Source organism: Balaenoptera physalus (genome assembly GCF_965194825.1).
Source record: "Balaenoptera physalus genome assembly, chromosome: 1".
Taxonomy (NCBI): domain Eukaryota; kingdom Metazoa; phylum Chordata; class Mammalia; order Artiodactyla; family Balaenopteridae; genus Balaenoptera; species Balaenoptera physalus.
Window position 1 is genome coordinate 36,061,723 of NC_138882.1, and position 140,834 is coordinate 36,202,556.

At 45.4% G+C, this 140,834-nt stretch overlaps 4 protein-coding genes and 1 pseudogene across 14 annotated transcripts; 4 read left to right on the forward strand and 1 right to left on the reverse strand.

The window, feature by feature from the left end:
• Window positions 1-6,130: 6,130 nt before the first annotated feature.
• Window positions 6,131-16,583, forward strand: CHI3L1 (chitinase 3 like 1; the record flags this gene model as incomplete). Its single annotated transcript, XM_082436655.1, is given in 14 exon segments — window positions 6,131-6,149; window positions 6,373-6,462; window positions 6,662-6,691; window positions 7,622-7,823; window positions 8,345-8,401; window positions 9,175-9,325; window positions 10,062-10,183; window positions 11,255-11,378; window positions 11,968-12,150; window positions 12,652-12,777; window positions 12,781-12,787; window positions 12,790-12,863; window positions 12,865-12,915; window positions 12,917-16,583. Coding segments are annotated over 14 exon segments (1,428 nt in total). The 3' UTR covers window positions 13,109-16,583.
• Window positions 16,584-16,668: 85 nt separating this feature from the next.
• Window positions 16,669-25,186, forward strand: MYBPH (myosin binding protein H). Of its 2 annotated transcripts, XM_082434672.1 has the most exons (11): window positions 16,669-16,956; window positions 17,064-17,198; window positions 17,950-18,117; window positions 20,531-20,619; window positions 20,999-21,194; window positions 21,377-21,516; window positions 22,137-22,296; window positions 23,544-23,680; window positions 23,830-24,016; window positions 24,346-24,396; window positions 24,949-25,186. In XM_082434672.1, exons 1-10 carry the CDS (start codon window positions 16,755-16,757, stop codon window positions 24,360-24,362), a joined length of 1,431 nt encoding a protein of 476 aa, XP_082290798.1. In that variant the 5' UTR covers window positions 16,669-16,754; the 3' UTR covers window positions 24,363-24,396; window positions 24,949-25,186. The 2 variants fall into 2 exon arrangements, with proteins under 2 accessions (XP_082290798.1, XP_082290799.1); XM_082434673.1 differs by lacking the exon at window positions 17,950-18,117.
• A 367-nt stretch (window positions 25,187-25,553) lies between these two features.
• Window positions 25,554-60,496, reverse strand: ADORA1 (adenosine A1 receptor). Of its 8 annotated transcripts, none has more exons than XM_082434827.1 (3): window positions 60,249-60,384; window positions 58,991-59,388; window positions 25,554-27,530 (listed from the first exon to the last, which is right to left on the reverse strand). In XM_082434827.1, the coding sequence occupies exons 2-3, from the start codon at window positions 59,329-59,331 to the stop codon at window positions 26,891-26,893; spliced, it is 981 nt and encodes a 326-aa protein (XP_082290953.1). In that variant the 5' UTR covers window positions 59,332-59,388; window positions 60,249-60,384; the 3' UTR covers window positions 25,554-26,890. The 8 variants fall into 8 exon arrangements, with proteins under 8 accessions (XP_082290953.1, XP_082290956.1, XP_082290957.1 ...); XM_082434830.1 differs by having other exon boundaries at window positions 58,991-59,304; window positions 60,249-60,363; XM_082434831.1 differs by lacking the exon at window positions 60,249-60,384 and adding an exon at window positions 59,731-59,895 and having other exon boundaries at window positions 58,991-59,174.
• A 28,696-nt stretch (window positions 60,497-89,192) lies between these two features.
• On the forward strand, window positions 89,193-99,037 carry LOC309647437 (annexin A2 pseudogene; annotated as a pseudogene). The gene has a single exon. The product of its transcript is annotated as an annexin A2 pseudogene (transcript).
• Window positions 99,038-131,380: 32,343 nt separating this feature from the next.
• MYOG (myogenin) lies at window positions 131,381-134,311 on the forward strand. Of its 2 annotated transcripts, none has more exons than XM_082434910.1 (3): window positions 131,381-131,949; window positions 132,637-132,802; window positions 133,416-134,311. In XM_082434910.1, the coding sequence occupies exons 1-3, from the start codon at window positions 131,404-131,406 to the stop codon at window positions 133,535-133,537; spliced, it is 834 nt and encodes a 277-aa protein (XP_082291036.1). In that variant the 5' UTR covers window positions 131,381-131,403; the 3' UTR covers window positions 133,538-134,311. The 2 variants fall into 2 exon arrangements, with proteins under 2 accessions (XP_082291036.1, XP_082291037.1); XM_082434911.1 differs by having other exon boundaries at window positions 131,392-131,949; window positions 132,721-132,802.
• Window positions 134,312-140,834: the final 6,523 nt, after the last annotated feature.

Genomic DNA, 140,834 nt, shown 5'->3' on the forward strand with positions numbered 1-140,834 from the left:
GGTGGTGTGTTTTGGGGTGTCTGTGAACTTAGTATGATTTTAGGCAGCCTCTCTGGTAATGGGTGAGGTTGTGCTCCTGTCTTACTAGTTTTTTGGCATGGGGTGTCCAGCACTGGAGCTTGCTGGCCGTTGGGTGGAGCTGGGTCTTAGCATTGAGATGGGGATCTCTGGGAGAGCTCTCACCAATTGATAGTACATGGGGCTGGGAGGTCGCTGGTGGTCCAATGTCCTGAACTCAGCTCTCCCACCTCAGAGGCTCAGGCCTGACACCAGGCCAGAGCACCAAGACTCTGTCAGCCACATGGCTCAGAAGAAAAGGGAGAAAAAAAGAAAAATTTTAAAAATTAAAAAAAAAATAAATTTTTAAAAGTTATTAACTTAAAAAAATAATAATTTTTTAAAAAAGAGAGAGCAACCAAAGCAATAAACAAATCCACAAGTGATAACAAACGCTAAAAACTAAACTAAGATAAACATAAAAATCAGAAACAAATCAGTTGCAGACAGCAAACTTCAAGTCTACAGTTGCTCCCAAAGTCCATCGCCTCAATTTTGAGAACATTTGTTGTCTATTCAGGTATTCCACAGATGCAGGGTACATCAAGTTGATTGTGGGGATTTAATCTGCTGCTCCTGAGGCTGCATGGAGAAATTTCGTTTTCTCTTCTTTGTTTGCTCATCTCCTGGGGTTCAGCTTTGGTTTTGGCCCCGCCTTTGGTGTAGGTCACCTGAGGGCGTCTGTTCCTCATCCAGACAGGAGGGGGTTAAGGCAGCAGCTGATTAGGGGGCTCTTACTCACTCAGGCCAGGGGAAAGGAGGGGTACGGTAGTCATAATTGGAATGTGGGGCGAGCCTGTGGTGGCATAGGCCAGTGTGACATGGCAACAGCCTGAGGCATGTAGTGTGTTCTCCCAGGGAAGTTGTCCCTGGATCACAGGACCCTGGCAGTGGTGTGCTGCACAGGCTCCTGGGGTGGTGTGGATAGTGACCTGTGCTTGCACACAAGATTCTTGGTGGCAGCGGTAACAGCCTTAACGTTTCATGCCCAGCTCTGGGGTCTGAGTTGACAGCCGCGGCTGGTGCCCGTCTCTGGAGGTCATTTAGGTGGTGCTCTTCCTTCTGTGGGCAGACGGGGAAGGAATCCCCTCTCCTCGCGCACCCCGAAACAATTGTCTCCTGCCTCTTCGGCAGTTCCAGACTTTTTCCCGGACTCCCTCCTGGCTAGCTGTGGTGCACTAGCCCCCTTCAGGCTGTGTTCACGCAGCCAACCCCAGTCCTCCCCCTGGGACATCAACTCCGAAGCCTGAGCCTCAGCTCTCAGCTTCCAGCCCCCACCTGCCCTGGCGGGCGAGCACACAAGCCTCTCAGGCTGGTGAGTGCTGGTCGGCACGGATCCTCTGTGCAGGAATCTCTCCACTTTGCCCTCTGCACCCCTGTTGCTGTGCTCTCCTCCGTGGCTCCAAAGCTTCCCCCCCGCCAACCTCCCGTCCCCACCAGTGAAGGGGCTTCCTAGTGTGTGGAAACTTTTCCTCTTTCACAGCTCCCTCCAAAGGTGCAAGTCCTGTCCCTATTCTTTTGCCTCTGCTTTTTCTTTGTTCTTTTGCCCTTACCCAGGTACATGGGGGTTTTCTTGCCTTTTGGGAAGTGTGAGGTCTTCTGCCAGTATTCAGTAGGTGTTCTGTAGGAGTTGTTCCATTTGTGGACGCATTTTTGATGTATTTGTGGGGAAAAAGGTGATCTCCACATCTTCCTCCTCCACCATCTTGAAGGTCCCCCCCAGTTCCTATACTTTTTATGGCCTAATTCCCTATTTTATAAGTTTGAGGCAATGGAACCGAATTGATGTACCTTATTTACCTCTAGAGTGATTTAATACTTATGGTTATGTAGATTGCTTATATAGGTTCAATAAGAATCTGTCCTTTTTCTTACCAGAATATAATTGAATATTCACTATGCCAAAAATTCCACTTAATTAGGTATGATAAGCCCTTTATTAAGGAACAAAGACTACATTTTACATGTGAGAATGACATCTATGAAGTCCTCCCAGGAAAACTTCTCTGGGATGGCTTTATGACTTATGAAATTCTAGCCTTACAGGTAGTAAAAATTTCATTTCCTGGCAGGCATATTAACAAATATGGGAATCTTAGAGAAAATAGTGCTAATACGGATGGTAAAATTTCTTCTGACACATAAAAGTTATTCCCAGCCCTTGGAGTTTTACAATCCTCCAGACAGAAGTTCACTGTCAAGCCTCAATATCATGTGGCTCTAATTCTGTTAGCCACTCAAAAAGGAAGTGTTTATATGTTACATCAACTCCTCTTGTTATGCCTGTGGAAATAAATTTTAGTCAAATAAAACAAAATATCAGTTTAATAACACTGAGTCAGAAAACTGTTAATCGGCTTAGGTTTTCTCAAAAGCAAAAAGTTGCCCACAGAAAAGAAAAACTGCAGAAGCAAAAACTGACACTTCGTTCTGCTTCATTCATGACTGAACCACTGGAGGGTGGGGGTGGGGACATTCCACATCTGGAGATAATCCAAAAACAACAGGTTATTGTGCCTGGCTCAGGACTCCAAAATAATAAACTCTGACTCTTTCTCATAAATATGGACTCTGGCAAAAACAATTTTCTCCTTGATTTTTACTATGCTAACAAGTGAAGATAAACTGTGAATATGATGGACATGTGAGAAAGCTGCTGATTTCTACCATGAATATTGTAGCCTTGGTCATCTTTTTTTCCCTTTAAATACTTGTTGTGATTTGTATTTGACAAACCAATCTTTCTTTCTGAACTTGGACTCCCTTTACCTTTTGCAGTAAATTGTTATTTGTCCAAATGTTTCTGTCTCTGAGTCTTTGACGGCATTTACTATGTGCTGACACTAACACCATGCTGGAGTTGAGGATTTGGAAATGAATTTGGAGGAAGATACCTGCCTGTAAATAAAGAACTTCCCCTCAAATATTTGGCGGGATGTTAACACCACCTTCATTTGCTCTGACACTCCATGCAAAAGGAACGGATCCTCAAAACAGTTATGCCTAAGAGGCCACCCCTGGGATCCAGAAAGTTGTCCTCTGAGGTGATTCTGTCTACAGCATCCTTATCCAGCCTCATCTGTGCCTCTCTTGCCCTACTTCGTGCTTCAACCACTCTTGAATCCTCCCAGGTCTTGGAACATGGCAGCCTCTTCCCACCCCAGGCTTCTTCTGTTTCTCCTGCCTCACATGTTTTTGCCAAGCTAGTACCTGTTCCTTCACAATTCAGCTAAACATCATTTCCCTAGGAAGACTTCCCTGACCACCTGTAGCCTTTTATAAACTCTCCTAACCCTCAGAATTGCCTTGTTGAACTTTTCACAGTTGTAATAAATTATTTATGTGATCCTTTGTTTAATGTCCACATTCTTTGCCAGACCATGTACTTCATGAGGACAGGCACTGATTCTCTGTTTTCACTCACCTTTCTGCCCTCACCACCTCCCACGGTGCAAGGCAACTGTGCGTGCTCAGTAAGCATTGGTTGAATGAGTAAACGAATGATAAGAGCAGCGTGGGGGCTTAGAACAATTGGACCAGGGAAAAATTGTCAGGATGTTTGTTTTGCGATTTCATGGTACCTCCTGAGTTGGTTATTCACAAGGTGACAAGAACTATTGAAAGAGATGAAATTTCTAGAATTTCAGGTTCCAAAGAAAATAGAAGAGTTTGGAGTTATGTACCATCTTGAGATCATTCATTTTTTCAGTCGTTCAATAAATACTTTACTAAACATCTACTATGTGTCAAGCACTAGGGATGGACACAAAGGTGAATAAAACAGACCCAGGCCTTGCCTTTACTGAGTTTATAGTCTAGTGAGGGAGGCAGACATTAACAACATCCACACTGACACACAAGATGTAAAATTATAATCAAGTCACGTGCTAGGAGGAGAGGTACAAAGTACACTGACAGCCCCAGTAGGGGTTTTCCCTCACCAGGGAGTCTGCCTTTTCCAAAGGTGCCTGCTGAGCTGCAATCTGAAGGATGAGTAGGTGTGTTTAATTAAGAATATGCAGAGTATGACCTGCTGAATAAGGATGCACAAACCATACACACAGGGTGGGCAGGTAGCTCCCTCACTGTCTGAGCTTCCACTTTGGGGAAATGTTTTGATTGAAGGCACAGTTTCAATACACTCACACAAAGAAAGTAAAGTGACAAGATTTATTACTTACAGATTCCAGAAACAGAGGAGGGTGGTGTGCATTGAGCCTAGGGGGGGAGCAGTCCTCTGTCCTGGGTCACAAGCCAGCAGGACACAGAGAGTAAACACCTTTTACTTATAAGGTGGTTGGGGAGCACCACTAACTTTTCGAGGGCTCAACTTTAAGTGCTTATTTTAAAAGGTGTCCTGGGAAATGCAAAGCAGGACCTTGTGGCTGGAATCCTAAACTCAGGTCCTTATCTAAATGTCCAGACTCTGGGTACGAGCAGAGTTATACTGTAAAATGCCTAGGCAGCAACTCAAAATAGTTGCCTCTTCACAGGAAGTGATACAAACATGAAGTTCATGCTGCTTGACATGCCATGTATAAGTACTTTGTCTCTGACCTAAGGTTCTTGTGTCTTCTGCCAGAATCCATGAGATTCTGTCTATCTCATTAGCTTGCAAGTAGTATAAAATCTCAGACCCTTCATAGTTATTGACAGGCTAGTAGATGACACATACAAAGGCACTATGGTGGGAGAGAGTAGAGCAAATATAAGAAAGAAGGCATGAATGGATGCGTTACAGGGAGTGAAGGGGGCATGGCATGAGATGAGGCTGGGAGGTGATGTGCCATGGGACCCTTGGCCAATCCTGTTGGGGCAGGCCCAGGGGATGTCTTGGCTGTTTGTTATGACAATGCCACCTTCATGCAGAACATGTGGAACTAATAAACTGGGTTTTGGGGAGCACAGGACAAGGCTTGGGCTAATCTGTACCTATGAAGTAATTTTTAACAAAGGAAGAGAGTGAACTTAGGTGTTTTCTTAACATCCTGCACCCTGTTATGAAAATTTTTTACATGCCTACTACTTTGTAATACTTCTATTAGAGATTAGAGGAAGTCCACTTCCCAGTGCCCTAAACAAACAAGGGAAAGTTATCATGGACTATCATTGCTGTCAATCATCTAGGGTACAAAAGAAGGCTAGTTGCCTTAAGAGGGTGAAGCCATGACCCTTTAGTATTCGTGAGTAAGACTCTGGACAAACTGCTTTCTGACCATTTATCTTAATAAAGAGATGTTTCAGTTTATAGGGAGAGGAAGGAAGAGAAGGGGGACAGAGGGAGAGACCTCACCAAGAGAGGACTGTGAAATCAGTGTGGCTAACATTGGATTATTACCTAATGTGATTGTAAAAATAAAGGTATCTGTTGAGAAGCCCTCTGACCCATTCTGGCAATTGGAGTTCTGAACTTTTCACTCCCTGCCTATTAATTAATTTATAGCCTTCAAAGAATGGAGTTGTCCAGGATCTTTGGCCAAAAAAGTATCCACAAACAGGGAACAAATCATGCAGAGCCTTGTTAAGAAGTTTTGTTCTTATCTGAAGAATGATAAGAAATCACTGAGGGATCTAGAAAGGGTTGGCATCATTACACTTTTAGGTTTCAAAAGAGAGGAGCTGAGAGTATGGAGATTATTGATCTTCTGAGATTATCTGCTCCTGGGGGAAATCAAGAGTTCCCTGAATTTTTACTCCTTGGTACTTCGCTGCAGCCCCAGGCTTGCCGGATTCATACTCATTTTAACGGGCATTTCAAAAAGGAAGCAAAACAGCACCAGGTCTCAGAGCATTCTCAGCAATAGCCCACTCCTCTCCAGCTTTTCTTTTAAATAATCAGCACAGGCCAGCTGTGGGAAACAGCTTGGAGAGGGGGAGAGTGGGTCAGGCAGGGTGCTGCTGGGCTCAGGGAGAGAATAAATAACAGCATTTTTGGGGGTACTGCTGGTTACAGAATTCAATTGTGCCCAGTTTCAACCTGGCTAAGGGCCTGGACAGAGGGCTGGAGAGGCAAAAGTAGAGGCTGCCAGAAAAGCCCAGAAACTTCTGGCTTTTGGAGAAGATCATCCGCCTGATGGCTTTTCTGCTGGCAGGTGCCTCAGGAAGATCTGGCCCAAGTTTTCAGAACTCTCCAGGGTTTCTCAATCCACCTCAGATGGCCCACAGTGCTCCTCCCCCACCACTTTCCAGCCTGTTAGTTCCTTCACTGACACACAGCTCAGTTCCTGTAAATGGGATGGTTTGGGGTGTGGGGGAGTGGAGTGGGACAGGTATAAGAGGAAGTTGGAGGCCCAGGGAAGCGTCCTGTCTAGGCAGCTGGGCACCAGGAGCCTGAGGGCAAAGGAAGAGGCCACTCCATGCCCCCCTCTGCTGCAGCCAGGATGGGTCTGAGGGTGGCTCAGACAGGTCTCTGGGTTGACCACAGAGCCGCTCCACAGAGGGGCTGGCCTCCTACCTGCTGTGGGAGGGGTAGCAGAGTCAGGGGAGAGAGAGAGGAGGAGGCTGGTGTGAGGAGGCCCTTGATTCCTTTATGGTGGGGGGTGCAGGGAGCAGGAGGAAGGGCAGGAGGTACTTGCAGGGGGTCTCACCCTGGATTTCCCTTCAGGTTTTGTGGTCCTGGTCCTGCTCCAGAGCTGTAAGTAACCCCTTTTAAGTCATGCGAGGTGGGGGTGTGGTGAGGGCTGTGTGAAAGGGACCTTGCCACTAAGGTAGTGCTTTTCCAGTTTCTTCTGTGATTCAGATGGTTCAGAAATATTAGCATTTGTTAAACCAAGGTGATGAGTATATAGGTGTTTATTATACTATTCTCTACTTTTCTGTATATTTAAAATTTTTGAAAATTAAAACTTTCAAAGGCTCAGGTTCAATGAAGGTTTCAACTAATCGTTTACTGGGAACCGCTAACAGGAGACCAGTAGCAGCATGGATGAGTGATGCCCACTGTTATTCCTCCACAGTCAAGAGGGCAGAAAAGGCTTACTTTGGGCAGGAAAAATTAGAATGAGCTGGGAGGAGGAACTTCCTGGTCCATTGGGATATTGTGCCCCAGCTTGGGGGGTGGACTGAAGGGGTCTGGGGACTGCCATTCTGGGTGGGTTACAAGTTAGGGGCACTCCCACAGGAAGGTAGAAGAGATGCGCCAGAGCCTCTCAGATCAAGGACTCCACTGAAGGTCCTGCAAGACTCTCGCCTGAAGGCCAGGGTCTTCTGATATGGCTGTCTGGGGCTGGGTCCCTCTTCTCCTTCAAAGCTGCTGCCTCCAGGAAGCCTTCTTTAGTTGTACCAAGTCCCATTTCATCTTTATTCATCAGCACCCCCTCACCCCACACAGTGTTCTGTTCTTAGTCTGCAGTATATTTATCTACTATATTTGATCTTTTCTAAGCATTTTCAGAATAGACCTTATTTTCATCAGAAAGAGAACGCCCCTGAGCCAGCTCTTTTCATTTAGAATTCTAACTTTGCTCACAATTTTGCCCATCAACCCCGCCCCCCAAAACCCCATTAGTGCTCAGCTCAGGGCTCAGCCAGAGGGTCCCTGGCTCAATCTTGGCCTTCTCCTCAGGTGCTGCATACAAGCTGATCTGCTACTACACCAGCTGGTCCCAGTACCGGGAGGGTGATGGGAGCTGCTTCCCAGATGCCATCGACCACTTCCTCTGTACCCACATCATCTACAGCTTTGCCAACATAAGCAACAATGAGATCGACACCTGGGAATGGAATGATGTGACGCTCTATGACACACTGAACACACTCAAGAACAGGTTGGGCCACTGGCTGGCCAGGGCAGGAGGAAGATGGAGGGTTAGCAGGGCTGGTCTCAGGGCAGAGTACTCCTGCTCAAGAGGATGGGTGAGGTCCCCAGTACTCACCTCTGGGTGGAGAATTGGAGGGCCTTAGCTTAAGTGGGAGGAAGTGATGAGGGCAGGTGTCAGGGTGTAGAAGAAGACTGTAGAAGAAGGCACAGCTGAGCTCCCCTGGGAAAGGGAACCCTCTCCATCCTCTGAGGGTGCCTCTCCACAGAGAAAGTGCTCATGACTCTATTTTGCCATATCCTGGCTTCCCCACTGGAGGGAACAAATATGGGCAACATACCTCAGAGTAACTGCCACAAATGCTTAGAAAGTCTTAGAATACTGAATCTCAGGGTTGGAAGGACCTCAGAGGCCTGATTCAGCCTCCCACCCAAAGCTAGAAGCCTGATACAGCCTCCTAAACATGGGGCCACCCCATTTCACAACAACTTCACTCAACCCCTGCCCTCCTGCCTCCCTGTGCCCCACAGGAATCCCAACCTGAAGACCCTTCTATCTGTTGGAGGATGGAACTTTGGTTCTCAAAGGTAGGATGACTCATCCCCCAGAGGTTGATGGAATAGGAGGAGGCATAGGTTTCTCCTCATCCACTGGATGGGGGTCACAGGGACCCCAGACTGGTCAGGCACAGGGGCCTGAATGGTTGTCAGGAGCCTGCCTCATGTACAACCACGAAATCAGAGCACAGAGAGGGAAAGGAACTTGCCAAGAGTCACACAGCAAGGTGGCAGTCAATATTCTGATTCTTTGCCAATGCTCTTTTACTACTTCTCAGACATGAAAACAAAGAAATTTGGGGCGGCGAGGGATACTGTCCTAAGGGCTAGAAGGAGAGAGATGGAATGAATGGGAAATTTGGGAATGGAGACCCTGTGAGGACATCCTGGAGCGGGTAGAATTGGAACAGGCTTTAAAAAGGGGGCAAAGATGGCCATAGCAGCTCTCATTTACTGAGCCGTTACTATGTGTCAGGCATCCTGTCCAACCATTATCACATGTAATCCTCATAATAGCACTGTGAGATGTTATATTTATGCCCATTTTACAGATGAGGAAACTGAGGCTCAGGTTATAACCTGCTCAAAGTGGCTTGGCTAGTAGGTGATAGAGCCAGGGATATCTGACTCCAAAGCACATGGTCTTTCTAAGATAATTGGAGGTGGGTCCTGTCCCAACCATGCCCTCCTAGAGCTGTGTGGGTTCAGACTCCCAGCTCCACATGCCCCAGAGACCCTTCCAGAGGGCTAAGGCACCCAGCGTATTAGTACTGAGCACTCTACTGGGGTGATTTCGGTTCTAGATTTTCCAAAATAGCCTCCAACACCTGGAGTCGCAGAACTTTCATCAAGTCGGTGCCACCATTTCTGCGGACCCATGGCTTTGATGGACTGGACCTAACCTGGCTCTACCCTGGGCGGAGAGACAAGCAGCATCCCACCACTCTGGTCAAGGTGCTGGTTGGGTCAGGGACAAGGGCAGGGAAGTGGGGAGCACCAGGGAGTGGGGAGGGCAGAAGCTGTCTTCAGAGATATTCTCCTGAGGCAGGCAAAAGGGGACTCAGGCCTCTTTGCTGCAGGGTCCTGAGATCTGGACCAGGGATAAGACAAACAATCCTGTGTCCTGAGATCTTACACAGCAAGGAAGACATCTTTTGACAACAGTGGGAGGTAGGGTGCGGTTCTAAGAGGCAGAGGTCGCTAAGCAGAGCACCCATTCCTCACTGCCTCTTTTCATTCTCAAACTGACACTGCCCACTCCCCAGCATGCACTGCATCAGGGGTACTCAGTTACCCCAGGGGAAGAGTGATCATTTAAACAAATTGTTCACGGTACAATATAAATCACTTTAATTTTGTGTTCTCATTTATAAGCTTGAACAAAGCACAGACCAACAGGCAAATATCTTCCAGCACCATCTGTGGACCAAGTGGGATCACTCTCTATTCTCATGGTCCCTCCAGGACAGAGAATAATTGTGTTGATGAGTATGAATGGGGTGTAGGGATGAGATTGGTCCAAACAGTTTTCTAGGAAAAGGATGGGTGAGTCTGAGGATGAGACCACTTTATCGTTCCCACTGAGCTCCAGTCAGGTTGGAGATTACAGCAGACAGCGAAGGCCAATGGCATGCTCAGAGATCTTTCTCCGCAAGGCTTGCTGTCACTCACCTGCCTCTCTCCCAACCAGGAAATGAAGGCTGAGTTTGCCATAGAAGCCCAGGCAGGAGCAGAGCAACTCCTGCTAAGTGCAGCAGTGTCTGCTGGGAAGATTGCCATTGACAGAGGCTATGACATCGCCCAGATATCCCGGTGAATCTCCTGATGCGCTCTGCCCTAGCACTCCATGTACAATCAGAAGACTGGGCTTCTAGTCGCAGTTTCTCCAAAGATGTGTGACCTTGAGCAAGTCACTTCCCCTCTGTGTGCCTCAGCCTCCCCATCTGTCAAACGGGGCATAACAATCCCTATCCTTCCTTTTCATTTGGGGTATTGTGCTGCTCAGTTGAGAAAGTCGTTATGAATGTACGTATTTGTGGAAAAGGAAGTAGCGAAAGTTATACAAACCAGCCAGTCACTAGTCTCTGGAGGGGCAAGGCAGCAGTAATGATACCTTTCATTTCTAGGCTGCTGGGGAGTCCTCAATGTGCTGTCACATGCAGGTGACCCCCTCCCTTTCCTGTTCACCCTGCCCCTCCTCCTCGCCCTGCCTCCTCATGCGTGAGAATGAGCAGTCCCCAGACAAGCAGGCTGATCTCTCGGTGGAACAAAGGCATGGGTCTTAGGAAACCCAAGAGTAAGAGACAAAGGCTCTTCGCTCTGACTTTAGAATCTTCTTTAGGGTCTTAGGGAGTGTAGACTTGGTGCTTTAATTGATCACTTAGAGGGTGGGAATGAGGTGGCTCTCAACCATTTGCCCCAAACACCTGAAGCTCATGTTCATGCAATCCACCTGCAGACCCCCCAACTTTGTGTGTGGAAACCTTACTCCCCACCAGGAGGAATCATAGGTTCAGGCCATCATTTGGTCCTGCTCTCTCCCGACAAGGCTAGCTGTTGATGCCACTTGTAATCTGCTTTCTCAAAGATGAATGTGGCTGGAGTGGAGGGAGTGACATGTGTTGGAGGCCAGCTCCCAATTGTGTGCTGGGGGCAGATTGGAAGAACCCCATTCTTGCCTTGAATGCTCCTGTGGGACCCTGAGCCCACTTCCCAGTGTGGCACAAGGGAGGTGGTCCAGCACCCTAGACGGTGGGTCACTGGGTTCTACTGGGTTTTGGGTTAATGGCTTTTCTCTTGGCTGCCTGTTTCTACAGCTCACATCCTGCTAGGGTGGTGCGCTTATTCAATTTTTCGCCTTGTCCTGCATCCACTCTTCCACAGACACCTGGACTTCATCAGCCTTTTGACCTATGACTTTCGTGGAGCGTGGCGCCAGACCATAGCACATCACAGCCCCCTATTCCGAGGCCAGGAAGATACAAGTTCTGACAGATTCAGCAATGCTGTGAGTGTCCCAAAGGAGGGAGGGCTGAGAGGGGACCACAGACATGCCACTTGCCAGAGCTCAGACACCAACCTCTCCACTCCTCAGTAATCCTGCAAGGGAGGTGTTATAGGGCCCACTTCACAGATGAGGAAACTGAGGCCCAAAGTTTATGCATTCTCCACAGCTCTGGGAACTGGGAAGGTGATAATTCCATAAAGAATCAGGACATCTCCTGATGGGCCTATAGGGTGGACCTAGTGAAGGCAGAGGGCAGATTGAAGACAGCACAAAGAGGGCTGGGGGCTGAGAGGGCAAGAGTCTAGTCTAGACCTGCCATTGTTTGCTGTGTAACCTGGGCCAATCACCAGATTTCTGCAACTATCGAACAGTAATAATCCTTTCCTATACCTAAGAGGATTTTTTTCAAGACTGAAATTACACGATGCTTTTTAGACTGACATTACAGGTTCCCAGAAGGAAGGGAAGTCCAGATGCATCTAGACCTGGAACTCCACCTTTCAAGGCAGCAGGGGGAACTGCACAACCTTTCCCCTCCTAGACCACCAGCATCTAACTGCTCAAACTGTCCTGCCCTACCCACCCACAGGACTACTCTGTGAGCTATGTGTTGAGGCTGGGGGCCCAGGCCAATAAGCTGGTGATGGGTATCCCCACTTTTGGGAGGAGCTTCACCCTGGCCTCTTCCAAGACAGATGTGGGAACCCCGACCTCAGGGCCAGGAATACCAGGCCGGTTCACCAAGGAGAAAGGGACCCTCGCCTACTATGAGGTATGAGCTGGGGAGAAGGTACGGTTTCCCACGGCACCCGCAGCCCCAGGGAAGGTGAGCCTCCCACCCCACCCCCACTTTACTCCTTTGGAAATTAAAAAAAATGTTCCAGCAGACCTATCACGCTGGAGAAGAGGGAGGAGGAGGGCAGGCACATCCTGTCTGCACCCCCTCTGGCCACCAAGTTGGAGCCTTCCTTCTAGCCCAGAAAAAAGCAATGGCCAAGAGGTAGGTTCTTTTGTTTCGGCCCATCCTCTGATGCTCTGTGCTGCCTTGGGCCAGTCCTCAGTGTCAAAGCACCATTCCCCAAATTCCTGTTTAAGGTGCAGGAAGCTAATCAGAGCCCCCATAATGCCCTCAGGTTACAGCAGCTACAGGATCCTGGGAATCTTTGCATCTGTTTTAAGTAAAGTTGTGTGAAGCCTGCAGTGGCGACCCCCTGGTGACCTGCAAAGTCTCAGCACAGCTCCCCACACCACCCCTGCCCTGTTCTCTGCTCAGATCTGTGACTTCCTCCACGGAGTCACGGTCCATAGACTCCTTGGTCAGCAGGTCCCCTATGCCACTAAGGGCAACCAGTGGGTGGGGTATGACGATCAGGAGAGCGTCAAAAACAAAGTACGTACCTAAGGCCACACCCCAAGTTGAAGAGGGGGAGGGAAGCCCCCTGCATTGAGGGTGGGGCTTGGCTACAGAGGTGTTTTGGGTCTCAGGTGTCTGCTTTTCTCTCCCATGGGGAGGCGTCCAGATAGCATGCTCCCCATAAGCACCCTGGCCCAGGGAACCCAGCCCTGCCTGCTCTGGGTCTCCCTGCCAGGTGCAGTACCTGAGGAACAGGCAGCTGGCCAGCGCCATGGTGTGGGCCCTGGACTTGGATGACTTTCAGGGCACCTTCTGCAGACAGAATCTGCACTTCTCTCTCACCAGTACCATCAAGGATGCGCTTGCTGAGGTGTAGCCTTCGGTTCTTGGGCACACAGTGAGGCAGAGATCACTTGGCTCTGACTAGCTAGGAGACTGATCACCTGCCCTGCTGGGTCCCCTGTTGAGCTTCAGTCTCCCTTCCTTGGGCCCATGCAGAGGGCCACAGCTCTGCCGTCTGAGCTCAGCTCCGGTGGACAGGCAGGTAAGGCTGGGGCTGCGGGACCAACACAGTGTAAGACATGGGGTCAGCACATAACTGCTGATTAAGGAGAATGCTCAACAACTCCAAGCCCCACACAACGAGATTTCTTCAACTCCCTTACCCTCAGGCCTCCATGCCTAAGGACACCATTTTGGCAAGCTCTACCACCGCAGAGTGAAGTATCTTACAAGAAGCAGCAACCACACTAATTATATCCTCTGCAAAGCCCAACTTGAAACCTTTACTCAGGAACATAATCATGTCCCCATTCCACTTCCCATTCCTGATTCTGCAGCTGCTCAATAAAGCACTGGGGCTCACCAGTTATTAGTGCTTGCTCAGTCTATCTTTGCGGTTCCACTGGACCCACGGGGCTCACCTCCCCCATGTCTTCTGGATTCCTCTCTCTCAGGCTTGGTAGTCCTGAGCTGCAGAAAGTGAGACCACCCTGTCCTCTGCTGGGCCCCAAGAAGTCCCCAAAAGAGGCAAGCATCACCAGATCCATCAGTCATCGACTTAACCCAAGAGGGCTGATGGGCTTCCAGATCTTAAAAGTCATTGTCGTCCAGACTTCTCGATACAGTTCCTTGTTGAAAGAAGCCTTTTCTGTTTCCAGGGGCTAGCAGGCACTAGGAAGGAAACCCTTTAACACCAACCCTTCATCTCCTCTCTCCCTGGGGAGGGGTAGGAGACAACACAGGGTCAGGTTAGAGAGAGCCCTGACCCTGGACTCTCAGGGCTAGAAGGAGATACCTATGTTACCTCACATACCCTCCCTCCGTCCCAGGCCTAGAGTCTCTACAGGGCTTGAGAGCTAGCCTTCCAACCTCCCCCCACACTCTCAGTGACCAGTTGCTCATTACCGTAGAGGAACCCTTTCCATTGCTGGGCTGAAATCAGTCAGATGTCTTAGGGCTGTAATCCAGCCCTCTGTCTTTCCCCTCTCGGGACATAGCCCTCAACCCATGCAGAGATCAAGACTCCTCAGCTCAGCCTGGGACATGAGGTGGGGGCCAGATGAGACAGGATGGGTCAGACGGGATGAGCTCAGATCAGCCAGCCTTCCAGCCTTTATGAAGTAGAGATGTTCTCAGCAGTTTCTGTGAACTCCCAGAGCCCCGAACATGCCTTGTATCCAAAGAGAGTTCAGCTGCATGCTCCAAAACCAAAGAGAATTTATTTGTGGATTCCCTGATGTTTGGATTGTCTGTGACTTGGCCTAGTGGTTTGTGACACCGGTTTGAGCTGTGGGGAAGAAAACACCTATTGGCCTCCCTGAAATCTGAACCAGCTGGAGAGGGGCAGATGCAACTGATCCCAAGGTCACCGCCAAGCTAAAGGCAAAGAGAGTGAGAACTTGGCCAGAGCTTCAGCGGGTACCTGGCATTTCGCTGCTGGCCAGTGGGCCAAGCATTCCCTAATCCCTGCCCACTGCCTACCTTACCACACAGGGGTCTTTGAAAAGCCAGAGGCTGTGAGTCCTCCAGGGCAGTCAACCCCCACCCTACCTCCCCTGGCCACCCTTCCCCCATCCTGGGACAGTCTCTGGAGGGCTGACGCAGTGCCCTGCAGAGTTAGTCACATTTACTTATAGCTGCAGAGTCAGATGCCAGGGATAGGGATCGGGTCTCCAGTCCTGGAGGACTGCCCAGCAGGACACTGAGTCACCCGGTAGAGGTCACGGGCACCCAAGCAGGGCAGGATCTGGAGGCTCCCCAGGCCCTCCACTGCCTCTCCCCAACAAGGACAGCCACTGGTGAGAGGTGGCCACACTCCTGTGCCCCCAAGCCCCAGGGCAAGGGGAGAGCATGCATGCGATTGAGGCCCTAAATAAATTACATGTGTATTGATTTTTAAATTATGGGATATATCATACAAGCTAAAGAGTGCATAAAATGTATTTGTTTAATTTAAAGAATTACTATATAGTGAAAGCCTGTGTAACCACCACCCAGGACAGGAAATGAGACCTCATTGGTGCCCCTGAAACTCCACAGTCACATGCATCCCTGTGCCTCTGCCCAGAGTCAGGCACTATCCTGACCTTCCCTGCCCTTCTTTTGTGGTCTCACCCCCTAGAGACGCCCCTTGAAGAAGAGAGCTGGTGCTCCCCGTGCTTGAATTGAATATGAATGGGGTCTCATCGCTCTCTGTGCCTGGCTCCTTTTGCTCCCCGTTATGTCTGTTAGATCAACCATGTAGCTGAAGTTTGCTCATTTTATTCCATTTTGGTTTATAGGGGTGCATACATGTCACAGTTATTTATGCATTCCCCTGCTGAAGGAGAGCTGTGTTCTCCAGATTTGGTGTTACAAACAATGCTGCTGTGAATGTTTGCATGCATGTCTCCTGGGGCACAGGTGTGAGAGTTTCTGGGGGTGTAACTGCTGGGTCAGAGAATTTGCACATTTTCAATCTGACTAGATATTGTCTCACTTTTTCCAAAGAGATTCCTCCCATCTACACTCCCACCAGCAATGAGAGTTCTTGTTACTTCCCCTCCTCCCTGACACATGTTATTTTCAGGCTTATTAAATCATTCTCAATCTTACTGTTTTATTGGATGAATGACTCAATGACTAGAAATTTGGTTGTACCTGTCTCATTTCCCCGTGGCATGCAGATGTCCTGCTTCGAAGAGTTTACAAGTCTCAGAGTGCTGTCCTCCTCCAAGGTCTCTTCCAGACCTGTCTTATGACTTGATTTTACCCCCAAGGGCTAGGGGACTGTCATAGTGCTCTCTGTAACAGATGGGGAAACTGAGGTCCCGAGCAGGGATTGGAGAGGCTGGGTAACCAGGGGCCTTAGACTCCCTTCCTGGGGTCCCATTGCTAGAAGACCTTCCTCCAATCAGGCCCACCTTGGGCATCCCAATTCCCTCCCTCTCTAGGCCCTCAACCTCGTGCAGCACAAGTGAGAATTCCCAGGGAATGTGAGGACCAGGGGAGTGTGGGAGCCCAGGGACAAAGCTGGGAGTGCTCCCAAGAGAAGGCTGTTTCAGGCTGTCTGGACCCCAGCACCCAAGCTGAGAAGCCCTGGGCACAAGTGGTCCCCCAGAGGCCAAACACACAGAGCCTGATCTGGGTTCATTCTCCAGATGGAAGCTCTTGTTCCCATTGCCCTGACCCCTGGCACAGGCTCCTGGCAATGTCCCATCTCACCGATCTGTACCCTCCTCCCATCTGGGCACCAGAACCCTGCCTGCTGAGATCCAATCGGGGTGATGGATGAGGTCGTGCACTCCTCAAGGGACCCTTGCAGTCCTCCGCCAGAGCTATTCCTGGCTTCAGCGCCTCCCCACGTACCCCCCCAGTCCCCCTGCCTGACCTGACCCCACAGCTGGGAATCATTTGCATGGGGGTGGGGCAGCCCCCTGACTATATAAGCCTGGACCTAGGTGTCCCAGGCACCCTGGAAGCACAGACCCTCCAGTGCTGCTCCCTGCGCACTCCAGCCTGACCCTCCAGCAATCCTTGCAATGAGAGGAAAAGCCACCTGGGAAGCCCTTGCCTGTGGTCCGGAGGAGACTGCCTCTGAGTCTGCAAATGTGCCCACCACAGAGCCCTCTGGAGAAGTGGCAGCACCGAAGTCTACCGGGGAAGAGCCAGCTCCCAAGCCACAGGAGCCTGCCCCTCAGGCACCTGCCCCTGCAGCCTCTAAACCCGCACCTCCAACTGAAGGTGACAAGAGGCGGGGCAGGTGGAGGAGGGAGGCAGCCTTGGCGGAGAGTGGTGCGGGGAGAGCTTTTGGCTACGAACCTCTTTATCTCCCCCTGCTTCTCCCTCAGATGTCCCCAGTGCCCCGCTGCTGCTGGCTGTGGAGGACGTGAGTGACAGCTCGGTGACTGTGAGCTGGGAACCCCCGGAGAGGCTAGGGAAGCTGGGGCTCCAGGGCTATGTTCTGGAACTCCGCCGAGAGGGAGGTGAGCTATGGGCTAAGCTCTGCATACACCCAGGGGAGGTGGGCTTAGAGGGCAGCAGGGACAAGCCTCCAGACTCTACAGTTGGGTCAGTCCAAGGGGAGATACAGAAGGAGGGAGAGGAAGCAGTCCGCTCAAGCCACTCACACACAGCTTCTTGCTCCACCAACACACCTCTGAAAGCAGGAGGATGTCCAAACGGCCTTAGGAGGCCCCCTGTCCTCCAGCTCCAGGAAGCCTCTGAGTAACAGAGATAAAAGGGTAGGTGACACTGGGGCACTCCTCTGTGAGAATGAAGGAGGTAGTAAGTCTCAGAGGACCCTGCTTGGGGAGGGGAAGCAGGAGGTGGAGGGCAAAAGAAGCTGAGGGGGAGGGTAAGTTGTAAGAGACAGTGAGGAGAAACAGGGGATGGGCGGCTCTGGCCAAATTCCTCATGCCACCATCCTCTTACCCACCTCCGTGGCAGTCAAGTTCAGCCTGGCCTCTGCCTTTGCCCCTACCTTGCTGTGTGATTTGGCAAATGTGTCCAACCCTCTCTGGGCTTCAGCAAACCCGTCTCTGGCCACCACTCAAGGGTTCTAACATCAGGTGTCTTTGATGCCATTTGACAACAAGAAGTCAGGGAGGCAAAGGGAAAATAAGTCCCAGAAAGGGAGGTCAGCTTCCTCAGATCATCAGCGAGAAGGGAAGCCCCACTGAGAAGGGTGCCCACAGCCATGGAGCCAGGACCTTGCACTGTCTTCATTTCTCTCAGCCTTGGAGTGGGTGCCTGTGAATTCCCGGCCCATGATGGTGACCCAGCAGACTGTGCGGAACCTGGTTCTAGGTGACAAGTTCTTCGTACGTGTGGCTGCAGTGAGCTCTGCAGGGGCTGGCCCACCAGCTGTGCTAGACCAGCCTGTCCACATCCAAGAGATCATTGGTAAAGCCTGCTCCCCAGCCCTTCCCAGGCACCTTATCTAATGGATGGAGAAACTGAGGCCAATGGGTAGAGCGAACAGGGCAGTCATTTCCCCCCATCCCACACTCACGTGCACAAGCCACCTACTATCACCGTTTTGCCTTAAGAAAGTCCCAGGTTCCTCAGCAGCAAGGGGCCTCTAGAGGTCAAAGAGGCCATTTCCCTGAGTGGCCCAGCCCCCAAGCTTCCTGACCTCCAGAAGTGAGAGCTCAAGCTCCCCAGGTCACCTGCCTCAGAGTCCCAATGCTTAGAGTCATTACATTCTTCCTACCTAATCTTAATTCCTTCAGCGGCCATGGAAGCTCATTTTCTGCTCATTTCATATGGCCTGGGTTCCAGATTCTCCCAAACATTTTGGAATAGAGAGGAGTCTTTGCTTGCCTCTTGCTGCACCACGTCCCTAGTGGGAAGAAGATTAACGCCCTGCAAAAGGCCGGTGAAGGTTTCTCCATCCCCAGAGGCCAGTGCTGCACTGGGAACCTGGGAGGCCAGCTGCTGTCCCCTTGCTAAGATTTCTATTTGTAGGGTGCATTAGCCTCAAGCCCTCCCAGGACTCATCAGGTTTCAGTCTGTTAATGGCAGTGAGTCATTTGGTCTGATCCAAGGTCTCTGGGGACAGCCCAGAGCCGCAGGGTGACAAGAGACATAGGCCAGCAGGTGGCCTGAGGCCTTCTCCACATTTCTCCTTGTTCCCCCCTCCTCGTCTTGACCCCATAATTCTGGACAAGGCCTCCAGACAGAGGGGGTTTCACGGCCACAGAAGGGGGTCAAGTTTGGATTCAAGGAAATACTTTTCAACTCTAAGGCCTGAGAGATGTGGGAACCAGGGGATTGGGAGTGTAGAATTGTAGACTGTTACGGCTTGTCCATCCAAGCCAAGCAGGTCCAAAGGCACCCAGGACTCCCTTGAGATCACCTAGCCTATTAGTGGCAGTCCCAGAACCTGACTCCCACACAGGACAGTTCATGTCTTACCAGGCAGCAGGGAGCCTTTTTCTGGTGGTTTTCAGAACCAGAGGACTTTCCCTTCCTTTGAGTCTGGGTGAGACATGGTCCCACCTGGCAGCTCAATATGGACTCATCGATTCTAGCCTGGGAGTGCCAGGAAACCCTCCTTGTTGCGGAGTGGGGTTGGTGGGCATCCTGGACCTTCCCTGAGGGCCCAGGGATCTCAGACTCTGAGAGCCTGCAGGGGCCAGGACCCTCTACTTCAAGGCCTAACACGGAAGGAGTCAGCTAGATTCAGCACCCTCTACTCCATTAAAATTCCTCTGGCAGGAGAGAAGGGGATTTCCTGGAGAGAAGAGGGGAGGAGGCTGTGAATAAACAGGGAGCAGCCAGCCAGGCCCCCCTCATGGGCAGGGCAGGGTGGGGACCCTGTCCAGAATCCTCAGCTGCTCAGCTGTCCCTCCTCAGCCACCTGCAGCTGCCAAGCATTCCTGGCCCCCTGCAGCTGCCCCTGGAACATTCCACGCCTGATGCTCCCAGGGCCAAGTGCCTGCACAGCTAATCCTCAGAGACACTGTGTTCCTTCTGTCTCCTCCATCTCTGCCCTGCGTGCCACTGACCAACTGCTGCCACCTGTTTGCCACTGAGGAGCCTCAGCCACCACCACCCCTACGCCCGCCCAGGGGGATAGTGGCAGGGGCTGTTGCAGCTTCCCTTGGAATGCCCTTGCACCTGATTAGGTGATAGTCAGGAAGGTGGTTCTCTACCGTAGCATGGGGCTGAAGTAAAGTGTCAGGAAGGACTTCCCCACCGCAGACTGAAAGGTAGTGGAAGGAGTAAGAGAGAAGGAAGGGGGTAGGTCTGCTCTGGCTTCATTTAAAAAGGGAAATATCCCAATCCTCCCGTATGGCTTGGAGACAGAGCAGTGGGCAAATGGGTCTCACAGGGGCTTCTCTGAAGGCCTGAGCTGTTCAAAGCAGAAGGGCAGAGGGACTGGGAAGACAGTGTTGCCACCCTTCCAGGGAATGCAGGGCCACAGGCGCAGCACATGCTGCCCACCAGGGGGAGCCAGGGAGCCAGCTGGGGCCCATCTGGAGCCTAGGAATACCAGAGCTGCAGGGCAAATCCCAGCCTGGCAGGGTCAGGGCACCAAGGGAGTGCCCGGGATGCCTACCAGTTCACACCGTGGAGGCCCTGCCCTCCTGGAACCTCCTGGCTCTCAAGTCCCCAAGGGCCTCAGGGGATTTGGGTCCCTGGATCTGGGGAGTGAGCTTTGCCCTGTCCACAAGGAGGCAGCCTCAGAGCATACCCAGGAGACCTCCTACCCAGCCAGCAGCCTTCTCCAGTTGTCCCCTACCCCTGCCACAGAAGCCTCCAATCAGCAGCCCCCCTGCTGTGCTAAGCCTAGCCTCTCACTTTAATGCAGAGGCCCCCAAGATCCGCGTTCCCCGCCACCTTCGTCAGACCTATGTCCGTCAGGTGGGAGAGATGATTAACCTGCAAATCCCCTTCCAGGTGAGTATGCCTCCTGCCCGGGATAAGAACTTGGGTGAAATAAGGGCCCCCGTCTGAGGTGTATTAGAGGAGCCCAGGAAATGTCAGGATCCCCGTGGAGGTCTGCCTGAGACCCACCCACCAAGATGGCCTCATCCTCACTCTGTTGTACGCGTGACTCAGTTGTGATTCTCCAGCCGGTGAACAGGACAGGTGGCCCCGGGGCTGGCTGGACATCCGGAGAATGAGGCTGTAGGCAGCACCTGTGGCTCTAGCCTCTGCTACCTGTGCTCGGAAGGGCCAATGGGGCTAGCTCTCCTGGCACAGGGATCCCTGGAGCTGAGTGGGTGTGGGGGTGCTGGCACCTTCTGCGTTCACCTTGAGGGCTCCTCCCTCCCAGGGGAATCCCAAGCCTCAGGCCTCGTGGACCCACAACGGTCATGCCCTGGACAGCCAGCGGGTGAGTGTGCGCACCAGGGACCAGGACTCCATCCTCTTCATCCGCTCTGCCCAGCGCTCCGACTCAGGCTGCTATGAGCTCACCGTGCAGCTGGAAGGCCTGGAGGCCAAGGCAGCCATCGACATCCTGGTGATCGGTATGGGGCCAGGGGAGGCAGGGCTGACTTGCTGGGGACCCAGAGACCTCACCTCCTGCCCCAGAACTGATGGCCAATGGGGTCAGGCCAAGAGAGAGTGAGAAGAGCCAGATCTTGGGTGGGGGGATTTTGCAGCAAGCCCAGCCCTCCCCCTCACTCTCTCTCACCCCCTGGTCCTACAGAGAAACCTGGATCCCCCAGCAGCATCAGGCTACTGGATGTCTGGGGCTGCAACGCTGCCCTCGAGTGGACACCACCCCAGGACACAGGCAACACAGAGCTCCTGGGCTACACAGTGCAGAAGGCAGACAAAAAGACAGGGGTGAGGCCTGCTAGAGCAGAGTACGGGGAGGAGGAAGGTCTGACTGGGGTTGGGTTTGCGGGGAAAGAAGTGGCCTAGGTGTCTGGGAAGGCCTGTCCACTAAGAGTCCACGGACCGAAGAGCTCTGGTCTGCCCACCACTAACCTGACTCCCTGTGTGGCTTTTGGCAAATCTCTTTCATCTCTGGGTTTCAGTTTCCTCCTGAAGACTTAAAGGGTGGCTCTCTGAGGCCCTTCAAGCTCTAGAGCAGTGCTTCTGGAAATGTAATGTGCATATGAATTACCTGGGAATCTTGCTAAAATGCAGATCTTAATTCAGTGGGTCTGGGGTGGGGACTGAGATCCTGAACTTCTATGAAGTTCTCAGGTGATTCTTACTTTGCAGGACCTCGGGCCACACTTTGACCAGTAAAGTTCTAGAATTCTCTGAGGACCCCAGCAAGGTCACATTCTCCCAGGGGTTCCTTCTCCCAATTTAAAGCCCCTCAGACCCAAAGCTGGATGATTCAGCCTCCCAGGGATGGGGCGTGGAACAAGCCCCTCTGAGGAAGAGGCCACAGGGGGAGCAGGGAGGGGGAGGGCAGGGTGGAGGTGAGGATGACAGGCCCAGGGTCTCTGCAGCAATGGTTCACAGTGCTGGAGCGCTACCACCCGACCACCTGCACTATCTCCGACCTCATCGTGGGTAACTCTTACTCCTTCCGGGTCTTCTCGGAAAACCTGTGTGGACTCAGTGCCTCGGCGGCCGTCACCAAGGAGCTTGCCCACATCCAGAAGACAGGTGGGTCTGGGTCCAAGACTGGAAACCAAGCTAGGCCTTGCCATGCTGACCCTTCTCCCTGTCTCTGACTTTTCCTTGGTGTGTCAGCAGCCCTCCCTGTGTGCTTCTCATGGGTGTCCACTTGCCAGAGCTTTTGCTGCCCTCTCCACACCCACTCCACAGCTACCCACACACACACATTCACATGGCGTGACTGTAAACAAATGGATGTGGTTGATTGATTGTAACAAACACATCAGAGCAAACCCATGCAAATGAGAAGCACCCCTTGGGAGGCTATGCACTTATTCTAAAGATGCCGTATGGCTGCCAACATCATAGCAGTCATTGGGTCTCCTGTGCAGTATCCCAAGGGAGCTACTCTGAAGGGCAATGTGTGTGGATAGGTAGACTGGTGAGTTTGCTAAAAGCAAACTCCCGACCCTAATATAACACCACATAGATGGACAAGAGAGATATGGGTATTTACTGTCTCTATACAGACACATGGCCCTCTTGCGTCAAATGTGAAATTCCAAGCCCTTTCTCCCTGTCACCCTGCGTGCTCCAAGGCCCTCCCCCGTACAGTCTGTGTGGGCTGCAGAAAGCACACTCTTTTAAACACTAGCCTGAACTGCACAGAATTAGGAAGAAATTTTCGTTTAAAAGAAGAAAGCCAGTCAAGTCTCCAAAGACAAACAGAAATGAAATGTAGAATCCCTGGGTTTTTAGACTCCACCCTCAGCCAAGATCATCTCGTCTGTTTGGTTTTGCTGCCCACTCCCCTCTGTCCTCCCCTCTGTGACTCACCCAGCTGTGGTTTTGGCTTTCCTCTGCCTCTTTGAGACATTCTGCCTCTAAGCTCCTGCATGTTGGTTGTGCCTGGCTTCCCAAAGACCCCAGGAGCCTGGGGTCCTGCCATGGGGTTCCAGAGGAGGAGGTAGGGATGAAATGGATTGTCTTCCGCCCTTAATTTTCCTCCAGACCACCAGCTCTCTGCTCAGAGAGCCATAGTCATCATGTGACCTTCCATCGCTTAAGCCGCAAACTCACTACATGATATTGGGCAAGTCCCTCATCTATGAAGGGTCTTAGTTTTCCATCTGTCAACTGGGGATGACAAATTTATCCTTGCAAAGGAAGGCTGTGTAGATTAAGTGGGATACCTAAGTGTAAGCTGTAGTGATTTTAAGAAAATGGATGAGGTCAGTCTTAAGAGGTCTCCTCCTGTAACCTCAAATTCACCCTACTTTCTCCCCTAAAACCAGATATTGTTGCCAAACCTAAAAGCTTTGTTGAGCAAGACTTCTCAGAAGCCCCCTCGTTCACCCAGCCCCTGGCTGACCACACCTCCACCCCTGGCTACAGCACGCAGCTCTTCTGCAGTGTCCGAGCATCACCCAAGGTGAGGGACAGGGCCCTGCTGTGCCCTGGGCAGGGGCACTGGGGTTGAAGGATCTTCCCAGGCATCTTTCCCTAAGCCTGAGGATGGCCTTCGAGAGCCTCGTCCTGGCCCACAAACTTCCCAGCTCTCCTCTGACCTTGCTTCCCCAGCCCAGGATCATCTGGATGAAAAACAAGATGGACATCCAGGGTGATCCCAAATACCGCGCCCTCTCTGAGCAAGGTGTCTGCACCCTGGAGATCCGGAAACCCAGCCCCTTCGATTCTGGGGTCTACACCTGCAAGGCCATCAATGTGCTGGGGGAGGCGTCTGTGGACTGCCGGCTGGAGGTCAAAGGTGAGGGCTTGAAAGGGGTCACTCCTTAGGAACCCTCCAATGGATGGGAGACCAGGAGAAGCCACCTCTTCTCCTGCTGGACTAGACGAGGCTGAGCTCTGAAAATCAAGGCAAGACAGGGGTAGTGAAAATCGAGGTCAGGCTGTCAGAAGGACTTTCCAAGAGGGAGGATGGCTTAATGTGGGTAAAGGAGGCGGTAGAGTCTGCCTCGTAGACAGATGGATCACTGGGGTGAGGGCATGAGACTCATTCACCCCCCCCACCCCCCACTCGGGTCCCCAGCAGACACCCACCCACTCCCTGAGCTCTAACCTTCAGATTTCTCCCAGCCTCAGCCACACACTGAAGAGCCACTGGTGGAGGCTGTGATGAGGAGGAAGGTAAATGGCTGCATGCACTCCCTCTGCTGCCTCTGGGGGTGGAGGCCAGGAGCAGGGGTGGGAGTGAGAAGGGAAGGGGGCAGCCAGCTCTGAGTACAAATCTGCAGTCACAGGCAGCGAACACGCACAGTCCTGGGGGTGTTCCACAGACGCTGCAGGGCAGGGTGATGCTGGTGAGGCCTGGAAGGGATGGGCATTCAGTGGAAGGGATTCAGTGGATGGTCAGAGGACAGGATCTAGTCCTGGCTCTGAATGGCCTTAGGCCAGGGCATTCCCTTGGACCTGTTTCTTCAGTCAGAAAAGTAGGGGCAACATCCGTGCCCTGACTGCCCTCCCCAGGTGGTTCTGAGTCCCTGGACTAGTGAGGATGTATCCTGGAGCTGCAGTGGGCAGAGCTGAGACCTGGGCTTTGGGCCCGAGGGCCTAAGGGGAAGGAGGCCTGGGAAAGGAAGAGGGGTACTGCTTCGCCCTCCCCATATCACCTCTTCAGCAGGGCACATATAGCCCAGCTCTGCCTAACAGCAGGGGCTCATGAAACATGTTCTCTGCTAGGTGCTGCAGGCCTGAGGGTTCAGGGCAGCCAGGCCCAGAATCAAGCTCCACGGAGGCCAGAGGTCCCCATCTCCATAGTGATGACTGATGGCTTTGCTCCTTGGTACCTGCCTAGCAGGCCCCAGGCCAGGCTTCCTGGATACAAGGGGCCCTGGAAAGTGCAAAGATTGGAGTGCTCCTGCAGAGAGTTGTACACTGGGTGAGAAGCACTTGAATAAAGGTGTGTGGTGATACAGTACAGGGGCCTCTGTGACAATGAGCATCATCATGATGGGGGCGGCACTGCGTCACCATGAGGGGGGTGTTAAATGTGTCATCATGAGGGGGTCTCCACCTCTGACACCATGAGAAAGGTGCCAGTGGGAGGGAGCTTGCAGTGTCATGGGGGTTTTCCAGATGTGAGATTTTTTAGGATCTCATTTCACATGCAGAGTTTGCTACCCTAAGAGGATAACTATAGGAACAGACACACCCTTCTTTGGAACCCTCCTTGCTCCAAATGCCTCCAAGTCCCCCCTCTCTTCACTTCTCCCCATCCCCCACCATTGCTTTTTCTCTGTTGAGGTTGTTTGTTGCCCTCAGACAGTGGTGGGGTACGTTCTCCATGAGGGTTCACAGTCTTTTATTAGTCAAGTGGCCCGCCCTGGGAGCCAGGGGATATCCCACCTCTGAGAGAGAGAAGGGCCTGGAATCATGTCTGGAGTTGCTATTCACACTTAGAACCTGGCCCCTCATTCTTCTGTATAAGGAACTTTGGACTTGGCCAGGAGCGGACCCTTCCCCAAGGGTTTAGTCTAAGGGCCTAGACTCTGCAATAGAGCCTCAAAGCCCATGATCACTGTGCTAAGTGTCAGGGGTACTGAGGGTACCTAAATTCTGGTAAGACCTTCCTGCCCATATACCCAGGAGGGTAGTCTCCTCTGGCCTGACCACCCTGTCACACTTCATCCCAGTGTGACCAGAGCAGCCCACTTTCCCTTCTTCATCCACTCCCCAGGCAGGCAGAATGCTCCCAAGAGTTGGCATGTCTGGGGCTCTCCTCTCCATCTGGCTCAGAAGCAACAAAGATGGGTGTCACCTAGGAGGGCACAGGCCCATCACCGAGAGCTGGTGGCCCAGAGGACAGGCAGTTACACACCAAGTCTCCTACTTGGGAGGCTCAGGGCAAGAATGAGGGCTCAACGCTGTCTCCCAGTGGCTGTTTGAGGCCCACACCTACCATTCCACATTAGCTCCAGAGAGCTCGGAGCCCCCACTCAGGTCCAAGGGCTAGTGAAGAATAAAGCAAATACTGGAAATTATTTCTGGACTCGCCCTTTCGGCCTCTCCCAAGTATAACCCTGGAATCCCCAGGGCAAAGAGAGCAGGCACCCTGGCATGCAGCATGGCCAGGAACACAGGCTTCTGGGAGGTGGGGATTGAGGCTCCTTGATTCCTGCCTGTCAGTGGCTCTGGTCACCTTCTGCTACAGAACAGGAGAGAAAACAAGGCCAGGACATCTAGTTTCTCTCCTTCCCTCCATCTTGGTGGAGATATTCTCCTCTCCTTAAGCTTGGTCCCAGGGCTGCACCACTACCACCTAAGACAAGCAGACTCCCCTCCCTGCCTGCCATGGGACCTGAGCTTGCCCTCCTGGCCCACATGACCCCTTGGCAGTCTCAGTGTCCCCAGGCCCCACTCAGCCTGATGCGCTGGGCTGCCTGTGGGTTGGTCAGGCAGGTGGGGAGGCTCAAGCCGCTTTCCTCCTCCCCTCAGGTTACCTGGTTCTTTCCCCATGGGCTGCCCTCCCAAAACTCCTTCAGGACCTCGAGGTGCTGGGCACTCACAGCCCAATGCCCAGTAGGGAAGAGTCAGGGAGACAGGGAGACAAGCGGGACAGTAGGGAGGTGAGGACTGGGCTGAGATGCCCCAGATGTGGGCAGGTGGGAGCAGGAGGTGGAGTCTAGTCATCGGGCCTCTCTTCTGGAGGATCCTCATCAATGGGGGGTGCAGGTTGGCAGCGGAAGTGGTCGTTCCAAATCTTAAGGAAGGTAACCCGAAACTTCTGGATGCGGAAGGCATAGACGATGGGATTCATGGCCGAGTTACCATGTGTGAGGAAGATGGCGATGTACATGAGGAGCCTCGGCTTATGGCAGGAAGGGCAGAAGAGGGTGATGCAGTTAAGGATGTGTAGGGGAAGCCAGCTGAGGGCGAAGAGGAAGAGGATGAGGGCCAGCGACTTGGCGATCTTCAGCTCCTTCCCATAGTACTTCTGCGGGTCACCAGAGGATGCGGACACCTTCTTGTTGAGCTGCTTGCGGATCAGGTAGAAGACCTCCAGGTAGATGAGGACCATAAGCAGCAGTGGGGGCAGCACCCAGACAAAGAAGTTGAAGTAGACCATATACTCCATGCTGATGACCTTCTCAAACTGGCACTTGATCACGGGCTCACCTACACTGCCATTGGCCAGCCAGGCCCGCTCCACTGCACTCAGGTTGTTCCAGCCGAACATAGGTGTCAAGCCCACCACAAAGGAGAGAATCCAGCAGCCAACGATGGCCACCACAGCCCTTCGGGGAGTCACCACTGTCTTGTACCTGGGGGAGAGGAGGGCAGAGTGTGAGGCCCCCTCCTCAGTTCACCCAGCCCCTGGGGGTCTCTAAGAGGAGGCCCCTGCTCAGCCAGGGCCCAGTGAGTGGGGAGGTGGTTGTCTTTGGCTAGAGGGTCAAGTCTTTGGGATCTAAAATTTAGGCCAGAACTTGCAATGCACTGGTTCATGTCTACTGCTGAGGGTGGGAAAAAACATAGAAGAAAACAACAAATGAATTCCTTTAGGAGTTTTACTAAAATTACCAAAGTAAAAATTGCTCACATGTGCTTGGCACACCCCCACTGGTGACCTTATCATTGCTTCATGACAGTTCCCATGGGGTAGAAAAGCACCAGCAGAATGAGTGCCCATTTGACAGCTGAGAAAACTGAGGTTCAGAGTAGTCACGTGTTCTGCCCAAGACCACATGGAGGGTGGCAGCACTGTCCTATGCTTCCTAACTGACCACAACAACAAGGTGATTAACAAACCACCCCTCCCCTTGGGCCAGTTGACACACTATAATAAAAAGCCTTCCCACACCCCCTCCTTTTGGCTGTGTCCCATCTCTGCCAGTGCCCCCATCTCCCACCCCCATCCTTACCTCGCCTCCCCTTTCAGTCATGTACAGTGCTTACCTCCTGAGGGGTTGATCTCAAGAACCAGCTCTCCACCCCCAAGCTCACTGGGAATTATTCTCGGGAAAGAAAACTGATGTTCATTGAGGACTACATGCAAGGAACTCCCATTTATGCATGCATACATGGGTGTATTCATTCATTTTTGCGTGCTTTCTGTTCCAGGCATTGGTCTCTGTGCTAGGAGTAAGATTAATAATCCCTACCTCCATGCAGCTCACATTTTGGGTGAAGAAATAGATAACACAAAAGTAAGGAAATAAATAAACAAGACAACTAGAGGTTGCGATATGTCCTTTGAAGGAAATAAGCAGGACGATGTCAAGGGGCAGAGCTACCAACCTTTTTCATGCCATGACATACACAGATGATGAAAACATTTGGATGACACAGAAAATGGATGAGGCTGCCCATGGGCCATGACTCTTCCCCCACCCCTGCCCCCAGGGTTGAGGGGATGCCCCCCCGGGGGGGGCTCCCCACTTCCCTTTAAACCAATCCAGCCAGCAGCCAGAATGTCCTCTGCCCACACACTGGCCTTGGAGCTAGTGCCAAGGGCGGGGCCCGCCCAGCTCTGTGCTGAGGAGCTGGCTCAGCCCAGCAGCTTGCCCAGTTGTTATTTTCCAATGTAGCTTCTGAGATGGATGGAGTGCCCTCCTGAGCATGTGAACAGCTACTGAGACCCACGGGTGTGAAGGCGGAGGCCTCCCTCTGACTCCGTTTTCTTCTGTCCCGTGCCTGTGGAATCTGCGGCATTCTCCTTCACAGCAGTGATTCTTAAGGTCCCTCTCACCCTGGACCAAAGCCCACTGCTCCTTGAAGGCTTTACAGGAGTGGAAAGGCGAATGATTTGAGGGATGGGAGAAACTGGACCCCACCCCCACCCCATCTAGAAAGCAAGCACTAGAAGCGACCTCATTTCCAATCTCATCATTCCAGTGGGGAAACTGAGGCCCCTAGATGACTCCAACACCTTCAGTGTGGTCCCCCATCCCCTACTCTGTAATCATAGGGTCCTTGTGTCCCCAAAGCTCCAAGGGGCCTTGAAATCTGTCCAGTTTGCTTCTGCCTTCCTGAAGTTTTCTTAGATCTAATCCTTGCTCTCTTGCTGTAACTAAAGCCTATTTCCACCTCTTGAAGCCCCAGCAGGATAGCCAGCCTGGTGCATACTTTGGAGTCAGAGATCCATATCTGGGCCCCAGGTCTGTAACTTACTAGGTCAGTTCTTCCTCTGTAAAGTGAGACTGTGGGACCCACTTCAGATGAGCTAACATATGTGAAATGCTCTGTAAGCACGCCACCAACATTCCTGTGCCTGAGCTCCTAACCCTCCAAGCCCCTGAAAACACACGCACCTGAGAAACCCTGCTATCTCTAGATGCTCAGCAAACACAGCCTAATGGCTCTGTAAACGTCTGGCTCAAGGTTTGTTTCTGATGAGCTTAAAGTGCTTCCCACATGTCCTATAGTGAAAGAAGCTCTGGGCAAGTCTATGGGGTGAGGCTAAAGGAGCGCAGGTCATTCTATCAAAAGAGAAAAAAGGCTAAGGTACTCTGCCACAGCTGTCACAGGCAGGGGGGCAGGTCCCTGTGGTGAGCCTCAGCAGAGCCCAATGGAGCTGCAGCTGCAGAAGGAAGGATGTGGGCCAGGCACCCCCTATCACAGCCCATCACAGCTATGATTTACATCATATTTATCATTTACAAAGCCCATGGTAATCCCCGTAACCACCCTGTGAGGTGAGTACAGTGCATAATGGAATCCCCATTTTACAGATTAGGAACTCGAGGTCCAGAAGTGGGCAACGACTTGCCCACATCTCCTGACTCCAAGACCAGCTCTCCTCAGGGCACCAGGCTGACTGTGGGTTGTTTAGATGTGGATGACTGGCAGATTGGGAACATCCCTTTCCTACAAGCTTTAAAATGGGAATGTCTAGACCCTATTCAAAGGTGGTACCACCCAGAGAAAGGGGGGTAGACAAAGTGACCTCTGGTATTGCCGTCCAGCCTGAGGAATAGGGGAGGGGGTATCTCACCCAGGACCCACATCTGGGCAGTGATGACCCACCAAGAGAGGAGGTGAATTCTGACAGTGTCCCAGGTGACAGAGAAGGAGGAGGTAACTTCTAGCTAGAGACATGCCCGCCTTTTCTCTTCCCCTCACCCTTCCCAACTGCCTAGAGCCCCGGGGTTAAAGCTTTCCTGGGGTTCCTCCGGGCCAGGTCCCAGCAGACCCTGCAGCTTAGGGTATCAGTTCTCATCTGTTTTTCTTGCTATTTTCTCCATGGTGGGAAAGGGCTGGACCCAGGACCTTGGCTGAGGTAGGGCAGGCTCTCACAGGAAGGGCTGCCTCTCAGAGCTGGGAGAAAAACTTACCTCTCCCTACATGTGGGAAAGAGAAGCAAAGGCTGCAAGTCCTAGGGTGCACATGGGGTGGGGCGTGCTGAATGTGCCACAAACACTTGTCCCACCAAGTCATGGTCCAAGGCCTCATAACCCCCAACTTTATAGACAGCCCTGTGAGAGCTAGCCAGAGAGATGGCTGCCCTCAGGAGTGTGCAGTCTCAGACAGACAAAGAGGAAGCAACAGAATGGAGGCACTGGAACACCAAGTGGAGCCCTGTCCACAGGCAAGCAGGGCAGGCAGCTCCTTAAAGATGTCGTTGAAGAAACCATGGAGAGCCCTGCCCCCTCCTGTAGCTCCCACACAGTGCATAAAATCCCCCCATTGGTGAGGTGTTCCTTTGGGTTAAGAATCGCCCTGTGTGTTATTTTTAAAGCCAAGATAACACTGACTCCATAGTATGAATTACTTTGTCAGTATCTTCTTATTGATGATGAGAAAAATGAAAAAACTGGGTACCTAGAGTAGTTGGGGTGGCAGAGACTCCAAGAGGAAAAGGGAGAGCTTAAGGAAAGAGGTAGAAGAGTCTCCTGTTGCCAAGAGCTGGCCTAGCTGAACAGACAAGTATTTCATAATATAGCTGCTGCAAGAATAAGTAAGTGTGGTTTAGAGGTCAAAATTAGGGAAGGAGGGCTACGAATCCTGTACCCAAATAGGGAAAGGCAGAGGAAGCCTTTGCTACTTCCCTGGACACCCTGGCAGGGCTGCCATAGGAGAGGAGGAGGTTCTGGAGGCTAAGGGAGGGGGATGTTCAAAAATAATCGTTAACTGATTGACAGTAATAATAACAATGCTAATAAAAGCTAACATTTATTGATGCTTTTCACGTGCTGGCACCAACTTTATAGACAGCCCTGTGACTTAGGCATTATGATGATTATTATTCTCATTTTCTAATCGCAGTAACTGAGATTCAGATTATGAAACATGTCCAAGGTCACTCAGAGAGTAAGAGGTAGAGATGGAATTTCTAAGACTGAGATTTGTCCTAGTCCAAAGCCCATGATGGACCCCAGGTCTGCCACTCTGGGAAGATGGAGGACAAGGGGGGCTCAGAGGGTGGAGGTCCAGTACAGAAGAAGGGAGTCATGGTGTATCTCCCCTGCTTCAGGTAACCCCCGGACTGGGCAGCTCTGAAGATGACAGCAGGCCTGCCTGGGAGCCTCCCTCCTCCCTCGAAGTCCAACCCCTTTGTAGCCCTCAGACTGGTCTGTTCATGATCTGCTCAGCTGTTTAGTCGTCAGTGCCGGGGCAAGTAGACAGCTGAGGCGCCCTCCCTTTCATTCATTAAACAGATATTCACGGAGGGCTTTTAGGTGCCAGGTTACAAGTGCCGGGTTCAGGAATATCAAAGAGAACAGGCTTTCAGGAAAGTAACATTCTAGAGGCAGGGGATAAACCAATAAACAGATCGTTTGAGACCTACCAAGTTAAAGAAATAGGACACCCTGAGAGCCAGTGGCTGGGCATAGAGTGCTGCTGACTTAGGTTGTGTGCGTGCTCAGGACAGCCTCTCTGGGGAGGAGACACTGAGCCGAGAGGGATATGATCACCAAGGGCAACCAGCCATGAGGTACCAGCAGGCAAAGTCCTGAGGCCCGAGTGGCTCAGGGAGCAGAGCAGCTAGTGGGGGCTTCCCGAGAGTGAAGGCAAGGGCCAGGGCGGGCCAGTCACAGATGTGGTCTGGGACGGCCACCTGGGCTGGGCAGGTCACACGAAAGGTTCCAAGGTTTTATTCTTGTGCAGGGAAAGCCATTGTAAGCAAAGGAGTAATATCTAATTTCTGTTTTTAAAAGATACTTCGGGCTGCAGTGTGGAGAGTGTGTTGTGTGCAGCAGGGAAAGCAAGAACACCATGGGGAACATATTTCAGCCATCCAGGTAATAGGCGAGGTGGTGAGTTCTCGTGGGTGGCAGTGGGGAGTGGGGAGGAGTGCCTGGCTGTCTGATGTGTTTGGGAACAGAGCCAACAGGACCTGTTGCTGAGTTTGGGTGTCCAGGTGAGAGAGAGCACCATCAGGATGAGTCTCATGCTTTGATCCCGACCACTGAAGGGAGAGTGGGGCCATTCCCTGACCCTGACCCTAACCCCTCTCTGGCCAGGGGCCCTTCCCCTACTCCCAATCCTGTTGCACTCACTCAGGAAGTCCAGACCACACTGCTGGACACTTCTTTGTGTGCACCTCCCACCTGGGGCCTTTGCACTTCCTGCTCACCTCCCTGAGAGGGCTGGGAAGGCTCCTTCCCCCACATCCAGATCTCAGCTTAGATGTCACCTCCTCAGAGGAGATTCCCTGACCACCCTGCAAAAGAAGCCCGTCACTCTGTAGCCTTCCGCCGTTTTTAATTCTCTTGATAGAGCTTATCACTTCTTGACTCTCTGAATCCATTCATCTACCCCCACCAACTGCTTCCTCTCTCGATTAGATATAGATATAAATATGTAGGTGTTTAGGAATTTATTATCTGTTTCTCTCCAGTGGAACGTAACTCCATTAGGACAGAGATTCATTTTGCAAGTTCACCAACTGTGTTCCTAGTACCTAGAAAAGTGCTCAATAATTATTTGTTGAATGAATGAGTAAATAGACGTAAAAATGGATAATGAATCCACATATCCATTCATTCAATCATTTATGATTTATTCAATGAAAATACATTTTATTCAATGATAAATAAATGATAAATAAATTAAAATGATAAATTAAAAAAAATTATTCGATCATTCATGATTAATTGAGGACCTACCATGTGAGTACCTGTCAGGGAACCACAGATAAGGATTAAATGGTAGGTGCTCAATTAGAGACAGTCAGATTAGAAAGGCATAGCTGAAGTCTTAGAAGCAATTACAGTGCCCTGGATGGAAGAAATCTTTCCCTTGTTCATTCCCCACTGGGCTAGAAGCTGTGGGGATCTGCTGCTAAGTCAGATAACTACTGGTCCCCTGCTTAAGCCCTGTGACATAAGGTTGCTCTGATGAGGGCCTCTTATGAGAGGTATGAGCGAGTGCCACCAGGCCACCAGCCAGCCTCCAGCACATCTATGGCAGCCCCGAGCCCCAGCTCTGTCCCTGCATACTGTGAGACCAGCAGAGGCTACCCCAGCCAGAACTAGCCTCCCCAGAGTCTTCCAGAGGAGCAGCATTTCCATCTCAAGCTAAACCCCAGCAGGAGCCATGAGCCTGCCTGAGCTCTCCATTGGTCCTTTGCTTCATGAAGAGGCCCCTTTCATAGGTGGGATCAAATCCAGTTGGAGGCCTGACTGCACAGAGGGGTGTCCTCTGTCTGCCTACAGCCTCACAGGAGGGCTCTTCCTGGACACCACTGGGGACTGACTTTTAGGCTGACTCTGAGAACATGAACAATAAGCCTCCTTAAAACAGGAAAAGCTCAGAATGCCATCAGGTGGTGAACAGACCAGGGGACCTAGGCAGGAAAGATGCATTTGACAGAGAAAAGAGAAGGGGGGTGGGCGGCATAGAGATACGCAAAAACTCTCTTTGGTGGACCAAGAACTGACCAACGGAGGAAGGTGTTCAGATAAGCTGCTCCATCACTGTACAAACAAGACTGGAGTGTGCTGGTCCTGAAGCTGTATGTCCTCAGCTTCCCCTCCTTGCCCTGCCCTGCTCTGAGTCGCGGGGGAGGGCGGCTGACCCCTGCAGGCTGCATTTCCCAAGCTCCTGGGTCACTGGGTTCATGGAAGGCATTGGAGTGCTGGAGGGAGGAGGTGGAAGGATATTTCCACCCCCCTCTCTCTGACACAGATGGGTCTCAGGCAGCGGTTACATCTCTTCCTTGGCTCTACCTCCCACCAGCCAGGCCCTCTATGGTTTCAGCTTCCACTAGTCCCCTGTAGCCCCTGGGCTCCAGGACCACCTCCTTCCTTTGCCCTTTAGTCTAGGGGTAGCTTCCCGTTGTTGCTAATGTCTGAGTTACCTCACTATCCCCTATTTGACTTCTTAGATTCTTCATCACCTGTGTGACCAATTCCTGGCATTAAAAGCCCTCAGCTATAAACACCTAAGCGACTTCCACGTTTCTGGTTAGATCCCAATGGTTCAGGAGTGAAGCTGGAGCAGGAAAAATTGAATGTAGTTATCACAAAGAACTCCCTCCTCGAGGGATGAGGGGACTGACCAGACTCTTAATAAATATGTGTTGACTCAGAAGAAGAGAGAGAGAATCCACAGGATGGGTTTGGAAAAGGCTAAACATGGCTCTGTTTGAGGGCAGGGGTGATGAAGTGTCCTGTGAACTGCTGAGACCAGGGCAGGGTCCTCAGGCCTGGCTGTCCCTGTTTCTTGTCACCAAGGCACTGGGCATGCGGCTGGGTAGGGGATTGGAGCATGTCTGCATCTTTCTGCAACGTGCAGTTTGGATAGTCTGGGACTGAATCCTCCATCTTCCCTTCCCACTTTCTTGCCTTGTGAGAAGGAGTGATATTCCACAGCTCTGGTGACCTCCTTCCTTGCCTCCCTCCTTATCATTGATCTCAGCTAGTTGTAACTGGAAACTTGGATCTCAAGACCAGGGAAGTAAGGCTTTAGGACTATAAACCACTTCCTTCAGAGAAATTCTCCCTCTCAAAGGAAACAGGAAACCGGATACAATCAAAGGCACTGGGCACACTCCAGGGGCCAAATATTAAACGGTAACATTCCCCGGGGGAGTCTGGATCAGGGACCCTGGGGAGGGACCTGGATGTCTGGGTCCTAATAATCCTGCCTTGAATCTTGCTTGCTTCAGGACCTGTGGCATCACCCACCAACTCTAAATATCAGTGTCACCAGTCCCTGAAAGGGGGATCCATTGGACACCTTCAAGGCTAGTTTGCAGAACTATAGAGAGCGGGCCCAGACACTGAACTCCTTGAAAGAACAGAGCTGGATAAATTAGTTAGGCTAGTAGTGTAATGGGCCTTGGAAATAACTCCTGGTCACGTTCTGAGGACAAACAACTCAACAGCCTGGTGGGAAAAACAATTATGTCTATGTATGTGACCCAGTAGCATCCTCTATTCTGAACGTCCTCTATTCTCCCTGCTTCAGATTCAGAGCCCCTTCCTTGAATCTGGGAGTGAGCAGAAAAAACATAGCCCCTGACCTAAAGGAGTTCTCCATCTGATGGGGAAGTTACAGCCCCTGAGCAGAGGGAGTGCCCAGTCTGATGGGAGAGCAGCCCAGGCTAAATAAAACATACAAGGCCAAAGTTCCTGGCATCAACCCCAGACTCAAAGGTGGCACAGGTAACTGACACTGCAAGTTCTACCTCAGGCCTGTGTGCCTGTGATGAAGCCCCTCTCCTCTCTGGTTGCATCCTCTCATCCTTACAAGGAGGGGTTGGGATTTGTTCAGTGCACCTGATCCAGAGGAGGATGCAGGGGGTAGTGTAGGGAGGGAGGTTCTCAAGTTTGGGGAAGGCATATTTTCAAAGTATACTTGCCTACAATCCCCAACCCTTTCCCGCAGTCTGGGGCATATCAGAATGTCCCCACACAGGCAATGGGAGGCCCAGGGACTGCACTTTGACATAATCCCCTAGGTAATTTTGAGATGCAGCCACCTCCTCCCCAGCCCCAATCCTCTAACTCCTGAGACCAGTGCAGCCCCACGTCCCAGTGACAGGGTGGTCTTCAGGGAGGAGGGTGTCTGACCTGAACTGTAAACTCAGGACAACTGGACCCAGACCTCAGCATTCCTGGCCATTTCCTGCTCTGAGGTTTGATTCTCTCCAGCTCTTGGGGTAAGGCCAGGATGGTGAAAATACCAAGGCCAAATTACCCCACCTGCTGTGGTAGACTTTCTGACTCATTCAGCGGTATGGAAAAAAATTATCCTGTCTGCATATGGATTTAATGACCTATGAGTGGCTGGCGCAGTGAGGCCTTACTGGGATGACCATTATGGTAAAGGGGGTCAAATTTCTTTTCCAACTAAGTGGAAAGACCTGACATTATAGGAAAAGGGAGCTGATTGAATCATTCCCCACCAGCCTCTCTGGTCTTTGCAGATAGTGGTCACTTTTAAGAGGTGGCAGGGAATCCTGCAGCCTGGCTGGCACATCAAGAGGGTGAGGGCAGGAGGGAGCTGGAAATGTGCAGAGCTCCCCAGCCTCGAGAGAGCAGGGGGCCCACACTGCCCATCAAGGTGCCTGCAAGGACAGCAATGACATGAAGACCCCCAGAGCAGGGCAGTCCTCCCTTGGAGCACCCCACTGTGGTGGGAACCAGGAGACCTCGGTTCTGGTCCAGGCTTTGTTGGGAGGGAATGAGCTGGCCTTGGGTGAAACTCCTCTCCTTTGGGGGCATCTCTATCCTCATCTGGATAATGTAGGACTGAATGAGATGTTTCCCAAGCTCTGGCAGGTCAAGTTCCCCTCTTCTGAAATGTGTCAGATCATCTGATACGAAGAGATGAGCTTGGCACTAGTGGAGGGAGGGAACACCGAAAACCAGTTTGGGGATGGGGAGCCCAGGGGCAGTAGTTGAGAGGCACATACAACTCCCCAGAAGGGAGTCCCCCCTCTAAGGATTTCATGCTCCAGCTATGTGCCCCATGGAGAGGAAGATGGGGAGCAACATGGAATGGAAAGAGAAATAAATATTTGTTGTGAGTGAATGAATGAAGGAATGAATGAAGAGTGTTGCGGAATCAGATCTGAGTTCAAGCCGTGGCTCTACCAGTTAAGAGCTTGTGGCCTTGACCAAGTAAAAATTCCTTGAGCCTTGCTTTTGTCCTCAGCATAATGGCACAAGAAGACTTGCTTGGCAGGCTCACTGTGACCATGAGGCCCCTCTGTGAATAGTGGCAACTGGTGCCTATTGTTATCACCACCCCTCTCCCAAGGATGTCCCCGACTCCCCCAGAAAATACAGTCAGCTCCTGAAGAGACACAAAACAGGTTGCAGTGACACAGACAAACGAAAAGTTATTTGTTTCACTTTGGAAAGACTGGTCACATGGCTTTAGTATCTAGTTTGCACTCAGCTCTCCTACCTAACTCAACCTTCGTACAGAATTAGTCTGTGTTCCCTGATCTGTCTGCCTAGCATCTGAGTCTTGGGTGGGGAGCAGATAGGGATGTGGGAGCTTGCTGAGCCCAGCACAGACCCCACACAGGGCCCTGGAGAAGCCACACTTCCTGGCTAAGCGCAGTAAAGCTCTCTTGAGTAAGTGGCCAGTGTAGAGACTGGAGACAGGGGAGGCAGACTCAGGGGGAGCTTATGATGCCCCTTCTCCCACCTCCCTTCTGCATATCTCCTGGCCTATCTGGAACCACAGAGTACTCAACATCTGCCTGAAGGCCTGTTTCCCTCAAGGGACCATGATCCAACTCTGGCCAGAGAGACAATATACAGATTTCAGAGCAGCCCAAAGGCAGTGGTCCACTGAGAGCCAGACAGCAGACCCAGTGCCCTAGTGCCCAGAGCCTGGAGTCACAGGGGATGGCCTGGGGGACAGGGATGCTCGCCCTGAGGAGGCAACTGCTCTCATGGGGCTTGGGTTCTTTCTCTGCTTTAGCTGCCTGGGTCTTCAGAGCTCCCTAAAGTTCATAGCATCTAGCCCTCTATTCTAGAAAAGATGCAACAGATGGCAGGATGTGGGAGGAGGACAGAGAGGACAGGGAGACTTTTGTCCTCTTTCCAAAGAAAGGTCCCACCTTCACCCTCAGGCCTCCCTCCATTCCATAGCTTGTACTTTTATATCAGAAAGTCCTACCCAGGATCTAACTTCGGTCCCTCTTGCTGCACCACAACCCAAGGCAGTCCTGTTCTTGGGACCTGGAAGAAGCTGCAGTCATATTCTCCCAGGTCCTGGACTTTCTCCCCACTTCACATCCAGGTTGGTGGAGTTTGGAGCCCAGATAACAGTGGTAAGAACCCCAGCACCCAGCAGTTTCCCATCATCCCTCCTTGGGGCCTCTTGTTGCTTTCTTTGTCTTACGTCCCAACACATGCCTATTCACTGAGCCCCACAGTGTGCAGGAACATTTACATGAAGCTGCAGGCCAGGCCCAATCCAGGAACCAGTGCAGCCACTCAGGCAGCAGCATGCAGAAGAGTTTAGCAACAGCTGTCAGCCCTGAGCCCTGCCCCACCCTGCCCCTCCAACGCCCTGCATTTGCTCCAGGTTTTCCTCCTCTTTTCTGCCCCAGCCCCAGAGATGGGCTGGGGATAAGGAGGATCCTGATGCAGTGGAAGGTGGGGAAGCACCCAGTCTTGCCCAGGTAGATACAGGCTGGGCATAGAGTCCCCTGCCCAGGACAGCATGCAGCAGGATCCCCTGGATCAAGGTGGGAGCTGATGCCCTCCTCTTCCCCATGTGGGACAATCAGTAAAATTATTTGTTTCCTCCCTGAGCATATAACTGCAAGTTCCCCCAAGAGCAGGAGTCAGGTCTGGTTCAATGTTGTACTCCTAGCACCCACCATGGTATCTGGTACACAGTAGGCACACAATAATATTTTTAGAAATGAAAATAGATTCATATAAAATGCTCAAATAAAACCAGAGCAGGCGGAAAAGAGAAGGTAGGGGAGAATCAAACAACAAACCCAATGAATAGAAAAGTTACCAACATGGTAAACATTAATCCAGTGATATCAATAACCACTTTAAATGTGAATAAAGTAGGAAGGAGGGTAAGAGGAAGCCACTTTGAAGCTTTTTGCTTCTCTCCACAACATCCCTCCTGGCAGGTAGAAGACCCTGCACCCAGCCCACCCAGATGAGGGACCTTCCATAGAATCCTTGAGATTTCCATTCCAAGTTTCTGTCCCAGTCACCCAGTCACTTTGCATTATAAGTCACCCAACTTAATACATTAAGCCACTTAATTACGTGGTTCTAACTACAAGACCAGCCTTTCTCCTCACAGCTGTCCCTGGGTGGAAGTAGGGAACAGTCTGTTCTCAGGGAGCTGCCCTACACCCCTGTGATTTGCGCCAGGATAATGGAGCAGCATGGAGACGCTGGCAGCATCCCAGAGCAGGGGCCTGGCAAGGCAGCTTCTCTGAGCACTGATCAATGACCATATTTTCAGTCACTTCTGCCACTCTGCAAAGCCCAATAAATCACTCACATCTGCCACGACCCTCGATGTGGGAATCTCACATTATGATGTATGTGGAGAGGAGGAAGCTTATTATATCGAAGCCTTTTTTTCCATCCACCATTTACAAAAACTTCAAAGTGCTGTGCTCAGAGCCACAAAAAAGAAAATGCAGATTGCTGACAATAATGGGCCTTGGGGACTCAACCAGGCAAGAATCAGGTAGGACAGGCACTGCAGGCACAGGGTGGGGACACCAAAGTGGCCTCCCTCACCCAGCTGATATTAATACCAACAATCTGGGGCATTTGGAAGGTCCAACTCTAGGGTCCCCAACTTTCAAATCCCACAAAGGCCTGACCACCCAAAACTCTCCCTCCCTGACCTCCATAGCTGGTACCCACTATCTCCAACAGAGTCACACCAGTTGGCCAAGGAAGCAAAAGGCTCAAGATAACAAAACACTGGCAGGCATGTGACAGGCATTAGAGGGCCTGGGCTCTAATCAGACTCAAACTTGCTGTGTTAGCAGATTACATCACCTTTCAGAATCTTAGCTTCCTCATCTAAAATGGAGCTGATATCTGCCTAGCCCACCTCCCAGTGTTCCTATAGTAACAACTTGGCATTGAGCTTTACATACAGTCTCTCCTTTCCTCTTTTCACAATCATCTTAGGAGGAAGGCAGCAACTCCACAGATGAGAAGACTGAGTAACTCCCTCAAGGTCACATAGCTGGTGGTTAGAATTGGAACTGCAACTCAGGTCAGCCACCTCCCAAACCAGGGTTTTGTGTTTCACACAATAATATCCCCATGAGGCTGTGAGGACTTTGAGAATAGGGACTACAGTCTTATGTTCCCCAGTACCCCTTATCGTCCAAGCTTCTCAGACTGCAATGTGTGTGAGGAGCAAGGCCCAATGGCATTCAGCCTAATGCTGGCCCAGAAGTAACCCTCCCCACCCTTGTTTGGGGAGAAGGCTGTCTGAGGATTCCAGAAAAAGGAAGGCATTGTCTTGGATCCTGCAGGAAATGGGAACTCAAATCCCTGCCAGGTCCCTTGCAAACCACCTGTGTGACTTGTTTCTGTTAATGGACAGCCACCTCCACCATATGGAGAGAGGAAAGGCAGGGAACCAGGGTGGGAAAAGGGAAGGCAAGAGGCTCCCACCTCAGCGAAATGATAGTGGGGCGGCACAGCTCTCCTCACAAAGCATTTCAGCTTGCCTGATAGACAGGGCAGATTTTGTTGTTGCCATTGTACAGAGGCCCAAGAAGGTTCAGTGAGTGCCCAAGGCCATAGCTTTGGCTGATTAGTGTTTGAGCTGAGACTGAACCCAGGTTCCTCTGAATCTGGCCCAGTGCTCTTTGCAGGATGCATGCTACCTGTGGGTGGCAGAGAAGGTCTCCTGGAATCCTTCACAACACTCAGCCCTAGGACCCAGCCCAGGGTCAGCTGGGCTGCCTCTCTAGCCTACCTCCTCCATTCTCACTTCCACAGACCTCATGGGATTATTTCTGCTGCCATGATGTTAGCAACACCTCCTGATTTAGCTTCCCTGCACTTGTGATCAAGGTAGCTGTGCAAATGAGCACATGCAGGCCCTAGAACCTGAGAGAAAGCAGGCAGGGCCTAAAGGAAACCAGATGGCAGGTCAGGTCAGGCCTGTGCCCACTAGCAGCCTCTGTCCCAGAAGTCTCAGCCCTCTTAGCTCGGCCTGTCCAATTTCTCTTAACTGCAAAATCTTGTGTTCTGCCTCCATCTTAGCCTAGAAGCTCTCTGAGGACAGGGGCTGTGGTTCCCCACAGTCTGGAAATCCCTGAGGAGAGTGGCTGGGTTAGTGGGTATATCACAGACAGCATTCACTTTGGTATCTGGCAAGCTGGTTCAAATCCCAGTTTTGCTAATTACTAGCTGGATAACTATTTTCCAGTTCCTTTACCTCCCTGGTTCTCTTATTTCTTTATTTGTAAAAATGGTGTTGATACCAGCCTTGCAAGGCTAAATAAAATTAAATATGCTGGGCTTCCCTGGTGGCGCAGTGGTTGGGAGTCCGCCTGCCAATGCAGGGGACACGGGTTCAAGCCCTGGTCCGGGAAGATCCCACATGCCGCGGAGCAGCTAAGCCCGTGCGCCACAACTACTGAGCCCGCGTGCTACAGCTACTGAAGCCCACGCACCCTGGAGCCCATGCTCCGCAACAAGCCAAGCCACTGCAATGAGAGGCCCGTGCACTGCAACGAAGAGTAGCCCATGCTCGATGCAACTAGAGAAAGCCCGCGCGCAGCAACGAAGACCCAACGCAGCAAATAAATAAATAAAATTTAAAAAAAAATTAAATATGCTACCAAAGAAGGCACTCATCACTGTTCCCGACATTGAGGAGACACTCAGCATGCAGGCACTCCCTCTCTCCCCAGACCACATGTCTCCTTCCTCAGGATCCTATCATGTCAGGCAGCCCCTGGACTCATGGAGGAGCTTGAAGCAGAGAGGGAAGTGCCCCAGGCACTGTACCCAGAACAGTGACAGAGCACGCCTCACCTGTGTATACGGCTCTATGCACCTCCGAGCCGTGCCACGGCCACTTCCCCAGGTGGAGCTCACCAACGTTAGGCCATGGCATGCATGTAAAGGAACCTTTCAAGCCACAGTGGAGGGTGGCTGTGTTAACTGTCCACCCCAACTGCAACAGAGACAGAGAGACACACGTGTGCATGCTGCTATCCATCCATCGTCTTCCCTCCCGTGAAACAGCAGGAAAGGGAAGAACAAGCCCCTGTGATACTGGAGAGAGATGGTGGGTTTACATTATTCTCACGTGTAATCCCCTCAACAATCCAATGAGGAAGATGTCATTATTTCCATTTTACACATGTAAAACTGAGGCTCAGAGAGTTTGGGCAAGATCATAGAACAAGTAAGTAGCAGAGTCAGGACTGGGAGACCAGCATTGCCAGCCTGACTCCTAAGGCACTCAGAGTTCTGTGCCTCACAGCATCCCTTCTTTCCTCAGACTCAGCACACACACTGCGTGCTGGATCCTTGCAGCAACCCTGAGAAGTCAGGCAGGGACTGTGAGTCCCCTTTGCTGAGGAAGATGCAGCTCCGGAGAAGTGAGGTGGCTTGTCCAAATGGGTACAGCGGCAGACTGAGTTCCAGCCTCTGAGTTCCTGGCTCCGGGTCTCCCTCTGTACTGGGTGAATTGGGAGATCAAGTCTCCCTGGTTTGGGAGGGGGTTCCCCTGTCCTTGATTCTCCTCCCAAATGTTTCCCTTGAACATTTTTTTCTTCAAACTTTGACAGTAGACTGAACTCAGACTCAGGCCATGTTCTGACAGGAAGACTGAGGCCTAGAGAATGGCCCCTCCTTGCCTGTGTGGACTTCAGCAGTGGGAGGTGACAACCGCTCCTGTGCAGACCCCTTGAGGCCCTGGAGCTGCCCCTCATGGAGGAGTTAAAGCCCAGCAGTAGCCTGCACATCCAGTCCCTGTGAGTTCCCTCCCCACCAGGCCCAAGGCGCCCGCCCACCTAGCGTGGTCAGGGAGTTGTTGGTGTGGAGCCTCCACTCCACTGAGTGCTGGAGATGCACGACCGTCTCCCAGCAGCCAGGAGAGCTGTCTACAGCTCGAGCAGGTGGTAGACAGTGTGGCACGACACCCGAGGGGGAAGAGGGAAGAGGTTTTCTCTTTAAACGTCAGCTCCAAAGACAAACTCAGCCCCTCTGCCAGGCGTGCGGCAGCACCCACTTCCTGATCCTCCTCACTTCCGGGTGGCAGTTGTGTCTCTCTCGGGTCTCTGCTCCACTCATGTACCCATAGCCCGGCAGCCAACATTAGCTCCTTCTGCCACCTCAGTGCCAGGCAGTCAGGCCAGCTCTTGGGTGGTACTCTGCTGGCCAGAGGACAGCTTGGGGTGGGGGTTTGGGAGCCTCCCCACACACACCCAGAACCAACTCATCCCTGAACAATGCAGCCATTTTCCTCTTCTGAGAGCACTGCTTTATAGACAACTCTCTGCAGTAGGGATAAGGAATTGTGCCCATTCTATAGGTGTGGAAACTGAAACCCAAAGAGGTAAGTGATTTACCCAAAATCACCCAGCAGTAAGGCTGGAGTCAAGGCTCAAATGCAGGTCTCTTCATTCATCCATTCAATTGTTCATTCAACATTTCCAGTTACACTTAGATGTTGTGTGACTAATAATAAGTTGTTTAACCTCTCTGAGCCTCAGCTTCCTCAGAAAATGTGGAAAATAGGAATATATTATTACTATTATAAAATATTATTAGTGCCTCTTCATAAAACTATGCAAGGATTTGAATAAGAGAATCCATATAAAGTATTTAGCAAAGGCCTAGCAAATATTAGGTGTTCAAGAGTCACTTGCTACTATTACCATTCATTTATTGGTCAGGCATTGGATACCAAAAATGGGCAGAAACTATGCTGGACACTGTGAAGGAGAGTTGAATAGGCTTGGACCCCACCCTCAAGTTGCTCACAGGCCAGTGAAGGAGGTTACCTTGGTGCAATCTGACAAGGGCTGTGTTACAGGGGAGCATGGGGAGCTGTAAACACACCAAAACAAGGAAGGCTTTGGGAGGAGGTGTCATCTGAGTTGACTATTAAAGAATGAGTAGGAATTAGAAAAGAAAAGGGAACACATTTCTGAGGGGTGTGTGTGTGTGTGTGTGTGTGTGTGTGTTTAAGACATGGTCTTAGATGTTAAACATCCTTCTTTCATCCTTCTCCTCAACTCCAAGGCCTGGACAGGTTAAGATGTAACTGGCTAGGAGGCAGGGAAGGTGAGTTTTGAGCACAGGTAAAACGTGGGGTGGGGTTGAACATCTTAGGCTGGGGGAGCAACCTTGGCCCTGTGTGCTTGTGTGTGGGCCAGGCCTGCTCAGGCCTCCTGCTGTGTGGCAGCTGGTAAATTGTCAATCTTGCCCAAGAGACTGTGGGTCTGTGCCATTGAGGGCAGGACTTGTGTTGTCAGAAAACATTTCTTAACTTGAACATATAAACTGTGTTCCTACGTCAAGGAAGATTAATGGTGGGGGTAGGGCATGAGGATTGGGTGGGGCACAAACAGGAAAGAGATTAGCCTTGTTGGGACTCTTCCCTAGGCCTTGAATGAGGGACTGGGATGGGCAGGGGCAGGGGTGAGGAAGCAGAATTGAATGAAAGGTCTGAAAACCCAGGATATAATTTTTTGACCTTTAAAAATAAAAAGCTATAGCTCCCTACACACACACACACACACACACACACACACACACACACACACACACACAGACACCACTAAGAGCCTGAAGCCACCGTGGCCTCCTGTCATGATTACAGGTGATGATGGCAGAGGGAAGGCATCATGCCTTCACACCCCTCTCTGGCTTGCTGGCTGCTCCCAGACTGTCAGCCCCTGGGCCTGACAGAGCCGCTCTGAGTGGTTTCTGCATCTCTCCCTGGCCCTTGCTGGGCCATCTGAGAATGGCAGCCCCAGGAGCCCATAATGTGGGGTAGGGGGTGTTGTATTTGCTCTGCAGAGGATGGGCCACCATGGCAGGTGTGTCTGCTGAGCACAGCGAGTCCCCAAACACACTGAATGTCTTCCTCCCCAGAGAGGATTTACGGAGCTGCCAGCCCCCAGGGGAGCCCTTGCTTCGGCTCCCTCAGAGGCCAACCCTCCAGGAAGGGCTGGACAAGGCCTTGGGAAGACAAGCAGAGCTCAGGAGGGACTATTCACACCCTTTCCTCATAGAAACAGGAGCACGGGGACCAACAGGAGCTGAGCTGGGGGTCAAGAGGCCAGAATACTCCCCCCTAACTTGCCAGGTAAGCTTGAGCGAGACACTTTACTCCTCTCATCTCCTGGGGATGTTTTAATGAAATAACCCTTCACTCTCCAGTACCTGCGTTTGCCCTCTGTGGGTGAATGTAAAATATCCAACTAACTTTTTCTCTACCTGGCTACTCAATCTGCCCCACTAAGGCTTCCTTCCCCCCACAAACACTGATTCAGCCACCTACTAAGTGCCAGCCAGGCATGTGTTGTTAGGTACCGAAATACAATGAGCGAGGCAGATGGAGAGAACCACACCCTGCTCTCACAGAGTATGCAACTCATCTCGATGAGGACTTGTCCCATTGGAACTACAGTGGCCACACAACATCAAGTGGTATGTGAGAACCAAGTTTGGATTATTTGACGATAGTAACAGCCCCCATTTACTGAGTGCCTACTATGTGCCAGCCCCTTAATGTATCTCATCTCTAAGCCTCATTACAACCTTTAGAGGAAGTATTAAGAAGCCTGTTTTGCAGAAGAGGAAATGGAAGGTCAGAAAGGTTAGGTAACTACTCCAAGATGACACAGTTCCAAGTACCTGAACTTTCTGTCTGGGGAGACTGCTCTTACCCTTCATTCCACTCACGTACCTCCATAAAGCAGGGGGAGAGAGATGTGTCTCTGAAAAGGTGATCATTAAAAATATCTGGGGTAAAATAAGTCATGGGAATGTAATATACAGCATAGGGAATATAGTCAATAATAGTGTAATAACTTTGTATGGTGACAGACAATAACTAGACTTATCCTGGTGATTATTTTGTAATGTATAAAAATATGAAATCACTATGTTGTACACCTGAAACTAATATTGTAAGTCAATTATACTTCAATAAAAAAATGAAAAAACATATCTGGGGTAGAGGGGCTTTTTTCCAACAGACCTTTCCCTCTGGTGCCCCCAAGAGAATCACTGCCTGGTACATTCCATTCCAGCTGGGTGGGTGTGCATCAGAGCTCTTTGTTCCGTTGAGCTAGAAAAAAAGGGCTAAGAAGTAGCTCTTGCTCTGCTGTAGTCTCGGCCCCTGTTCTCCCAGGGGTGGGAAGCAGAGAATTGGAAGCCTGTGGACTCTGAGAGCAGGCTGCATGGTGAGAGCTGCAAGGTCTGGTCCTCAGGTTCTGCACCAACCTCACCAACTGCACTGCAAAGCTTTCTCTGCTACACAAGGCAAAAGATAGTTTCTGCACAGAAGAGCTGACAGTGCTCCACCAAGCAGTCCAGAGTGACAGAGACCCTGTCCCTGTGTGCCCTATGCTAGCCTTGGGGCTCCCCCAGCCCCCTGCTCTGCCCATCAGGGCTAGGCTGGAGCCGATACTTGATAACTGCCTGTTTATTGATTGACCATCTTCTCTGCTGCATTAGCTGAAACTGGGCCACCCAGTGCCCAATATAGCAGCTGTGAGAGGACCCTGCTGCGGAATTGGGGAGGAACGACCACTGTGCAGGGGATTAACACAATCCCCAGTGCCAGGCCACTAGTGGGTTCCAGCGATGAGGGTGGGAAATGAGGCTGTGGAGGCACAGAGTATCTAGGGAGAGTGCCCACCTGACTGAGGATGGGTAGAGACTTGGGGGGCCTTAGCTATCACAGAAGCTACTGTGTCTCATTCTGAATAAAGCCTGGCAAGAAGGACGAACCCCCAACTATTCTGTCTCCTTCTGGAAGTTTTAGGGAGCTCAAAGCCACATGTCCTTATTGCTGTGCTTTCAGCCTAAGAAAGCCAAAAGCCTCCTGAGAAGTGAGGTGGGAACAGTAGATGGAGCAGCTGGAGGCACCCAGGAAACTTGCTGGACATTTGAAGGACTCCTTCTTTGGTGATGTGTGAGGCAAAAGGGGGCCCATCTGTTGGACCACATGAAGGGACAGAAGCTGGGGAATGATTAAGAGAGAGACCACCAGTGGACCCGCCGTTATATCACTACCACTTGAGTACCTACTAGGATCTGAATCTTCTCCCCATTCCTCCCTTCCCCACCCTTCCCTATCTCCAGAAATGGCACCACCATCCACCCCGTGGCTTCACCCTTAATCCTGGAGAGTCATACTTGATCCTTCTCCCACTCTGTACCTCCAGTCCATCACCAGTTGGTTCTAACTCTAACATGGAATAAAACCTATTTGGTTGTGATATATTATCCGTTTTATGTGTCACTGGATTTGATTTGCTAAAATTTTGTTAAGGACTTGACATTTTAAAAATGTAATCTGGATTATGTCATTCCTTGCTTAAAGCACTCAAAGGCTTCACTGTGTACCTAGAATCCTATCCAAACTCTTGACCATGAACCACATGGCCTATAAGGCCCTACCTTAGTCCTTGGGCCCCGTGAGGGCTGGACTGACACAGGGTTTAGAGAAGCCAACAAGGGCCAGGCACAGTCAATTCCAGGATGGCTTCCTTCCTCAAATACTTCTCAAGGTGTAATTGTAGCTACCTCCTTGTTTATCTGTGTCTTGGCTCTCTCCCAGCTAGTCTCTAAATTTCATGAGGGCAGGGATCAGGACCGACTTCTTGACCATGATAAGATACCTAATGCCTGGCATGGAATCTGGTGCTTCTGGATTAGTGAAGGAGTGAACTCGTTGCCTCCTCCATGCCTGGGCCTGTGCATTTGAACACTCAAATTTATCACCACGAATTTCAGGTGGGCCCTTAATGCTGCCTCCAACTATACTAGATTTTCTGAGTCTAGCCTTTCTCCTACTTCCTAAAGAATTATTTCACACTTCCTACTCTCTCCATCACCTCCTCCCTCTCAGCTGATGACCTGCTTCCCACTTCACTAAGAAAACCGAAACACTCCGAAGAGAACGTCACCTACCAGCACCCACATACTCTGCCTTTCTGCCTCTTAGATGATCTCCAGGCTCCTCTAAAGCCAATCCCTCTGTGTTTGCCCTAGGTCCCAGCCCTGCTTGCCTAAACAAGGACGTCAATCCAGAAATTCTATCCTTTGCCCTATCATTAGTTTTGCACTCTCTACTAGATCGTCTCAGTCAGTACACAGACATACTAATGTCCCTTCTTAGCAAACAACAAAGCAAAATGCCTTGTTTCCACTTCTCCTGACAGCTCTTGCCCCATGGCTTTATGCTCTGCAACAAAATACCTCAAAAGAGTAATCTACGCCAGCTGTTTTCAATTCCATTCCTCTTCTCTCCTGAGCCCTCTCCAACTAGACTTTCTGCTCCTACCACTCTATTAACATTGCTCTTGCTAAATCCAATGGTAATTCTCAGTCCTCATCTCACTTGACCCATTGGCAGCACTTGACAGCCAATCTCTTGCTCCTCCTTCATACACTCTCTGCTTGGCTTCTAGGACACCACACCTGGGGCTCTGGGTTTCTTCCTATATCTGTAGCTCTCCTTAAGTCCCTTTTGCTGGTGCTTCATCTTCTCCCCAAACTCTCAATGCTCAGTCCTTGGTCCTCTCCTCTGCTTTCTTAAACTTTTAAAAAAATGTTTATACAATTTTGAAAGGTTACTTTCCATTTACAGTTATTACAAAATATTGGCTATATTCCCCATGTTGTATAATACACCTTTAAACCTATCTTACACCCACTCCCCCACCCCTCCCACCCCCTGCACTGGTAACCACTGGTTTGTTCTCTATATCTGTGAGTCTGCTTCTTTTTTGTTACATTCACTAGTTTGTTGTGTTTTTTAGATTCTACATATAAGTGATATCATACAGTATTTGTATTTCTCTGACTTATTTCACTCAGCATAACGCCCTCCAAATCCATCTATGTTCCTGCAAATGGCAAAATTTTGTTCTTTTCTATGGCTGAGTAGTATTCCATTGTATATATATACCACATTTTCTTTATTCATTCGTCTGTTGATGGACACTTAGGTTGTTTCCATATCTTGGCAATTGTAAATAATGCTGCTATGAACATTGGGGCGCATGTATCTTTTTGAATTAGTGTGTTCGTTTTCTTCAGATATATACCCAACAGTGGAATTGCAGGATCATATGGTAGTTCTATTTTTAGTTTTTTGAGAAACCTCCACACTGTTTTCCACAGTGGCTACACCAATTTACCTTCCCACCAACAGTGTAGGAGGGTTCCCTTTTCTTCACATCCTTTCTAACATTTGTTATGTGTGTTCTTTCTGTTGACAGCCATTCTGACAGGGTGAGTTGATATCTCATTGTGGTTTTGATTTGTATTTCCCTGATGATTATCTTTTTATGTGCCTTTTGGCCATCTGCATTTCCTCTTTGGAAAAATGTCTATTCAGTTTTTCTGCCCACTTTTTAATCAGGGTTTTTTTTTTTATGTTGACTTGTGTGAGTTGTTTATGTACGTTGGCTCTTAATCCCTTATTGGTCATATCATTTGCAAATATTTTCTCCCATTCAGTAGGTTGTCTTTTTGTTTTGTTGATGGTTTCCTTTGCTGTGCAAAAGATTTTAAGTTTAATTAGGTCCCACTGGTTTACTTTTGTTTTCATTTCCATTACTCTAGGAGATGGATCCAAAAAAATATTGCTGCGATTTATGTCAAAGAGTGTTCTGCCTATGTTTTTCCTCTAGGAGTTTTATAATATCTGGTCTTACATTTACATTTTTAATCCATTTTGACTTTATTTTTGTATATGGTGTTAGAGAATGTTTTAATTTCATTCTTTTACATGTAGCTGTCCAGTTTTCCCAGCACCACTTATTGAAGAGACTGTCTTTTCTCCATTGTACATTCTTGCCTACTTTGTCGTAGATTAATTGACCATAAGTGCATGGGTTTATTTCTGGGCTCTCTATCCTGTTCCATTGATCTATGTGACTGTTTCTGTGCCAGTACCATACTCTTTTGATTACTGTAGCTTTGTAGCACAGACTGAAGTCAAGGAGTGTGATTCCTCCAGCTCTGTTCTTCTTTCTCAAGACTGTTTTGGCTATTCTGGGTCTTTTGTATTTCCATACAAATTTTAAAATTATTTGACCTAGTTCTGTGAAAAGTGCCATCAGTATTTTGACAGGGATTGCACTGAATCTGTAGATTGCCTTGGGTAGTATGGTCATTTAAACAATATTGATACTTCCAATCCAAGAACATGGTATATCCTTCCATCTGTGTGTGTCATCTTCAGTTTCTTTCATCAGTGTCTTACAGTTTTCAGAGTACAGATCTTTTGCCTTTTAGGTAGGTTTATCCCCAGGTATTGTATTCTTTTGGATGCGATGGTAAATGCGACTGTTTCCTTAATTTCTCTTTCTGATACTTCACTGTTAGTGTATAGAAATGCAACAGATTTCTGTGTATTAATTTTGTATCTTGCAACTTTACCAAATTCATTGATGAGCTCTAGTAGTTTTCTGGTGGTGTCTTTAGGATTTTCTATGTATAGTATCATATCATCTTCATCCTCTTCTTTATTTCTACTTTCTCTCTTGGGGATCTCATCCAGCCTCGTGTATTTAAACACCATCTACATGCCAATGGCTGTCACATTTACATCCCCAGCCCAGACCTTTCTCCTGAACTCCATCCTTGTATATCCATCCAACTGCCTGTTCAACATTCCACTGAGGTATTTAACAGATACACCAAACTCAACGTGTCTAAATCTGAATTCCTTTTATTGCTCCAAAAACTTGTATCACCTGCAGCCTTTCCCACCTCAAATAATGCACACTCTATATTTCCAGTTGCTTAGAACTAAAAGTTTGGTCATACTTGACTCTTCTTTCTCTCACACCCCACATCCAATCCATAAGAAAACATTTTTTTTCTTCCAAATACATCCAGAATTTAAAAATCGTGGCACATTCATTCAATGGAATTCTAACAGCAATGAGAAAAAACAAAACAAAACAAAAACAAACAAGCAAAACCTACTATTTCGCTCAATAGTATGGATGAATCTCAGACATAATTTTAAGCTTCAGAAGCCAGACAGAAAGAGTATATACTACTCAATTCCCTTTATAAAATTTCAAGAAAAGGCAAAATCAATCTATAGGGATAAAGGTGAAAATAGTGGTTACCTTTTGGAAAGTACCTTTGGAAAGCACCTTCTGGGGTGTTGAAAATGTTCCAAATATTGATCTGGGGGGTGGTTACATAGATACATCCATATGCCAAAAACTTATTGAGCTATACACTTAAGACTTATGTACTGTATGAATATTTTACCTCAATAAAAAGGATATAAAAAGTTAAAATTTGAAAATGCACATCCAGAATTAATCACTTCTTACCACCTCCTCTGCTTCCTATCATTCTGATTCAAGCCACTTCCCTCTTCTTTTGTCTGAATTACTGCTGTAGCTCCTAACTAGTCCCCTGCTTGCCCCTACAGCATATTCTCAACACAGCAGTCAGAGTGAGCCTTTAAAACCTAAGTCATATCATGTCAATTCCTTGCTCTAAACCTGCAATGGCTCCCCATCTCCCTCAGAGTAAAAGCCAATGTCCTTCCAGTAGCCTCCAAGCCAGCAGCTTATTATCTTTCCAGGCTTATCTCCAACCACTCTCCCCCTTTATCCCAGCCACACAGACCTCCTTGCTACCACTTTGGGTACGTTCCTTCCCTAGGACCTTTGCTCTAATTATTTCCTCTGTGTGGAATGTTCTCCCAGTATCTGCATGGCAGAGTTCCTCACCCCCAAGATTGTGCTCAAATGGCACCTTCTCAAGGAAGCCACACTTACCACCCCATTTGAAATTGTAAACCTTTCTCCCCACCCCCATCTTAGCATTCCCGATCCCATTTGCCCTGCTTTTTATTTTACCTTCTAACACTCTACATATTAGGTATTATGTTTATTATTTAGCGTCTGTCCACCAACCCATTAGCATGCAGCCTCCATGAAGATCTTTGTTTAGTTAATGAATGTATCCCAAGTATCCATAACAATGCCTGGTACATAGGAGGCACTCAATAAGTATTGCTGAATGAATGAATGAACAGATTTCTCTATATTAGGGCCCTGTGTGGAGACAAATCAGGGTGACCAGTTGCTTTCCTCTCCCAAAGAACAGAGAAGTTCTGAAAGCAGGTGGCAGGAAGACAGTCCCAAAGGCCCTCTCCACCATGACCAGGGCTGCAGAGAGTGGGTGTGGAGTTGGGTCCAGATGCCCAGCCCAAGCACTGCAAGGTGTCAGGGGCTGATTTTCAGCTCTCCAGCCACCTCCACTCCCACCAAAGGCAGGTTGGGAGTTTCTACTTGGCCACCTTGGTCTGTGGGAATCCACAATCTCAACAGTGTCTAAGCACCCCCAGACAGAGATAGAGACCAGACCAGCCTGCCCATCTCTGTATCCCCAGGCCCCACAAAGTACCCAGTAAATGGTCAGTACTCAAAGTATGTTTATGAAATAGATAAATGGATATCACCAGCTCCCTAACTGAACAGCTCTCTGCAATCCTGCTAAGGAAAAAACTTCCAGGGTGAGGAGCATTGCAGGATAAGATGCCTGATCTCCTTTATCTTTTGGGTCAGGGAAGCCCTTTGCCAGCTGTCCCTGTCTCCCTGCCCACCCACAAGCCAGTATTTCCAAGGGGACATGAATGCCAAGGCCCACCTACCCTCCTCCCCTTTGTATCCCAGCCCACCATCAACTGCCAGCCTTTTCTTTGTTCTACAGAGCTGGTAGCCTCCTTTGGGCTTGAGCTAAGAAGGAGGCTGAGGCTGAAGGGGTGATTCATGCAGCTCAAAGAGCCAGGTATCGTCCTTCCTCTCTGTTCTGTGCCCATCCTGCCAAATGAGGCCAACAAGGAAGTACCATACTCCAAGCCCTCTACTCTAGGGACTGCTCTCCTCACTAAGATGCAAAGAAACAGGATGCCCAGGCCTCAGGGAATAGAGACTAGGCAATGTGGACTAGACTTGGGGGCCAGACAGTCCTGCACTACCTAGCCCAGAAGGGCAAATGGGCAGAGAAATGCCAGGTGCGCCTCTGGGGGTTTTCAGTTTTGGTGAAACTGGGCAGGAGGAGAAGGGAGAGTTGGAGGAAAGGGAGTTGGGAAATATTTAACCTTATAAGAAAATCCTTACAGACAGAAGCTGTGCTATCTACTAGGAGGCAAAACCCAAAGTTCTAGGCTTGGCTCTGATCCTACAAACAATGTGAATTGTGGGTATCACTGTAGTATTATTTGTAAAAATTAAAAATCAGTAACAATCTAGTCAAAATTATAAAAATGAGTCAATAAAATATGATAATCATTTATTCAAAAAATGTTTATAGCATGCCTACTCTGTGCCAGGCATGGGGGTTACATAGGTAGGTGAGCAGATGTGGTCCTGGCCTTTTTGGTGCTTACCAAGCCCAGAAAAACTACCTGGGCCAGGAGAGATGGGGAAGGAAAAATAGATCCACCCGGAGTAACTAACAGAGGAAATGAACCTGGTCTAGCGGGGGAGGGGGTCAGAGAAGGCCTCCTTAAGAAGGGGCTGTTTTAGCTAAGACTTGAAAGATGAATAAAAAGACAATCCAATATTATACCATTATAAAAATCCTTAGAAAATATTCTTTATTGACATGGGGGAAATGATTATAATGTAACATTAAGTGTATAAAATAGGATATAAAAACCATAGATGCACTCAACTATGTAAAAATAATTATCTATCTAACATCTATCTATCTATCTATCTATCATCTATCTATGTGGGAAAATTTTCTGGAACACCAGAAATTTAACAGTAGTGATCTGCAGGTGGCAGAATTACTGGTTATTTTGTCATCTTTATTCCTTTCTATATTTCTCAAATTTTTAACAATAAACATGGATTGCTTTTATGCTTGGAAATAAATATCAAATATCAAACACAACACAGCCTCCAAGGCTCTGCCCCATGACCTCTGGGTAGAGGGGTTCTTCAGAAAGTAGCCTGGCCATTCCCTTGCTTCCAAGCAGCACTCCTAAAGCACTCGGAGGCTTCCTAGATGCCATTCCAATGTCAGCTGGGAGAAGCTTTCACCACTGATATTAATCTGGATTGCCCAGAGTGCTCTTTAGCATAACCCACCTGAAGGCTATCCCTAGTTCAAACAAAGAAATTACCTTTTTAATCACAAAGTTGACATTCTTCCATCACTTTCCCCCTGTAAGCCCACCATTAATTTGCTGACTTAACCTGTGGAGGCTAAAATTTCTCTGTTCTATTCCTTGCAGGTAAGCCTTTTACATCAAAGGCTGGGGAGCAAGAGTCAGAATTAGGAGGAGAAAAGAGGCTGTGGCTCAGTGACCTTGAACATGCTGGAACTCTGGGCCTCTGTTTCCTCTTCTCCAAATGTGAGGGAGTTGGGCATCAGGGCTTGCTATCACTCCTCTTCTGTCTCAGCCACTCTAGGCCAATGACTAATCCATCCATACAGGAGCTAGAGATGGCCTACCTCTGCTGAAAGCAGATGGCACCAATAGAGAGCCCAGGCTAGCTGGGGGGTTGGGGGAGAGGGCTAAATTGATGCCTAAAAGCAAACATACCTTAATCTACCAGATTTCTTTCCCAGAGCTCTGGTCCAGCAGTCTGGCCTCCCCCACACTCTGCTGTACTTCCCTGGCCAGCAGCCCAGTTGGGCAGGCCTCCAGCTGTGGACAGAGGCAGGGCTGCCAGGGGCTCAACTGCCCACTGGAGTGAAGGTGAGGAGGGAGGGAGAGGCACCAAGCATGGGCTGGAGCAGAGTGCAGAGGCCATGGCAAAAATCAGAGGGGAAATATCACCCCCACTGACAGCCGTGAGGAAACTGCTCCATAAATCCTATAGCTTCTCGAGGCTGATTCAAAACACATATGGGCTCACTGGTTAAAGGCATCTCTGGTAGACAGACCTGGATTCAAATCCTGTCTTGGCTCCTGATAAGATGTTTGGGAAAATTACTGAACCTTCCTGAGCTTTAGACCTCAGTGTATCTATAGACGTGTCTAGAATGGGGATAACAATAACCTCTACCAGCAAGAAACTATGAGCATTAAATGAGATAAAGCATATAAAAATATAGCATTGTGCCTAGCTCATAACCACTAGGAGCTTAAAAACACAACACAATCTTCCCAGGATTTCAACACAGTATTGGCAAGAGTCATGGTAAGGAAGAACTATAGAAAGTTAGAGCTGAAAGGAACCTCAGAGACCTCGAATCCAGAATCCAGTCCCTTCATTTAACAGACGGTGGCAGGGGGTGTGGTGGCAAAGAGGAGGCTCAGGGATTGAATAACTTATCCAAGAAGGTTGCACAGCTAGTTTGTAACAGCAAGGTTCAAACTCAGGTATTTCTGACTCCCAAATACCCATCACCCCTTCACCCCACACCAAGCCATCTAGTCACAGACAGGTCTCCTTCCCACAGAGAGGGCTGTGGTGGTCAGGGAGTGGCACTCCTCCCCATAACAAGCCCCCTGGAGTAGGTATCAAGTTGGCACAGAGTGCCACCAAGAAAACCCAGGGATTCCCTAGAAGTAGGAGCTGAGGGGGATGGGGTATCCATTACCAAGCATGTGGAGGTGCCAGGCAAATAACCTGTAAAATACCTTTAAATAACCACAGGTTATTGATGAATCAACAATTTAAGCTTTTTTTTTGTAACTGGATCACACTACACGATGTGAACCTTTTTTTCTCTTGGCTTTCTGCCAAGTGGAAGGAAATAAAATTTGTAGTTGCCTGACCAAACAATGCCTTGCTTGGTGAGGGGCCCAGCTGACTCCTGTCACTGAATGCCCCATACATGCCTCACCAATGCTTGGGCAGTATTTCTCCCTGGTTCCCAGGCCACATCTACCTCTGTCTGGCTTGTCAGGGCAGGGAGCCAGGCACCTGGGGACCTCCGGCAGAAAGGTGTTCTCCCAGACCCAGCAGCCTGCTGACTCCAGCTGCCCAGAGGGCAGCAGCGCAAGCTGTTCCTCCTGCACGGGGACCTGGAGTGACCCGTCACCTCAGCCCAGCCTCCAGGATCCCAGCTTTGGAAGCTAGGCCCAGCAGCCTTTCTCTAACTCAGGAGAAAGACTCCTCTCTCAGGCACTAGTGGGGTGTGGCTCTGAAGGAGCCACCTGAGCTGATAAGGGCAGCTGTGGTCAGGGCCCTGAGGTAGAATGCTGGGAAGATACAGACCACAGCACGATGGTTAGAGGTTAGACCCCTGGAAGGCCTGCCTGAGGCTCAACCGTGTGAGCTCTGAAAACTCATCCAATTCAATCAACATTTACTGAGTGTCTGCTATGCGCCAGACACTATGCTAGGCATTCTGGAGAATTTGTAGAAACGAACAAAATGTGGTCACTGCCCAGGTCGCTGCACTTGAGGCATGACAATCTAGCAAGGAAGAAAAACATGTATAAATATAACTTAACAGTACTTTGACACCTCCCTGGAAATGTGGTGTGTCATGTGTGCCCATGTGTGCGTGCATGTGTATAAGGGCATATGTGTTGTTATGTAAGAGCATCAGTGTGGGGGGGGGGGCGCAGGGCTTGCCTATTCGGACCCACTTTGAACCATATGTTAACAATGATAATAAAACTACAAAATAAACCTACCACTTATGGCTTGCATATAACGCCAAGTGCATTATACAGTACCACGTTCTTTATATGTAGGAGTTTATTATATTCTTCCAATCATCCTAGGAAGAAGGTACTATTATTAATGTCTCCTTTTATTGACGTGTAAGTTAAAACTGAAGGAGGTTAATAAGTGACTTTCTCAAGGTCATACAGCTAGGAATTCATAGCAAGGATTTGAACCCAGGCCTGTATTGTTAGCCTCTATGCATACCTCTGCCTTGGCCCTCCAACGACAGCTCTTAAAGACCCCCAGCTCCTCAAGGCTGGAGCAAGGAGCAACAGAAGCTGTCTTCTGGAAGAATGAGCCTGCAATTCTGCCAGCACAGCCATCGCCATCCCCACAGGACAAGGAGGGCACATTCTGTGGGCCCGTAACCTCTGTTACATCATGACCAGGCCTTTGGTTTGCATTGGCACCCACTCAATAGACCAGATTTCTTAAGCAGCCTTCCTATATTCACATATCTGCATGACTTTCCTAATGTGGCAACACTTTGTTATAATCGCCAGGCTCAGAGGCCCAGCCCACTCTAATGGGTTGAAATCAGGTTCATTGGTATAGCCCAGCCACAACCTGGGGCTAATGGCAGCATGAAGGCCCCTCAGTGGCTGAGCTTACAGGGTTTCTGGGCTGCCTTCCCTGTCTTCCCTTCTCCCCTGAGCGGCAGTCTTCACGTCACCTTCCCTGGGAAACTTGGAGGTTGTGAAGGAGGTAAACAGGGCAGAAACACTGCCATCAGGGGGCTGGGACACTGGGGGAATCAGGAAGGAAGGGGAGCAGTGGAATCAAGGCTCTGCTCCCAACCAGCTTCAGGAGGTTCTCTGGATCTGTTTCCCCTTTACCAGCTCCTACTTCACCTCCCTTATAGGATCATGATGAAAAGAGGAAAAACATGGTGCATTATAAAATCTTTGAAAAATTAAATGTGTACAAATGTAATGCAAACAGGAGAAACATGGGTGCCTAGGCCTGCCTGGGCAAGTTGTCAGGCGAGGCCAGAGGCTCCACGTCCCAGTTATGGAAGCTACTCCAGGGACAGCAGGTGCCGAAGACGTCTAGAACTCCGCAGTAGAAAGGGAATCTACTGGTGAGAAGATTTAAAGAGGGGGCAAGCACGCCTCACAAGAATGTCCCAGTGAGGCCAGCACTGGCAGTGTGCCCAGGCATTTGCTGGCACTTGGTGGCCCAGGCACTGCCTGGTGACAAGATTATGGCCTGGCAGGCCCAGGGAAAGAGCCCCAATGTGGACTGGACACCTGCATGACAGGACTGCCACTATTAGGTCACCCACCCTGGTGCTGCCTGGACACAGCATAAGCACCTCTGCTGTGACCGGAAACACAACATGGTTTTGCAACACAACAGGAACATTAAGAGCCTGCCTCCTCCTGCCTGCAACAGAGATCCCATAAGTGGGAGTTGGGCAGAGGTAAGCAGACTGTCTGGGTTCAACAGGACAGCCCTGGGGCATGGAGCTGGCTAGCACAAGGGTATCTGCAGAACAAGAAAGAGTATCCTCAGGAAGCTTTCCCAGGTCTGGTTAGAGAAGCAGCACTCCTGTCCGTGGTGTGCCACCCTAAGCCCACCCTAGCAATCTGCTCTGCCCCTTCCACTTCCCTCAAACTGGTGGAGATCAGCTCATTCCCAACCAGGGCTCACTGTCCACCCCACCCCCGCCCCCCCAGGCCAGGCTGAACAGGCAGCCTCAGGTTCCCTGGCTGGGTCAGGAGAACAGTGGAGCTTCAGCTCTGGGGTCCTGAGCACTGCCAGGTTCACATTCCTCCAGCCACCCAGCCCCCTCCTGCTTCAACTTCAGTTCAGCCTGATACTGTAGAGCAGAGGAGAGGAAGGCAGAGTGAGGGCTGGGGCACAATGGCCCAGAGACTATCCGGCTTACTTGGGGTCTTATGCTCTACCTTTTATCCTCTCTAGATGGCCCTCAAGCCACCCAGCATGGGGCACAGCAGGTACCTTCAGCTGCTCTGGACTCACCTGAGCGGGATCTTGACACGGAGGTAGCGGTCGACAGCAATTGCCAGCAGGGCCAAGATGGAGCTCTGAGTGAGGATGAGGACAGGGCAGGCGACCATGAGGCAGGTGTGGAAGTAGGTCTGTGGCCCAATGTTGATGAGGATGGCAAGTGGGATGACCAGAGCGCCCACTGCCACATCAGCCACTGCCAGGGACACGATGAAGCAGAACGTGGCATCCCGCAGTGCCTGGTTCACCTTCACTGCCCAGATCACCAGCACGTTCCCAGGCACGGAGACCAGGGCGATGAGCACCTCGATGCCAATATACGCGGCCTGGAAGGCCGAGATGGAGGGCGGCATGGTGGGCACAGGCTGGGCACATCAGCAGACAGGCACCAAGGGGCAGGAGGCAAGCACCTGTGGTCACGGAAGCCTGGGGTGGGAAGGCCTGTCTGGGAGGGGGAGGGGAACCCAGGCAGCTCTGGAAGTCCAGCTGCCCTTTGGAGATGTGCCCCACTTGGCACATCTAGTGCCTGCCCAAGCTGGTGGGGTACCCTAACCCTTTCTCTGCCGAATCTTTGTCCCCTCCCCTTATCAATCCCAGAGGATCCATTCGACAACATAAAATAGCAGCACTCACTCCTCCACTGGCTTTTCTATCAGGTGTGAGGCAGTTCCCAGCACACACTCACCCAACAGGGGTCCCCCGTGCTTGGCTCTGCCTACCCATGCCCACAGAACAGGATGCAGGGAGCTCACCATCCTGTCTGCTGGTGGCCAGGGAGTCCCAGAGGCGGTGCCCAAAGTTCCGGGCACCTGGTGCCGCTCAGGGCTTGAGGCCGCGCCAGGCAGGGCTGGGCTCTCAGCACCGCGCGCAGCAGCTCACAATCCTCCAGGCTCCCGCCGCAGAGCTCCTAGCCCGGCCTTTCAGGCAATCACATGGTGCGGCAGAGGCTCAGCCCGGACGCTTTTAAAGACGTAGCGCCCCTGTTTCGCACCTGGGACTGGTCTGGCAGACGTGGGTCTGGAGGACTGAGCCCAGCACCAAGCCAGGGTGCAGGGTCCCCTTTCCCCAGCTTGCAGCGCACACATGCCCTGCGCCCACCCACCAGAGGCACTGCTGGCTCCTGCTTCCTAGCAGTCCCCGGTCCCGGTCCGGCTCTGCCAGGGACCCTCGCACACACCCTGCCCCAAGGGGGCATTCTAGTCGCCTCTTTCAACCCTTTCCTGCATCCCCACTGGGGATGACCCGGAGGCGAACTGAGGTACAGACTTACCCAAGGTGACCAAAGCTGGCGGAGCTCCTAGCCACCTGAATGGTTCTGTCCAAGCGCCCTCCCAGCTCCACGCCTTGGGCAGCCTCTTGCTCCAGGGATGCCTGAAGAATCCAGGGCCAGCCTGTCAGGTCCAGAGGGATGGCAGCTGTCTGGGACTCGACTCGGGCACCCGGCGCCTCCGTCGCCCACGGCGCCAGAGCTGAGTGGCAGTCGGGCTCCGCACAACCGGGGGGGTGGGTGGGGGCGGCGGCGGCACCGCGGGGCCCCTCCCTCCTGGCCCTCTGTCTCCTCCCCCATCCCCTCCTCTAAACAAAGGCAGTGATTCTGGGTGAGAAAAGCTGGGAAATGTGAGCTTGTCGTAGGGTTTGATGTGTGGATCCTGTCTCAAGAGTGGACAGCGGTGCAGCCTCCCTGTGTTCACTCTCCCTCTCTTCTCACATGTGGGGTGTCAGCGATCCCTCCCCCTGTCACAGCAAGGCATCTCACCTGCAAGACTCCAGGATGCCCCCCTTCTCCATTTCCCCCAACAGTCAGTTGGAAGTCCTGGCACACTCCAGGACCCCTCAATCCTGAAACCCTGCTTTCCCATGAAATCAGCCCCTGCATATTCCAGCACACATTGCTTTGCAGGCTCTATCCTGAGTAATTATGTTCCTTTCTCCTCTATCTGGTAATTTCCATTTTACAGAAGAGGACACTGAGGCTCAGAGAAGTGACCTAGCTTCACAAGGTCATCTACATCAGTGTCACCTCTTCGTGTGCTCCTTTTCTTTCCTCCTTCTCCCTCTTCATAGCACAGTACCTAAGCCATAGGTATCCAGTCCAATTTCCACATGTTATTGATGAAAAAGCAGACCCAGGGAAGGAAGGGACTTTCATAAGTTCCCACAGCAAATTCTAACAGAACCAGAGTAAGAAACCATGCTCCTGACTCCCAGCACAGGGCTCTCCACCACTGTGCTCCATCCTGATCCCACTCTTGGCTGTCTCCCGCCACAGTTTCAGTTTAGGTGGACCACTGGTATTGCCTAAGGACCACCCCACGGCAGATGCTCACTCAGACCAGGTGCCTTACAAAGAACCCGACTTGAGAAATCCTTGTTCATGGATATTGGGAAAGAGCTCTATGAGGGCGAAGAGAGGCTGGGAGACCCCAATGCCACCTGACCACATCCCAGTCACTGAGGTCACTGCATTCTTGTTGGGTTTCAGGATGTCAAGAGAGGAGTTCTGCTGAGAGGAGGGTGCCAACTAAAACTGCCACTTGTCATCTGCCTCTACAAGGATTAGGTCACTAGCCACTGCAGTCCCTGATCTTCAGCACGGGAGCTCAGGGCAGAGATCAGGAACGAGGCACTCTAATGAGTTTTAGATTGTAATATGTGAATCATGACTAAGTGTTAAAATGAAACTATGAGCTCTCTGGTTGTATCTGTCTATATGTCTATGTTGGCATATATGTCTTTACCTTTGGATGGTATTAGCTGTACTTAATTGGCTTAAAGGAAATTAAGTGCTTATATAAATTTCTCAGAAAGGAAACTTGCCAGAATGAATTTTGTGTTCATGTGAACTAGGAAATATTCAGTATTAAAATAATACCTGGTATTAAAGTTAAAGTTTGTAGATTTAATTAATATAGATATGTCTTTAGAGTCATCAACATTAAGTGTAATACTTTTATTGTATCAATACCTAGATTTCATAGAAGTCAAATAAGATCTTATTACATCCGTTGCAAACTTGTCAGCAAGAAAAATAACTTGGTATGATGAAATTTTTATAAGTAAATTAAATGTAAGTGAGATAAGAGCTTTTGGGTGAACTCTTTAGGAGTAATTATATTTTAAGAATGTCTACTTAAAAATAATCTCTCCAGATATTTGGTAACTTAAAAGTTTAGAGTTGTGCTAAGTTAAGTTAAATGATAGAAGTTTATTGAATAGCTGTCATTCCCAAATAAAATAGGATACTGAAACATTAATTACTGAACATTGGCTTCCTTTTACAGAGAAACTAAAGGTATTGAGGATTATTAATAAATGTATTTGGTGCCACACTGAGACATTTTCTATAAAAAAGCACATTTTTTTTAGAAGTTATTATTGGTATTCATGTTTTCCAATCTACAGAATGCTAATGTAGAAGACAGTTCCCAATTGCTTACTTTTTCATTCTCACTAGAAATTAAGGTGTTTAAGAGTTGAGGATTCTAATTTAAATATGTCATTAAAGCTACTTGAAATAATAAAGGAAACATTTCAGTATGCAGCAAGAAAGTAGGATGTGTGTTTTCAATAAAGGAAGTTATGAGGACTAGAATTGCATTTCACTAAGGGAAAAGTAATTTTGTCCTAGAGCTGGATGGAGAAAATAAGGGCCAAACTAATATGGGTACAGAAAATGATGGAAGGTTTGTGGGAAAGGAACCCTGAGAAGAGTTTTGTGCATGGTCAGGATTGGCTAAATTTAGAATAACTTTAATCGAGTAAATAAATTTTAAAAGTAAGTTGGTGCAAAACTTGAATTTGGTTTTTCTCTCTGTAAAGAGGACAAAGTTTTCTTAAAATGTCGATCTGCTTTTGATAACAGATTTTAAGTTTCTCTACATTTTCAGTGATTTGTTCTGTATTTGTCTTTGAAATCTTTTATTGTCACTTTGGTTAAATGAATAAGTACTATTTCACAATGACCTATGATCCTATTTGACCAAGTGTTTTAAAACCTTTTTGTTATTTTTTGACAAACTTCCCAAATCAAATTCTAATGAAGTTTCTTTGACCTCTAGCTAACTTTGGGATGTTTTAAGGGGCCCTAAAACATCCCAAAGAAAGATATTAAACTAATTAGATTCATTTGGTATGTTAATTACATGGGAAGCATTGTCAAATGGGTAATAAATCTTCTTAGGTTATATTGTATGGGTAAATGTTTTTAATCTAGATATTCTAGAAATTATATGGAATTTCTAAAACTATGGTATGTCCTGGTAAAATGTTATCAGTCATAATTCTAGTTATTATCTTAAAATGTTGTATGTCAAAGCAGTAACCAAGTTTTTTTGTCAATGACAATGTAATCAGGTCTTTAACTGTGCTTTCTTAAGTCTTTGTCATTCATAGACAGTTACTGTTTTACACTTATGCCTGCAAAAATGCTTCCTCTTCAAGAAGACTCATAGCAAGAACTTTCTGACAAGTTACAGCAAAGCCAAATGTTAAAAAAGCCTATATGACCAATTATATGAGTCATTAGACCAAGTTTATTGAAACCAGACTTATTTTGCAAACAAATTAGTCAACGTGCTGTATTTGGTAGAAATGAAGGTAATTTTAGAGAGAAAAAGATTACGTTTCAGTGGATTTTAAATTCTAAATTTGTTAATTGAGGTCTGTATTCACTGCCTAAGACTCACTTCACACATAGGTCTTTGTTGTTATGTTATATTATTGTAAAGTTTAATTGAATTATTAAAAACACTCTAAGTTTGTTTCTGAAGCTTATCTCAGTAATCTATCTTTGGATGAAGATCAGATGCCCCATGACCTGAAACCAGGAGAGTATACATACTGGAAAAGACATAATTTAAAAGACTATCTCCAACCTAGATGGAAAAACCCTTATCAGGTACTCTTAAGTAGCTCATGCACAGCAAAATTGAAGAGAATTGACTCTTGGATTAGTATACCCTCTTAGAAAGGGCTCCTGCACTGACCCAGCCTATAGAGAGGACTTCAGACCTTAAAATCACCTTAAAACAATGCTCAAGCAGAGAAGAAACTACCAGACTAGGATAAGAGGAAGACAACATCTGAAGTAGAGAGCTGACCCAAGATGCTGGACCAGGCCTCTATACCAATTACTTTGATAATTGCTCACACCTTTGCTTATGAACCAACTATATATCACAATCTTATGCAGAGTTAAAGTTCATCCAATTGTTAGGTTTATGGTCAATTACCTATATCCAGTATTTCTGGGTTACATTGGTGGATTTCTCCCCTCCAAGGCTCTAATTGGAAGGCCCTTAGGGAATTATTCTAGAAGAAAGAAATTATAGCTCTGTTCAGGTCATTACTGGTATTACTAGGTGGGATCCCCTCACCTGGCCATTTAATAATACCTGCTCTAACTCTGACCATAAATATGAATTTTCTTCTAAAGTTACTCAAGTTCAGTCAGAGCAACAATTCAAATTTCAGCCAAGGAATATAATCTCCCTCAGTTGTGGGATGGATTTATATGGCTAACACCAGGCTATAATCATTTAAGTTTAAGGTCCCTCTTGAGTTGGGAACCATATGAAGGATAACCAGCATAATAACACTAGGAAATTGGGTTGGGTGCCTTATGAATAAAACCAATATATAATTTCCCTTAAAGATAAGGATTGGTACAGAATTGACTGAGATGACTGGGGATATACTGGGTTACACCTAATGGAAGTTCTTGGCATTGTATTTTGCCTGATTTACAAAATTGTTCTTTCTTGCATTACCAAATGTATGACTGAGCCTCTGATAAAATGATGACTAGGCGACTTGAAGCAGTTGACCAATTACATAGTTCTATATGAATGACTGTTATAGTGTAACTCAATATGGAAAAAAGCAACAATAAGGAATCATTTCCTGGACCATAACAGACTAGTAAGACAGGTGGTCCAGAGAAGTTTGGCTACCATTAATAAGGTCTAGTCCAGTAATAGCACATTGAAAGTAGCAGGATACAAAATTAATGCACAGAAATCTCTTGCATTCTTATACACTAATGATGAAAAATCTGAAAGAGAAATTAAGGATACACCCCCATTTACCATTGCAACAAAAAGAATAAAATACCTAGGAATAAACCTACCTAAGGAGACAAAAGACCTGTATGCAGAAAACTATAAAACACTGATGAAAGAAATTAAAGATGATATAAAGAGACGGAGACATATATCATGTTCTTGGATTGGAAGAATCAACATTGTGAAAATGACTCTACTACCCAAAGCAATCTACAGATTCAATGCAATCCCTATCAAACTACCACTGGCATTTTTCACAGAACTACAACAAAAAATTTCACAATTTGTATGGAAACACAAAAGACCCCAAATAGCCAAAACAATCTTGAGAAAGAAAAACAGAGCTGGAGGAATCAGGCTCCCTGACTGACTTCAGACTATACTACAATGCTACAGTAATCAAGACAGTATGGTACTGGCAAAAAGCAGAAATATAGATCAATGGAACAGGATAGAAAGCTCAGAGATAAACCCAAGCACATATGGTCACCTTATTTTTGATAAAGGAGGCAAGAAAATACAATGGAGAAAAGACAGCCTTTTCAATAAGTGGTACTGGGGAAACTGGACAGCTACATGTAAAAGAATGAAATTGGAACACTCCCTAACACCATACACAAAAATAAACTCAAAATGGATTAAAGACCTAAATGTAAGGTCAGACACTATAAAACTCTTAGAGGAAAACATAGGCAGAACACTCTATGACATAAATCACAGCAAGATCCTTTTTGACCCACCTCCTAGAGAAATGGAAATAAAAACAAAAATAAACAAATAGGACCTAATGAAACTTCAAAGCTTTTGCACAGCAAAGGAAACCATAAACAAGACAAAAAGACAACCCTCAGAATGGGAGAAAATATTTGCTAATGAAGCAACTGACAAAGGATTAATCTCCAAAATTTACAAGCAGCTCATGCAGCTCAATATCAAAAAAACAAACAACCCAATCCAAAAATGGGCAGAAGACCTAAACAGACAATTCTCCATAGAAGACATACAGATTGCCAACAAACACATGAAAGAATTCTCAACATCATTAATCAGTAGAGAAATGCAAATCAAAACTACAGTGAGATATCACCTCACACCAGTCAGAATGGCCATCATCAAAAAATCTACAAACAATAAACACTGGAGATGTGTGGAGAAAAGGGAACCCTCTTACACTGTTGGTGGGAATGTAAATTGATACAGGCACTATGGAGAACAGTATGGAGGTTCCTTAAAAAACTAAAAATAGAAATACCATATGACCCAGCAATCCCACTACTGGGAATATACCCTGAGAAAACCATAATTCAAAAAGAGTCATGTACCACAATGCTCATTGCAGCTCTATTTGCAATAGTCAGGAAATGGAAGCAACCTAAGTGTCCATCGACAGATGAATGGATAAAGAAGATGTGGCACATATATACAATGGAATATTAGCCATAAAAAGAAATGAAATTGAGTTATTTGTAGTGAGCTGGTTGAACCTAGAGTCTGTCATACAGAGTGAAGTAAGTCAGAAAGAGAAAAACAAATACTGTATGCTAACACATATATATGGAATCCAAAAAAAAAAAAAAAAAAGTGGTCATGAAGAACCTAGGGGCAGGATGGGAATAAAGACGCAGACCTACTAGAGAATGGACTTGAGGACACGGGGAGGGGGAAGGGTAAGCTGGGACAAAGTGAGAGACTGGCATGTACATATATACACTACCAAATGTAAAACCGATAGCTAGTGGGAAGCAGCCGCATAGTACAGGGAGATCAGCTCGGTGCTTTGTGACCACCTAGAGGGGTGGGATAGGGAGAGTGGGAGGGAGGGAGACTCAAGAGGGAAGAGATATGGGGATATATGTTTATGTATAGCTGATTCACTTCGTTATAAAGCAGAAACTAACACACCATTGTAAAGCAATTATACTCCAATAAAGATGTAAAGAAAAAAAAATAGCACATTGAGTGGCCTGTCAACGAAATCCTCATCTGGCCTAGGAATGAGCATTCCTAGCACCATGGAACAAAATGATCATAAAATGCCTCCTAAACTATGGTCGAATTTAGGACCATGAGGGGTCCCTGCCAGCTAAAAATTGTCATTTGCCATCTGCCTCTACAAAAATTAGGTCACTAGCCACTGCAGTAGCTGACCTTCACCCAGGAGTTCAGGGCAGAGATCAGGAATGAGGACCTCTGTGTTCTGGGAAAATCTGGAAGATTAGGCCTTCAGATAGTTATTTTCAGGAGAATATTGTATGAGCCCAATTTCTTGTATTTTCTCATATCTAGAAAAGCACTAAAATCATTAATGGAGACATTTGCGCCTTGTGACTAGCAGCAACCCTCTGCCAAAATGTGTGCTTGATTGCACGTAATCCCTCTTCACCAAAATCACATATATACTGACCTCTCCCGCACTTCTTTGGGGCAGTTCCTCAGAGCTATCTGAGAAGCTGTCTCCAGGCTCTGGTCCTCCTTTTGCCCCAAATAAAACTTAATGCACAACTCTCATGTTGTGCATTTTTTTCAGTCAACAAGGGTGAGCACACACCTTTTGCTGGGAGTCTGTGCTGAATCACAGTGAGGCCTGGGGTGGGGCCTGAACCTGAGTAGCTGGGAGGAAAAGGGTAAGGGTGGGTTGAATCTTCCTAGGGGAGGAGGAAGCCCAGCATGGGGAAAGCTAACTTCCATTTCTACCTTCAGGGGGAGCAAAGAATCTATGCCTCAAATAGCAAAATTGCAATCTTTCCCTAGAGCCTAGCTGGAGAAACTGGAACATGTCAACTCTCCTTCCCCCTTTCCCCTCTGCTTCCCCTACAGATTTCCTCCACACTCCAGATGGCATCCTAAAGGTCTGCTTATTCCCCATGTCATGTGAACATACAAGGCTTGTGTCCATGCCCCTGCCTCTCAGCCCTTTATTTGGCCCAAATTATTTTTGGTTCAAGCCTTTCTCTTAATTTTCACTCAGCTTCCTAATTTTCACTCATCTAGCTGTCATAAAAACCTGCAAAGACCCAGGCAGGCCTGGCTTGGGGCAAGGGGTGTATGATTGGGTCACCCTATCTAAACTTCAGCAGCAACTTCAGCTCTGGAGACAACAGATCCCCTGCCACACACACACACACACACACACACACACACACACACACTCCCACCCCCAATTCTTCTCACTTCACCATGGATTGTTGACATGTAGTAGATACATTTGCATAATACCTGTAGGCAATGTGTTTGTTCCTCAGCTCTGGGTAAAATAAACCAAAACAGTTTTCCCTTCTCTCCTCCCTCCCTCCTTCCCTCCCTCCCTCCACCCCCTGCCTGTTTCCAGGGTCAGGTCTTCTGGGGGATTAGACTGGCCTCTTTGAGAACAGAGCTGATTCAGTCAGAGTCCATCCTGGAGAGCTGCTCTGGGAAAAGCACACCATCTCCTCAGAGTCTTCTGGGAGGGAGAGGGTGGGGGTGTTCGTGGTAAACACAGTGCTCCTGGACAGCAGGTCCCTTTGGTGCAGTGAAAAGACCACTTGATTGAGAGTCAGAAGAGCTAGAAGCTGGCTTCTGGACCACACTCTGCCACTCACTGGCTACATGGCCCCAGCCAAGTTACTTTTCCTCTCCTGGCTTCAGTTTATCCATCAGTCATCTCAAACAATTGACATCTATCATCCTGTCCTGCTCTGACAGCCGGTAAGTCTGTTCCAAGGTGGAAAAAATGCCAAGATGGAGCCCTTCGGCACGTGACTTTTCCATCTAGAAACTTCTAAGTCCAGGCTACCACATCTAGGACAGATTCCAGGGCTGAGAGGAGGGGAGGTTTGTGGTGGGGGAAGTAGAGAAGGGGGTCAGAGGTCTATAGTGGGCAGAGGATGATGTGGAGAGGTGTAGGCAGAACAGGTAGAACAAAGCTGTCTGGAATTTACACTGAGCCAAAAACTCTGGCTTTCACAGTATGTCCAGGACACCCTGACTACATGACCCTCCCCATGGCCAGGGTCCACTTATGCTCTGGAGACATGTGACCTCCATGCTTTCACCTGCCTTGAACAGCACAGCCTTGGTTTCCTCATCCATAAAATTGATGTAGGAAAACCACCCCATAGCATGGTTATGAGGGCTTAATGAGCTGACTTATGGAGTGTCTAGCACAGATATTTTATCAACAAGGCAAGTAGGCAGCCCCAAGCAGGTGGAGTACTCGGGGTAGAAAGAGTAGAAGAGTGAAAAATTCTGGAATCTGCTCTGTGCAGCCAGTCATGCTAAAGCCCCACAGGTACCAGGTTTAGGTGTCCTTAAATGTACCCAGTGAAAAGCTTCTATTTGGCATGTGGCTCTGGGAGCAAGATAACATCACAGAGGGTCTAAAGACCCCCAGGGCCTGGCCTCATCCCCTCTACCCCTTTATCTCTTTGTCCTGCTTCTGTCCTCCCAAGGCCCCTGTCCCGGGTTTCTCCACTGACCCTTCACACCTACAGTCTCTGCATTGGGGGAAAGGGTGGATAGGGGGGAGGGAGGGCTGATGTGGAAACAACTCCTGAGGGGCAGCCCTGCATGTCTTCCTTCCTTGAGTTCTCCAAACTGGGCTAGACACCCCAAGTCAGGAAGGGGCCTGCCCATGGAGGTGGAAGCCATCCCAGTCACCCCTCAGGACACCAGCAGGGAAAGGGGGTGTCAAGGCTCGGCTCAGCTCCGGGTGGGTAAATGAGGTTTTAGGATTCTCCCCTTCCCAACAGCAGGAGGTCATTTTGGTCCTTGTCTTATTTTTCAGCATTGTTCTGGGCAGCATGTGTACGAGGAGAAGGAGGAAGAGGAGCAGGGCTGGGAAAGGACAGGCAGTTTGGAAGGAAAAGATTTCTGGATGGCAGGGAAGCCCCCGGCCTTTTCCCAGTGGGGCCCACCCCAAGCCAAGTCTGTCTCTGCAGCAGCTTCGCTGAAGTTCCCTTCCTCTCCTTTTTTCCTCTACCCTTCCCCCTTCAGATTTGGAATCTAAGTCTCTGCCTCCTTCTCCCTACCTCGTCCTCTCTCCCTTCTCCAGGATCAGAGGTTCCTATGGGGAAGATGCTGGGTAGTAGTGTCAACTCAGGCTGAGTATTCCCTGTGGATCGGTGTGTTTGTGAGGTCAGGGGGGCGTGGGATAAGTCAGGGCCAGTTAGTCCAAGTCCCTCCAGACAGCACGGAACTGTTCCTAAATCCTGAAGATGTCACTTTCATTTCTTCTTAAACTCATTGTTCGTTCGTTCATTAATCCATTCATTGATTCTATTCAACAGACATTTATTGAACCCCTTTTGTTGTATCAGACAGTGAGCTGAGCACTGGGGGTACAGAGATAAGAAAACCTCCCAGTCAGGTGGGGAACAGAAGGCATAAACAACCCCAAAACACAGTCCCTCCTGTGAGGATTGGGGAAGATTTTTTCTACTTCGAACCTCAGTCTTTCTACCCCCACTGATGAGTACTTCCTCCTGTTGAATTTCAGCAGGCATGGAAAAGAGCTTATGCCAGTGCTAGACGGATCGCTATGATACGATAAACAGAGAATCCCCTCAGGGCTTGGCAAAGGAGCCTCCAAAGGCTGGGAAGGAGGGTCAGGTCTTAGGGGTTCATAGAGCTGCTCCTGTTTTAGCTGTTTTGACTTATATGACATATGGGTTGCTGGTATAAGATTTTATTAGCCATGTGACTTTAAAAAAATTTGAAAATCTGAGCTTCAACTCAACCTGCCCATTGTATAGATAAGAGAACTGAGACCCAGAAAGGCAACAAACTCGTTCCCACCCATCCATGAGTTGGGGGGCAGAGCCTGATGCCTGGGGAGATGTCTGGAGGTGAGCCATGCTCAGAGAATCCCTCAGGCACCAGCGCTTCAAACTCAGAACTTGGTTGAGTGAGGGTTTTGGCTTTCACACCCTCCCCATCTCACATGGGAGGGAGGCAGGCTGTGAACATACACAGGTGGACACACATTTCTACAATAATTAATCCCCCTCACAGTCGCATAGCAGCTTAGTGTTCACACAAACACACATTATGCCTCACATAACAGCATCTCATTTAATGCTCACCACACACCTGGGAAGTAGCAAAGCAGGTGTTATTAGTCCCAATTCATAGATGAAGAAACCAAGGCTGAGGGTAGTTAAAGGACAGCCATGCAGCAGAGATGAGACTGACCCAGATGTGATGTGCTTTACTCAGGGAGGTGTGTGTGAGGGTCAAGGGGTGACTAGAACCCCTGAACCAATTGGTCTGCGAGGGGTTTCTGGAGGAGGAGAACCTCCAGCAGCCCCATCCATTCATTTACTTGCTCAGCTGGTTTTTATTAAGGACCTCCTATGAAGATGACACTATTCTAAGGGGCCCTCCAAGAGCTCAAACCTCGGGGGCTGGAGTGTCAAGTCTGCTCCGGGGTGTGTTCTGAGTGCCATAGACAAAGGAGAGAGCACATGGGGCCAGCAAGGGCTAGTAGCAACCTTGGAAGATGGGGAAGACGCTCTGTTTTTGTGCAGAGGGGCTGGTGGCATGGAGGAGAGTATTCTGGACAGACAGCAAGAGCAAACAGCCTGAGCAAGGGAGGTATGTTTTGGGCAAGGCCAGGGGCTTGGCGAGAGCATTGGCCTCCAGCTGGGCTGATGGGTGATAGTGAAGGGTTACGTTTCTGAAAGCTTCCCAGGGGAGGCTGAGAAGACTGCAGTGGGCGGTGCACCCAAGTAAAGCTGGAAGGCCTCGGTGCCTGTCCCAGCTCCACACTTCAGCCCTGAGTGAACCCCCGCAATTCACCACATCTCTCTGAGCCTCAGTTCTCTTACCCATAAAGGAGGGACAATCACATATTACCTATTTTATTTATTTGAAAGTGTTTTTCAGGTTGTAAATCACTAGGCAGATATCATGGTCTGTCCTATTGGTGATGGAAAGCCTTTGTAGATTTTTGAGCAGGAGACTGAAGGATCTGAAAGAGCCTTTGGAAAGATCATTCTGTGACTCTGCAGAGTGAGATGGAAGAGCGAGAGGGTAAAAGCAGGGAGACCTGTCAGAGGTAACAGCAGTCTTGGTCAAAGAAGATTAAAAGCCAAACATAAGAGGAAGCAGGGGGAACAGAGGAGATGAGCAAGAGAGATGTCACATAGGATTCCCGGGCTCCTTGGCCAGTCAAGCAGAACAGCCAGGCACAGATGACTCTTGGATTTCAAGCTTGAACTCCTGGGGAAATGCTGATGCCTATAAGGGAGATAGGGAGCAGCAGAAGCTGGTTGTGGGGACTGGAGAAGGATGCGAAGTCCACTCCTGGACAGGTTGGTGGGATGTGCTTATGGCAACATCCAGGCGCAGGGTCCAGCAGGCTGGTGGAAATGGCCAAGGGGACAACTGGAACTCCCCTTGATGTCTGGGTCATCTCAATTGTGTTCTGGGAGAGATGAGATCACTCAGGGAGAAGATGTAGAAGAGAAGTTGGAAAGAAGCAGGGCTGTGCCCATAGCACCAGGGAGGGAGAGCAGCCAGAGTGGGGAGCAGGCTAGCAGGTATTTCAGGAAGAAGGGTCCTGCGGGGGTTCAGGGCTGGAGAGCAGCTGTGAATGATACGAGGGGGAAGTGGTAAGATTTTGTGACAAGAAGGGGGAAGAGTGGGGTAGAAGTACCATCTCACAGGTTAACACTGGAGCAGGCAGGAAAAGGTGGGGGTGTGGGTGCAGATGAGGCTTTGAAAGGGTTTGGCAGGGAAGAGAATAAAAGATGGACTGTTAGCTGCAAGAGAGTGGGGTCAAAAAGAGGTTGGTTTTAGATGGGGAGAACTGAGCATGCTCACAGCCTGAGGGAGGGACGCAGTGGCAAGGAAGAGATGAATCAGAGGGAAGAGAGACTGAGAAGAGACCCTACTTGTCAAGGTCCTAAGTGGTTAATGACGGCTGCTGGGCACAGAGTTTTGGATGCTCAGAAACTTGGAAGTACTAGTGCTCCAAGCCCCTCTCCCCTACCCCCACTGAATCTTGAGGGGAGGCTCCCAGGTCTCCTGCCCCAACCCAGTCTCTCCGAAAAGCCCCTCCACTCCCCTGCCCCCACCCACACCCGACACGAAGCCAGCAGTTTGCCCTGCCATGTTGCACATCAGTTGAAGAACCAGCCTTCTCTCAGCATCAGCTCCTCTTCATCTGGGTCCATGGCCCAGCCCCCACTCCTGACACCAGCCCACAGGGTATTTGCTATGAATTTCTTGGCTTCTTTGGCCCTTGACGGCAGCCAAAAGGGCATCTCTGGGCAATCCCCCTGCCACCCCACCACAGGCTGGAAGACCTGGAGTTGACTACCATTAGAGCTCACACCTCCCGGCACAGCCCACCCCATCCTGGCCAGAATATTCATGCCCAATTTCCTGGACTCCTCAAACATCACCTCTAAGGGTGCAAGGCAAGGATTCTCTGCTTCCCCTTCCCTCAGTGGGCAGAAGGAAAAATCAAGGCTAGGGAATTATGTGACTTCTGTTGGAGATTAGGCAGACTGGTATCCAGACTCCGTAATGCCTCCCTTATTCCTTCTCAGTCATCAAACAGTGCTCTTGCCCCCCAAGAAAGGAATATGCCCACTACTTTCTGTATGTTCTGAGAAGGAGAAGAAGGCCATGAAGACTGGAGGAAAAAGGGGAGGAAGGACAAAAGTAGCGTTGCCAGATTAAATTCGGAACCAGTTAAAAATTTTTAACAGATTTATTGATATATAATTTACATAACATAAAGTTCTCCCATGTAAAGTGTGCAATTCAATGGTTTTTAGTATATTTACAGAATTGTGCAACCATTACTATAATTAATTTTAGAACATTTTTCTCACTCCCCAAAAAACCTTACACCCATTAGCAGTCATTTCCCATCCCCTCCCCACCCCTTCCCAGCTCCAGGCAAATACTAATCTACTCTGATCTCTATGGATTTTCCTGTTCTAGACATTTCATATAAATGGAACAAAACAATATGTGGTCCTTTGTTACTGGCTTCTTTCACTTAGCATAATGTTTTCAAAGTTCATCTATATTGTCCCACGTGTCAGTGTTTCATTCCTTTTTATGGCTGAATGATATTCTGTTGTGTGGATATCCCACATTTTGTTTATCCATTCTTCGGTTGATGTACGTTTGGGTTGTTTCCACTTTCAGACTATTATGAATAATGCTGCTATCAACATTCATGTACTGATACAAGTTTTTGTGTGAACCTATATTTTCATTTTTCTTGAGTATATATAGACAGAATTAAAAGTAGAACCATGTTCCTGACCCGTTCTCACATTTATTTCATATACCATCATGCTGCCTTGTTGGGAAGCTAGTGCCCTTTAACAGATTAAAACACTGAGGCTCAGAGGGAGGCCTGAAAACACCAAATGCTAGAGCTGAAATATGAACCCAGTCCAGGGTTCTTTCCAACACAGCACAATGAGCCCCTCTCAGAGAGTCTGCAGCCCACTCAAGGGAATAAAACACATGAACTTTGAAAAGCAACATAATGTGAACATTCACCTCGTCACTCTGAACTCCTAACCAAGTGCTTTGTGGACTGTGTCCTGGCATAAGGGGTTAGACTGAAGCCAGAATCTTCTTGGAAGGAGTAAGGTAGAAAGCTAGCCAGTGGAATGGCCACTTTCCTCCAATGGGACCCCAGGAGCCTGCCAGGGAGCCCACCACACACAGGTTTTCATAGTGATTTGTCCAACTGAAGCCCTGCCCAGGAGGGATGGAGCCAGGAGTCAAAGCACTAGGCACTCATCCCATCACACTGAGGAGACAACATTCCTGGGAAACAGTTCTGGGAAAAGAATGGACAGGAGACCTTTATTCTGGCTTCAGCTCATTCTCTCAGCTCCGGTCTTGTCCTGGCCCTAATTCCCTGATCTTAAGCAGAACTCTTAATATTCCATTCACATCTGCCTTGCCCCTCTGCCCTGAACCTAAGACCCTTTCCCCAAAGAGCACTGGGAGTGTGAAAAGACTCTGCGCTAAGTATATTTTCCTGAAGTCAGGATGGATGGAGAGGTAGGCTGTGGCCTGGGCTCCCCAGCCCCTCTGTGAGCCCACCCCAAAGTCCCAAATTCCAGGCCATGAGAACAAAGAGAAGCTTGCCGAAGGTGTCCATCTATACCTAAGAGCCATCCACTCCATCCAGCTGATCAGATGGAGTGGGAGACACAGCAGAGCTCTCCAGTTGCTGGACTTTTCTATTTCAACCACTGTCCCTGGCCCAAGGGTTGGAGGGATTCCATCTAAGGCTTAAAATCACTCCTGGTACATAGTAGAGCTCAAGAAGCATTTATTGAATGCTGAATTTTCAGAATAATATAGTACAAGACTACAACAACAAGAAGAAGTCTAGCAATGCTTTCTTGTTTATTTAGAACTCATTTAACTCACAGCATTGCTGGTGAAGTAAGTATAATTATTTTCCCTTTTTCCAGAGCAGGAAACTGTGGTGCAGGGAGGTGTGTGGATATGCTCAGAGAAGGGATCCAGAGCCAGAAGAAGCCACCCAGCTCAGGGCTGTTGCCTGGGCCTCTGGGTCCCCCTGCTGGCTGCCGGAAGCCTGGGTATGGGGTGAGGATCTTGGAACGGCCGGCTTCCACTCCAGCAGCAGAGGCTCCCTCCCTGGGCCGGCTCTGGGCTGGGTTCCTGAGGCTAGGAGGAGGCTCAAGGCTAGGGGGACCATCAGATGCACTGTGAAAGGCTTCAGGTGGGATGCTCCAGGGTAGAATGGACAAGACCTGTGGGAGACAGACAGAGCCCATGCCCCCTAACCTTTCTAGGCTTTGCCCATCTCCTCTGGAGAGCCCACCCAGAGGGAATGCATAGACTGCTCTCCTGACGCCCAATCCAAAGTTCTTTGTTCCCCTTTTTCTAGGCAAAGCCTTCTAAACCAGCCCAAAGCAATGGGATGGCTCCTATTTAAAGAAATTTCTAGAGAAGAGGATTTTCCAGCTTCCTTTACTTTTCACCACACCTCATCTAGCAGCTCTCAGTTCTGACAGTGAGAAAGGCTAGCTTAGACCCATCCACCTCTTGTTCCTTCTGGAAATGTGGGTCTGCTGGCTTTCCGCTGGATATTTTGTTAATTCAATCCTCCTCAAGGATTATGAGTTTGGTCTGTAGTGTCAAACAAATTTGGCATCAAATCTCACATCTGTCCCTTCTTAGTGTCTGACTTTGAGCACATAACCAAGAAACCTCATTTTTCTCACTTATAAAATGGGCTTAACTTTCATAATGGGTTGTTGGGAATATTCAGTGATATATCATAAAATCAATAGCACTGTGCATATAGCATGTTCAGTAAATGTTATTAATAATAATTATTATTTTTGTAGTTCTTTTACCTTTCTTACTCTATCACTTAACTAAAGAGGAGTGGGATGAGGGGTACAGTAGGCAGGTAGGAGTTCTGGACAGAAAAGTGTGGCGCATCCTGTCATGTGCTTGAAATGTCCCCAACCTAGTCACCTCCTTTTGCTCCTACCCTTGTCTGCAAAGGGAGGGATGGCAGCTGCTTCCCCCCACCTGCCCAGGCCCTGACCCAGCCAAAGGACTGGCACAGCTGCTGGAATGGCGCAAATGCCTTGGATTTAGGGCTAGGTAGAGGACAGCTGAGGATGGGAGAATAGGGTGAAGGGCCAGATAAGGAACACTCTTCTCTCTTATTATGTCCACTTACCCTGCAGCTTCCTAAGCCTTTCAGGTCAGCCTGGGACCTCTGACCTCATGCCTGCTCCACCCTGGGGGTTGGACAGGAGGTGCTCCCCCTCTTTCCCTCCCTTGTCCTCTGCCCTCTCATGCTTCCTCCCACATGGCTGAACCCGCCCACCCCACCCCCATGCCCCTGCTCCCTCCCCCACCCATGTGCTGCCCAGCTGTCACTGGCCCTGAGCTGGGCACTCTGCCTGCCTGTATCACTCATGAATTGCCACTATTCACACTCTGGCTCCAGGGTCTCCACCTGTTCCCCTTGGTCTGCACAGCAGGACTGTGTGTTCTCATCTGTTGTCCCCCATCCAGGACCCAGTGCAAGAGACTAAACTTAAAAATTCCCAACTTCCACCTGCCAGGACTGGGGTAGGGAGGACTGGCTGAGAGGCAGAGTCTGAGTTAGGGGCATCCTCATATCCTGGAAGAGCAGGCCTGGTTCTTCCCTGTCCCCTGCCCACCAGCACTGTCTGAAACAAACTGCAATGCAGTGTGAAGAAAAAGCAAGAAGCCCGCTCTTCCCAAAAGGACATTTGCATATTTCATAATGTTCTCTTATTACATTTCACTTATTCGTGGCCAGGGCCTGAATCAGGGGCTGGTCAGTGTACAATGTAAACAGAAAGACACACAGTGGCAACATTTTTAAAATTAATTTCTTATTATACAAGCAGTATGTGAATACACTTTCCTTGATTGGGAAAATGAAACCATTGCAGTTCAGGCTCACATTCCCTTTGATCAGTCCTCTAAATCCAGACCATTTCCCCTAAACACAGAGGTGACCACTATTACCAGCTTGTCTATATATTTGCATAATATATCCATAGAAAATATATAATTTTATCATGTGGGTTTGGGTTTTGCTGTTATTTTTTACATAAATTATAAACTACAAATATTTTACAACTAAATTCACTAAAAAATGTCTTATCTAAGTCAGTACATATAGATTTACAACAATCTCTTTAAATGCTACATGATATTCCTAGCATAGACACATCACAGTTTATTTAGCCATCTCCCTATTGATAGACATCAGGTTCTGTCATTTTCTCCCATTATAAACATTGTGTTCTGTCACATGCTTGAGGCTTCTCCAATCTGGTCCTGCCTGGTCCCATGTTCCTACCCCTGTGAAGAGGAAAATTTATCATTTATACTGTTTTAAGGGTGCAGAAATGGCAAAAGTGTCCTTAGGAGCATTTTATAACAAATTTTTAGTAACTTAAAAAATCCTGGGTCCTATTAAGATGATCTCTACATCCACCTGAGGACAAATTACTGCTCTAGGAAAGAGAGTGCACCCAGTGAGGTAGAAGGAGATGCAAAAGAGAGTGAAGAGAGTAGAAAGTGAAAGAAAAGTGAACAGAAAAGAGCAAGAAAGAGAAAGATGTAAAAGGACACGTATATGACAGTTCTCTCTGCAACAGGATAAAACTGGAAATGTCTAGCGGAAAAGAAACAGTTAAGTAAAATTTGTCATATACATTCACCAGAATATTATGTAGCCATTAAAATAATTATGAAGACTATGTAGGAGTATGAAAAATGCTTCTGATATTAAGTTAAAGAGTAGAGTACAAAATTAAAACTGCATTATGATGGTAACCATGAAAAATGATGGGAAGGGAATATAGGCAAATAAAACAATTTGATTTGTGGTAGTAGCAGAATTGTGGGTATACTATTATTATTGCTTACTTACATTGTCATAATATTATTTTGCAATATATGATTAATGTTAAAGTTAAATAGCAACAGGAAGAAGGAGGGAAAAGAAAATGAATAAAAAGAAAAAGGAGAAGAGAGGTAAGGGAGAAGGGCATGGAAGAAGAAATGAGAGCGGAGAAGAGAGATGAAAAGAGAGGGATTGGAGTAAAGCCCATGTTTTGAGGGCTGGGCCATCTTTAGCAGCCACATCAGCCATAGTATTGACTCAGGCTCTTGTTCCAGGCTCTTTGGACTGAAAACAGTTTTCACTGTACACAGAAGATGTTCACCTCCCACCCTCTTCCCTTCAGTATTTTTTAAAGCCTATTAAGGAGTTAGGGATACCAAGCTCAGGATTTCAAGAAACTCAGATTCTAGTGGCTAGAGAGAGATAGGGGCATAGATGTGTGAGCAAACAATTACAGCCAATCAACAAAAGCTCAAATAGAGGTCTAAATCTCTGTAGGTGGAGGCCGTAGGGTCCCAGAAGGCTTCATGAGCAAGCGACATTTGAGCTGCGTTTCAAAAACTGGGCAGGAGATTATCAGACAGAGAAAGGGGGGTAGCATCCTAACATCCTAGGCAGAAGGTACAAGTGCAAAGGCACCAGGGCCTAAACACACACATACACACACACACACCACATATACTACCATTTAGTATGGCTAAACATAGGGTTCAGGAGGAACAGAGGCAAGAGATGCGGCCTTGAATTTATCCTAAGGGCAATGAGAAGGATTAAAGCGTTTAATCAGAGCAATAGCACACTCTAATTTGTGCTTTAGAGAGATGACTGTTGAGGCAATGAGGAAAGTGGGTGGTAGTAGGGCAAAGTGGAGAGAAGGAACATAAATTAGGAGGTTATTGTAAGAGTTCGATAAGAAAGAGTAAGACCCTAAACTGGGGCAATTAATGGCATAAGGGTGGAGGGATTAACTCAAGAAATCTTTATGTAGAATTAATAGAACTTTATTCATTAACTCATTTAGTGAACAACTTTTGAGAGCCTCCTATGGCACTGGGTAGTCAGTGATCAAAGACAGTGTCTGTCTTAAGAGGGGAAGATAGACAGAGAGACAGGTGGTTACAGATCAGTGTGAAAAGTGCTATGATAGAGATAAGCCAGTGAGGGATAGGCCTTGAGAGATCAGGAATAAATGGGATATGGGAAGGGAGGGAGGAGGGGTCTAGGATGACTTCCAGGTTTCCACCTCAGATGTTGAGTGGAGAGTTGAGCCACTGGCTAAGGTGAGGAGCACAGGGTAAGTGTGTGTCTGGAGATACATGGTCATTTTGATTTGGGTCTCTCACTCTTCCTTTGCCACCACCTCATTGAGAAAGGCCAACTGTGGTTTAGGGAGCCTGTTGTTGCCTTCCCAGTTGGAAGAATTGCATGGAAAACACCTAGTATAGTTCCTGGCACATAGTAAGTGCTCAATAAATGTTCAATAAAGAAAACTAGTAAAAAGTGCAGACACTTAAAGCAAGATTCATACTTACCATGCTGTCTCTCTCCATAAAACCATTGAGGGATGTGTGGCCCACTGGCCCTGAAAGGCAGTCCACCAGAGACTTTTGACAGAACCTCAGCCTCCCAAGAAGAGGTTGTTAAAAAGAGTATGGATATAAACATGCAAAAACTGAGCTCACTGTTGGTAGATTGGGCTCCCACAAAGAAAAGGACAGATGGGGCAGAGGGCTCTCAGCAGTTTAGTCCCATCAAAAGGCATCAGCATTGCATCATTTGTTTAAAGAATACGTACTGTGAACTTTGAAAACCACCTCATTGCATGATACCATGGAGGAAGTCACCAAAGTTGTGGATTTTCTTTGTTCTTGTGCTTTTACTATTGTCGCTTTACTGAAATTTTAGAAAAAGATGAAGCAGAGTATGGAGACCTTGTTTATGTCGATGCTGTTGGGTAGTAAAGTCATGGAAAACTTATTGAAAGATTTACTGAACTGCTTCTCCACCACAGGGAATTAAAAGACTTTGAGGGACCCAACTCATCAGACCTCAGGCAGCTCATGTCTTCCAGATGTGACAAGACTTGTAAACACTCTAATCTTGAAAGTGAAACACTGTTGATGCATTGGATGGAGGAAGTGCTCATGTTGAGCTTAAACTGGACATGTGGACTGACTGACCACTAGAACCTGCTTTCATTTCTTATTGCTTCACTACACTGAGTGCAATGAAATCACCAACAGTGAAGAAATGCAACGCTGTTTGATGGACATAAAGTCACTTTTAAGAGAAATTCTCAGATTTTGGTAAGTATGAATCTTGCTTTAAGTTTTATATTTTTTTACCTTTTTGAAATTAACATGTATTGAGTGCTTATATGCTCCAGGCACTAGTCTAGGTGTTTTACATGTACTCATTCATTCCAGCCTCACAACAAACCTAAGAGGTAGTTTCTAGCATTATTCCCATTTCACAAATATTAACAGTGAGGTTAAGAAGAAAGACTTTTAAGTGGGGCAGCCTGGACTCTACCCTGGCAGTCTGACTTCTGTGCTCTTAACCACTCTGTGTAAACTTGAAGATGTGTCTAATCACCAAGCATCAACCCTATCAATGGGGCTTCATTTCCAAGGAATTGATTACAGTGAAAGTCAATTATGCTCACCAAGAAGACTCAATTTTCCTAGAATTTTAGAAAGCACTGAATAAATCTCAGAGTCTAAAATATTCTACTCTGTGATCTAGCTCTGGGCAACACTTGGGTCCATTTTCTTTTTCTCATGAAACCACTGAGGGCAGTGTTGAGAAACATCACTAGTGAGTAAATCTGGAGACTGTGTTGAGAGGTGCCCTGCTGCAGCACCCTCCACAACTCCATTTGTTTAAATTCCTGTCCTCATGGACTTCATCAGTGCTCTCAAAATCAACCCACATCTAGCATAGGCCTATAAGAGTGCACTTTTGTATAAATTATGTTAATCTAACTGCTTTTATACTGCTTTTGTGTTGTTGTTAAAAATCCATAAATTTGTTCAGCCAGCTTCACTATTGTTATAATTTTTAAGTTACGGACTTCATGTTCTGAGGTATAGCAGCTTACGTTGTTTTTTTTTTTAAATTTTTATTGTAGTATAGTTGCTTTACAATGTTGTGTTAATTTCTACTGTACAGTAAAGTGAATCAGCTACACGTATATATATATCCCCTCTTTTTTGGATTTCCTTCCCATTTAGGTCACCACAGAGCACTGAGTAGAGTTTCCTGTGCTATACAATAGGTTCTCATTAGTTACCTATTTTATACATAGTATCAATAGTGTATATATGTCAATCTCAGTCTCCCAATTCATCCCACCCCCCCCCCTTTCCCCCTTGGTATCCATATGTTTGTTCTCTACGTCTGTGTCTCTATTTCTCCTTTGTAAATAAGATCGTTTATACCAATTTTTTCAGATTCCACATATACGTGCTAATATACAATACTTCTTTTCCTCTTTCTGACTTACTTCACTCTGTATGACAGTCTCTAGGTCCATCCACATCTCTACAAATGACCCAATTTCATTCCTTTTTATGACTCAGTAATATTACATTGTATATATGTACTACATCTTCTTTATCCATTCCTCTGTTGATGGACATTTAGATTGTTTCCATGTCCTGGCTATTGTAAACAGTGCTGCAATGAACATTGGGGTGCATGTGTCTTTTTGAATTATGGTTTTCCCTGGGTATATGCCCAGTAGTGGGATTGCTGGATCACATGGTAGTTCTAGTTTTAGTTTTTTAAGGAACCTACATACTGTTCTCCATAGTGGCTACATACTGTTCTCCATAGTAGTTGTATCAATTTACATTCCCACCAACGGCGCAAGAGGATTCCCTTTTCTCCACACCCTCTCCAGCATTTATTGTTTGTAGAAGGTTTGATGATGGCCATTCTGACCAGTGTGAGGTGATACCTCATTGTAGTTTTGATTTGCGTTTCTCTAATAATTAGCGATGTTGAATATCTTTTCATATGTTTTTTTGCCAACTGTATGTCTTCTTTGCAGAAGTGTCTATTTAGGTCCTCTGCCCATTTTTTTAATTAGGCTGCTTGTTTTTTTGCTATTGAGCTGCATGAGCTGCTTGTATATTTTGGAGATTAATCCTTTGTCATTTGCTTCATATTTTCTCCCATTCTGAGGGCTTTTTGTCTTGTTTATGGTTTCCTTTGCTGTGCAAAATCTTTTAGTTTAATTAGGTCCCATTTGTTTACTTTTGTTTTTATTCTCATTACTCTAGGAGGGGTGTCAAAAAAGATCTTGCTCAAAAAAGATCAGATTTATGTCAAAGAGTGTTCTGCTTATGTTTTCCTCTAAGAGTTTTATAGTGTCTGGCCTTACATTTAGGTCTTTAATCTATTTTGAGTTTATTTTTGTGCATGGTGTTAGCGAGTGTTCTAATTTCATTCTTTTACATATAGCTGTCCAGTTTTCCCAGCACCACTTATTGAAGAGGCTCTCTTTGCTCCATTGTATATTCAGGCTTCCTTTGTCATAGATTAGGTGGCCATAGGTGCATGGGTTTACCTCTGAACTTTCTATCCTGTTCCATCGATCTATATTTCTGTTTTTGTGCCAGTACCATACTGTCTTGATTACTGTAGCTTTGTAGTATAGTCTGAAGTCAGGGAGCCGGCTTCCTCTGGCTCTGTTTTTCTTTCTCAAGATTGCTTTGGCTAGTCAGGGTCTTTTGTGTTTCCATAAAAATTGTAAAATTTTTTGTTCTAGTTCTGTGAAAAATGCCATTGGTAATATTATAGTGATTGCATTGAATCTGTAGATTGCTTTGGATAGTATAGTCATTTTCACAGTATTGATTCTTCCAATCCAGGAACATGGTATATCTCTCCACCTGTTGGTGTAGTCTTTGATTTCTTTAATCAGTGTCTTATAGTTTTCTGCATACAGGCCTTTGCCTCCTTATGTAGGTTTATTCCTAGGTATTTTACTCCTTTTTGTTGCAATGGTAAATGGGATTGTTTCCTTAATTTCTCCTTCTGATCTTTCATTGTTAATGTATAGGAATGCAAGAGATTTCTGTGTATTAACAGTGTATCCTGTGACTTTATTAAATTTGTTGATTAGCTCTAGTCTGGTGGAATCTTTAGGATTTTCTACGTATAGTATCATGTCATCTGCAAACAGTGACAGTTTTACTTCTTCACTGCCAATTTGGATTCCTTTTATTTCTTTTTCTTCTCTGATTGCCATGGTTAGGACTTCCAAAACTATGTTGAATAATAGTGGTGAGAGTGGGCACCCTTGTCTTGTTCCTGATTTTAGAGGAAATGCTTTCAGCTTTTCACCACTGAGAATGATGTTGGCTGTGGGTTTCTTATATATGGCCTTTATTATGTTGAGGTAGGTTCCCTCTATGCCCACTTTCTGGAGAATTTTTATCAAAAATGGGTGTTGAATTTTGTTGAAAGCTTTTCCTGCATCTATTGAGATGATCATATGGATTTTATTCTTCAATTTGTTAACATGGTGTATCACATTGATTGATTTGCATATATTGAAGAATCCTTGCATCTCTGGGATAAATCCCACTTGATCATGGTGTATGATCCTTTTAATGTGTTGTTGGATTTGGTTTGCTAGTATTTTGTTGAGGATTTTTCCGTCTATGTTCATCAGTGATATTGGCTGGTAATTTTCTTTTTTTGTAATATCTTTGTCTGGTTTTGGTATCAGGGTGATGGTGGCCTCCTAGAATGAGTTTGGGAGTGTTCCTCCCTCTGCAATTATTTGGAAGAGTTTGAGAAGGATAGGTGTTAGCTCTTCTCTGAATGTTTGATAGAATTTGCCTGTGAAGCCATCTGGCCCTGGACTTTTGTTTGGTGGAAGATTTTTAATCACAGTTTCAATTTCATTACTTGTGATTGGTCTGTTCATATTTTCTATTTCTTCCTGGTTCAGTCTTGGAAGGTTGTACCTTTCTAAGAATTTTTCCATTTCTTCTAGGTTGTTCATTTTATTGGTGTATAGTTGCTTGTAGTAATCTCTTATGACCCTTTGCATTTCTGTGGTGTCCATTGTAACTTCTCCTTTTTCATTTCTCATTTTATTCATATGAATCCTCTCCCTTTTTTTCTTGATGAGTCTGGCTAAAGGTTTATCAATTTTTTGTTTAGCCTCTCAAAGAAACAGCTTTTAGTTTGATTGATATTTTCTATCATTTTCTTCATTTCTATTTCATTTATTTCTGCTCTGATCTTTATGATTTCTTTCCTTCTACTAATGTTGGTTTTTGTTTGTTCTTCCTCTAGTTGCTTATGCATAAGTTTATGTGGTTTATTTGAGATTTTTCTTGTTTCTTGAGGTAGGATTGTATTGCTATAAACTTCCCTGTTAGAACTGCTTTTGCTGCATCCCATAGGTTTTGGGTCATCATGTTTTCATCATCATTTGTTTCTAGGTATTTTTTATTTCCTCTTGATTTCTTCAGTGATCTCTTGGTTATTTAGTAACATATTGTTTAGCCTCCATATTTTTGTGTTTTTTACAGGTTTTTTTCCCCTGTAATTGATTTCTAATCTCATAGCATCATGTCGGAAAATATGCTTGATATGATTTCAATTTTCTTAAATTTACCAAGGGTTGATTTGTGACCCAAGATGTGATCCACCCTGGAGAATGTTCTGTGTGCACTTGAGAAGAAAGTATATTCTTCTGCTTTCATATGGAATGTCCTATAAATATCAATTAAGTCTATCTATCTGGTCTAATATGTTACTTAAGGCTTCTGTTTCCTTATTAATTTTCTGTCTGGATGATCTATCCATTGGTGTAAGTGGAGTGTTAAATCCGCCACTATTATTGTGTTACTGTCAATTTCTCCTTTTATGGCTGTTAGCATTTGCCTTATGTGCTCCTATGTTGGGTGCATAAATATTTACAATTGCTATATCTTCTTCTTGGATTGATCCCTTTATCATTATGTAGTGTCCTTCCTTATCTCTTGTGACAGTCTTTATTTTAAAGTCTATTTTGTCTGATATGAGTATTGTTATTACAGCTTTCTTCTGATTTCCATTTGCATGGAATATCTTTTTCCATCCCCTCACTTTCAGTCTGTATGTGTCCCTAGGTCTGAAGTGGGTCTCTTGTAGGCAACATACATAGGGGTCTTGTTTTTGTGTCCATTCAGCCAGTCTGTGTCTTTTGGTTGGAGCATTTAATCCATTTACATTTAAGGCAATTATCAATATGTATGTTCCTATTACCATTTTCTTAATTGCTTTGGGTTTGTTTTTGTAGGTCTTTTTCTTCTCTTCTGTTTCCTGCCTAGAAAAGTTCCGTTAGCATTTGTTGCAAAGCTGGTCTGGTTGTGCTGAATTCTGTTAGCTTTTGCTTGTCTGTAAAGCTGTTGATTTCTCAGTCAAATCTGAATGAGAACCTTGCTGGATAGAGTAATCATGGTTGTAGGTTTTTCCCTTTCATCACTTTAAACATATCCTGCCACTCCCTTGTGGCCTGCACAGTTTCTGCCAAAAGATCAGCTGATAAGCTTATGTGGATTCCCTTGTACGTTATTTGTTGCTTTTCTCTTGCTGTGTTTAATATTTTTTCTCTGAATTTAATTTTTGTTAGTTTGATTAATATGTGTCTCGGCATGTTTCTCCTTGTGTTTATCCTATATGGGGTTCTCTGTGTCTCTTTGACCTGACTGACTATTTCTTTTCCCATGTTAGGGAAGTTTTCAAGTATAATCTCTCCAAATATTTTCTCAGACCCTTCTATTTCTCTTCTTCTTCTGGGACCCCTATAATTCGAATGTTGGTGTGTTTAATGTTGTCCCAGAGGTTTCTGAGACTGTCCTCAATTCTTTTCGTTCTTTTTCTTTATTCTTCTCTGTGGCCGCTATTTCCACCATTCTATCTTCCAGCTCACTTATCTGTTCTTCTGCCTCAGTTATTCTGCTATCAATTCCTTCTAGTGTATTTTTAATTTCAGTTATTGTGTTGTTCATCACCGTTTGTTTTTTTCTTTAGTTCTTTTAGGTCCTTGTAAACGTTTCTTGTATTTTCTCCATTCTGTTTCCGAGATTTTGGATCATCTTCACTATCATTACTCTGAATTCTTTTTCAGGTAGATTGCCTATTTCCTCTTCATTTTTTTGATCTTGTGGGTTTTTACCTTGCTCCTTCGTCTGCAACATATTTCTCTTTTCGTCTTGTTTATGGTTTCCTTTGCTGTGCAAAAGCATTGAAGTTTCATTAGGTCCCATTTGTTTATTTTTGTTTTTATTCCCATTACTCTAGGAAGTGGATCAAAAAAGAGCTTGCTGTGATTTATGTCAAAGAGTGTTCTTCCTATGTTTCCTCTAAGAGTTTTGTAGTGTCCGGTCTTACATTTAGGTCTCAAATCCATTTTGAGTTTATTTTTGTGTATGCTGTTAGGGAGTATTCTAATTTCATTCTTTTACATGTAGCTGTCCAGTTTTCCCAGCACCACTTATTGAAGAGACTGTCTTTTCTCCATTGTCTATCTTTGCCTCCTTTGTCATAGATTAGTTGACCATAGGTGCGTGGGTTTATCTCTGGGCTTTCTATCTTGTTCCATTGATCTATGTTTCTGTTTTTGTGCCAGTACCATATTGTCTTGATTACTGTAGCTTTGTAGTATACTCTGAAGTCAGGGAGTCTGATTCCTCCAGCTCCGTTTTTTTCCCTCAAGACTGCTTTGGCTATTCGGGATCTTTTGTGCCTCCATACAAATTATAAGATGATTTGTTCTAGTTCCGTAAAAAATGCCATTGGTAATTTGATAGGGATGGCATTGAATCTGTAGATTGCTTTGGGTAGTATAGTCATTTTCACAATATTGATTCTTCCAATCCAAGAACATGGTATATCTCTCCATCTGTTGGTGTCATCTTTAATTTCTTTCATCAGTGTCTTATAGTTTTCTGCATACAGGTCTTTTGTCTCCCTAGGTAGGTTTATTCCTAGGTATTTTATTCTTTTTGTTGCACTAAAAGATTTTTCATCATTCGTGTATAGGAATGCAAGAGATTTCTGTGCATTAATTTTGTATCCTGCAACTTTACCAAATTCATTGATTAGCTCTAGTAGTTTTCTGGTGGCATTTTTAGGATTTTCTATGTCTAGTATCATGTCATCTGCAAACAGTGACAGTTTTACTGTTTCTTTTCCAATTTGTATTCCTTTCATTTCTTTTTCTTCTCTGATTGCCATGGCTAGGACTTCCAAAACTACGTTGAATAATAGTGGTGAGAGTGGACATCCTTGTTTGTTCCTGATCTTAGAGGAGATGCTTTCAATTTTTCACCCTTGAGAATGATGTTTGCTGTGGGTTTGTCGTATACAGCCTTTATTATGTTGAGGTAGGTTCCCTCTATGCCCACTTTCTGGAGAGTTTTTATCATAAATGGGTGTTGAATTTTGTCAAAAGCTTTTTCTGCATCTACTGAAATGATCATATGGTTTTTATTCTTCAATTTGTTAATATGGTGTATCACATTGACTGATTTGCATATATTGAAGAATCCTTGCATCTCTGGGATAAATCCCACTTGATCATGGTGTATGATCCTTTTAATGTGTTGTTGGATTCTGTTCGCTAGTATTTTGTTGAGGATTTTTGCATCTATATTCATCAGTGATATTGGTCTGTAATTTTCTTTTTTTGTAGTATCTTTGTCTGGTTTTGGTATCAGGGTGATGGTGGCCTCATAGAATGAGTTTGGGAGTGTTCCTTCCTCTGCAATTTTTTGGAAGAGTTTGAGAAGGATGGGTGTTAGCTCTTCTCTAAATGTTTGATAGAATTCACCTGTGAAGCCATCTGGTCCTGGACTTTTGTTTGTTGGAAGATTTTTAATCACGGTTTCAATTTCATTACCTGTGATTGGTCTGTTCATATTTTCTATTTCTTCCTGGTTCAGTCTTGGAAGGTTATACCTTTCTCAGCATTTGTCCATTTCTTCCAGGTTGTCCATTTTATTGGCATAGAGTTGCTTGTAGTAGTCTCTTAGGATGCTTTGTATTTCTGCAGTGTCTGTTGTAACTTCTCCTTTTTCATTTCTGATTTTATTGATTTGAGTCCTCTCCCTCTTTTTCTTGATGAGTCTGGCTAATGGCTTATCAATTTTGTTTATCTTCTCAAAGAACCAGCTTTTAGTTTTATTGATCTTTGCTATTGTTTTCTTTGTTTCTATTTCATTTATTTCTGCTCTGATCTTTATGATTTCTTTCCTTCTGCTAACTTTGGGTTTTGTTTGTTCTTCTTTCTCTAGTTCCTTTAGGTGTAAGGTTAGATTGTTTATTTGAGATTTTTCTTGTTTCTTGAGGTAGGCTTGTATAGCTACAAACTTCCCTCTTAGAACTGCTTTTGCTGCATCCCGTAGGTTTTGGGTCATCGTGTTTTCATTGTCATTTGTCTCTAGGTATTTTTTGATTTCCTCTTTGATTTCTTCAGTGATCTCTTGGTTATTTAGTAACGTATTGTTTAGCCTCCATGTGTTTGTGTTTTTTGTTTTTTCCCCTGTACTTGATTTCTAATCTCATAACATTGTGGTCAGAAAAGATGCTTGATATGATTTCAATTTTCTTAACTTTACTGAGGCTTGATTTGCGACCCAAGATGTGATCTATCCTAGAGAGTGTTCCATGCGCACATGAGAAGAAAGTGTAATCTGCTGTTTTTGGATGGAATCTCCTATAAATATCAATTAAATCTATCTGGTCTATTGTTTCATTTAAAGCTTGTTTCCTAACTTATTTTCATTTTGGATGATCTGTCCATTGGTGTAAGTGAGGTGTTAAAGTCCCCCAGTATAATTGTGTTACTGTCAATTTCCTCTTTTATAGATGTTAGCAGTTGCCTTATGTATTGAGGTGCTCCTATGTTGGGTGCATATATATTTATAATTGTTATATCTTTTCTTGGATTGATCCCTTGATCATTATGTAGTGTCTTGTCTCTTGTAACATTCTTTATTTTAAAGTCTATTTTATCTGATATGAGTATTGTTACTCCAGCTTTCTTTTGATTTCCATTTGCATGGAATATCTTTTTCCATCCCCTCACTTTCAGTCTGTATGTGTCCCTAGGTCTGAAGTGGGTCTCTTGTAGACAGCCTATAGATGGGTCTTGTTTTTGTATCCATTCAGCGAGCCTGTGTCTTTTGGTTGGAGCCTTTAATCCATTCACATTTAAGTTAATTATCGATATGTATGTTCCTATGACCATTTTCTTAATTGTTTTGGGTTTGTTTTTGAAGGTCCTTTTCTTCTCTTGTGTTTCCCACTTAGAGAAGTTCCTTTAGCATTTGTTGTAGAGCTGGTTTGGTGGTGCTGAATTCTCTTAGCTTTTGCTTGTCTGTAAAGCTTTTGATTTCTCCATCGAATCTGAATGAGATCCTTGCTGGGTAGAGTAATTTTGGTTGTAGGTTCTTCCCTTTCATCACTTTAAATATATCATGCCACTCCCTTCTGGCTTGTAGAGTTTCTGCTGAGAAATCAGCTGTTGACCTTATGGGAGTTCCCTTGTATGTTATTTGTCGTTTTTCCCTTGCTGCTTTCGATAATTTTTCTTGTCTTTAATTTTTGCCAATTTGATTACTATGTGTCTTGGAGTGTTTCTCCTTTGGTTTATCCTGTATGGAACTCGCTGCGCTTCCTGGACTTGGGTGGGTATTTCCTTTCCTATGTTAGGGAAGTTTCGACTGTAATCTCTTCAAATATTTTCTCTGGTCCTTTCTCTCTCTCTTCTCCTTCTGGGACCCCTATAATGCGAATGTTGTTGTGTTTAATGTTGTGCCAGTGGTCTCTTAGGCTGTCTTCATTTCTTTTCATTCTTTTTTCTTTATTTTGTTCTGCAGCAGTGAATTCCACCATTCTGTCTTCCAGGTCACTTATCCGTTCTTCTGCCTCAGTTATTCTGCTATTGATTCCTTCTAGTGTAGTTTTCATTTCAGTTATTGTATTGTTCATCTCTGTTTGTTTGTTCCTTAATTCTTCTAGGTCTTTGTTAAACATTTCTTGCATCTTCTCGATCTTTGCCTCCATTCTTATTCTGAGGGCCTGGATCATCTTCACTATCATTATTGTGAATTCTTTTTCTGGAAGGTTGCGTATCTCCACTTCATTTAGTTGTTTTTCTGGGGTTTTATCTTGTTCCATCATTTGGTACATACCTCTCTGCCTTTTCATCTTGTCTGTCTTTCTGTTTATGTGGTTTTTGTTCCACAGGCTGCAGGACTGTAGTTCTTGCTTCTGCTGTCTGCCCTCCGGTGGATGAGGCTCGGGTCATAGTTACTCTTGCTTCTGGTGTCTGACCCCAGTGGGTGCGGTTGGTCCAGTGGCTTGTGTAAGCTTCCTGGTAGGAGGGACTGGTGCCTGTCTCCTGGTGGGTGGAGTTGGATCTCGTCCCTCTGATGGGCAGGGCCGCATCAGGTGGTATGTTTTGGGGTGTCTGTGGGCTTAGTATGCCTTTAGGCAGCCTGTCTGCTGACGGGTGGGTTTGTGTTCCTGTCTTGCTTGTTGTTTGGTGTAAGCGTTTAGCCCTGGTGCCTGCAGGCAGTTGGGTGGAGCTGGGTCTTGGAGTTGAGAAAGAGACCTCTGGGATTCTCTGGGGTTGGGAATTCTCCGGCATTCCAATTTCCTGGACTTGGCACTCCCACCCAAGGCTCAGGCCCCACTCCTGTCCTGGGAACCAAAGCCCTGCAAGCCACACATCTTGGCTAAAAAGGGGAAAAAAAGAAAAGAAAAAAGAAGAAAAAAAGGGCAGGATGAAAACAAACAGACAAACAAACCCCAAGACAAATAGCAAAGCAAAAACAAGCAAACAGCAGCAACAATAATTTAAAACAATCAAGCAAACAAACAAAACCCCAGATAAATGGTAAAAGCAAAACTGAACAAACAAAAACAAAAAAAACCACACATACAAAAAAGAAATATAAACAAAAACAGAGAAAAGAAAAAACAAGAGAACAACCAGACAAACAAAAGGACCCCAAAATGAAATCAAATAATTAAAAACAAAACATAAAAAACAAAAGAAAAGCAGAATGCAAACTGAAGGAAACAGGAAAGAAAACAAAACAAACACACAAAAATGATTAAAAAAAAAGGATTAAAAAAGATAACACATAGAAGAAAGGAAAAAAAAGATAAAAACAAAATAGAACAAAGGAAACAAAAAAACAAGGAAAAAACACAGAACAACAAATAGGTAACATAGAAATAGAAATATAAAAAAATTAAAAAAATTTAAAAACTAAATAAAAACAAATAATAATTTAAAAAGCAACAGCAGAACAGAACAAAGCATTAAAAAATAGTAAAAATTACATTTTTCTGGTGTTGCAGCTGTCATTGCCCCAACTGTGAGTCACTGCCAACCTCCACCTCCCCAGGAGGCCCTCAAAAACCTCTAGGTAGGTCTCTAGTCCCTCTGTGGGCACTATGGGTGCATCTCAGACTCTGACGTGGCCCAACTTCCACGGGTACTAATCCCCAAAGTCCACAGCTGCTAGAGCTAGACCGGTTTCAGTTGTGGGAACACTCATTGTCCATTCAGATATTCCATAGATGCAGGGTTTACCAAGCTGACTGTGGGGTTTTAAACTGCAGTTTGTGCAGTGACACAGAAAGATTTTCATTCCTCTTCCTTAGTTGCCCTGCCCCTGGGGCTCAGCTGTGTTTTCAGCTCCACCTCTGCATGTGGGTCATCCACAGGAGTCTGCTCCCAAGGCTGCCCTGGAACACTCTGGTCTGCCCCGGTGAGGACAGGCATGGAGGTTTCATGACTGCCTGAGTCATAGGGGCCCCGGTGGCAGCAGGTATGCAGGAAAGCTGGCGGCCATGGGCGCGAGAGATCCGGCCCTAGTGGAAGACTTTCTTATCACCTGGCAGCCAGCACAAGAAGGTCAGCCCTGGTGGGGGCTTTTCCTAGCACCTGGCAGCAAGTACAAGAAGGCCAGCCCTAGTGGGGGCTTTTCCTAGTGCCTGGTGGGACAGGGGACTGGCATGTGGGGAGAGAGAGGCTGCAATGGTGGCTCCAGCCCCTGCACATCACTCAACAGTGGCACCTTGCTTCTATGGCAGTCTGGGTTTCTTCCACAAGCATTTCCAGTTGTAGATTTCCTCCCTCTTGTCCCCTCAGGCTGTCTCCTCACAATCAACGGCATTTCCACCCTTGGGTTTTCTCTCTAGTCCTCACGTTCAAGCTCTCAGCCCCAGTGTGCACCAGTGGACACATGTCCCAGTCTGGGGCATGCAAGGCTGTGTCACGGACTGTCTGTGTAGGTCTCACTCTGTCCTGTCTGCCACAGACCAGCCATTTCACCCTCCTCTGACAGCCACAGATATTCCCCTTCTGTCCCAACTGATTTCCCCATTGGTGAGGAGGCTTCCCTGAATAAGGGAACCTCTTCTCTGCTTCAGTTCCCCCCCAGGGGCACAGATCCCATCCCGTTTCATCTCCTCTTCTTTTTCCCTTCTTTCTTTTGTCCTACCCAGTTATGCAGGGATCTTTCTTGTCCTTTCCAGTGTCCAAGGTCTTCTGCTAGTGTTCAGCCAGTGTTCTGTGAGAATTGTTCCATCTGCAGATGTATTCTTGATGCATTTGTGGAGAGAGATGAACTCCACATCCTCTTACTCCTCCACCATCTTGGTGAAATCCAGCATAGTACTTTAGTGATTGATCCTCTCACTAAGGAAAACTAAAAATGCTGGACAAAATAATTAAAACCTATTTTTAAATGCATCAGTAGACTGGGAAAAAATTACAGGTAAATGCAGAAGCCTTAACATCACATAAAAACCAGAAATATAAGCCTGTACTAATGTCAGCATTTATAATGAGTTTCAATTTTCACAAATCTTGCAAGGCATGGAGGACTTGTTAAAGGTAAAAAGTCTAACAGGAGTCCACACTCCCAGTATAAACCCATAAACCTGGAACCCAAAGGCTACAAGTCATCATAAAGGTGAATTAAAAATAAGTCTGTGCTCTACCCACCTGCCTTAAACCTGGCACTGAATAGAAGGGAGAAAAACATCTCTCTTGAGAATTAGTAACTACCAGCTAGCCCTTGTGCAGATTTGCTGCCCAAAATTCACACTATCTTGATGGTTCAAAAAACCTAAATCCAAATATTTAATTTTTGTGTGATCCTGAGCTGGCAGAATCCTCAGGTGCCTGGCAGTAGCAAATGGAAAACAGTCCCAAAGGAAAACATTTCAATCTAGGCATCAGAGAATTCTCACAGATATAGGTTTAAGAAACATGAGCTTACCTAAAAAAAACACAAGGAAACAAGACACCATGAGTGAGGTCCCATAAGGGAAAAAGTAGAGGGTATATAGTTGTTCACAAGCTGGGGCAATATTGCCCTCCAGGAGACATTTTTGGTTGTCGCAATTGGGAGGGGAATGTGTGTGCTCTTGGCATCTAGTGTGTAGAGGTCAGGGATGCTGTCAAACATCCTCTAATATGCAGGACAACCTCTTACAATAAAGACTTATCTGGCTCAAGATGTCAATAGTGCTAACGCTGAGAAACCCTGAGATAGCAGAATCATGCCTGCAAAGTTTCTATTTTGGAATCATCTGAAAAAAACATATATAATAAATATAAACTTAAGGAAAATGAAAGAAGAAATTTAAAATATGCATAAAGAGCAAGGGAATATATTATCAAGCAGATTTGAAGAATGAAATAAAATTTCTAAAAATGAATTAAGTAAAACAATTGAAATAAAAATTTCAGTGGAACAAATATTTTGAAAAATAGCTTGGAATTATCTAGTAAAATTAAAGGTATACATAACCTGTGACCCAAAAATTACACTCCTAGTACATAGTCTTAAGAAATTTATGCACATGTGTTTCAATATACATATACAATGATGTTCATAGCAGCATTGTTGAAAATAGTCTCCACAAAAAGGGGAAAGAACTAATCCAAATATTCAACAAAAATAGAATAAAAAATTATAATATTCTCATGAACTATACTACCTCCCAGCAGGGAAAGTTAGTGAACCACAGGTACAGACATGCATTAATTTTAAAATATTATGTTGAATAAAAGATGCAAGACCCATAATACAGAGTATTACATTAAAACAAACAAAAATTGATATAGCTGGTAAACTATAAACAAAAGCAAAGAAATGATTACACTAAAGTCACAGTGATGATTTTCTCTGGCAGAAGAAGTGGTGGTTGGGGATCAGAAACAGAGACACAAGGGACTTCTGGACTATTGATAATGTTCCATTTATAGGGTGATTATTTGGTATTTGTTTCATAATTAATTGTTAAGCTATACATTTATATTTTTGCACTTTTTTGATTTGTGCTACATTTTCTCAATGTAAAAAAAGTTTAAAAAATGAAGTGGAAAGGTTTAACAGCAGCTTAGACAAAGCTGAAGTGAAAATTACTGTATTGGAAGACAGATCTAAAGAAATTGTCCAGAATGCAGTTCAGAGAGACAAAGAGATAAAAAGTAGGCAAGAAAGATTGCATTGGAATTCTAAAAGACATGAGACAAAAAAGGGGCAGTATTTGAAGGGTTGATGGCTAAAAATTTCTCAGAATTGAAGAATAGATAACTGACAAAATTGGGAAGCCCAGGTAATCACAGACAGTTTAAATAAAAAGTAATCCACACCTATAACACATCATAGTGAAACTTTCAGAATGTCTAAAATTTAAAAAAAAAAAAGTCCACATATGGGAATGCTCATGGTACTTGGCCCAGCTTCTGTCAAAATGTCTACTGCTTATGAAATTCTGTACAAGCCCAGCCTGAAGGGTGATTACACTACACCCTCAAGTACATACAGGTCAGTCAAAGCATACAACTCTGATGCTGAGTAGAATGCTTTGAACATTGAAACAGCCATCAGGACCAAAGGTATAGATGAAGTTATCATCATCAACATCTTGACCAAATGCAGCAATGAACAGAGACAGGATATTGCCTACCAGAGAAGGACCAAAAAGGAACTTGCATCAACACTGAAGTCAGCCTTGTCCAGTCACCTGAAGATGATGATTTGAGGCCCACTGAAAATACATGCTCAGTATTATGCTTCTGAACTGAAAGCCTCCATGTAGGGGCTGGGGTCTGATAAGGACTGCCTTATTGAGACCATTTGCTCAAGGACCAACCAGGAGCTACAGGAAATTAACAGTCTACAAGGAAGTGTATAAGACTGATCTGGAGAAGGACATTGTTTCTGACATATCTGGTGACTTCTGCAAGCGGACGGTTGCCCCTGTAAAGGGTAGAAGAGGAGAGGATGGCTCTATCATTGATTTTGTATTGATTGACCAAGATGCCTTGGATCTCTATTGTACTAAAGAGAAGAGGAGAGGAACTGAGGTTCTCAAATGGATCAGCATCATGATCAAGTGGAGTGTGTGTCACCTCCAGAAAGTATTTGAAAGGTACAAGAATTATGGACATTATAACATGTTAAAGAGCATCAAGAAAGAGGTCAAAGGAGACCATGAAAATGCTTTCCTGAACCTGGCCCAGTGTATTCATAATAAGCCCCTGTGTTTTGCTGTATACGACTCCATGAAAGGCAAGGGGACTCATTATAAGGTGTTGATTAGAATCATGGTCTCCAAATTGCTGTACTACTACATCCAGCAAGACACCAAGAGTGACTACCAGAAAGTGCTCTGTACCTGTGTGGTGGGGATGACTGAAGCCTGAGACAGTGTGAATGTCCAGAAGTGGTGCTCCTATGCTTCCAGCTAACAGTTCTAGAAAATCAGCTTGCTACTAACAGCCTCCTTGTGCCCATTCCCTGTGAGGATGATGTTAGTATTGCTCCCCTTGGCCCCAACCTTATTTTAGTTGCCTAAGCATTGCCTGCCTTTCCTGTCTAGTCTCTCTTTCAGCCAAAGAAATGAATATTCCAAGGGGTGGGAAGTGCAATCTATGATGTGAAGCACTTTGCCTTTTGTGTACCTTGTCATAAATAGATGATAAACTAAATTTTTATTTTAAAAATTAAAAATTAAGAGAAAAGAAAAGATATTAAAAGCAGTCAGAGAGAAAAGATATATAACCTTCAAGTAAATGACAATTACACTGACTCCTATTTTCATCAATAGTGAAAGCTAGAGAACAGTACAACAATATTCTTAATGTGCTAAAGAAAAAGTAAGTCTATTCCTAGAATTATTAAACTTAGTGAAAATAACATCCATGAAAGAAAGAGATCTAAAAACATTAAATAACTCATGGATTAAAGAGTAATTATAATTGAAATTAAAAATATTTAGAAAGGCTTAGAGACAAAACACTACATGTCAAACCTGTGAAATATAATTAAAGTGGTACTTTAGAGAAAAATTATAATCTTCAATGCTTATATTAGAAAATAAAACAGAAGGGGGATCAATATGGTGGAGGAGTAGGTCGTGGAGCTCACGTCCTCTCACAAATACATCAAAAATACATCTCTGTGTGGAACAGTTCTCATAGAATATCTACTGAACACAGGCAGAAGACCTCAGACTTCTGAAAGGGCAAGAAAATCTCCATGTAACCACGTATGACAAAAGAATAAAGAAAAAGAGAGAGAGAGAAAGGAATCGGAATAGGACCTGTGCCTCTGGGAGGGAGCCATGAAAGAAGAAATGTTCCCACACCCTGGAAAGTCCCCTCACTGGCGGGGAGACCAGTCAAGATAGAGGGGGAACTTTGGAGCCTTGGAGGAGAGCATGACAACCGGTTTGTGGAAGGCAAAACAGAGAGAGACCTGCACAGATGGTCGATACCACCACTGTGCACTCCCCAGCCTGAGACACTTGTCCCCGGTGTGGTCGGGGGCTGGGTGCTAAAGCTTGGGCTTCAGAGGTCAACTTGGGGAGAGAACTGGGATTGGCTGCGTGGAGACAGCCTGAAGGGTCTGGAGCAGGGAGTGGCTGCAACTGAGGGTATATGCAGAAGAAGCCTGAGCCAGCCAAAGTGGCAAGGCACCATTGTTCGGGGGTGCACAAGGAGAGGGGTGGGACCACATAGGAAATTCTTTCCCCATTCAGGCTCTCAGGTAACAGGACGGCCTACACAAGCTCTGAGGGTGGGCGTGAACCCCCACTGCCATCATGGGCTTCAGAGGTGGGTGTGGGTCCCTGCCACTTCTGAGAGAATCGGGAGTGAGTGCCAATCACTGTCCCCACCCTGTCATGGGCCAAGGGAGTGTGCTCAGACTGCTGCCACTTCTGAGAGACCCATGAGCAAGAGTCAATTGCTGCCCCTGCTGCTGCAGCCCCCAGGAGTATGTATGAGCCACCACATCTGCACACCCCCTATCAAGGGGATAACAACCAGGACATGCTGAGGAAAGAGGTGGAAGGCATCCAAAGTAAAAGCAGCTCTCATGCCAAAAATATTAAACCCACACAAGTTACACAGGGATGCTCCCACATATATCTAGCCTTCCAAGACTACAGTAGATAACTGTTTCTCCTAAACTCACAGAGTAAGAGAAACAGAAGTAAAATGAAGAAGCAGAGAAACCACTCCCACTTAAAATACCGAGAGAATTTCCCTGAAGGAACAAACAATGAAACAGTCCTCTTCAGCCTAATAGACACCGAGTCAAAAAGGGGTAATGAAAACACTGACGGAATTAAGAAAGGCTATCAACAGAAATGCAGAGTACTGTAAAAAGGAATGAGAAAATATAAGGAGGAGGCAAGAAAAATTAGAAAATTCATTTGCTGAGACAAAAGCTGAACTAAAGGCAATGAACAGCAGAATGAATAATGCAGAAGAATGAAGAAGTGATCTGGAAGATAGAATAATGGAAATCACCCAATCAGAACAGCAGACAAAAAGACAAATGAAGAAATATGAAAGCCATATATGAGACCTATGGGATAATATAACAAGCCAATCTACACATAATAGGGATTCCAGAAGGAGAAGAAAGAGAAAAGGGGATTGAAAATGTATTTGAAGAAATTATGGCTAAAAATTTCCCAAACCTAAAGAAGCAAACCAATATCCAGATACAAGAAGCACAGAGGGTCCCAAACAAGATGAACCCAAAGAGACCTACACCAAGACACATACTCAAAATGACAAAAGTTAACAAGTTTTGAAAGGGAATAATCTGCAACCTAGAATACTCTACCCAGCAAGATTATCATTTAGAATAGAAGGAGAGATAAAGAATTTCTCAGACAAGCAAAAACTAAAAGAATACAGCAATACTAAACCTATCCTAAAAGAAATAGTGAAAGGTCTTCTCTAAATAGAAAAGAAGCAAGAAGAAATAGGAAAGAGGAAATCACAATTGGAAAGTAAATCACTTAAATAAGCCAGTATACAGATAAAAAAGGAAAAAAAATCCATCTGTGAAAACAATGATAAACACAAGGAACAGCAAAAGGATAAACATGAAGATGTAAAAAAGGACATCAAAATCATAAAGTGTGGGGGAGGAGAGTTAAAATTGTAGATTCTTTTTTTTTTTTTTTTTTAGAATGTGTTTGAGCCTATATAACTATCAGCCTAAAGGAAGCAGATATAGGAAGGGGTTAACATACTTGAAAAAAGAAGAGAGAGAGAAAGGACCAGAGAAAATATTTGAAGAGATTATAGTCGAAAACTTCCCTAACATGGGAAAGGAGATAGCCACCCAAGTCCAGGAAGCGCAGAGAGTCCCATACAGAATAAACCCAAGGAGAAACACGCCGAGACACATAGTAATCAAAGTGGCAAAAATTAAAGACAAAGAAAAATTATTGAAAGCAGCAAGGGAAAAACGACAAATAACATACAAGGGAACTCCCATAAGGTTAACAGCTGATTTCTCAGCAGAAACTCTGCAAGCCAGAAGGGAGTGGCATGATATACTTAAAGTGATGAAAGGGAAGAACCTACAACCAAGATTACTCTACCCGGCAAGGATCTCATTTAGATTTGATGGAGAAATCAAAAGCTTTACAGACAAGCAAAAGCTAAGAGAATTCAGCACCACCAAACCAGCTCTACAACAAATGCTAAAGGAACTTCTCTAAGTGGGAAACACAAGAGAAGAAAAGGACCTACAAAAACAAACCCAAAACAATTAAGAAAATGGTCATAGGAACATACATATCGATAATTACCTTAAACGTGAATGGATTAAACGCCCCAACCAAAAGACATAGACTGGCTGAATGGATACAAAAACAGGACCCATATATATGCTGTCTACAAGAGACCCACTTTAGACCTAGGGACACATACAGACTGAAAGTTAGGGGATGGAAAAAGATATTCCATGCAAATGGAAATCAAAAGAAAGCTGGAGTAGCTATACTCATATCAGATAAAATAGACTTTAAAATAAAGAATGTTACAAGAGACAAGGAAGGACACTACATAATGATCCAGGGATCAATCCAAGAAGAAGATATAACAATTATAAATATATATGCACCCAACATAGGAGCACCTCAATACATAAGGCAACTGCTAACAGCTATAAAAGAGGAAATCGACAGTAACACAATAATAGTGGGGGACTTTAACACCTCAAAAAAAAAATAAAAAAAAAAAAAAAAACATACTTGAAAAAAAGGGTAATCACAAATCAAAAACATAAAATAGATTCACAAAAAACAAAAAGAAGAGAACACAAACATAAAATAAAAGGAAATCATCAAACCACAAAAAGAAAAAGAAAGGAACAAAGGAGAAACATAGAATCAACAGGAAAACAAGGTTTAACATGGCAATAAATACATGTTTATCAATAATTACCTTAAATGTCAACAGACTAAGTACTCTAATCAAAAGACATGGAGTGGTAGACTGGAAAGAAAAACAAGAGCCTACAATATGCTGCCTATAAGAGACCCATTTTAGGGCAAAGGAGACACATAGATTGAAAGTGAGGGGATAAAAAAAGATATTTCATGCAAATGGAAATGACAAGAAAGCAGGGTTCACAATACACATATTAGACAAAACAGACTTTAAAACAAAGGCCATAAAGAAAGATAAAGAAGGACACTATATATTGATAAAAGGATCAATACAAAAAGAGGATTTTACAGTCATCAACATATACGCACCTAATATAAGAGTGCCCAAATACATAAAAAAAATACTAACAGACATAAAAGAAGAAAATGACAGGAATACAATAATAGTAGGAGATTTAACACCCCACTCACATCAATGGACAGATCTTCGAGACAGAAAATCAGTAAGGCAACAGAGATCCTAAATGATACAATAGAACAGTTAGACTTAATTGATATTTTCAGGACATTACATCCAAAAAAAAAAGCAGAATACACATTCTTTTCAAGTGCACATGGAACATTCTCTAGGATTGACCACATACTAGGGCACAAAACAAAACTCAACAAATTTAAGAGTATAGAAGTTATTTCAAGCATCTCTTCTGACCACAATGGCATGAAACTAGAAATCAATCATAGAAAAAGAAATGAGAAAAAAAATGATTACTTGGAGACTAAATAACATGCTACTAAAGAAACAATGGGTCAATGAGGAAAGCAAAAAGGAAATTCGAAAACACCTTGAGACAAATGACAATGAAAGCACAACCATAAAAAATCTATGGGATGCACAAAAGCAGGTATTAGAGGGAAGTTCATAGAGATACAGGCCTTCCTCAAAAAACAAGAAAAATCTCAAATAAACAACCTAACCTACCACCCAAAAGAATTAGAAAAAGAAAATTAAACAAAACTTAAAGTCAGCTGAAGGAAGGAAATAATAAAGATAGGAGAGGAAATATATAAAATAGAGATTCAAGAAAAAATAGAAAAGATCAATAAAACCAAGAGCTGGTTCTTTGAAAGAGTAGGAAAAATTGACAAACCTCTGTCTAGGCTCACCAAGAAGAAAAGACAGAGAACACAAATAAACCAAATGAGAAATGAAAATGGAGAAATATCAACTGATACTGCAGAAATACAAAACACCATAAGAGAATACTATGAATAATTATATGCCAACAAATTCGACAGCCTAGAAGAAATGGACAACTTTCTAGAAACATACAGCCCACCAGACTGAATCAGGAAGAAATAGATAATTTGAACAGACCAACCACTAGAAATGAAATAGAATCTGTAATTTAAAAACTCCTTACAAACAAAAGTCCAGGACCAGATGGCTTCACAGGGGAATTCTACCAAACACAAAAAGAAGAACTTATACCAATCTTACTCAAACTCTTTCAAACTCAAACTCAACCATCACGCTGACACCGAAACCAGACAAAGATACCACCAAAAGAGAAAATTACAGGCCAATATCTTTGATGAATATAGACACAAAAATTCTCAATAAAATATTAGCAAGCTGAATCCAGCAACACATAAAAAAGATCATACACCATGACCAAATGGTATTCATCCCAAGTTCACAAGGATGGTTCAACATACACAAATCAATCAATGTGATAAACAACTTCAACAAAAGAAAAGACAAAAACCACATGATCATATCAATAGATGCAGAAAAAGGATTTGACAAAATTCAACATCGATTCATGATAAAAACTCTTACCAAAGTGGGTATAGAGGGAACATATCTCAACATAATAAAAGCTATTTATAACACAAACACATGGAGGATAAACAACATGTTATTAAATAATCAATGGATCACTGAAGAAATCAAAGAGGAAATCAAAAAATACCTAGACACAAATGACAAATAACATGACAATCCAAAACCTAGGGGATGCAGCAAAAGCAGTTCTAAGAGGGAAGTTTATAGCAATACAATCCTACCTCAAGAAACAAGAAAAATCTCAAATAACAACCTATCCTTACACCTAAAGAAACTAGAGAAAGAAGAAGAAACAAAACCCAAAGTTAGCAGAAGAATAAAAATTATAAAGAAGAGCAGAAACAAATGAAATAGAGATGAAGAAAACAATAACAAAGATCAATGAAATTAAAAGCTGGTTCTTTGAGAAGATAAACGAAATTGATAAAACTTCAGCCAGACTCATCAAGAAAAAAAGGGAGAGGATTCAAATCAATAAAAGTAGAAAGGAAAAAGGAGGAGTTACAATGGACACCACAGAAATACAAAGGGTCATAAGAGATTACTACAAGCAACTATACGTCAACAAAAAGAACAACCTAGAAGAAATGGAAAAATTCTTAGGTTATAACCTTCCAAGACTGAACCAGGAAGAAACAGAAAGTATGAATAGACCAATCACAAGTAATGAAATTGAAACTGTGATTAAAAATCTTCCATCAAACAAAAGTCCAGGGCCAGATGGCTTCACAGGTAAATTTTATCAAACATTCAGAGAAGAGCTAACACCTATCCTTCTCAAACTCTTCCAAATAATTGCAGAGGGAGGAACACTCCCAAACTCATTCTAGGAGGCCACCATCACCCTGATACCAAAACCAGACAAAGATATTACAAAAAAGGAAAATTACAGGCCAATATCACTGATGAACATAGATGGAAAAATCCTCAACAAAATACTAGCAAACCAAATCCAACAACACATTAAAAGGATCATACACCATGATCAAGTGGGATTTATCCCAGAGATGCAAGGATTCCTCAATATATGCAAATCAATCAATGTGATACAGCATATTCACAAACTGAAGAATAAAATCCATATGATCATCTCAATAGATGCAGAAGAAGCGTTCGACAAAATTCAACACAAATTTATGATAAAAACTCTTCAGAAAGTGGGCATAAAGGGAACCTACTTCAACATAATAAAGGCCATATATGACAAATCCACAGCCAACATCATTCTCAATGGTGAAAAACTGAAAGCATTTCCTGTAAGATCAGGAACAAGACAAGGATGTCCACTCTTGCCACTTTTATTCAACACAGTTCTGGAAGTCCTAGCTATGGCTATCAGTGAAGAAAAAGAAAGAAAAGATATCCAAATTGGAAAAGAAGAAATAAAACTGTCACTGTTTGCAGATGACATGATACTGTACATAAAAATTCTAAAGATGTTACCAGATCAAACTACCCCTGGCATTTTTCACAGAACTAGAACAAAAAATTTCACAATTTGTATGGAAACACAAAAGACCCCAAATAGCCAAAACAATCTTGAGAAAGAAAAACGGAGCAGGAGGAACTAGGCTCCCTGACTTCAGACTATACTACAAAGCTACAGTAATCAAGACAGTATGGTATTGGCACAAAAATAGAAATATAGATCAATGGAACAGGATAGAAAGCCCAGAGATAAACCCAAGCACATATGGTCACCTTATTTTTGATAAAGGAGGCAAGAAAATACAATGGAGAAAAGACAGCCTCTTCAATAAGTGGTGCTGGGAAAACTGGACAAGTACATGTAAAAGTATGAAATTAGAACACTCTGTAGCACCATACACAAAAATAAACTCAAAATGGATTAAAGACCTAAATGTAAGGCCAGACACTATCAAACTCTTAGAGGAAAACATAGGCAGAACACTCTATGACATAAATCACAGCAAGATCCTTTTTGACCCACCTCCTAGAGAAATGGAAATAAAAACAACAATAAACAAATGGGACCTAATGAAACTTAAAAACTTTTGCACAGAAAAGGAAACCATAAACGAGACAAAAAGACAACCCTCAAAATGGGAGAAAATATTTGCTAATGAAGCAACCGACAAAGGATTAATCTCCAAAATTTACAAGCAGCTCATGCAGCTCAATATCAAAAAAACAAACAACCCAATCCAAAAATGGGCTGAAGACCTAAATAGACATTTCTCCAAAGAAGATATACAGATTGCCAACAAACACATGAAAGAATGCTCAACATCATGAATCATTAAAGAAATGCAATTCAAAACTACAATGAGATATCATCTCACACCAGTCAGAATGGCCATCATTAAAAAATCTACAAACAATAAATGCTGGAGAGGGTGTGGAGAAAAGGGAACCCTCTTGCACTGTTGGTGGGAATGTAAATTGATACAGCCACTATGGAGAACAGTATGGAGGTTCCTTACAAAACTAAAACTAGAACTACCATATGACCCAGCAATCCCACTACTGGGCATATATCCTGAGAAAACCATAATTCAAAAAGAGTCATGTACCAAAATGTTCATTGCAGCTCTATTTACAATAGCCAGGAGGTGGAACCAACCTAAGTGTCCATCAGCAGATTAAGGGATAAAGAAGATGTGGCACATATATACAATGGAATATTACTCAGCCATAAAAAGAAACGAAACTGAGTTATTTGTAGTGAGGTGGATGGACCTAGAGTCTGTCATACAGAGTGAAGTAAGTCAGAAAGAGAAAAACAAATACCATATGCTAACACATACATATGGAATCTAAGAAAAAAAAATGGTCATGAAGAACCTAGGGGCAAGACGGGAGTAAAGACACAGACCTAGAGAATGGACTTGAGGATATGGGAATGGGAAAGGGTAAGCTGTAATAAAGTGAGAGAGTGGCATGGACATATGTACACTTCCAAACGTAAACTAGATAGCTAGTGGGAAGCAGCCGCATAGCACAGGGAGATCAGCTCGGTGCTTTGTGACCACCTAGAGGGGTGGGATAGGGAGGGTGGGAGGGAGGGAGATGCAAGGGGGAAGAGATATGGGAATATAGGTATATGTATAACTGATTCACTTTGTTATAAAGCAGAAACTAACACACCATTGTAAAGCAATTATACTCCAATAAAGATGTTAAAGAAAACAAACAACAACAAACAAATAAACAAAGATGTTACCAGAAAACTGCTAGAGCTCATCAATGAATTTGGTAAAGTCTCAGGATACAAAATTAATTCACAGAAATCTCTTGCATTCCTATACACTAACAACGAAAGATCAGAAAGAGATTAAGGAAACAATCCCATTTACGATTGCATCAAAAAGAATAAAATACTTAGGAATAAACCTATCTAAGGAGGCAAAAGACCTGTACTCAGAAAACTGTAAGGTACTGATGAAAGAAATCAAAGATGACATAAATAGATGGAGAGATATACCAGGTTCTTGGACTGGAAGAATCAATATTGTGAAAATAACTATAGTGCCCAAAGCAATCTACAGATTCAATGCAATCCCTATCAAATTGCCAAGGGCATTTTTCACAGAATTACAACAAAAAATTTTACCTTTTGTATGGAAACACAAAAGACCCCGAATAGTGAAAGCAATCTTGAGAAAGAAGAATGAAGCTGGAGGAATCAGGCTCCCTCACTTCAGACTACACTACAAAGCTATGCTAATCAAAACAGTATGCCACTGGCACAAAAATAGAAATATAGATCAATGGAACAGGATAGAAAGTTCAGAGATAAACCCATGCACCTATGGCCACCTAGTATATGACAAAGGAGGCAAGAATATACAATGGAGCAAAGACAGCCTCTTCAATAAGTGGTGCTGGGAAAACTGGACTGCTGCATGTAAAAGAATAAAATTAGAACACTCCCTAACACCATACACAAAAATAACTCAAAATGGATTAAAGACCTAAATGTAAGGCTGGATACTATAAAACTCTTAGAGGAAAATATAGGCAGAACACTCTTTGAAGTAAATCACAGCAAGATCTTTTTCAATCCACCAATAGAGTAATGAAAATAAAAACAAAAATAAAGAAATGGGATCTAATTAAACTTAAAAGCTTTTGCAAAGCCAAGAAAACCATAAACAAAATGAAAAGACAGTCCTCAGAATGGGAGACAGTATATGCAAATGAAGCAATTGACAAGGGATTAATTTCCAATACATACAAACAGTTTATGCAGCTCAGTGTCAAAAAAACGAACAACCCAATAAAAAATGGGTGGAAAACCTAAATAGACATTTCACCAAAGAAGACATACAGATGGCCAACAGGCACATGAAAAGATGCTTAACATCACTAATTATTAGAGAAATGCCAATCAAAACTACAAAAGGTATCACTTTACACCAGTCAGAATGGCCATTATCATAAATCTACAAACAATAAATGCTAGAGAGGGTGTGGAGAAAAAGGAACCTTCCTACACTGCTGGTGTAAATGTAAATTGGTAGAGCCACTATGGAGAACAGTATGGAGGTTCCTTACAAAACTAAAACTAGAACTACCATATGACCCAGCAATCCCACTCCTAGGCATATATCCAGAAAGAAACATAATTAGAAAGGATGCATGCACCTCGATGTTCATTGCAGAACTATTTACAATAGCCTAGACATGAAAGCAACATAAATGCCCATCGACAGAGGAATGGATAAAGAAGATGTGGTACATATATACAATATTACTCAGCCATAAAAAGGAACAAAAATAGTGCCATTTGCAGAGACATGGATGGACCTAGAGACTGTCATACAGAGTGAAGTAAGCCAAAAGGGAAAAATAAATATTGTATAATATCGCTTATATGTGGAATCCAGAAAAATGGTACAGATGAATTTATTTGCAAAGCACAAGTAGAGTCACAGATGTAGAGAACAACTTACGGTTACCAAGGCAGGGAAAGGGGGTGGGATGAATAGACAGATGGGGATTGACATATATATCTATGAAAAATAGATAACTAATGAGAATCTACTGTATAGTACAAGGAACTCTACTCAATGCCCTGTGGTGACCTGAATGGGAAGGAAATCTAAAAAAGAGTGGAGATACATATACATACATCTGATTCACTTTGCTGCACAGCAGAAACTAACGCAACATTGTAAAGCAACTATACTCCAATAAAAAATCAAAATAAAATAAAATAAAAGCTATTTATGACAAACCCACAGCCAATATCATACTCAACAGTAAAAACCTGAAAGCCCTCCTGCTAAAATCTAGAACAAGACAGTGATGCCCACTCTCACCACTTCTTTTCAACATAGTATTGGAAGTCCTAACCACAGCCAACAGACAAGAAAAAGAAATAAGATGTATCCAAATTGGAAGGAAAGAGGTAAAATTGTCATTATATGCAGGTGACATGATACTATATATAGAAAACCCTAAAGATTCCACACAAAAATTACTAGAATTGATCAATGAATTCAGGAAGGTAGCAGGATACAAGATTAACATACAGAAATCGGTCCCATTTCTTTACAGTAACAGTGAAATATCAGAAAGAGAATGTAAAAAAAAAAAAAAAAAAAAAAACCTTTTAAAATTGCACTAAAAAAAATACTTAGGAATAAACCTGACCAAGGAGGTGAAAGAGTTATATGGTGAGAACTGTAAAACATTAATAAAGGAAACTAAAGATGATTCAAAGAAATGGAAAGATATTCTGTGCTCTTGGATTGGAAAACTTAATATTGTTAAAATGGCCATACTAACCAAAGCATTATACAGATTTAATGTGATCCCTATCAAATTACCCATGACATTTTTCACAGAACTAGAAAAAATAATCCTGAAATTTATATGGAACCATAGGAGACCCAGAATTGCTAAAGCAATCTTGAGGAAAAAGAACAAAGCATAACCCTCCCAGACTTCAGACAATACTACAAAGCTACAGTAATCAAAACAGTGTGGTATTGGCACTAAAACAGATATACAGATCAATAGAACAGGATAGAGAGCCTAGAAATAAACCCACACACCTATGGCTAACTAATCTTTGACAAAATAGGCAAGAATATACAATAAGGAAAAGACAGTATCTTCAGCAAGTCGTGCTGGGAAAGTTGGACAGTTGCATGTAAATTAATGAAGTGAGAACACACCTTCACACCATACACAAAATGGCTTAAAGACTTAAACATAAGATAAGACACCATAGGGCTTCCCTGGTGGCGCAGCGGTTGAGAATCTGCCTGCTAATGCAGGGGACACGGGTTCGAGCCCTGGTCTGGGAGGATCCCACATGCCGCGGAGCAACTAGGCCCGTGAGCCACAACTACTGAGCCTGCGCGTCTGGAGCCTGTGCTCTGCAACAAGAGAGGCCGCCATAGTGAGAGGCCCGCGCACCGTGATGAAGAGTGGCCCCCGCTTGCTGCAACTGGAGAAAGTCCTCGCACAGAAATGAAGACCCAACACAGCCAAAAATAAACAAATAAATAATTTAAAAAAAAAAAAAAAAAAAAAGATAAGACACCATAAAACTCCTAGAAGAGAACTTAGGCAAAACATTCTCGTATATAAATTGTACCAATGTTTTCTTAGGTCAGTCTCCCAAGACAATAGAAATAAAAACAAAAATAAACAAATGGGACCTAATCAAATTTACAAGCTTTTGCACAGCAAAGGAAACCATAAACAAAACAAAAAGACGAGATACGGAATGGGAGAAAACATTTGCAAACAACGCAGTTGACAAGGGCTTAATTTCCAAAATATACAGACAGTTCACACAACTCAACAAAAACAAAAAAACAAACAACCCAATAGAAAAATGGGCAGAAGACCTAAATAGACATTTCTCCAAACAAGACATACAGATGGCCAATAGGCACATGAAAAGATGCTCAACATTGCTAATGATTAGAGAAACTCAAATCAAAACTACAATGAGGTACCACCTCACACCAGTCAAAATGGCCATTATTAAAAAGTCTACAAATAAAAAATGCTAGAGAGGGTGTGGAGATAAGTGGTAGTATTGCCACCTACACTGTTGGTGGCAATGTAAGTTGGTACAGCCACTATGGAAAACACTATGGAAGTTTCTCAGAAAACTAAAAATAGATTCACCATATGATCCAGCAATCCCACTCTTGGGTATATATCCAGATGAACCTATAATTTGAAAATATACATGCACTATTTACAATAGCCAAGACATGGAAACAACCTAAATGTCCATCGATAGATGAATGGATAATGAAGATGTGGTATATGTATATGAGTGAATACTACTCGGCCATGAAAAAGAATGAAATAATGCCATTTGCAGTAACATGGATGCAAGTAGAGGTTATCATACTAAGTGAAGTAAGTCAAAAAGAGAAAGACAAATACCATATGATATCACTTATATGTGGAATCTAAAATATGACATAAATGAACTTATCTCCAAAGCAGAATCAGATTCACACCTGTGGTTGCCAAGGGGGTGGGATGGAGGAGGGGTGGACTGGGAGTTTGGGGTTAGTAGATGTAAACAATTACATATAGAATAGATGGACAACAAGTTCCTACCATATAGCACAGGGAACTACATTCAATGTCCTTGGATTAACCATAATGGAAAAGAATATAAAAAAGAACCTATATATGTATATATTAGTCACTTTGCTGTACAGCAGAAATTAACACAACATTGTAAATCAACTACATTTCAATAAAAAAAAAAAAAGAAAACAGACTGAAAATCGATGTGTTAAGCTTTGAACTTAAGAAATTCAAATCACCTCACACTCATACCTGTCAGAGTGGCTATCATCAAAATGACCACAGATAACAAATACTGGCGAGGATGTGGAGAAAAGGGAACCTAGAACACTGTTAGTGGGAATGTAAACTTTTGCTGCCACTATGTAAAACAGTATGGAGGCTCCTCAAAAAACTAAAAACAGAACTATCATATTATTCAGCAATTCTACTCTGGGTATGTGTCAGAAGAAAACAAACAAACAGAAAAACAAATCTGAAAAGATGTACATACTCCAATGTTCACAGCAGCATTATTTACAATAGCCAAGATATGGAAGCAACTTAAATGTCCATCAGCAGATGAATGGATAAAAAATATGTCGTATATATGTACAATGGAATATTACTCATCCATAAAAAAGAATGAAATTTTGCCATTTGCAACAACATGAATGGTCCTGCGAAGATATTATTCTTAATGAAATAAGTCAGAAAAAGACAAATACGCTATGTTATCACTTATATGTAGGATCTAAAAAATGAAACGACAAATGAATATAACAAAACAGAAAAAGACTCACAGATATAGAGAACAAACTAGTGGTTACCAGTGGGGGGAAGAAAGGGGGAGGGGCAAGAGAGGGGTAAGGGATTAAGAGGTACAACCTACTATGTAAAAAACAAATAAGATACAAGAATATAGTGTACAGCACAGGAAATACAGCAAATTTTTACAATAACTTTAAATAGAGTATAAATTATAAAAATATTTAATCACTACGCTGTACACCCAAAACTAATATAATATTGTAAATCAACTATAATTAAAAAATAAATAAAAGAAATTCAAGAATGAACAATAGATTAAACTCAAAGAAATTGAAGGAAGAAAATGATAAGAACCAGAATTAATAAAATAGAAAACAATACAGAGGATCAATAATATCAAATTTTGTTTTTTGAAAAGTCTAATAAAACTGCTGAAACTCTGGCAAGAATGATCAAGTGAAAAAAAGAAGACACAACTCAAAAATATCAGGAATGTAAAGGGATGACACAAATTTACATAGGCCACAAGGGCTTTAATAAGATAATATTAAGAAAAATTTTGTGCCAAATATTTGAAAATTTAGGTGAAATGGAAAAATTTCTAAAAAAAAAAAAATAACTTACCAAAACTAACTCAAGAAGAAAAAAATCTGAATAGTCTTTTAGCCAGTAAAGAAATTGAGTCAGTAGTTCTACCAAAAATTCAAGAATTAAGTAATTCCAATCTTACAAAAACTCTTCCAGAAATATAAACAATGAAAACTTGTGAACTCATTTTATGATCCTAGAATAATCTTAATACCAAAGCTAGATTTTAAAAAAGCATGAGAACAGAATTTTAGGCCATTTTGTTTATTAACATACATGCAAAATCTAAACAAAATATTAGCAACCAGATAGAGCAACATGTAAAAATGTACTACATCTTGACAGAGATGGGTTAATTCTAGAAATAAAAGTTGCCTTATAATTTTTTTTAAAAATTAATTAATACAATTCACCACATTAACAGACTAAAGGAGAAAAATCATCTTACTTGCTGCTGAAAAAAGCATTTGATTGATTCTCCATTCATGATAAAAACTCTCAGCAAACTAGAAGCAGAAGGAAATTAAAAGATAGCTTTTTAAAACTCACAGTGAACATTACTCTTAATGGTATATACTTGAAATCTTCCCTACAAGACCAGGAACAAGAGGAGAATGTACATTATCACCCCACTGACCTGGAAGTTTTAAGCAAGACACAGAGGAGGGAAAGGAGAAAAGGAAGAGAGAGAGGAAAGTTATAAGAATTAATAGGGAGGAACCAAAATTGTTATTTTTCACAAATGATAAGATCATCTATTGGCAAATCCTAAGAAATCCACAGATAAATGATTAGTATAAATACAAGCATTTTGCAAGGTTACTGGCCCAAAAAAATCAATATACGAAGATCAATTTCACTTAATTTTATTTCCATGAACCAGCAAAAACAGATAAAGAATGTAACCTTTAAAACTATAGCCATTTAAAATAACATCAAAATATAAGTAACTAGGAATAAATCTAACAAAAGACTGCATGATTTTTATGAAGAAATATTTAAAACTTTATTGAAAAACATTAAAGGAAAATTATTATTTCATGTAACAAACACTTGTGCAGAACCCACTGTATGTCAAGTAATTCTAATGTTTTACAATTATTAACCTAATAAATCCTCATAACCACTCCTATGAGAAAGGGACTTTTATTATAATCATCCCATTTACAGTTAAGGGAACTAGAAAATATCACAAAGTTACAAATCCACTGAGTGACAGAGGTAGGATTTGAACCAAAGCAGCTTGGCTATAGAATCTTGTATTAGGTTGTCTTTCTTGGTGAACAAAATAAATGGAGAGAGACATCCTATTTATGGTTTACAATACACAAAATATAATATGTCAGTTCTCCTCAAAATTATAAGGAAGCCAAATTCTCCCCAAAATTATTTTATAGTTTCAATGCAATTCCAATCAAAATTCCAAGAGATGCCATTGTGGTTCAGGTGCAGCATCCAACCAGGTTTTGAAGTTCACTTGCAGTGCAGGGGGCAAATCAGATAACTGCTGTGACCCATGTAGAAGCCAAAGACTGGGCTGTCCCATTTATTAAGCACCTACTATATTCTAGTCACTGCTCTAGACACTAGGATACAGAGATGAACAAGATAGACAGGGTACTTGCTCTCATTGAGTTTTTCATCTAAGAGGGAATATATGTCTACCTCTGAAAAAATAATTGGCATCAGATTACTCCTCATACTGAGAACTTTAAAAGCTGGATAAAAGTGTTTGAAGGCACAAAGCTAGCAGCCAGGACTTGAAGAGCCAAGATCCAAAGAAAAGGGAAATGTGCTCCATTGAGCCCAACATTCTAAAGACAATTTTCAATCAAGACAAATGTGCCTAAATTGTGCACATGTGAGGAAAAGCTTCAAGAAAGCAAGTAGAAAACAATAAATGCTGGAGAGGGTGTGGAGAAAAGGGAACCCTCTTGCACTGTTGGTGGGAATGTAAATTGATACAGCCACTATGGAGAACAGTATGGAGGTTCCTTAAAAAACTAAAAATAGAAATACCATACAACCCAGCAATCCCACTACTGGGCATATATCCTGAGAAAATCATAATTCGAAAAGAGTCATGTACCACAATGTTCATTGCAGCTCTATTTACAATAGCCAGGAGGTGGAACCAACCTAAGTGTCCATTGACAGATGAATGGATAAAGAAGATGTGGCACATATATACAATGGAATATTACTCAGCCATAAAAAGAAATGAAACTGAGTTATTTGTAGTGAGGTGGATGGACCTAGAGTCTGCCATACAGAGTGAAGTAAGTCAGAAAGAGAAAAACAAATACTGTATGCTAACACATATATATGGAATCTAAAAAAAAAAAAAAAGGTCATGAAGAACCTAGGGGCAAGACGGGAATAAAGATGCAGACCTACTAGAGAATGGACTTGAGGATACGGGGAGGGGGAAGGGTAAGGTGGGACAAAGTGAGAGAGTGGCATGGACATATATACACTACCAAATGTAAAATAGACAGCTAGTGGGAAGCAGCTGCATAGCACAGGGAGATCAGCTCGGTGCTTTGTGATCACCTAGAGGGGTGGGATAGGGAGGGTGGGAGGGAGGGAGATGCAAGAGATATTGGGATATATGTATATGTATAGCTGATTCACTTTGTTATACAGCAGAAACTAACACACCATTGTAAAGCAATTATACTCCAATAAAGATGTTAAAAAATAAAATAAAAAGCAAAAAAAAAAAAAAAAGAAAGCAAGTAGAAACTTTTGGTAATGCTTATGGATCAGGGGAGACAAAATTAGAGTTCAGGGCCCCAGGCTTTCAGTTTAGCCTCCAGATAGCCTAGAAGTAAGGATAACATGAAAACAGATAAGTCTCAATTGGATCAAGTTAATCTGATCATAACCTACCACAAGACAATTAAAGCCTTACTTGGAGGAAGTTAACATCATTGAGAGCTTCTACAGTTTCTGAGAAAAACAATATCCAGCAAATAATTGAAAATTGACAACATAAGAAAGATTAAAAGTCAAGAAAATAAAGACCCCTCCCTCCAAAAGAAAACACAGACACATAGGTGATTCATATTTTTTATTTACCAGATACAGACTTTAAAATAATTATGATTAATGTATTTAAGAAAATAATTTGAATTGAATGGAAATCCTGGGACTGAAAAATACAATACCATAAATTAAGAATTCATTTGATGAGTTTAACAACAGATTAGACAAAGCAAAAGAGAGTATTGGTAAATTGGAAGATGAAGCAATAGAAAATATTCAGATTAAAATACATACCCCCAAAAGGGTGGAAAATGTGTGAGACATATAGTACATAGTTAAAATCCCAACATACGTGTAATTGGAGTGCCAGAGGAAAGGGAAAAGAATAAGACAGACGCAGTATATGAAGAGATACTTCACATAGAAGTATTCCAAATCTTAGAATATTTCAAAATGAAGCCACAGACTGAACAACATCCATAAAACCACCCTCCTCCCCCAAATCTAAATATATCATAGTAAACTAGAGAAAACAAAACCAAAGAGAATATGTTAAAAGGAGGCAGAGTAAAAACAAACATTGTTGCAAAGGAGCAACTATAATACAATTAGTGAACTTTTCAAGAGAAACAATGAAAGCCAGATGACAATGGAATGACATCTTTAAAGTGTGGAAAACAAATAACCATATGTAGCATTTTATAAACAGCAAAAATAACCTTGGAGTGACATCAGCAAGATGGCAGAGTAAGAGATAGCAGCACTTTTCTCCCAACAAATAACAGACAGCTATCTACAAACAAAAATAACTCTGGGAGGGCCCAAGAGTCCAGCTAAGAACTACAGCAACACCGTGGAACAAAAAACAAAGATAATCTTCCACGCCAGAAGATTATTAGGGAGATTGGCCTGGCTGAGATGTCTGGAGATGACTAGGAATAAAGAAGAAGGGAAGGAGTTATAAGTATCAGTGTCATCACAGTTCCCAGTGGCCTGCTCTATGGAGAACTCTGGAAGCCTTTGTCACTAAGGACCTCAGCAGCTCCCATGACAGCTGCAGACTCCCCACAACTTTCACAACAGAGGACCCTGTAGTGTTCATTGTCACAGATCTCAGAGGCCTGCTCCACAGAAGACATGGACAGCTTTCACCACTGAGGTAACCAACAGCTTCACATCACATACAAAACTCAGTTCCAGACAAAGAGACCTAATGTAAAGGTTAAACAATAAAATTTCTGGAAGAAAACAGAAAAGAGTACCTTCATGACCTTGCAGTAGGCAAATATTTCTTAAATAGGAACTAAAAGCATTAACTCTAAAGGAAAAGAAGTGGAAAGGCATCTTAAGAGAGTGAAAAGGCAAACCAGAGTGGGAAAAGATATTTGTAATACATATATCTGACAAAGGACTCCTACTGAGACTATATGAGGAGCCCTTAAACCCCTACAATCAATAAGAAAATGACAAACAATCCAATGGAAACATGGGCAAAATACTTGAAGAGGAATTTCACAAATGAAGAAATCTGAATAGCCAAAAAAAATATCAAAAAATATTCATTAGTCATCAGGGATATGCAAATTTAACCACAAGAGATGCCATTTTGTTCCCTCCAGATAAACAAACAAACAAAAATTAAGTCTGAAAATATCATCATTAGTGGAAGTATAAATTGGTGCAAATACCTTGGAAAACAGTTTTTACATTATCTAACAAGGTTTAAGATGCATATACTCTGTGAGCCAGCAATTCTATTTCTATGTATATAGCCTAGAGCAACTCTTCCACACATGCATCAGCACACATGAAGAAGAATATTCGCTGTAGCATAGTATTCAGTACTCTCAAACTGGGAAAAAAATAGTTTCTATCAGCAATAGAATTGAGAAGTTGGTTGTGATGTATTCACACAATGGAATTCTGCACTACAAAGAAAAGAAAATGAATTGCAGTACATATAACACAGATGAAAGAAGTTAGTCACAAGAGAAGATGTACACTTTGATTCCACTGATAAAGTGTTTAGAAACACATAAAATCAAACATTATGCCATTTAGGGATTAAAAACATGATAAAACTGTAAAGAAAACCAAAAGAATTATAAGAACAAAATTAATGATGAGGGTTACCTCAGATTAAGGAGGGAATGGATGAGATCAGGGAGGCATTCAAAGGCAATGCTGTTATGTTTTCTTTTTTAAACTGGTGGTGGGAATACAAGTGTTGTTTGGGAATACAAGTCTGTGTACCTTATAAATAAATATTAATTTATAATTAGTAAATTTTGATACAATTAAAACTTTGTCTTTTATGTAAAATATATGTAAATTATATATTTACATATAAATATATGTAAATATAAATCTTTAATACAGATTTCTGATCATGTGGCTCATGATGGAAAAAACATGGCTGCCTCTGTACCAGGTTTCACTAAGGAGCAGACCACAGTTGTTGACATTGTCTCCAGGAAGGCCCTGTTGAAATGCTCTTCCTGAGAAGAGGGAATGTTCTAACCATTCTGTTTATATAGAATATAACACTGGCTCAGGCTGCCATAAAAAAATACCATAGACTGGGTGGCTTAAATAGCAGAAATTTATTTTCTCACAGTTCTGGAAGCTGGAAGTCCAAGATTAGGGTGCCAGCATGGTCAGATTCTGGTGAAGACTCTCTTCCTGGCTTGCAGACATCTGCCTTCTTGTTCTGGTCATATGGCCTCTTTTTGGTGCATGTAGAGAGAAAGCAAGTTCTCTGGTACCTCTTCTTAGAAGGGCACTAATCCACTCATGAGGGTCCTACCCTCATGACCTCATCTAACATTTCCTCCCAAAGGCCCTATCTCCAAATATTACCACATTATCATATCATTCACATATGAATTTGGGGGGGACAAAACATTCAGTCCATAACAAATGGTCACCCAGATTAGCTAATTATCACTTTGGCAGGTTGAGAGGGGCTGAGGCACAGAGGCCTTATGCAGAATATGTGTTTTTAGGGGTTGGGAATGAGAGTGAAGAAAGATCCCAAGGTCTCTCACCTTATTCCCTCCAACAAGGTTGAGGGCTTGCTTAGCTCTAGGGACTTAGAAAGCCATTGCTTCTGAGTCCCTTTGCCTTGGGTGATACCTGTCTCACAGTCCCCTCACGTTTTCTGTGCACATTCCATCTGCCTTGCAGCTGCTGGTCCTGCCTGGCCAAGGGTTGTGGAGGGAGTACACTGTTTCCATGCAATTTCCTTAAAAGGGCACTTCCTTCTTAAGAGAACTGTTCCCCAGAGATTTCCTCAATATTTGCAATGACAGAAAGTCCACACACAGGCTTGGGGTTGGGGAAGAAGGCACAAAAGGGAAGAGATTTAAATTCTAAAGCAGAGAAAATTGAAATCCTGCCAGAAGCAGAATAAGATGGGGAAGGATAGGGAAGCTTCTGCTTTTGGTCTCAGTATTGGGGTTTCAGAGAACAGATGGCTGGGGGTTATTTATAACTTATAACAGGCAGAGCTGAGATCCGTGAAATGCCAGTGGCTTGGCTGACAATGGATTGAGCCAGGGTAAGGACTGAGACTTCCACAAGGACTCCTAGAATGTGGGTTTTGGTGTATTTGGGGAGGGGGTGTTCCACCATGGAAAGGTTATGGAGCCTGAGCTCCATCCTCCAGGTTAGGTGGGAAGCCCTCCCAAGAATCGCTGCTTTTAGGAATAATAATAGTCCCACTAATAATAATAACTAACATGTTATTAGCTGACTGGGTGCCAGGCACTAAGGTAAGTGCATTTATTTGTAAAATGAGAAAACTGAGGCTTGGCGAGGGTAAGTAACCATCCTAAGACCTCATAGCTGTAAGTAGTGAAGCTTTCTGTCTGGCACCCTGGCTTGTGTGGGAGGGGGGAGAGGCAAAGGGTCTAGATATCTTCCCCTGTCACATCAGCCCTTAGCGACCTAAAGAGGCAAGATCACAGGGATAGAAGTCTGGACCAGGAACTTTGATGGGGGTGGGGAAGGGGACAGGGAACTGGCAGACCCAGGAGAGGTGCAGAAGGGCAGCTCTGAACAATGCAGCATGTGTGTGTGTATATCCAGGTGATCACCCAGATAAAGGCAGTGTGATTATAAGTAGAAGACATTAAATGCTTATTAAATAAATAAATCCTGGCTCTTGAGGACAAGGCAGGCAGGGGCTGAAGTTCAATATGGCTTATTCCACTCTGCCATCTGTCACCTCAGGCAGGCCACTTCCTCCTCTCTAGTTCTCAGTCTTTCCTCTTTAAAACAAGACAGTTGGTCTAAGATTCTTCCCAGCTCTGATTATCTATGCATCTATGATCTCACTGTAGTTAGCAAATGTGGGGAAGAGGAGTGTTGGGGATATCAGACGTCAAAAGTCAAGATCTTGGCTATCAACCTCCAAGGCCAAGAACCAAGCCTTGGCAAGAACAGCCAGCAAGAGCAAAGCAAAAGGAAGACAAGTCAGGAGGCGCCATCTGTTCCATGTGGCAGGGAGTGAGGTGCCATGAGCACCACTGATCATGCCAACATCCACTCCCAGGGCTATGCACTGGTGCCAGGCATGCCCGCCAATTGGTGGATAGAATGCTCCCAAATTCATGACTCCAGGAGTGAGGCTGTCTGTCTCAGAATAAACAAAGCGCCAGGCAACTTGATGCAGCTCATCTACTCCTCAGAATGCAACAATCCTTTTTAAGGTCAAGGTGTCGGGATTCTTGCCTCTATTAGTCTACAATTCTATGTGCCTCTGAACCACATCTCCGTTTTTTTTCCCCAAAGGGTATCAGTAACATCCAAAGGGCCAGGAGTTCACCCCAGGTCACAAAGCATGTGGGCCATGATGTTCAGGTCAACCCAGAGGAGAAGTGACCCTGAACGCTCACTCTGTGCCATAGAAGGGACTTGCTTTGATGACGTGGGCTCCATTGTTTAGCTCAGCTAATTAGTAAGCATGTAGTGTACAGCCACCATGTGCACTTGCTGAGTACCTACTATATACCCAATCTGAAGAGGAGTTGGTTACCAAGGTCATCCAAGGCCTGAGTCTGAGGTAGCAGACCATAACGGAAAAGACTGTCCACTGAATTTGAGGTTGGTCAGGCTGGGTTCTAATCCTGCATCTATCCTCAGTTAGTACCATTAGAAAGTTTCTTAACTAGAACTCGCAGTCTGAAAATTGTAAGAAACCTACTTCATAGAATCATTGTAGAGACAAAATAGTGCCCGGCAAACAGGAAAGTCCTAAATGATGATGTAGCTGTTGACGATGACATGGTGACGATGGTCACATTGTCCCCCCTGAGTCAATCCTACTTCAGGTCCAGGGTACTTCCCTGACTATCCAACACCCACTGGGTGATACTAGATGGAGAATGCAGCTGGCTATGGGTTCAGGAATACAAGAAAACATTTCTCCTCACTCCTGGACCAGGAAGCATGAGAACCTCACTAGCAAACAAAGGAAACTGTCACTTTCAGAAATCTGGATACAGTCAAGAAAGATGAGAAAGACAACTGGAGACTTCGGAAGCCAGACACAGGTTTGTGAAAGCAGCCCTATTAAGAGACCAGGGATGGAGGAACAGGGTGAGGGAAGGGCAGATGCCTGAGATCCTATCACAGTCTGGTCCCCTGACCCACCTCTCAAGACCTCGACTTCCCCATCTATAAATGCAGAAAAGCAAAGTTTGCTATGTGAGCTATGGCTAGAAATTTGAAGTCAGGGCTATGTCTCCACCATTAAGGAGCCAAGATGGGGTGAGGACATGGAACATACGAGCTGGTGAACGTTTTGATGTGTGAATTCCATGGGTGGTCTGAGAGTGTGAAGCTTGGAACTTTAGGAATGGAAACAGCCTGCTGAGGAAAAGTCCCTGGACCCAACTACACATTTACTACCAGGAGGCCACATGCTTTCAGAGGCAGAAAAGCAAATGGGTCCTGCCTTGGGCTGGCCCAAGCGCCCACAAAGAGGGGAATGCAGAGAGGCAATATGGCTCAGGGAAAATACTCCAGGCACCAGGATCTGGAGAGTGGAATGCAGTGTTCCCACAGCTCGCTATGCAGGGAACGCAGCAGATGGAACTGCCCTGACTTGGGGAAACATTTGGTTCCTTGTCTCACACAGACTCACTGTAGAGGATTGTGAGGATGGCCTGGAGACAGACTAACAAAAGAAAAGGTCAGGAAAGGGAAAGCCAGGAAGCTGTGCAGAAGTTTCCTAAGATCCTTCCAGAGGCCTTGAGCAGGTAGTGACAAAAGGTCAAACTGGATGGGACCTTCCAGAACACGGAATCTAATTCTTTTATTTTACAGATCGGGAAACTAAGGCCCCTAGAGAAGTCAGCATAGCACAATTGAAAGAGGCTGTGGAGTCAGGGAGACATGAATTCACCGCTTAAAAGCTATGTGATTTAGTACAAATTTCTTAACTTCTCTGAGCCTTAGATTTCTTCTTTGTAAAGGGACTGTGTCACTTGTAAGAAGTGAGTGAGGTAATGTATGTAGACCACTTAGCATAGTGGCCAACTCACAGTAGAGACTCAGTAAATATTAGCTTCTGTTTCTCAAGGTCACATTGGGGTTAACAGCAGACCTAGGACTAGAGTCTAGATGTCCTGACTCTTGACCCAATGAGTTACACATTCTACCATCCAGCTACAGAAAAGTGTCGAAGACAAAACATGCCTGTGATGTGCCGTTAGAGATGGGGTAGGGAGGGGATGAAGCGATGTTAGAAGGGATTTTCTCATGACCAAAGAATGGGAATGTATTACCAAAGGTTCCATTTTGGGAACTTATTTAAGTGTGTGCTTGGAATGGATTAAAGGCTGCGAGTGAACTAAATGTCATCTTGATGACCTGTTTGGCTCACAGATGCAGGAATCAACTTACCAGAGGCAGGGCTGGTTATACTGTTCTCTAAACCCCCCAAAAGAAAGGAAATGAATATGCAATCATTCATTCAACAAACATTTACTGAGTACATGATATGCCCAGAGAAACAGGGTTTCTAGTTACCATTTTGCCTATGAGGAAATGAAAGTTCCAAGATATTAAATGAATAAAAGGTCATACAGCTAGCAAGTGTCAGGGCTAGGATTCAATGCCATCTTGATCTGATCTTTGCCCTGCACCACATTGCATCTTCTGTCTTCTGATAGAGAGAAAGGAGTAAGATTGTGTCTGGGGCTGACATCCTCAGAATGGTGTGCATGGACAGAAGGTCTAGGGAGAACACCCGGCTTGCCCCTTCCTAAGAGCAGAAGTAGTCCTTGGAGGCTGCCTTGTGACCTTGTCCCTGGAGCTGCCCAGCTCGCTCTGGGGGCCACCCTGCCCTGAGTAGGAATCTCTGTCTAGGATCCCATGGTTTTCTCACCAGGATCAGACATCTCCCAGGACCACTCTCCAAGACAACCTCACTGCCCAGGAGCTCCACTGGGACTGACATATTCACACCCAGAGTGATTAGGGGCAGGCAAAGAAGGAAATTCAGGCACAGACACAGTTCCTGTGTGAAGGGGGAGACATCAGGTAGCTCTCACTCTTTAGGGAGATTCAGCCCCTTTCCCCAGAGAGCTCCCAGGAGGACAGAGTGATAGAATAAACACTACTTCTGCTCTTAGAGAGCTCCCAGTCTGATGGGGGACACACAGACAAAGGTAGGTTCAATAATAATCATGGAGCTAAAGCTTACTGAGTACATACTACATGAAAAGCATTCATATAAATATGAACTCATTTAATCCAAACAATGACTTTATGAGAGAGGTCTTACTTTTATCCTTATTAAACAGATGAAGAAATGGAGGTACAGAGAAGTCAAGCCACTTACACAGCTAGAAAGTGATAATGCTAGGATTAAAACCCAGGCAGTCTGGCTCAAGGGTCTCTAAAATAAAAGAGAAAGAAAAAGCAAGCCCCTAGGCAGTGCTGGACAGTCTGGGGATACTCTGACTACTGGTGATTCCAGGTGACCAGCAACAGTGGTTCTGGTCCAAGAAGGCTGCCTCAGGAGCATGGGCAGTCTTAAGGCTTGTTTGGAGCTCAGGGCCCAGGGATAAGGGGCAGAAAGCAGGCCTGGGGCAGAAAGCAGGCCTGCTGAGATTAGGAAGCCAGAAGTGAGGGCAGTGAAGGTGAGACTCCTAGAGGAGGAAGACCAGGAAGTCTTGTGAAGAGTTTAGATAGAGCACCTGAGAAAGGCCCATGAGCCTGCCATGGAGAGAGCTGGCTAGGGACAGAGGAGCCCCAAAACAGAGAGGAATTGGGGTTGGGAAGAACACAAGGAAACATCCAATGGGAGATTTTCCATAGGGAAGGCTCTTGAGCACCAAGCCTGAAAGTGATATTGGGGATGGGGAGTTGATCAGGAGACAACAGCATGTCAACAGCTGAGCCACATACTCCCCTACCCCCAAGCCCAACAGGGCTCTCTCTGGGGCACCCATCTCAAATGCTCTAACTAGTTGACTGTTAAATAACATACTGATCATGAGCTGGGCGTTGACATTAGAGAGATATGAGTTTCTGGTCCTAGCTTTACAACTCACCAGCTGCCTACCCTCTCTGAATTCTGGGTGTTCATCTGCAAAATGGTGGTAATAGTACCTTTAAGGAATTATTGAGAGGATTAAATGAATTACAGGTTATCTAGCACTTAGCATAGGGCCTGGAAGAAAGGGCTCAATAGGTAATGACCCATGAGTTATTTAAAAGTTTAATTTCCAAATATTTGGGGGGTTTTCTAGAAATTTCTGTTATTGATTTCTAATTTAATCACATTGTGGTCAGAGCACATGATCTTTATTATCAATATTTTTAAATTTATTGAGACTTGTTTTGTGGTCCAGCATATCTCAACCTTGTACAGCTATTGTTGGGTGGAATATCCTACTAATGTCAATTGGCAAAATTGATTGATAAAGTTGTTTAAGTCTTCTATTTCCATGTTGATTTTATCCACTTGTTCTATGAATTACTGAGAGAGGATTTTTGAAATCTCTAGCTAAAATTTTGGATTTGTCTCTTTCTCCCTTCAGTTTTGTCTTTATGTATTTTGCTTTATGCATTAATTTTTGCTTTATGTATTTTGAAGGTCTGTTATTAGGTACATATACATTTAAGATTAACATGTTTTACTGATAAATTGAGCCCTTTATCATTATATAATGTATCCCTTTATGCCAAGTAATATTTTGTTCTGAAACCTACTTTTTCTGATATTAATATAGCCACTCCAGGTTTCTTATGAGTAGTGTTCTTATGGTATATATTTTTCTATCATTTTACTCTCAACCTATCTGTGTATTTGTGTCGTTAGTTTCTTCTAGACAGCCTATATTTGGATCTTATTTTTTTTAATCTAGTCTATTTATATTTAATGCAATTATAGATATGGTTGGGTGTAAATCTACCATCTTGATAATTGTTTTCAATTTATCCTATCACTCTTTGTTCCTTTTTGCCTCTTTTCCTGTCTTCTTCCAGATTAACTGAGTAATTTTTAATATTCCAGTTTATCTCCAGTATTGACTTATTAGCTATAGCTCTATGTTTTATTTTTTAGTAGTTGCTCTAGTTTTGACAATATTCTTCTTTAACTTATTACAGGCTACTTTCAGATAATATTATACCACTTCACATAAGTAAGAACCCTACAACAACAGCATACTTCTTTTCCCACCTCCCATTCTCTGTGCTATTGTTGTCATATATTTTATTTTTATGTTATAAACCCTACAGTATATTGTTATTATTTTTGCTTTAAATAGACAACTATCTTTTAAAGAAATTTTTTAATGAGGGGGGAAAGTCTTTTATATTTACCCACGTTTACCACTTCTGATACTCTTCATTCCTTTATGTAGATGCAAGTTTCAATTTTGTATCATTTTCCTTCTGCCTAAAGAACTTCCTTTAACGTTTATTATAGTGAATATCTCCTGATGATAAATTCTGCCAGCTTATCTTTGTTTGAAAAAAAAAGCCTTTATTTCACCTTCATTCTTGAAAGATATTTTTTGTTGGGTATAGAATTCTTGTTTGATAGATTTTCTTTTCTTTCAGCACTTTAAAGATGTTGTTCTACTGTCTTCTGTCCCTCATAGTATCTGATGATAAATCAGCAGCTTTTAAAAATCTTTGTTCCTCTTTACATAGTGTGCCTCTTTTTCTCTGACTGCTTTAAAATTTTTCTCTTTATCACTGATTTTCAGAAGTTTGATTATGATGTTCCTTGGTGTGGTTTTCTTTCTTTTTATCCTTTCTGGGGTTCATTAAGTGACTTAGATTTGTGAGTTCATAGTTTCCATCAAATTTGTAAAAATTTTAGTCATTATTTCTTCTAATATTTTTCTGTCCCTTTCTGGGACTTCAATTACATGTCTGTTAGTCCACTTGATATTGTCCCACATGTCAGTGAAGCTCTTTTTTAAATATTTTTTCTCTGTGTTTCATTTTTGATTTTTCCTATTGCTTTGATTCAGATTCAATGAACTCTTTCCCTGCAATGTCTCATCTGCTATTAATCTGTTATGAACTGAATGTTTGTATTCACCCCCCTCCCAATTCATATGTTGAAACCCTAATCCCTCAATGTAATCAATGTAATTGTATTGATATTTGAAGATGGGGCTTTGGAGAGTTAATTAGGTCATGAGGGTGGGGGCCTCGTCTGATGGGATTATTACCCTTATAAGAAGAAACACCAGAGAGCTTGATCTCTCTTTCTGTGCACCAGGGAAAGGCCATGTGAGCACACAGCATGAAGGCAACCATCTGCAAATCAGGAAGAGAGCTCTCACCAGAACCCAACCATGCTGGTGCCCTGATTACAGACTTCTAGCCTCCAGAGCTGTGAGAAAATAAAATTTTGTTTAAGCCATCCAGTCTATGGTATTTTGTTATGGCAGCCAAAGCAGACTAATATATAATCTTATCCAGTGAAATTTTGATTTCTTTTTATATCTTCTATTTCTCTCTTCATTATGCTCATGTTTTTCTTTAAATCCTTAAGCTTATTGAGCATATTTATAACAGCTCTTTTAATGTCCCTATCTGCTAATTCTATCATCTCTATCATTTCTGGGTCAATTGACTATTTCAATTTACTAGTTTTTCTCCTGATTGTAAGTCACATTTTTTTCTGTTTCTTTGCTGCCTACTAACTTTCGATTGAATAACTGACATTGTGAATTTTATATAACTGAGTGTTGAATTTTATCATATTCCTTTGAAGAGTGTTGGACTTTGTTCTGGCAGGAAGTTAAATTAGTTCGACCCTTTGCTTGAGGCTTATTTTTAAACTTTTTAAAAGCAGATCTAGAGTACCTTTTACTTTATTTTACTACTAAGGTGTGACTGTTTTGTGAGGTTCTTGCTAAAACTAGTGGAAGTTCAAACAATTCCTGGCTTTATGTGAAGCTAGGAATTGTTAAGATACAGAGGGGAACAGAGGTTGAGGGGCTTTTGACTAATTCGATTTGGAAGGATAAGAGATAGAGAGGAACTACTGGGTGGTGGCATTAGTCATCTACAGTAAATAGGTGGCAAAACCACTATGGTTGACAAGGAAGACATTACTCATCATCCCCATTTTAAAGATAGAAAAATGAATCCCAGAGGGGAAGAGATTTGCCTCAAACCATACAGCCTGGGACATGGCAGAAGAGATCCTATCCCCTACACCTGGCCACCTGACTTCCTATCCCACAAGGCTCCCTCCATATCAGTCTAGAGCCTTGGTCACCCCTGCAGGAACCTAGGAAAAGCTGGATGCCTGAGTTCCAGAGAGAGGAATGCAGGGAGGGTCTTATAACACATTCTGGGAAGAGGTGGCTATTGGGAGAGGTATTGGGGAGGAGAAGACAGAGCTGGGAGAAAAGCAAAGGCACCTCCACCCAGTCAGCAGCTGCTCCCAAATATGTCACAACTTGTCAAAGAGGCAGAAATAGAAGCTGTCCAGGGAGTAGAAGGGGGGTGAGGTGGCATGCTAGGGCTCTTGGCCCACAGGGAGGGCAGAATTGAGAGGCTGGAAGGGAAGGGGGACAGGAGTGGGGGTGTTGTTCAGAGATGAGTATGACAAATACATGCCAGGCAGTTCTAGGTAGGCTGAAATGGGTCCAGAGAACATTCCAGTTGCCTTTCAGTGAGATTAAATATGGGAGCAGAAGTGGAGATGGGATGGGACAAAATATCCAAGGAAACCTGCCCTCTCTGATCCTATGAGTTCACCTTCAGAGCTAGGTCTGATTCAAACAACACTCAAAACAGCCCTCCTACCCCTGACCACAGGAGCACTTCCTCCAGTCCCACATGCTGAGTCAGAAAAAGAATGTCACCTCTCAAAGGGCTGTTTGAATCATTCAATCCAGCATCTTGATTTACAAACAGGGGAGTTGAGAACCAGAGAGGAGAAATGACAGTAATATGCCCTGACTCCTTATCCAGGGTTTCTTCTTCCTCTTTCCCTGAACTTTCTCACAGTATTTGTCTCAACCAGGAGCTGAAGTTCCAGCCCTCATAGGGATTTCATAAGAAATCCTCACCTATATTTCTAAAGGCCCTCAGGTTCACACTGCCACACACTCTCCCAAGCTCTGGTCTGGTTATTTAAAAAACTAGCTCTGTGCTTTGTGTCTACCAATCACCTCTCCATGACCCTAACTTCCCAAGGACCTATCCCCTTCCACCTCCAGACCTGCACTTCCCCACCCCAAGGCCAGAGATTCTTGATGAATGAGCCTGGCTCTGAGCTCCAGATTCCAGGCAGGGACGGATTTCCCAGTGGTTATATGATGCTCAGTTCTCAATGGAAACAATGTGTGGCCTCTGGAGGCCTGGAGCCCTCCCCTCCCCCTCATCTCTCCACCCTGGCTCCCATCTGCCTCCAAACCTCTCCTCCTGTCTCAAGCCCTCAGGATTCCCCCTGGTCTCCCCAGCCTATTGTCTCTCACCTTTCTCTTGTGTCTTCTTTTCATCTCTCCATCACTACCTCTCCTGATGTCTCTCTGAATGCTCCATTTGAAACCTAGAGCACCTCCAATTCCCTCACTGCCTCCCACCTGTGGCCCCAGCCTCACCTGGAAAGCATGTACTCACCTGCAGCACCCTTCTTCACCTGTCAGCCTCAGAGAGGAAGATGAGTCACCTTCATTCAGCCCCGAGGCCTAAGAGGCAGTCCAAGAGCCTAGGTAGTCCAAGAGCCAACGCTCTTCACACTTCTGACATTAGTGCTCTGTGCACCCAGTATGTAGAAGGAAGAAGGTGCACTAGCTGATCCTTAGACTACCTTACACCTCTGACATTCTATGATCCTGTGATCTGTTCTCACCCTGCTACAAAGCCCCACAAATAATGCTGATTTGCATGACATGTTCTTGCATCTAGGTCCTATTGAAATGTACATGCATACCTGCCACCCGCCTCCCACCTGGTCCTCATCCATAATACCAGAGAACTAGCCTAGGCAAACAAAATGTGGGGCCTGTTTGGAGAAGCCAGAGGCTCCCACTCTTCCAGAACCTTCTCCTTGATCCTCTATACCTAGGTATGTGAGACTCTGGGATGGGAAACTTGCTTTGATGTGAGTCAAGCAAACTAGCAGCCCAGGTCAGCCCCCCTGTGCGGTCAGTAGGGACTGGAAGATGCTGGGAGTCGGAGGCCTGGGACTGGGTATGCAGCAGATGTGGAAGGGTAGAGTCAGGAGCAGGTGAAGGGGATCTCTGAGCATTTTGAAATCCAAGCACTACCATGCAAATGAGATCAGCCCAGCATGCAAATAGACAGAATCAAGTTGAGACAGTCAGGGTGGGGGCACAAACGACCTGGCCCTGGAGCCCCAGCCACGGATAAGGCCTTCCTCTGGAGGGAGCAGGACTGCTGGAGAAGGAGGCTACAGTCAGAGCAGGGGGCCCTGAGTGCCCAAGCCAGCAGGGGTGGGGATTAAGGCCTGACGCCCTGCTGTCAAGTTAGAGCTGATGGATCACCACTGGTGGCAGAGCACAAAGGCTGTTCTGTGCTTGGCACCAATATGTTCCCATCCATCAGAGGGCAGTTTTCACGGGGTGGAGGAATATGCAGGGGGAGCCTCTAGGGGCAGCTTTTCCTCAGCTCAGTTCTAAGAGAGGAACAAGGAGAGAAAAGGGTCAATCGCTCCATTAGGGTTCTGAGGTGAGAGACACCTGGGCCACCCTATCTTCTCAGTTCTGGAAGGGTCTGTGCCTCACAGCTGAGATTTGACATGTCCCCAAGCCACTTACTTAGACAGACATACACAAACACATCCACAGACAGGGATTCATTGAAACCTAGACACACAAGGTCACCCTAACCTCCCAGTCCTGTCCTCACATTTGGTCAGAGGCAAACGTCACACAGACCTAAGGCCAAACTCACACCCAAACTGAGGGCAGGGACTCATCTTATTTACTGCTCTTGCCTATGTCCAGTAATGCCCGGGGAATAATAGAGAGTGGGCTCTCAGGAAATTGAGTTGAGCAGAGAAAGGAGTAAATGAATAAATTCCTTCTCTGGATTATATTAGCACTTTTTCTAGCCTACTCTGTTATCACCTACTTTGTATAATCATCTTCCTCACTCAACTGTGAGTAACTGGCAGGCAGAAAGACCACATCTTATTCACATCAGTGACTCTCACAACCAGCACAAGGTGCACAATACCTGTTCCTTGAATGAAAGAGTGAATGAATAAATATATACACACATGGGGTAGGGCCAGGTTTTCCCTGCTGTTTTGGTCCCCCAGAGGCAATGAAGACAGCCAGGGAAATAGCCTGAGGGAGAGGCCAGGAGTGGAGAAGGGGACAAAGCAAGTAAGGGGACTAATGTTTTGGAGGTGTTTCCATGTGCCAGGTGCCCTTTCATCAATACAACAACCACTCCCCTATAATACGCATGTACCATCCATTTACCAGCTGAAACATACATCCTCTCCCAGTTGAATCCATCCTCTTGCCTCTGAGTGGCTTGTTCAGGTCTTCAGCACTTCACTCCTGGGTCATTGTCATGGTCTTCTGTGCCATCTCCTTGCCTCAGATTTCAAGTCCCTCCATTCTGCCTAGGTGGGCCTCCTCTCGTCTTTGTAGGCTTGTCCAATCATCCACTTACCTGAACCCTGAGCTCCATACAAACCCATCTACCCAATGCTCCCTTCACCCTCCTCTCCTCTTCTCATCCAAATCCTACCTTTTCTCCAAGACCCAGCCCAGGGCTCTCCTCCCCTTCCAGCCTTCGGTGATTTTGATTTTCTGTAAACTTCAACACTCATTTGATGAAGCCACTCATTTACAATCGGTCGTGGCCCCCATGTTTACTGCTGAATTAAAATAGCTCTCTCTTGCATTGTAATTTAACATTCACACAGTGTCCACACTCACCAACCAGAGAGTAGGATCCTAGAAACAATCACAGAACAAGCCCAGTTCTCCTGCTTCCATTTTTAGAGGATGTGGGCACATTGTTTAGGGGTGAGGCAGACTGGATCCCAAAAGGACAAAATAGTGCAATTTCTGGGTTTCTATAGTAATTTCAACATCACTTTTTTTCTCAGCGCTCAGAGGATTAGAGTGTAAACTGAGACAAGGGTTTTCTTTTATTTTTTCTTTTCTTGATGGGATGTATGTTAGAAATAGAGATTCTTCTTCAGCCTATCTGGTCAGAGTCAAAGCAAGGTTTACAACCCACAGCCCCAAGGCTGCCACTTTGTATCACAGTGGTAAGGCCAAAAACCAAATTAAGACCTTGCTGCTCCCCCTCAAAATCCTTGGGTTTTTTTAAAAATTGTCTAGTTATGTCCCCTCCTCATCTCTGTTCCTTACCCCAAAAGGACACCAGCATTTTCCTGGCTCCTCACCACAGACAATGAGAGGGAGAAAAGCTGGGTTTTTCAAGCTCCATTCAGATCTCACCTTCCCTGGGAAGTCTTCCCTGAGTCCCTAGCACAGTTCCTCTTCTTCTTGTTATCCTCGCCACTGGTTGGAACTTATAACATCAGCCTCATCTGTCTTAGGAGGAGGAATCAGACGTAGTCCAGAGTGTCCCAGGGAAAAAACTGGGACCACAGGATAGAAGATAGTAGAGGGAGCAGATTGCAGTTCAAAACCCAGAAGGCCTCCCTGCACATCAGTGGAATGGGCTGCCTTGTGAGGACAACAGACGTTGGACAATGGCCACTGGGAAGGGGATTTGGGCATCAGGGGTTGGGTAGAACCAGGTGACTAGCAGGGTCTACTAGATGGTAAGGTCCTCAAGGGTAGAGACCCTGCCTTGAGCATCCCTGTAATCCTTCAGTCCCAAGATTGAGCCTTGTTCACTGCTGATTTCTGAGGTCCGCCTACTATATTGGGACCACTGTCCTCTCAGACCCCAAAGCTTCTGCTGAGAGATATCCGTGGACTGAGAAGCCCGAAGATTAAGTAGTCTCTCCTCCACCTGATATTTGAGATCTGCATGATATATATAAAGCTGATGGCTCAGAAGGGAAGACCAGAACAACCAAGCCAAGTGGTCAAGGAGAGGGCATATTTAAACTGAGTTTGAAGGTCTCTGCTTTCTCTCCTTTCTACCCCACCCACAGTAAGGAGCCAGGAAAATCCTGGTGTCTAAATGGGGCAGGAAAGAAAGTTGAAGAGGTGACATAGGAGGACAGATAAGTGATTCAGAGTGAGAAAGGGAGGAGACAGAGGGCTTAATAGATCTTGACCTTGCCTCTGTGGGGAAGGTGGAGATGTGTAGACTGTAAGTTCTAATCTCTGCTCTGACCCTGGCCAGCTGTATTAAAGAGAAAACTTCCACTGACACACACCAAAAGGGAAAAATAAGACCAAAAAATTCCTTTTGCCTCAATTTATCCCCAATCACATGAGACTTAAGCGACATATGATGTCAAAGCTTCTTTGAAAACCCGGAAGTTGAATCCATCAGCCAATCCTTGTTACCTCAGACATTGAGTATCAATACGTGCCCCAAATTTAAAGCACTCTCACCCGCTGGGAGGGGAATCTCTCTAAGAGTTTCATCTGACTGATATAGTCTGGGTAAGGTGTTGTGAGGAAGCAGGGGGATGAATAAGTTGACTTCTTAAGGCCTCTTCCAGCCCAAACTTACCCCTTCCTTACTCCTCCCTCCACCCCCATCCCGCTTCTTTGGGACTAGAAGCAGGCAGGCCGCCCAGCTAGGAGTAATTGAAAGGAGCAGATGAGAGGAGAATGTGTGTCCTCCCCCACCTCCCCAGCCCCCATGGAGGCTGTTGAGAAATGAAAACTAGTCAAATTACACCCTATGGCCTCCCTACCCGTGCACAAGAGCCGGCTGGGGGTAGGCTGGCTGGGGGCAGGGGTGGGGGTGTGCAGGGGGAGAGGGAAGGGGAATCACATCTAATCCATTGTAAACGTCTTGATGTGCAGCAACAGCTTAGAGGGGGGCTCAGGTTTCTGTGGCGTTGGCTATATTTATCTCTGGTTCCATGCCAGCGGGGAGGGTTTAAATGGCACCCAGCAGTTGGCGTGAGGGGCTGCAGGAGCTTGGGGGCTGGTGGCAGGAACAAGTCTTTTCTGACCCCATGGAGCTGTATGAGACATCCCCCTACTTCTACCAGGAACCCCACTTCTATGACGGGGAAAACTACCTGCCTGTCCACCTCCAGGGCTTTGAGCCACCGGGCTATGAGCGGACTGAGCTCAGCCTGAGCCCCGAGGCCCGAGTGCCCCTCGAAGACAAGGGGCTAGGGACCCCCGAGCACTGCCCAGGCCAGTGCCTGCCGTGGGCGTGTAAGGTGTGCAAGAGGAAGTCGGTGTCTGTGGACCGGCGGCGGGCAGCCACGCTGAGGGAGAAGCGCAGGCTCAAGAAGGTGAATGAGGCCTTTGAGGCCCTGAAGAGGAGCACCCTGCTCAACCCCAACCAGCGGCTGCCCAAGGTGGAGATCCTGCGCAGTGCCATCCAGTACATCGAGCGCCTGCAGGCCCTGCTCAGCTCCCTCAACCAGGAGGAGCGCGATCTCCGCTACCGAGGCGGGGGCGGACCCCAACCAGGGGTAAGTGGCCATCCCACCCACCTGCCCCAGGGGGAGGGGGGACAGGAGGCACCTGGACAGCCTTGGAGGACCCCGCGGCGGGGCTCAGTCAGATGGCTAGAGCAGGAGCCAGACAGGGTCTTAAGAGGCTGCAGGATGCCTTCCTTTGTTAGAGCTGGGCTGCCCAGCTGACCTCCTGTGTCTCTGTGTCCTTTCCAGACAAGATAAAGGCAGTGGGGAGAAGAAGCATGTGGAGGGGGATGGAACAGGACTGAAGGAGGGATCCAGGAGCAAGTCCAGAGTCAGCTGGATGAGGGGGAAGACAGGGCCTAAAAGGCAAGGCCGAGTGTACCTGAGAAGACTGCTTTGCCCCTCACCCGACCCCCTCCTGGGTATGGCTGAGCAGAGAGCAAACCCACTCAGTCTCTCATGGAACCCCAACAGGCCTGCACAAAAGTGGCCCTGGTTGGGCCAGACATTCTGCCTCCTTCACCCTTATCCCAGGGTCAAGAAAACCACAGACCCCCTTAGGCTGGGTGTCCTATGAGGGCAGAATCACCACGCAGGATGGGTGCTAGGAATGGCCCTGAAGCAGGGGTCTGTGGCCAAAGAAAGGCATGAAAGGAGGTGATTTTGAAGATTCTGGAACAGGGGGTGGGCCAGGCTGGAGGGCTGCAGCTTGTGGCCCACCCTCCAACCCCACCACAGGTACTTCTGCCCATTGGGACTGGACAAAGAGACACCACCAAGAATGGCGATGCCCTGACCTTGGGCCTTCGCCCTGTCTTGCAGGTGCCCAGTGAATGCAGCTCCCATAGTGCCTCCTGCAGTCCAGAGTGGGGAAGTGCACTGGAGTTTGGCCCCAACCCAGGGGGTAAGTGAGACCAGGACCCTGGTTACTTTGACTCAAATCCCACAGGCTATCTCTAAGCCCAGTTCTCCCCTCTTATCTTACTCCCTGCTCTAGTCCTCTTCCCTTGGCCTCTCTAGGGACCTTTTGAATCCAGGGCCCCAAATGGTGGGCTAGAAGGCCATGTGCCTCCCTGAAGCCTTGACCAGCTAAGGAGTTGTCTAGGCCTCCTGCAACTCCCCAGCTGGTGCCTGGTAGATGACCTTCCCCACGGAGAGGACAATGTCCCTGCCCCAAGGGTCCCTGGGAATTGCTGAGTCAGTGCTGCAAAACTGGGCCAGCAAAGGGCAGTTCTAGTCTCCCAGGATACACCATTCTGGCTCCACTTCGGAATAACTGCTTCCAAATTCTAACCCCACCAGGGGATATCAGAGAGGACACACTGGCGTTCACACACACATACGCACATACACGTGCACATAGCACTAGGAAAGGCATGGGCTGGGGAGTAGGACCCTGAGCTTTTCTCACCCATCTGTCCAGGAAAACCCGTGCCACTCCAAAGGGCTCAGCCCCTGTCTTGGGTCTTAAGACACTTTTATCACCCAGGTAACATCTTCCTACCTTCTCCTTACAGATCATCTGCTCACAGCTGACCCTACGGATGCCCACAATCTGCACTCCCTCACCTCCATCGTGGACAGCATCACAGTGGAGGATGTCGCTGTGGCCTTCCCAGATGAAACCATGCCCAATTGAGATTGTCTGCCAAAATGGGCAACCATGAGAGCCCCCCAAGCTGGCCACAGATGCCACCACTTCTGAAGCAGGGCTCTCCTAAGCCAGGCTGTCCTGATGCCAGGAAGCCAGTCTTGGGGCTGCCAAATGCCAGACTATCCCCCTCCTCATCCATATAAGGTTAACCCACCACCCAGAGAGGGAATGGATGCTCTCATTTAGCTAACTCCTTAGAGCAGAGAGCAGTTCTGTTTCCAGGGAGATAAAGCAGGGGACCGGAGTGCCCCCTTGTGTAAGCCCCCTGGCTCAGGGGGCAGCTCAGGAGCTTCCCTTTGATCATAATGCAGCCTCCAATTCCACCCCCTGAAAAGATACACTTTGAGAGACGAAGACAGTGTCCTGACCTGGACAAACTATGCACATCTCCTGTTGTTGTCTCTTCCTATGCCAGGGTTAGGCTGGGCCTGCCCTGAATTGAGAGAAGGGAGAGGAACAATCCTCTGTTCCCAAGTCACTGGGGGGCCAAGCTTTTGCAGTGAATGCTGGGAACCTTCCAATGGTTTTATGTTTTGTTTTGTTTTGTGTGTTGTTTGTAAAGCTGCCATCTGACCAAGGTCTCTGTGCTGAAGTTGCCAGGGACAGGTGGGGGGGGGCGGGTGGGCAGGGACTCCTGGGGTGATTTATTTTGTTAACTAAGCATCGTGTGGTTTTGCCATTGTTTTGTATATTTTTTTTTTTTTTGCTAACTTATTTGGATTTCTTTTTTAAAAAATGAATAAAGACTGGGTGCTAGAAGAGTGTCTGTGATGATATAGAGGGAGGAGATGACTAACGTTATAGCCTCTCCCACCTCAGTGGTCCAGACACGTGGCAGGGCCAGGGCTTGTGGAGCAGATGGGGCTCCAAAAGCGTCAGAGGCACCATGTTGCTGGTGGTCACTAGGCGCTGGGATCCCTGCTCTTTTTACCATTACAAAGGAAGCCAGGTCTGGTCCATTGGCTGAGCGAAGACAAGATTCTACAGAAATCCTTCTGGGACATGCAGGAAATTCCGTTGAGCATTCTGTTGCACTCTAATTCATAGACACTGTTCACAGTCTACTGCACTCCATCTTATATCCCAATAGGTCCATTCCCTTCCAATTAACTGAGCATGCTCATATGCCTAGCACTCAGACCACAGCCTGCATACAGGGGTGTAGAGCTGGAATTTGTGGGTTTCCCCTCTCTAATCCCTGCCTCTCCTCTGGTGCCACATTAGCAGGAGTCCTGTGAGGAAGTGGGAGGTAATTCAATCAGGGTGATTAGGGTCAGACATTCTCACTTTCTTCTAGGTCAACTAGCATGTCCCCTCACCACACCCTTCCATTCCTCCAGGCTGCAAGAGATTCTGGTCCCTGTCTACAGCTCAGAGGATGAAGGCAATTCTGCTGGGGGTAGAGGAAGGGGCTTACAAAGGAAACAAAGCTGGGGCTCTCTTCATATGGGATGCTATTTTCCAAAGACTGGCTTCCTGAGGGGGAGAAGGTGGGTGAAGAATTGAGGAGAAAGAATTTGGATAGAGATCACATAATATTAACTGAGAAGGCATCAGGAGCTAGAATTTGAATGGACTAAAGCCTTTATTAATTCCAACTGCTTCACGCTAAGTGTGTCTGATTTATTGCAAATTATAAGTTTTAGAATCATTACAGAAGTCAGGGGATTCAGAGTGTGGTACATTCCAGCCTGCATTCAATTCTTCAGGGCCCTTTATAAAACACTTAACCCAGTTTTATCAACCAGGCCCTGATGCCCATTCTGCACTTGCTCTGGGCTCAGCTGGGCCTACCACACCTGTCCTCTTGACTTGCCCCTGGAGAGGGGAGTCAACACACTGCTCCCAGAGGTTTCTCCAGAAACTCCATTTAAGCAAAAGGTGGAGTAGGCTCACAGAACTCAGGTGAGGGTGCAGAAGGGAGGGTCTCCCCCAGGGCCTGCTCATCCCAAACCAGTCAGGGCTGGGCCTGCTGGGAATCATAAACTGGCCTAATCTGTCCCCGTTTGTGGGATTTTCTTCTTGGGTTTATGTCATTGTGTTTACAGCTGTGGACAGGGAATGTTGCCTGCCATTCTAGTAAACAACAAATGTTGCCTGCCATCAAACTATCATCCACTGTAGTGGCAAGGTACTCCCCGAGGGGAATCCAGGATGGAGAAAAAACAGGAAGCATTATGTGCTTCAGATACTGGCCCTAGATTGTTAAGATGCATGCCTAAAGAATAATTTCAGTGAGCCTGGACTCTTGCATCTTCCCATACATAGAAAAGCACTAAAATCATTAATTTGATATGCCTGTGTTTTGTGATTAGCAGTAATCTTTGACATTTGACTACATTTTTTTTTTCAGCAAAAACTCCAATATATCCTGGCTCCTCCCTTAACTCTTCAGAACGGTTCCTCAGAGTTATCTGAGAGGCTGTCTCCTGGGCTATAGTCCTCTGTAAGTTCCCTGAGTAAAACATATCTTGCAACTTTTAGGTTGTGCATTTTTCTTCAGTTGACACAGTTTTACCTTCTTGGAAAGGCTGGAGAGGAATACCTAGGTCACTGTCACAACTCTTAGCTCTCCCTGGCTCACTGCCCTTGGAGATGAGGAGAGTAACATGTGTGGGTGCAACACCTTGGCTCTCCAATCTATACTCACTCCCTTATTATGCACCAATAATACTGAACTACCCATTCAAGGGGGATCTTCTTCCCTCAGGTTCATTTCCTCTGCCGCTGGTACCTCCCAAGCTCCTAGAGTAGATACAAGCCGGCTGCCTTCAGTTGCCCTCCTTCTTACTGTGGGCTTGGTCTGGCCAAGAGAAAGGCACTCATCTCTACTAAGGAACTGATAGGCTCTCAGGTTGCTGGATATATTTTTTAAGTTTATTCCTCTTCAGTTATCATGTCAATTGGAATCTGAGGTTCATATTCATAATCTGTTACGAATGAACAGTTCTAAGCAATGGCTATTAAGGTCGATTGTTCCTGACCATTGTCAGGTGTAGTCATTGTCTGCTTATTTCTTTTTCAGTCTTCAAGTCCTTAAGCCTCCCCAGAAAGAAACAATTTGCTAGAACTTCACCTGTGTGAATGGCAAACTTTGCCAAACTGGAGCCCAGCCTCACTCATTATTTTCACAGAAGAAACATTTGTCATCAAAGCACAGGGACTTTCTTAAATTAACAAATGCTTGACCTTCACAACTGAATTACAGATAAGACTCCAATTAATGAGTAATGAGTTATAGTTCTTTGGGGAAATTAGCTTAAATCTGGTCTCCAGTGGAAGCACATGCAATAAATCAAAGTTAAACAAATGTTGCCTAATAACGGACTTTAGGGAATCTGCTAGAATAAAAAGATAAGATTTGAAATTGACATACAAATTGTCAATGTGTAGAGAGGAACTTCTTGGAGTGTTTAGATAATTAGTGTGAATTGCAGAATGCTTAAAGTACTATTTGCTGCACTCCAATAAACATCCTTAGGTATCTAACTTCTCAAAGTAACCTATTTGGCAGAGTGAAAAACCTTTTTAAGTGCTGCAGGTACAGTAAGTGGTTGGACCAACTGGAGAGGGAGGTAAAGGGGGTAAAATGGAGGGTGCGAGAAGAGGAGCCTCCTCAGCTCAGGTATCTGTTTCTTGGATAAGACCCACCATGTCACGTCCCCTGGACTTGTCTGAATTCCTGGTTTCTGGGCTCCAGGCTAGGGCAGAGATGCCTGGAGGTGAGCTAAAGCTCAGAAAGAACTGAAGGCTGTGAATTGGGCTAGGATCTTGGCTAAGGAGGCACCACCTAGGCCCAAATGGGATCCCCAAACCCCACAGCGATTCTGGCTGTCCCTCACCCCTCAGCCACAGGCAACCACCTGATCCAGATTCTCTGCCTCTCACTCTGCTGGGACCATTCCTAAGGAAGGCAAAGGAAAGTGTTCTAGGAAAGAAACCTAGAGTCTTCTTTCTTTTTTACAAATGCTGACAGAAACATGATGTTGGGGTCTCATCTCAAATGCAGCATGTCCAATATCAAGCTCACATTTTCACATAAGCCTGTTCCCTCTACATTCCCCACCCCAGTAGATGGCAACTCTGGGAAACTGTAGTTTTCTTGGATTCCTTCAGATCTCACTCCTGTAGCCAGCTGGTCACCAAGGCTGGTCAACTCTACCTTTGATCATTGAGAGGGTGGGAGGGGACCTCCAGAGGCTTGTAGGCACTAGGCCAGCATCTTTCCTTGCCTGTTTGGCCTCCCTGAGTCACAAGTTGCCTTGTCTTGCTCCCATCCTGCCATCTGTGCCCATGGACTCTGCCATCCTGTATCATCAGTGGGTCAGTTAGCCTTGGAGAGGATACAAGGCTGGATGGTGGATTATGCTGCCCTCAGGGAGTTCACCATTCAGATGAACAGAAGAAACAAGGCTCCATGAAAATCACAGGAGCCAAGTACCGCATGAGTTGTACAGATGTAAGAGTTTGAGAAAGGGAGCTACGAGAAGCTTAACTTCAGGGCAGGGTCTTGGGCTCACTTAAAAGAGAAGCAAGTAATATCTGTTAAGCACTCCTGGAACTGGGCCAGAAGTTTTAACAAACATCTGTACATCTATATCTTACCAGCTGCATTGTCTCAGCTTTAGAATTTCCTGTTCTGCAAAATGGTGATGATGATACATCACAGGGTTGGGAGGATTTAATGAGCTAATACATTTAGCATGCTTAGAACAGTGCCTGGCACACAATAGTTCTCAATAATTTTTAGCTTTATTTAATAATAATCCTTATAAAACCCCTCTGAGATAAGGTTGGTTCATTTATTCATTCAAGTATATACATCTAGGGACACAGAGATCGATGAGATTGACCTAAAGGAGCTTCCCCACAGCCCAGTGGGAAACAGACAAAGAGAGGACAATGACTAGGCAGCATCACAATGTGCACAGAGTGCCAGGGGTGCAAAAGGTTGCTGGTTATCTAATTCTTCTGAGGAGAGGCAGGCAATGCTTCCCAGGTGATGCTTGAAGTGGGTCTGGAAGGTTCACAGTTGCAAAGGCAAGGAAAGAAGTATTCTGTGCTGCCTTCTGGTGATGGGCCTGGGTAGACACAACATTTCTGAGTTACATGGACTCAAGACTGTTGGGAGGAGAGGGCACTGGAACAAGTCATGATGGCCTCTTGTCCTACACCGAGGAGTTGGACCTCAGTGGTAGCAGTGGAGCTGCTACAAAAGCGAACAGCAGTGTGATATGACTAATGGGTGTTTAGCATCAGTAACTCTTGCATCAGTATGAAAGTCTATGAGGATAGTGAAGCAGGTGTGTACAGAGGAAGAAAAAGAAATAAATCAATCCCAGCAGTCAGGACTCCTCACTCCTTTTCCTATACTCCCTTGGCACAAGTAGCTCAAACACTAACCTATCAACCCATGGTTATGTAAGTAAACAGAAGGTTACTGACTGACTACAAGTTTTAAAAACTCTGATATTTACTTTCCAGATTACAGCAGCCCTTAGGACTGTGGAATAAGCTAGATGTATCAGGTAAGCTCAAAGTTAAAAAAAAAAAAAAAAAAAAAAAAAGACCAAAGCCATTTGTATGTTGTCTCAAAACCAGGTTATTTATTGGTATGTACACACACACACTCACACTCATACACACCCATACACCCATTCCTGATGCACTGTGCCAGCAGTACGGTACTGAGAAGGGACCTGACAAGATACAGGAGGCTGGTGAGGGGGTATGGGTCACAAGTGATTCCCCAGATAAAAAGTACATTGACTGTGAGGCAAGGGATACACCAAGACAAGAGCCTTCCATCACTGTATGCATCACCTCCCTGCAATAATCCCAAGATGCCCCGAACAGACCTGGGTCCTGCCAGCTGCTGCCTTATGACATGACTAATTAAGATAGGGTTGAGTTGTAGAGGAGAGGCTAGGGCTGAATTTCCCACTATGCTAGCCTATCAGAGTTCCCTGAAGGAGTCAGATGGCCTTGTGGTCTCCAGCTTCACCAATCTTAGGAATCTTGGGTTTCTCCATAATCTTAACATCCATTAACCAGGGATAGGAGCTCTTTCTCTCCATCCAACTTATTTTCTGCTCAAGAACTCCTCCAGCTCCATTCCCAGTGGCCTGACAGACAGGAAGGGCAGGGAACAATGAGGGAGAGCAAGGGAAGTTGGATGCCTTGCCCATATCCATGGGAGCCCACCCAGCCCCACCACTGGTGGGCCTCTCCTCTACTGAAAAGCAGCAGAAACCTGTAAGCCTGGTACTGCCCCAGGCTCCAGCACTCCTTCTGGACAGGGTGCTCTGCCCCGTCATCCCATCTGCTAGCCTAGCCACCACTCAGAATCCAAGTCATCAGCTTGCAAACCAGCTGCTCAGCCACCTGCAGGGTGGCACTTCACTGGCTCCTCTCCAGGAAATATGCTTCAGGCACTTTTCCTCTCCTTTCACTTGGATGAAACCTTAGGTTCCATCAGCTCACCCTGAACTTGGGTCCCAAACACTTCCAGGCACCTTGGCAGGATGAGTATATGGGTTAAGAAGAGGGATTTCTTGGAAATAACATTCCTACCAAAGTGGGACCTGTATCCCTCGGCCCTGGATGCTGCCGTGCTACTGGGGAAAGCAACTGAAACTGGGCAGGTCTCAGGAATTTCTGGACGAAGCAGTCCCTGCACACCAAAACAGCCCTGAACAAGGGGCTGAACATGATTCACTAGAGGGGAAGCTTTATTTTCTTCCTAGGAGATCAGAGAAAGGAAGCCTCAGATTACCTTTTTCCCAAACCAGACTTTAAGGTCAATGTATATACTCAATCCACCCATTAGGTATATTCTTATGGGGCTGGGATTATCAAAGAAGTGGGGCAAAGGGGGACAGAAAGGGAAGGAATATTGGGAGCATAGCTGGCAGTGCAAGGTTAGCTTGATCCAGAGCCAAGATCCACACAATTCCCCCTCCCCCCAGCCCAGCAGCAGCTCTACCCTACAGTTGGGGCAGGAGGCATTCCCGCTGCCATTTGGGCTTAAGGCTACCACAGGCCATTGGCTCTCCCTCTAGCTGACCTGCCTGCACCTCTCACTGGGCAGGAGGGCTGAGTTTCCCCATCCTTATGCTTGGTGTTTGGGATTCAACTTAAACCAGGGCCTAGAATCTCCACCTTAGCCTTCCCTCTTCCCAGGTTCATCATCCTGAGGAAGAATGGGGCCTTCTACAGCCCTTCCCAGCCCCCAAGGAGGTCCTGGAGATGAGGCAGGAGCTGCAGCTGTGCAGATGAGTTG

What these genes read in the sequence shown, in the direction of transcription:
- MYOG (XM_082434910.1), top strand. Translation starts at nt 131,404, where the DNA reads ATGGCACCCAGCAGTTGGCGTGAGGGGCTGCAGGAGCTTGGGGGCTGG. An exon ending in GGGGCGGACCCCAACCAGGG is followed by an intron (nt 131,950 to 132,636) that starts GTAAGTGGCCAT and finishes ACCCCACCACAG; the next exon opens with GTACTTCTGCCCATTGGGAC. An exon ending in GTTTGGCCCCAACCCAGGGG is followed by an intron (nt 132,803 to 133,415) that starts GTAAGTGAGACC and finishes TTCTCCTTACAG; the next exon opens with ATCATCTGCTCACAGCTGAC.
- MYBPH (XM_082434672.1), top strand. Translation starts at nt 16,755, where the DNA reads ATGAGAGGAAAAGCCACCTGGGAAGCCCTTGCCTGTGGTCCGGAGGAG. An exon ending in CCACATCCAAGAGATCATTG is followed by an intron (nt 18,118 to 20,530) that starts GTAAAGCCTGCT and finishes ACTTTAATGCAG; the next exon opens with AGGCCCCCAAGATCCGCGTT. An exon ending in GTGTCCGAGCATCACCCAAG is followed by an intron (nt 23,681 to 23,829) that starts GTGAGGGACAGG and finishes TTGCTTCCCCAG; the next exon opens with CCCAGGATCATCTGGATGAA.
- ADORA1 (XM_082434827.1), bottom strand. Translation starts at nt 59,331, where the DNA reads ATGCCGCCCTCCATCTCGGCCTTCCAGGCCGCGTATATTGGCATCGAG. An exon ending in CGTGTCAAGATCCCGCTCAG is followed by an intron (nt 27,531 to 58,990) that starts GTGAGTCCAGAG and finishes CCTCTCCCCCAG; the next exon opens with GTACAAGACAGTGGTGACTC.